The following is a 143,001-nucleotide window of genomic DNA, read 5'->3' on the forward strand; positions in this document are numbered from 1 at the left end:
GAACTGTAGCGTCCCTTTCCCACACTAAGGCACAGAGACCTAACCTATTTTAAGGTTCTTCATTTTGATTAGTGTTGGCTGTACAGCTTGCCCAACTACACATATCTCTCCAAACAGACAAAACGCTCCTCAACTTCAATTCCCTCGCTCCCGCACCAGCCTTCCCATTTCCCTTGTTTGGCCAATAGCTGAACCCCTCGCCTTTGGCTTGTTTCGTGCCCCCAGCCATCCCCCAGTTCCATCTGGATGAAGTCCAGCCGCACCATTTAAACATGTAGTTTTAGAGTTAGATAAGCCTATTCTTTTCTAACAGTTCTGGTACATCGCCGGTCCGTCTTGGGAGAGGATCCCTCCTTCATGTGGACATCCCTGAGGTTTCTTCTTTTTTTCCCACAGAACTGATTTTTTTAAGAGTTTTTTCCTTCCCAAGAAGGAGGGTCTAAGGGCAGGGATGGCCAGTTTAGTTTAGTCTGTTTAGTTTAGTTTATACGGAGCCCGTGACCTTACGTGGGTAAACTAATAAATATCTCGTTCCAACAAATTAATGTCTTGTTCCTACAAATTAATATTGCGTTCCCACAAATGAATATCTCGTTCCCACGCAATAATTAAGTTTCGCAAACAAAATATTATCTTTTTCCCACAAAATAATATTCCATTCCCATGCATTAATTAATTTGTGCGAACGAAATACTTATTCATGAACACGGATGTGAGCATTATTTGGATTTACAGCAGATACTTTCACATTTCTGTCTCTATGTGTCTCATTACATTGCATGGAAGACACGGAGGATGTTTAGAATTTGTTTATTTTAAAAAGCACAAAAGCATTGGTAATCAGGTCTCCATGTCTGGATTCATTCACATACGCACTCCATCATGCTGCAAAAGACGCTTTCTGCTGCTACCTCCGTGTCTCTGTGACCCAAATTCGTTCAAGAAGGGAAAAATAAAAACAAGAATGAACAATTTATTATTGTCTTGATGAAAATAAGAAAAATATCTAAAGATTTAGGATACCCAAGCTTGCTGCTTCGCCATACCAGATGTTGCTCTACCGGCCAGCCAGCTGATATTGTAGTTTAAGGTTGAATAGGACTAATAATATTCAGGACTTGTCTTTTAATTAACATACTCGTTAGCAGTCAATTTACATCCATGCATCACGACCAATTACCGTGTCCCTGTAACTGTGGTGCATTAAAATACAGCTATAGGCTACGTAGACGATGGCGCAGTGGTTAGCGCTCTTGCCTTATGGCAAAAGGTCCCAGCTCAAGTCCTGGTTGGGTGTGTGATTGTGGCCCTGCAACAGACTGGTGACCTGTCCAGGGTGTATACTGTCTTCGTCCACGAGGGGCCGGGTTGGGCTCCCAAAAGGGACAAAACAGGTTTAGAAAATGGATGGATACAGTGGTTGTTTTTGATACCATATTTTTATATGTGTTTTTCTTACTGTATTCTGATTCACAGTAACTGGGAAAGTACAGTAGTGACAAGGATAATTCCCACAATTAATCGCTTTTTAAACTAAATACCCACAATTCATTGGTGTTTATAGTAAAATACCCTAAAGCCTTTGTGCAATATTTTACTGCTGACATTGCAATAAAATACTGCCCAGTTTACAGAAATCTGCTACAGTGTACAGGAAACATTCCATGAAGGAGATTGATTGACAGCGTCGACAACCAATCAGGACGCAAAACAGAGCACTGTAAAAATGTTTTTTTGCATATGGGCATTTGTTCATTAGAAATTCATCTCTCCATTGGCATCAAAAAAAGCCTGCCCCACTCCCCATCCCCCCTTTATTTAGACACTCTCATGCTATCTTACAGCCCTTCACAACCTCATCCCAACATTATTGGTGCAACAAAAATGGTGAGCAATATTGGAGCGATCCATCCATACAGTTTTCAGCCACAAGATCAGCTCAAATGAGGAAAACAAAGACGTACATGGATCTAGTTGTCTACAAGTGGATGTATTAATGGATGCATCAGAATGGAGTGAGGAGCTTGTTGCTTGCCAATTGTAGTTTTTACGTAACAACTACAAGCTTCTTAAAAAAAAAACATTTTTTCATCTGCTCCTGATGCCCAATGATTTGAATGAAAAAATGTTAAAAAATTGCAATTTTAAGATGAATTTTCTTTATGTCCTCCAATATGAGAAAAATGCTACAAAAACATTAACAATAAAAACACTAAAGACATAATTTTCATCGCAATGGGTCTTTAAAAAAGCCTGATGTGTTCCTTTCATTGGAGAACTGTGAGGATTTTTGTTTTTCTGATTTTAGTTTTCTTGGTTTTAATCGTGTTTTATGTTGTCCTCAGTCACAGTCACACCACATTTGACAATCAGCCAAAGCTATTTTCTGTTGGCTGTCTAACCCCCAGCTTTGCTAAGAGTCTAGTTTTCAAGTTTCTCAGAGCCAGACGTCCATTTCAGAAACTGATGGATTATTGAAGGCTTTGGTCAGGGGGGCTGATGAGGAGGACAAGAGATGAAGACATTTACAGGCTGCCCAGCCCCCTCATCAGTCTCTGGGGAGGAAAAATTATGGAAATGTAGAAATGCAAAAGAGAGAAAGAGAGACTGACAGACAGAGAGGAGGAGAGAGGCGAGAGAAAGTAAGAGGGGAGGAGAGATGGAGCGTTGCTATTGGTTGAGCGTTAGAACATCAACCGTGACAGAAATATTTCTCTCCCAGAGTCTCAGAAATAGAGGAAGAGGCAGCCAGAGACAGCAGAGGCAGGAAACAGGCACAAAAATCTTTAAAAAGGACTAAAGGAAGTGAGGCGTAAGATAAAGAGATGGGAGGGGAAAAATGAGGGAGACCTGGAATCAATGACATGACTCTGGAGGGCTGTGGAGACTCCCTACCTCAAGACAGTAGTGTTTTCTAAATCAGCATAACTCCGAGTCAACATGTAGACGCTCTACGGGGCTCCAATTAAATCACCCCACTTTCTCTTTTCCCTCCCCACCAACAGAATTCCTTTTAGCCTGCATGTCTGAAGGGACAAATCTTGAATTTTTTTGAGAAATCTGGGATGCTTCTGAGACGTAGATGCAGAGCAGGCTGTTCTGTCATGGTGGCGACCCAAACTGACAGAACCGAGGACAGAGTGGACTGCTCAGAGGCGGACCCGTCTCCTGCCATGCACAGGAATTCTCTGCTCGATATTAAGGTCAGTTAAGATATCGACCCATTCTAATAAGAGCTGTTATCCAATCCTGCGATTGAGTTTCATCGTTTTGTGTGAGAGTAAAGCAATATCTTAAAGTTCAGTGATTTTTTTTTACTGCTTTCCGAGCTGACACTGTCAGCGATGAAAAGAAGTCACAGTGGTTAAGCCAACTGTGTTTGTTTACAAATGTGATGAACTTAGAAAGACTCAGCCATCGCGGTGTTTTTTGATTCAAAGCAACAGATGAACTGTAAGCCATAAAAACTACTGAACTCGCACACAAGCCATAACCATCACAGAATATTTATCTCTGCTGTCTCTACTGTGCTTCATATTGACAAGAATCCTGTGCTTAAGCGTCCGCGTGACCGTCAGACGCTTTAACCTAAGAAAAGAGGGTTTTGTGACAAGTGCTTCCTGAACCACAGCAAGAGAGCAGCCGTCCTGCTGTCAGCTTCACAAAAGCAGACAAACACCATGAGTGGAGGAAGCAGAGCCCCAGCCTGACCCGACCATCGATTGTTGCTAAAACCGAGTGCTTTACCTACCTGGACAGTATAGACTGTGGGTAAACACAGAATCACCCACTGAAGTGAAAAGACAGGAAAAGAGGAAGGGTAGCTCCTTCTCTCGTTCCACCCGCCCGATAGTCAGACTGGACGACTCAGCCATGGCGTTCACCTTTGCGGCCTTCTGCTACATGCTCACCTTGGTCCTGTGCGCTGCCCTCATCTTCTTCGTCATCTGGCAGGTGAGTAGCTCAGAGAAACACTGAAATGAGCACATGTTGACTCTGTGAACATCCACCATCCATCACACAGGCAGACAAACACAACCACCTACTCACTGTGCAACAACAGCAGTCACAACCCCTTTAAGGGAAGCGTAAGTCCAACTGAACTACTCAAACAAACTCTCAAATTCACTTCTTGATTGCCTGCTTTTATTCTTTGGGGTCTCTTTGCAGAGAAAATTGTGTTTTTGGTGTTTTTAACATGTTCTTGTGGAATTTTTCTCATGATGGGGGATATATATCGAGGAAAATTAAGCTTTAAAGTGCATTTTTTATTATTTCTTTATCTAGGAGCATATGATAGAATACCGTTGGAATCAGTAAGCTCCCTGCTCCGCTCCATTCTAATGTGTCCAGTTGTAGATAATTAGTTTTCCTCGTCTGAGCTGGCATCTGGCTCAAAACTGTACGGATGAGCAGCTCCAAAATTGCTCACCATTTTTGTTGTACCGGTAATGTCAGGTTGTGAGGGGCTGTAAGCTTGCAGGAGCGAGTTTAAAGAAAGGGATGATGGAAAAAGAGGGCAGGCTCAGTTTGTGGGAACAGTCTCGCAGCTCATATACAAATTTATTTTGAACTTGTGCCACTCTGCAGACACCATGTCCTAGAAAATGAAAAAGATTTTGTGATTTGGGCTAAAAACGGCATAATCATAATTAAAAGACCTCTGGGGAACGCTTTTAGATCAAAATATGTTAACGCCTCAAAAAGCAGGATTAATGTGTGTTTTGCATTTTTGCACACAGCAGCAAATTTGACAAAAATCCTCCGGCTGCAGCTGGCTCCAGCCCTCCATATCGGAATCAGTCAATAATCCCAGAGACCCCTGATAAACACTTTCACACATAAAGTGCTCAGGCTTGGCAATTTGTGTGTTATGAGCATGGGAGGCAAAACACAACAATCATAAATCTGGACGCCAAGCGCTTGTAAATACCCCCCCAAAAAGTGGAATTTGCACAGGCGTCGCTGGAGAGTCGCACACCGAGTCTGCTGCTTCCACCAGTCCAGACTCAACAAACAGCAGCACTCACCTTTTTATCATTCGCTTCACAGAAATGAGAATAATGTGAAATATGAAACGCATCATTATGGACATAAGACTTGAAATGACTAACGTACCAAGTGACTGAGTGGGTGAGACTACATATGAGTCACTCTGCGTGTCTGTGTACGAATGAGACGGCGAGAGGCCTGCGTCTGACTCCACTGTGCCACTGGAGAGCTCATCAAACCTAGAATTTGTTCTCCCCATCCCCCCTGCTGCTGAGGGTGCAGCACCCCAGCTATATATGCTTCCAACCATTCACAATGTTTTTTTCACTGCTGGAGTAACCATGGTGCTCGCTGAGGGACTCACCGCGTCACCATGGAAACTGCATCTGTTTACACAGGAGCATGTGTGAGAGATGATGAGGGGGTGCTGTAAAGGGAATCTACCAGGACTGCTTCTATTACACACACAAAACGGCTCTTTTTTTTGCCAATGAATCATTAAAGTTGATTCCTGTTAGTGTTTTTTATTGTCAGCCGTCAAAATTGCACTTCTCTGCTAAAAGGCTGACCACGTGTAGAGCAAGCGGCTTTTAGGATGAGAATCATGGATTTTATTGATCTTTTAGTCAAACCGCAATAAAAGAAAAGAACATTTACTAAATAATAATAAGTCAAAGGGTCTTTTTTTTCCTCCAGTTGTCTCCAGCACTTGGCTTATTGGACACACAAACACTAGAGCTTAACTTTAGACACAAATTTTAAATTAATTCAGACAGGAAATATGGTGAAAAAGACAGAAGGGCGACCTGTTTTTAGCAAAAAATTATAGTTACATAAAATAATTCAGATAATTTAGCTGCACTCCTACCAAATGCAGAATCAGCTGAAGCTGACGCAGATTCTAATACTACGTTGACACCTAGCATGTGACGTGCATTTACAGATGCTAGTTCCTGAACACACTTAGCGCATACTGTTCACACTGGACAAGCAGGGAGGGGCTTCTTCTTCCTTTCTTTATCTAATGTTTACTAGCTAATGTCCGCCACCTGCATTTGGAAGTGGCTTGTTGCGAAATGTCAAATCTGGTGAATCTTGCTCAACGGTTTTCTTTTAAAGCTCTATTCTGATATATGAAAAACTCTGTCATATAATTCCAGCCGGGAACAAACCACACTTACTAATTTGTTCTTTATAATCCATTTTCAAATGGTTGGCACTTTTATGAATTAAAGGGACGCCATCCATACCTCACTACCAAATCAGAGTCCCTGCTTGGTCAAAGTTTAACTGGTCTAACTTTCAATGTGCGTTAAATGGCCACACGTTTCGTACGTAGAGCCCAAAAACCATTGTAGAAACTTGCTTAGCTACACAAAGCAAGTGAGAGTTTTGAATGTGGAAGCCCGAAATGCCCATTAATGCACGTTTACATAGACTTTTCATCGAAAGTGGTTACTTGAACGCGCATTTCCGAGGGCAGTGTTAATGTAGTTTACTAGAAACTATTGTAATCAGTCAGAGCAGTTACTTTTTTTTTTCTTTTTCCAGAGCATTTCCACGTCAGGGTAGCTAAGAACTCTAGATCCATTTCGTAGCTTTCCCTTTTTACAGAATCTAATGTGAACGGGTAAAGTCGTAGATGTACTTGTTCTTTATCTGTCTGAGGAGGAAAAATAATGTACAAACTTGAAGCAATGTATAAAATCTAACAACCTGTTTAAAAAAGAATGCTTTGCAGAAAAAACATGCATGCAATAAGTGTCTAACCACCAAATATTTTGGACTGATGAAGTTTTGCCTGCTTGGGATGAACTCAGACCATAGAAGACTAAAGCCCAAAGCCTAGACACTGATGTTGGTTAGAGTTCAGACCATTCCGGAGCATCACTCCATGTGAAGGATGGGGTGGAGGAGGGCAGACGAACCATCTAGAATTTGATTTATTGATTTATTTCAAGCATTGCAGTCAAAGCAATAAAGAATTTACACATCTTTATCAAACTCATTACAGAATTGATGAAATGCATATATTAAGTAGAGCTTGTTTTATTGCTTGAAAAGGAGTGGGAAGAAGCGAACTTATATAATCCCACCCCTACTAGAATGCAGAGAGAGACAACTGTTCGTGAATTTTAACAACTTCATCAGTATGGCAGTATGGCATGAGTTTATGTACAATCATAACAAGACCTAGCAGAATCACTACTCAAAGTGCAACTCTTATTCATAACATATTTACAAATAACATAGAACCCACTCATATGAGTGGACTTATGATATGCGACAAAACTGATTATTTACCAGTTTTTGCACTATTTGACATCAATGTGAAGACAAAGAAAATAATAAAAGAACCAGTCTATAAAATCTTACGTAATGAAAAAATATTAATTAGGTTAATAATGACGTGTCCAGACAAAACTGGAAACTCTGTGTACAGAGATTTTTTAGAAATATTTAGCTCACTTTACAATAAGAACTGTCCAATTTATGACATAAAGAACCAATTTGCCAGATGCCCTTGGATAACTACAGGTCTACAAAATGCTAGAAAAATAACCTCTAAAAAAATTCTTAAGTCAAGAGAAACTTAACAAAGATATAAATTATTCAAGAATAAACTAACTGAAATAACATGCCACAGTAAAAAATATGTACCGGTCCTTCAATAATCTACTGAATAAAAACAAAAACAAGGTGAAGCGAGTTCGGGAGATAGTAAATATCATCATTAAAAAGGGTTTCAAAGTGAAGGGCTTCATGATAATGGTGTGTAGAATGTTGTAACAATCCAGAACACCTGTGAGTTAGATATATCTTTCTCATCAAAATTGTGCCAAAGCTTCCCAAACCCACAAAATGGTGGAATCATCCCATGTGTAAGCAAATAAATAAAACTACAACCAAAGTAGAAAGTTCACAGCCAGTGGGAAAGCTCTCCTAAAAGTGTGGAACAAGAAGAATACATGGCCAAGAACAGAGCCTTGTGAAACACCTGTGGAGATGCATTAACCCTTCAACACTGGAGCTTTAGTGCTTCTCTGTCTCTTCAGCGGGTGAAGCGGAGAAAAGCAGCTTTGCACCCTTAGGCAACACTTAACAGTAGTGAAGTATTACATATCGTGGACAAAGACGATATGAAAAGCTGCTTGTCTCCATGTCAGAATCAGCTGATTTTCGTTGATCGTGTGAAGTGTAGCAGTTTGTCTATTGTTTAAAGCTGTATTCTTCCTCCCGCCACACATTTTCAAAGTGTCATATTGCTATTTTAGAGGGAAATGAAATAATGCCTATAATTAAACTTGCAGTGTGGGTTCAATAATTCGTCATAATCAATATTACATTTAGTTTAATGATGTAGTCTGGAACCCTGACAAGTTTAATTATTTTCTAGATATGATCATATTCAAAGATTGGCTTTAGAGAAGTTCACTGAAGGAGCTAACGTTTACCACAAAGTGGACAAACTGACAAATGGGCCAAACGGCAACAACCCTGCCTGATACTACTGAAATTAGGTGCGTTCAATCAATCAGAGTGTACAATCAGCTCATCAGGAGCAAGCAGGGTGTTGGAAAGAAGCACCGCTTTACCCATAAAAATGCACACATGCACCACAGGTTACAGGAAATGCTCCAAGGCTCAGAAAAAAATCACACCTTTTGGTAATCTAGCAATGGAAACCCTGTCTCATAAAGACTGATGCAGCTGTCTGTGTGTGCCTCTTACCTAAGTGGAAACTAACATCATTTTTTTCCCCCACATGTGAACATTGTTTTGCAGATCATTGCCTTTGATGAGCTCCGCACAGACTTCAAAAACCCCATCGATCAGAGCAATCCCACCAGAGCGGTAAGAGCCCTGCTGCTTCTCCTCCTTCAACAACCATCAAGCTGTCATTTGCTTCAAAGAGGGATCCCGTTTTCGCGCTTTGTTTTTAATCTTAGTTCTCAGAGACTATGGTTGGGTAAAAAAACTCAAGATGAATAAGGCAAATCACCCCAGAAACAGCACAGTCATCATTTAGACTTTAGATGTTTGCTCTGATCATGAGACGTACATTCTCATGAGCAGAATAAAAGTTTAGAGCATGATCAGAACATTTAAAGACTCACTCTAAGAAAATTGTGTTTTGGTATTTTAAAGGGCTCATTACCATGCAAAATCACAAGTTTAAGTGTATAATAATGTTAATTCCTCAAAAGATACAACCCCGTAGTGGTATAGACCCCTTAACATGTTCTTTTCATGATGGAGGACATATATAAAGAAAATTGTGCTTAAAATGGTATTTCTGTGTATTACTTTATTCAAAATGTGGTGAATCAGAAGCAAATGAAAAGAAGGAAGTTGGAAAAAAGCCCATAGTGTGCCCACAAAATTGACAACTTTTACCATATCTTCTGTCAAAACTATTATGGTCTGAAATCCCACCTTAATCCATAACTACTAAAAATCTACGTAATGCAGACCTATTTACAGTAGTGCCCTGGATTTTAAAATTAATTTAGACTCAGGCAAATATGACGTCACCAAATTCACAAAGAGAAAATCTATTCGATATGAGTGTGTCTATGTCTGAATTCCTTCAGCACTCACCACTAAGTGCGTTTGCCATTTTGTAGTGCTGTCCAAAACTAGAAATTCAAGTATCGTGTCTCATTTGCTCTTAAAATCCAGTCCACTAGATAGTCCCGCACTATATAGATTTTTGATAGTTAGTGAAATAGGGTGGGAAATTGGACATAGCCTGTTTAAGTGGTCCTCAGTGTAGTTAAAGACAGTGAAGTATCTTTCAGAGGATGTTCGATTGGCTGTTCTTCTTGTCAATCAAGTGTTGTATTTCACGGGGAGGATGATAATTTGCTGATGGATTTATCTTAAATATATTTATCTTATATTTAGTTGTTTTTTGTTTATTAATCTTTGATGGTCTGTGATCTACCGCCACCGGTCAATCGCGATCGACTCAATGAGCACCCCTGACATGGGTGCTACAACCAGCAGGCCACTTGCTCTCTGCTCTGCTCCATTCTGATGCATCCACTGGCAGACGATTAGATCCATGTACGTCTTTGTTTTCCTCGTCTGAGCTGGAATTTGACTTAAAACTGTACGACTGGATAGCTCCATGACTGCTCGCCATTTTTGTTACACCGGTAAAGTTAGGTTGGGCTCATGAGGGGCTGTAAGCTAGCGTGAGAATGTCTAAACAAATTGACGATGGGAAAAGGGGGCTGGCTTAGTCCGTTCCAACAGTCCTGCCCACAACTCAGAGGGAAATTTCTAATGAACTACTGCCGCTCTGCAGAAACTATTTTGGCTAAAAACAGCATAATCATTATTAAAAGACCACTCTGAACACTATGAAAATAGATCAGAGTGGGTCTTTAATGAGACTTAAATTCTTTTTAGTTGACTTCTATAGCAAAGCCCACATAACATTTCTTGACAACTCATTTGTATGCAGATTAAAGCAATCATGGCTCTGCGAAAATGTTGGTGTAATCAGTGAAAGAGATCTGCTGAAATGGAGCTAATATTTGTACAGCGATGCCTGTTAAATCAAAAACCCGCTCAGGTGTTACACCAGGAAAGTAACCTCCATCGTACAGTAAAGCATTTGAGAGACTAATTGATCTTTTAATGCAGACCCTTTCCCCGTGGGTTTTGCTCTTCACAATGCAGCAGAAAAGAATGCTGTCTTCCTGTACCAAGTCAGTAGCAGCTGCGAATATCTTTTCACAAGAAAGCTAATGTTCTGGCAGTCATGGGAGTCTTCATCTGAGCTGAGAGAGTGACGAGGAGTGGGAGAGGAAACTGTTTGCAGCAGACTGTGGGAGTGTGGAGGTGTGCTAGCCGCAGGAAGTCGAAACAACAACTGCACCACCTGGAAAGCAGAACTCCATCTCTGTTAAAGGACAACGAGGATTTTTGCTTTGATTTTTGGCTGCAGATTTCCTGTTGAGACCATTTATCTCAAGGCACTGATGATAACCTCAACATTTGATGTCACTTGTGGACATGTATTGTTTGATCCAGTAGAATATAAAAGTCTACTTTTGGCCTTTTCTCCCTCTGCATCCCTAACTGAAAGCCTTGCTTACTGTTTCTTTATTAAAACAGTTTGTTACAAACCCGAACAAAGAGTCCATGGCTTTAGGCCATAAACTCTAAATTTACTGCTCCAATAACAAACCATGTTGTATATTAAATGGCGGTAACTTCACCTGATGTTTGCTTTCCTCAAGAAGTGCCTGAGAAAGTTGTCCAGATGAGACATCTGTCTTCTGAAAAAGATTAAGCAAACCAAATTAATGATCTGTCTCTTCGTTGCTGGATAATTGGTGCTTTTGTTTCCCGCTCTGGATGGAAACGGAGCAATCTAGGTGACGGAGCCAAACATCTCATTTGTCTTATCGAGTGATCAATAAACAAGCAAGTGAAACATCTCCCCGAGGACCACTCCTTTTCTGGTTTATTGATGCTGTGAAAGATGGATGTATTTCATTCCAAAGCTTTTAAGCAGTTTCTTCTTTGTGGCCCACAAGGGAGTCAGAGCTGCGAGCTTCACCACAAAGAATTAAGCATCAGAGTCGTTCAGATGTAAATGCAGATGCAGATGATCCTGCGTTGCTCAGTGCAGCCAATCCATGGGTGTGTGGGTAAAAAATAAGTGCACCATCCTTCAATTTTGTTATTGCAGGTGTCAAGACTTGGAAAAAACTATCCTTTTTTGTGTGTCAGTGTTTACTGGATCTTTCCAAGTGTCAGGGCTGAGGTTCCTTGAACAAAAGTTGATGACCAAAGAAGAAAAAAATGAAACCATCAGAAAACTTTTACGCTCTTTTCTAAGTCCTTATTTTATAGCACAGTTAAAATCTTTATTTTATTCAAAATTTTATTTTGAGTTTTTAAAGTAAAAATAGTATATTTTACCTAAATGGTGAACACAGGGAGACCACCTTCTGGGTTGTGACACGAACAAGTGGGTACACTGTAAAAAGTTTTAACTTTTGATCAGATTTTTTATTTTTTGAGTTTTGAGATTTGTCTTTTTTGGATCACAAATGTTTGTGTATATATTAAGGGTTTTATTTTCTTTTTTTTTTATTGTCAGGCATTTTGATGTTATTTAAGCTCAAATTTGAGTTGGGCATAGCAAACCTAACATACCTGTACGGCATGTTTTTGTTTTGAACATTATCTTGAATTTTAGGTTAAACTTTCTGGCATTTCACCTGGATGAGGATTCAAAATGTCTTTTTTTTTTATAAATAGTTGTTTAGCAATTGTCTGAAAATAGCCTATTGATGTTTTTTAGATTGACATGCAGCAAAAATGTTTTGATTAGTCTCTGCTAATGCTTTCCGCCTTGTTCTATGTGTGCTCATGCAGACATTTTACCTTTCTTTCTTATAAATTATGATTGTTTGCACTCCGCACCCATAAATCAAATATGAAAACTTTTTGTACAATGCATTAGCATTTTTTAACTTCCTGTTTGGTTATTCATATTTCCATTAAAATGTCCTGTACTTCCTTTTCAGACCTGCTAGAAAACATTTTGTCAAGATGCTGAATATTAAAACAGCATACTTAACATGTCAAAGAGACATTTTTTTGGTAAATTGACAGCATGCATAGTCTTTCCTCTAGCTATAAATATGCAGACTGTTGACCAGACTCTCTTTACATCTGATCCACAGAGAGAGAGGATCCTCAACATCGAAAGGATCTGCAACCTGCTCCGGAAAGTGAGTAATAGGTGTTTTTCCCGTCTGCTGTTTAGTGACTAAAGCAGAGGGGCTTCTGACAGCCATGACCGAGTCCCAGGATGCATTCTGATTCATATGTAGCCTGTCAGCACAACCTGCCATTACAGCTCTATAGGGATAGAAATGCAAGGAAGGCATTTCTATTTTCCTTTTTGTTTGCTTTTAGTAAATATAATTTAAAAAATATTCTTTCAGAAAGCGGACATTCGGAAAATTTTGTTAGAGACGTTAAATAGTCCAAGAAGCAGCAAATACGTGTGCTGCTTGAAGACGTACAGTTTGTTTTTTCTTTTTTTTATGTTTTTAAATGCACAATGTTATATTCATGTCAAGCTTTGTTGTTCAAACACAAATGGACCACATTCATAATATATAAGGAATAAATCACAAGCTTTTTTTAAATTTATCATTTTGTTGGACATAGTTATAAGAGTGCATTTGGCAATAAGTTAATTTTTTTCCTTTTACCTCATAATTTGTAGGTGGACCCCTTCATCTTCATTCCTGCAAACATAAAAACAGGGATTATCTGCACAAAAAACAATGCACCGCAAATACAGCCAACATCAATCCTAGATGATTTCATATTGAGTGTCGGTCAGATATTTTTACATTACCTCTAAATTTGAACTAAAAACACTACTAATCTGGTTTTGTGAATGTTAGGACTGAAACTTTCAACATCAATAAAAAAAATGCTGTTTTATTTTGCTGTATCCTTTCATTATGGATGGGTGTGCCAGTTTAGGTCAATTTTGTATGCACACCACACATTTTTTCTGTCCGACCTAACAGGTCAGGGCGAATATCATCGCAAACAAAGACCTGTAAAGCTATGTTCAAACCTCCCACAGCAACAAGTGGCCGTGTTCAATGAAAAGTCTATGTAAACACATGTTAGTGCGCGTTTCAGGCATCCTCGTTCAAAACCGTGCGAGGTTTTTGCATAACTGCTCATCATCACCCGCCAGCAGGGACACAAAAAAACATAGATAATAATAATTTGGGAGATACAGCTCTGGATGCAGACTTCTGGGGAAGTTATAAACTTATAAAATCCCTTTTTCGCAGCAGCTAGTCATGAGTAACGTTAAACACCTTCTGTGTGAGGGTGTTTGCCTCTCAGTGTGATTTCAGTTCTTAGACTGTGATTCTGTTACACCACGCAACCAAGCGTAAATAGTTTTTCGGTATCGTTGTGAAAATGCACAAAAATGCACAAAAATGCAGACACGTAACCGGGTCTCTGTGTCTGTTCCGCGTAGCTGGTGGTACCAGAGTACTCCATCCACGGGCTCTTCTGCATCATGTTCATGTGTGCCAGAGAGTGGGTCACACTTGGCCTAAATATCCCGCTGCTCTTCTACCATCTGTGGAGGTACAGTCCCACAACACATGTCCCAGTAGCTGCGTTTGAGCTTTCGGCTTCACCAAAGAAACCTCTCGACTTTTTTTAGGTTTTTCCACCGGCCTGCTGATGGTTCAGAGGTGATGTACGATCCTGTGAGCGTGATGAACGCTGACATTCTCAACTACTGCCAGAAGGAGTCCTGGTGTAAGCTGGGCTTTTATTTGATCTCTTTCTTCTATTATCTCTACAGGTGAGCTTGAATTATTTTGTCCAAATTTCATGGCTGAAGTTTCCAGAATTGTTTTTGATATTGTGTGAACTTACTTTCATGTTGTAGTATGGTCTACGCCTTGGTGAGCTTCTAACAAACACGTGTTCTGAGGATATGAAAGGAGAACAGGCATGAACTCTTCCTCTCTCCACTTGTATTGACTTTCACCTTTTTGTTTTCTTTTTCAATCTAATACTGGACAAAATAAGTGGAGCAATCTGAATGAATGTGCATCGATTTTACCATTTCACTACCCCATGCAGCTGCCGGACCGGCTGAAAGACGTTTGGAAGCTTTGTGAAGAAACAAAAAACGAGGACACTGACGCTTGCGATGCCTTTGACCCATCATACGGTTGAACATTTTTTCTGAAGGGCTGGATTTTACCACACGCTGCTCGCTCAACTCACTGTGAATTTCCAATTTAGGGGCTTGAATGGAAACAATTCATGTCTGTATTCAAAACGTATTAAGAGCAGGGTTTGGGTATGATCATGCACACATGAACCTCTTAGATCCGACCGAGTTAGAGGTGTTTCTCTGTAAGAAAACATTTAAATCCTGCAAATAAGTTAAAGTGTGGATGAATGAAAGTGAAGAACAGACGATGTTTATCAGCCTCTGCCAAATGCCAATGAAAGATGAGGGTGAAATGAACAGCCAGGGACCAATCCTTAGTTAGACTTTAATACTACGTTCACACCGGGCATGTGATGTGCAATCAAGAACATGCTCAATGGGGGTTCTCTAATGTGCTTTTAGGACATGGTGTTCACACTGGATTGTTGCTACCCAATACCAGCGCATGTACCTACAGTTTGAAGAAGCGTGGAGCGAAGCATCAAAGCGATGCAAATCCCGCAAATCTTGATCCAGGCTTTTTCTTTCACAGTTCTCATTCATCTTCTAAACCAGTTTTGTCCCTTATGGGGTCGCGAGGCTGCCGGAGCTTAACTCAGCCACTTGTGGGCGAAGGCAGGGGACATCCTGGACAGGTTGCCAGTTTGTTGCAGGTTCACAAGTTACACAACACTCACATTCACACCTACAGACAATTTAGAGTAACCATTTAACCTATGAAGCATGTATTTGGATGGTGTGAAGAAGCCAGAGTCCCCGGAGAAAACCCACGCATGCACGGGGAGAACATAAATATCTTTCACAGCTCTATTCCTATATATGAAAGACTTGATGTCCTAGAATTCTGGCTGGGCACAAACTGGAATTATTCATTTCTCCTCCGTGAGCAAAATTCAAACGGGTGGCACTTCCATGAATTCAATAGGACGCTACCCATTTGTCATCATCAAACAGAGTCCCTGATTGGTTGAAGTTCAACTGGTTTAACTCTCCATGTGTGTTCAATGGCTGTGCGTTTTATATGTAGAGACCGAAATAGACCTGCAAAAAAGGCACGCAAGAGTTTTGAATGCAGATGCATGAAATTTGCATAGACTTTTCATCATTAGAGGTCGCTCTGACGCACGTTTCCGAGGCCGGTGTGAACGCAGCACAAGGGTCATTGCCAGCTGGATATAAATGTGAAGACTAGTACAACACTTCATGCTGGCTTTTTCTGCTTTCCAAATGACCTTTGGGCTCAAAAAGCAGAAAAATAGACAGCTGATTGTGAGTAAAAAGTTATTTAGGACAAATGGGAAAAGAAAATAGTACAGAATATTTCAACATCTTGCCAAGGCACTCTGGGGCCTTGCACTTGATTTCACTCTCTGTCACACTTTCTGTTTTTTTGGCACAAAGGTGCTGTCAATAATTCATTTATTTCACTCTTTTAAAAAAGATAAATGAACTTTGTTGTATTTTGGGTGTGAAAGAAGCACCTTACTCATTGATCCAGTGAATTCCATTCGTCTGCATCTTTATTATACACTTTAGCAACGACGTTTTCTCTGATTCGATGTAGAGTAGTCGTCTCATGTACAAAAAGCAATCAACAAGTAACTTACAACAGCAAACTAGCAATGTGATAGGACTCATGACACATATCAGTGGCGTGTTATTCAGTGTCTATAATAGGTGAGACACAAGTTGAGACAGTTATGACTCCATGATAACATTGTTTGAAGTGTGAAGTCATAGTGGATTCATCCCAGTATTTCTGCAATTGTGTTGTTTCAGAGGAGACGTGTGAGATGATGATGCTGATGTGTGCTAATTAGCTTAATCCATTTTATAGGTAAGTGACGGTCTCGTTTGAGCAGTAACCCTGAGAGCAAACTGTGATCTTTGTCGAGCATCAGCTCCTCGTGGAGAAATGGATGTTGATGAGAAACAATGCTTTGATCACTGCAGCCTTTTCAAGAATCTTTTTTGTTTTTTTAAGTTTTGAAATGATTCTTTTGTCAAGGTTTTTCATCTACAGTTTTGGTAGAAATTTATCAGCGTCATTGATCGTTAGGGTCTGAGGATGGCAACCTTTTTGCAGAAAACAGTGTGTTGTCCATTTTTAAATCAGATACCACTTGTAAAACATTGTAAAAGGCCGTGTCACACAGCCACTACGCACATTATAAGCATATTGCACGGATGAAAGTGAGTCATTTTGTGTGAAATATTCAGATATGTATTACAGATGAACCACGTTAAAAACACGGCAGATGTACAAATAAACCAGACAAAAACCACGTAAATCAATGTAGAACATGAACCGTGTGTAATTATTGCGATGTTTATATGCAATTCATTAGAGATTTGTGCATCAATTATGTAATTTGAACGTTATATGTGCGCCGTATACGCAATATAAAAGTTTTACATCGGTGGAACATGTGTGAAAAGTCCGTTAGACACTAGTGGACGTACGTGGAATGGTCGAGAAAAGCCACAAATTCGCGTATGCATCTTGCAAAATCAATTGCATAAGATTTATGTAATAACCTGCGTAATTCTCAACCAACTAAAAACTGCTCAAAACTGAATTCTTGTTAAGAGCCGATGGCCGAAACCCTCAATGGAAAGAAACACTTGCATTTGCCATTTGTCGAATTTAAAAAACAGGAGGTGTTAGAGCTGAAATTGTAATTAGGCAAACTTTTTGTTATTATTTAACTTTGTTTTGTTTTTTATAATACTACAGTTTGGAAATTTCAAGTGAATTCTAACAGTGATGATTGGACTTCTCTCTTCTGTCAGAACTGGGTTACTTTGCTTACTCTTGTCACGCCATGCAAATGCAAACAGCATCCGAATGAAAACCCAAATTTTCTGGAAACTATCTTTGACATCTGTGTGATTCAAATTTAGAGAAATGCTTACAATGCTGTGCTTTGTATTTTTACCATCCTTATTTGGCCAAACTAAATGAAAATAAGTAAAATAAGGAAACAACTTGTGGGTGGAAACACATTATGAAACAACTTTAAATTTGATTCAAGTTCCAGCTGGACATGATGTTATTTTCCCTTTCTGGGAGATATTTTAAAAAGAATTTTTCCACAAATACAAACATTTTACCAATAAAAAAGAGCAAAACTTAATTTCTAGCCTTTAAAAAATGTGCTGGATTAAAAGTAAGATCCAGCACAGTCCATCTTCATAACTCCAATCCTATTTTTGAAATAAGTGTCGAAGTTCTCTTTCAGCAATTAGCATTCCGTTATTGTGCCTGGCAAACTTGAGTACCATTTTTTGTCCACTGCAAGGTAATTTTTCTGATTTTTATGTTCATGCAGTCTCAACCCATGGCATCTCTGCTTTGTGTCTTCACTGACCTATTTACTGTCAAATATTTGCAGGATTTTCTTCTTTCCTTTTGCTTTTTCATTCATTGCTGTAGTTGCAGATGCTGACTTCTGTGTTATCATTCATTTCCTCTGCCTTGTTGTGTTTACTTTTCCTGTTAAAGCTCTGATGTTTGTCTTGGTCTGCATGTGTCTCATCCACAGAATCTTCCATTCTTGTTAGCTTACTAATGCTTTTAAAAGATTTTTACAGTTTCAAGTGAACATTTATTAAGATTTTCAGGCATTTTCTTTAAGCTGCAGACTAATTTTGTGCAGTTTTTATTAAGGCTGTTGCTGTTTGTTTCAGGGATGCAAAAGGAGGGGATTTTATTGCAATTAAAAATTTCAGTATTTACAGCACAGAAACCAAACATGCAAAACTACTTTATTCCTAAATCTTACATCTTTTAACTGGAAAAATCTTGGAGCCACAAATCTGTTTGCAGCCGTTTATAATGTGCTTGACTTAATATATTAAATATATATATATTATAATATTACATTTGAAGCACACATTCCAACTTTTTAACTGCTATGTCCTATTTGATGTTTTTACAGTAAAATATAAATTGTAAAACATGCAATAAATACTTGTATAATCAAAGAAAATTCCTTAAATTGAATCTGACTGGTGATAGTTCACCGTTAAACCCAAACGTCTTTATTTATAACTATTTTTAATCTTCTTATTGGGCTTAAGTGATTTTACCACAGGCGAGTCAAAAAGCAGAAAATTGTACCTAATTCAAATTAGTATTACTTCAAAATTTCCTACTTTTACATAAAAAGATTAGAGGTTTGAAAAAAAAGATCTCAAGTGTTGAATTGAAAGATTTCTGACTTTAAGCTTAAAATTGATTTACAATATAAAAATGCATTTTTAGTTAAATAATATCCATAAATTATGTAAACTATGAACATTAAAAACAAAGTGTAATACAAAAACATCAAACCAGTAATTCTTAATGATGAAAACAATTACAACGAAGCTTATATGTGAATCATGTTGGTGCATAACCACAGCTCCTTCACTTTAACAGTTATACTTCTTTATTTTTGTTTATTTTATGCTTTTTAGGTCAACTTAACAAACAGGTTAAAGCTATTTTCTACGTGCAGTAAAATGACCCCAATGATAAAACTAGTGATAATATTCTTCAAACATTTAAAATCCAGATGTTATGAATAAATATTAATGCCAATAATAAAGAAAAGAAATATGAAATATTTAATAGTAAACATTTCTAATCAATTTTGGCAAAAATCTTTAAAGTGTTTGTCCATCAGTGGGTTTACTAATGTACTGTAGAGTTAGTTTCCTTTAAAACAAAATAAAAACATTATTTTAGGAGGCTCCTTGTCTTAAAAGAAACTATCCTCTAAAAGGTAAAATCTGAAACGCCAGCTGCACACAAACATGCACATTTCACTTTAATCCTATATCTTCCCAGGTTAAATTCCTAATTTGATGGAGTTGGATAAGAATGTTTAGCCCCAGAGCTTCTTGCACAGGCTGTCGGTGATCTGAAAGACATTGTGAAGCTTGCATGGGAGAATTCTTAGGACCTCAAAACTCCAACAGTGTGAGTGTGTGGAGTCTGGACAATCACTATCAAAGCACACGAGGAAACGAGGGGAACTGAACTTGAATGTCATTGTGTAGTTGCTTTATACAAAGCATTTTAGAAAAATCAATATCTGTTTATCTATTTGTAACTGTCTTTTATACATTTCACATCAGTGTATGCTACCTTCAATTTGGTGGTCTACTTTATATTTACCGATTTACTATGATGTGCAGCTATTCACATGCAGTATTCTAATAAAACCGTAACACTAGAATGTTTCTTTTGGTGCTGTTTTACGTCACGGTGAGAATCAAACCTTCACTCTTTGAAGGAGAAGTGTGCAGATGGAAACAGAAACAGTAGTGTGAGATGAGAACGTCACGGGGAGACCTGAGAATAACAAGACGAAGGACCAAGTGGCCAAGATAACAGCTGCCTTTGAAGCTCCTAAACATTCAAAAAAAATACCGAAACAACCATAAAACCAGATCCAGTCAACTAGCTGATTGGAAGAATTTCTGACCAATCAGCATCAACCTTCATGTTCACGTCCATGTAACATGGTGCAAATTTCTCTTGAGTAAAAATTTTTTTTATTCAATACTTTCAGTTACAAGAAACGAAAATAGTTTTGTTTGCACCTGTTCTTAAGTTTCAAGTGCATTTTTCTGTTTCAAGAGCAAAAGACATTTTTCGTTATTTCGCGCACAATCTTTTTAATGTTTTATGCACAAAACAGTGAGTGTTGTGCTTGGAATAATGGCACACAAATCATTCTATAACCCTTGTGCTATCCTAGGCACTATAACATTGGGTGTTGGGTCATCTAGACCCACTAGGCAGTGCGCTGAACCTTTTTTCTTCAATGATTTGTGATCTTCACTGGTGTCCATGGATTACATGAAATCTTTCCACCTTTATCCACCTTTGTCATAGTAGGGAGAACACGTCAATGTAAGGGTGGGGTCATCTAAGATAGCACAAGGGATAAAGGGGCTGCAAGCAATGTAGGCATTTTAACAACTGCTACCATGCAGGAAAAAAAATGTAAATACATTTTTTCCCAGATCTGTGCAGGAACAGTGACTATCAAAAGGTGAAATAAAAGGGACAAAGTAAAAAAAGAAAGACGGTTTGTTTCAATTCCTAAAACATAGACAGATAAAAACCCAGAGTGTGACTCTTACGAGAGCAGCATATGGACTCTTCTGAAGTGGCGTCCTCCAAACATCTGTGGAAAGAGCTGAAACATGCCGTCTGGTGATACCCATCAAACCGGTAATGTCTGGAGTGGACATGAGGGGGAACAAAAATAACTGCTGACAGCTGCAGAAACCACTCAATTTCAATTAATGAGCCAAAAAAGGCTGCAGAATTACCTACAACTGGCTCGGTGTAAAATGTTGAAGTGCTCCAGGCTGTTTCTTTCACAGCTCTATTCTGAAAGACATGAAGTCACATAAGTCCATCTGAGTTTAAACTCCATGATCAATTTTCTAACCGTTGGCATTTCCGTGCATTAAAAGGGACACCATCCATCCGTCACTAAAAAACCCAAGTTCCTGATTGGTAAAGTTCAACTGTTTTCACTCTCAGCGCCTGTTCAATGGCTGCCCATTTTGTATGTAGAGCGGTCGCACAAACTTCCACCTTATCGCGTTGAAATGAGAGTTTGGAATGCGGAAGCCCGAAACATTCATTTCTGTGCGTTTACGTAGACTTTTCGTTGAAAGTGGTCGCTTGTACGCGCGTTCCTGAGGCCGGTATGATTGTAGCATGAGTCTAATAACTATGCTGCTTCGTTCAATCAAACAAACAAACTGTGATGTCTAGAAATGTGACATTCAAACGACAAACCAGTAAACAAATTTAAATGATGAATACATAAATTCTGCATTACTGCAAAGACTGCTTAAAAAATGAAAGTAAAGAAATATTTTCAGTAGTGTCATTTAGTTTTAGGTTTGTTATTTACAAAAAAGATATGTTTTGTTTTGTGGATTTCTTGCAAATGCAGTTGTTTTGTCCACATGCTGGTTGTTTGTTACATATCCAATAAAGAAAGCCAAAGTTCCTCCCATATGAACATGAGATTTAGAAATATTTTTGGCATTTAGTCAACACTCAACGCTCTAGTTAGTGTTTTTTTTTTACAAAAGGATGGAAGAAAAAAAAAGGTCCAGATGTTGCGGGGGTGTTTTGGGCGACTCAAGGGCTCATTCCTGAGTCTGTAAGGTTTGTCGGGTTACCACTCGTCTCAATAATGATTCAGAGAGAGAACAGGGAAAGAACAAGCTGGCTCTGTCCTTCTCTTTCAAGAGAACATATCGCTCCCTGCTGTCTCCATGGAAACTACATTGTATTAGAAATTCCTGTTGACTCACTCTCACTCACCACAGAAAAATCCATGAGAAGTTGATGTGGCAGAACTGCATTCCCACACAGCGTTTTCACCAATTCATTTGAACCCCACCACATGGTGGCGGTTCAGTTGTGTTCAGCATTTGAACCCCGATGCACGAGGCCAGCACGCCCCAGGCTGCAGACGCGGCGAGCCCTCCGCCGTGATGGCCATCTCGGCTCTGCTCCCCCATCTCGCCTGCATCCCTGCTCTCACAGAGAGGTGTTACCATGGAAACTGGCCACAACTGATGGGCTTGAAACATCACAATTGGCATGCACAATTGGCCACATGCACAGAGTTGGGTGCGCACGCAGACACACTTTGTGCTCATTCATTATTATGTGAGACGCTCTGGGTTTCTGCATGTTTTTCTGGCAGTGCAGACGGATTCAATCTGTAACACCGGATGGACATCTGGCATGTTGGGGTTCTGGTGTGAAGTTTCTCTGGACCATAACAGGAAAATGAGCTCATGACTAAAAAATCATCAATGAGAAATCCTATTTCTTTCAAACATTCTATTCATTTTTGGTTTTTTGTGCGTGTATGTGGCTTCCTATATGGACTTATATTTGAACAGTTCCAGAACTGATTTACTTAGTTCAAATGGATTTTCTTTTGCTTTAATTGATTTTTGTTCAATTTGTTTTAATAGCTTGATGATCCTTTCAAGTATATTTAAGTGTTTCACAGTTTCTAAAGTTCCTCTGTAGAATTTTCTATGAGACTTGATCCCATTTTAGGATTTTCAGTCCTAAAACAAACACAAATATAACAATCTATATGCTGTTGCCTTTCCCATTTATGAAACATTATGTTTAGCTCATTTATGGATTGAGTGGTAAATACCTTGGACAAATAGAATAAGCAAAATATTTTGTGTCAAGAAGCAGTTTTACATCCCCATGTTATCTTTTATTTTGAAATCTGATGTTTACTTAATTTATTTTAAATTTAAGATGTTTTTTTCCATATTTATGCCCAAATATGTGTGTGTGTGTGTGTATATATACATGTATATATACATGTATGTATATATATATATATATATATATATATATATATATATAAATATATATATATATATATATATACATGTATGTATATATATATATATATATATATATATATATATATATATATATATATATACATACATGTATATATATATATATATATATTTATATATATATATACATACATGTATATATATATATATATATATATATATATATATATATATATATATATATATATATATATATATATATATATATATACATACACACACACATATATATATTATATATTATATTTAGCAGAGATCTTAACTTAATTAAATGTAATAATATTAAGCTCTTTTAAAAATTCTGAAAAAAAATGAATGGATGAATATATGTAGGTGATGAAGTCATTTGTGAGACCTTACACATTTTAAAACTGCAAAAAACAAAAATAACTGTGAATAATTATTTAAAAAATTACAGAAACTTAAAAACAATATTCATAAAGGCCAAAAAGACATATAGAGGAAAGTTACTGAACAATTTCTGAAGACAATTGCAGCAGAATCGTTCATTCCCATTTAGTAATTAGCACATTGCTGATGAAAAACAACAGAAAATAGCTCGTGTAGGCGAAGCCAGAGGACAACTGTGCAGCAAATGGGCTTAAGAGGTGAAAAAATGAAGGTGTGCTTCCGCCGTCTGCAGAAAGAACCACATGTGGGAGACGTATAATTTGTAGGGTAAATGCTAATGGAAAGGGGCAAATATTTTTAGACAAAGCCACATAAGCTCTTGTGAGAAAAGGTGTTGGGAGGAAAAAAACCCATTACAGTTGAACTCTTGCATACGACACATTGAAGTTATTTTTTGCAGAACATCTAAAAGGGTTTTAAACCTCAAATTCTTTGCTTTGTTGTATTGCTTTGTTCCGTCAAAGTAAAAGAAAGATAAAAGGCGGGCTAACACAAAGTCCTTTTTCCTTTAAATATGGTAAAAACATTTTATAGTCACTCCAATCATCTTGTAATGTATTCTTAAAGCGTCTTTTAATTATGTTGACGTTGTTTTAAGGCACACATACACCTTTGAGGTTTTCTAGGACATAAGTTTCTGCAGAGCGGCATGAGTTTATCAGAAACCGCCACTGGGTTGTGGGCATGGCCAACCCCGCCCCCTTACCCTTTGCTGAGAGCTCACAGCAAGAAGCTTGTGCCCCCCCTCAGCTTATTATCTATGACACAAATATATTCTTATATATATAAATATATACTTTCAAAGACCTAAGCTTTCTAGATGGTGATTGGCTAAATGACCTTTTAGACCGTAGTAAACCTGTGGCTACTTGACCTTCAGAGCCTTCAGGGCCAAACAGGAAGAACAGATTTATTTGTTTCTGTGATTAAAACCACAGTGGTTTGTACTTCTGAATAAGGTACCTTTTTGTGTTATTTTCCTGTTAATCATGAGAAACTGTTTTCAACTGAACCTCCTGGTAAAATATAGATTTAATAAAAATAAAATCCAGCCCACTTTGCAAAACGTTTGGACTGGTTTAGGTGCTTCAGGAAAACAGCTTTTGTGAGCAGACTCAATTTATCAACAGCAACTGAAGCGCGTCGACACACTCCACCAAGGACACAACGTACAAACACAAGGTCGTCTTTATTAACCAGCCTTCTCAGGCTGCTATCTTCACCAAGTTTTTGGGATAAAGACATGTGGTCCTGACCGCTTCGTCTCCAGCATTTGTTGGTTTCAAAGTCTGCATGTGAGGATTTGTTGATGCAGTTTGCATTCTGTGGTCCATCATTAAAAAAAACTGTCAATTAAGGACAAGAAGTGGTAATGTTTCAACTTTTTCAGTAGATGAAAGGAAAGATCCTATAGGGGACGCGACGGCAGTAGGCGTCCCACGCCAGTCCATATTTGGCTTTGCACTGCCTCTCATCGCGCGCCTCTCTGTGAACCAGCAGGACGGTGAAGTAGATGACGTAGAAATAAGGCAGGAGATGTGAAAACCCTGGAGAGAACAAACACAAAGATGCAAATTAAAGACATGACCACCAAAGCACAGTTTTAACCTCACACTTCGCGTTTCACAAATTAGGGCAAGAAACTGTCACCTTCTTTTAGGATCGACATATTTGATGCTAGCTACATCAGGAGAGCCGCATTTCAAGTGTGCAGCCTCCTCTGCACAACAGGTAACCTTTTCTTCTCAGATGCTCTTGCACAAAAGCACTTCAGTGAATGGCTGTTTGATTACACTCATGAAGTTCAGTGTTGATTCATCTCAGAGTTCATTTTTGAGACTGTAATTACAGCTTTTTGTCTGTCAGTCGTCGTTTCTTCAGTCTTTGTCTGCGCGGCTCTGGTTGGCGTGAAACACACTGTTATTATCTTTTATCTCTCTTTTTTCCTTTCTGACTTCCCCTTTATTCCCGTGCTTTCTCCGTTTGGGGCATTGATCATGGACACCCCCGGTGCTGAAGCAGGTACCGCTGAACAGAAGCTGTTACACAAATCGAGCTGTCAATGTTTGAAGAACTGCTCATGAAAAAACAGTAAGCTGGGTTTCCTGCAGCTGTAAAACAGATTTTCAATTTCTACACCAACAGTTCCGTACAAAAAAGGGTTAATAATTTAATTCACACAAGCTAGAACAACCATAACATATATTTTAACAGAAATTTGACAGTTTTTATCCACTAAATAAGCTCATTTTAATTTTGGAGTCTGTTACATGTCTAACTGTTGTTATAGGGGGAATAAAGAAGGGGGGCAGGGATGCCCAGTTTAGCTTTGTCTGTTAAGTTTAGCTATAACCTATTGAATTCTATGACTTCATGTTTTTTATGGTTTCATGTTTATTATACAATTATCGGTATGAAACACATTGAGACAACTATTGTAATATCGGGCTATGTAACTAAAATTGAATAGAATAAATACTTTAAAAAAATAATTAATGTTGAAAGATTCAGCTGAAAGAACATTTAGCTCAAGCTAAATCAATTCTTTTATTTCCATTAAAAAAAAAATAAGGATGGATTGAGTGAGGCAGAGGCTCTCAGAAGTAAAGGAAAGAGGCTCTCAACAGAAAATTGCAAAGACTTAAAGACCGACTCTGAAGCAAATTGTTTTTCTGGTGTTTTTAACATATTCTTGCAGCTTTTTCCTCATGATGGAGGATAATTATAAAAGAACTTGAGATTAAAATTGCATTTCTTTAATCGAATCATGATGCATAAGGAGCAGTTAAAAAACGGCCATTTGAAAAAGCTCTTTTGTGACGCGTCAACTGAAATGGGCGAGCCACCGTCTCCCTTCTGATTCATGCTCTTGAGCTGGAATCTGGATCAAAACGATAAAAACAATAAGCTCTGGCGAGGTGATAATGTGTGAGGGTCAACCATTTGGCCTGCATTCTTTGAACCTTTATAATAACAATGTAGAGAAACAAACTATTTAATACAGATCTATACACTTTTTAGTTTTTCATATAGAACAGAATTATATCTATATATGTTCTTACCAAAATTACTGTGACTTTTATATTATATATTGTAATATATATAGAACTTCCTGTCTAACTTTAATTTCAATATTTAGTCCAAAGTTAAAAACAGCATTTTCTTTTTTCTAAAGTGCTATTAATCCTAACTTTTCCTTTGCTTCATCTTTGTGTCCATATTCTGTATTTAAAGCTGTCGATTAACATTTATGTCATTTTCAGTCACAACTGTCGGTGTTGCTTTACCTTATCTTAAAAAAGCGGCAGAATTGTGAATACAATTTATTCATTAAAGTACGATTTGACAAAGATTTTGATGAGGGAAATTCATAAAGTTGAAAATAAATGGAATTTATTCATGTTTTTTGGAATACAAACAGAGAGTACTGTGAACTATAGTACTGGGTTTTCCATAGTATAAGTTGTGTGTTTTTTTTTGTTTTCTAACATAATTTAGCAAAGGGTGCAACTCCAGTGTGACCTATACCCTCGAAAATACGATACATATCAATTTTTGCTTTAACAAAACAAAAGTCTCACACAAAAATAATTTAAAAATGTTTAACCTTTTAAAACCTGGCGTCTACATGCGTGGACATCATATTTTGGGTTATGTTACCACGGTAGTTCATTCTGCTAAACTGGGGCCCTGTGACAACATGTGTAGAGCGTTAGCTAAGATATTAGTCTTAAGAGGTTAATTAACCCCTCTGAGCATAAAATTATCTAATTTAAATCTCCAACTTCCCTGCAAGAAAAATCATTTTTCTCTTTATGTGAATCTTTATGTCTCAAATAGTCTGAATGAAACAGCAGAATTATGAAAAATACCATCAATTACATTCTGGCCCACAGTCCAAAACAGGAAAAGGTCGACTCCGTGACTTGAGTAGTTATGATGGTGATCTTGATGTTAGATTTAGCTCAGAAATGACTCACAGCGCAGCCCGGACACCTTTCAACATGAAAACCACAAGACAAAGAGGACATCTCTCATCTGACTTAGTTCAAAGCCAGAAAAAATTGTTGATCCTGAAACTCAGCAGGAGCAAGCAGGATGCTTTTATGTTGAGCTGCACAGCCAGCTCAGGGGGAACGAGGCCAGCTGCTTTCTCAAACCAACTTTCTTCACCATCAAAAGAGATAAAAACAGGCGTAAACATGCAACGCTGGCCTTCTACAAGTACTGCAGTGACCTACATGAGAACACAGCACCGGGGGGGATTCTGAGAGCAGCCTTACGATCCACACTGACCCGTTTCATCCAAACCTCTCCTAGCTTCCATCAGCAGCCTTTCAAGAAGCTCTACATGAAAGATTCGATATGAGGAGCTCTGAATATCAGCCACCCGTGTCCTCATTGAGCAGCTCTAGTATTCTTCTGCTGACCCAGCATGTTGCCTCCTGCCTGTCCAAAGAAAGATAGAGAAGTGGTGGTGTTTCTGTTGAGATGGGATGGCGTTTCTTTTAACACCTGACTATTCATGTTTAGGACTTAAGCTACGAGCACAGGTGGTGTGAACGTAGCTTTACAGGGCTTTGTTTTAGTTGATAATACTCCAGAACGTTTAGGTCCAACAGGCCCGCTTATGTGCAGAAAAATGGCACATCCATCCACAACGAAAGCTTACAGTAAAATAAGAGTTTTCATTGGAAGAGTATGAACGGGCGTGCCCGAGAGTGGATTGAAAGTAGCTTATGTATATATGTATGCATAATTTTCTACAAGCATGCCGAGGGCCACAGGTCGTAGTGAACTCGTATACAACACGTAAGGGTAAATTAGGGGGACGTAGGTGAGATGTAGGCATGTCGTATGGATTTTTCATCCATTATGGCCGTTCAAAGGATAAGTGTGTGCTTTTTGCATGCAGCCTGTGTGGATGTCCTACATCACTCATGCACTCATGTATCACGTCCCACTCTGTCCGTGCAGCATTTCTACATGGTCAATCAGGAGCCAGTACATGCATCTCAGGGCACCGTAAAACTACACTACCCAAACAAAATACTTCACAATAAGCTTATTACACGCATAACAATGGTACGTTCCAGTTTCACAACGTTCCTTTAAGCAGCCGTACGAGCCTCAATGGAATTGCATTACACACCTCAATCCCGGTAAGATGCAGCCGCTCCTTTCTACGACCCTGCACGGGCCCGGACAACCCAAAAACCTGCAGCACCTTTTGGCTTTAGTGAACAGACAGATTTTCTTGAGCTGCATTCACTGATTGATGATTGAAAGCTGACCCTGACCTGAGCCCGTCCTACCATGAACACCACTGCTTCGGTTGGACTGGGCTGATCAGATAAATCCTATTCAACAACAGATGGAGCTGGGTTTTATCAAATATATATATTATCTACATCACTTTTGGGCACAAACAGCAGAGAGTTTCACCACTTTCTTACCACAGGGCAGGGACCAGGCCAGAGCCATGAGGAGGTCCCCCAAGTAGTTGGGATGACGTACGAAACCCCACCAGCCAGACACTAGCAGACGCTTCCCTGTTGCCGTGGCAATTGTTTCCAGACCTGAAAGGGACAGTTGCAGCTCATTCTTCAAAAAGGCTTGCTTTCCTAAATTAAAAGTCATGATAATAATAAAGAAAGATTGTTCCACCTAAAACTCAAATGAAATGAGATTAAGCTTGTTTGTAAAATTGTAAATTCATGTGAAATCTGGAAGTAACTGACCAGTAACACTTGGATGAGTCGGGTCTCGCCTGAACTGGTTCTTCTGCGAGTTGGATTTTCTGAAAATGTAATATCCCATACCTGAATGAAACCCAACACTTTGATCATCAACTGTTCACTTAGCAACACGACATTTTGCAACCAAACCAAAACCAGATTCACCGTTCAGCAAGAGTATAAATACAGCCTTGAGCCAGGTCAGGGTCTGTGGGTGCACAACCAGGAAGGCAGCCTGCAGGCCGTACGTGAACGGGACCCAGGCCAGGTCCCCGAAGACCAGCATGAACCCAAAACCGTCGTGCACGATGTCCATGGTCGTTAAGACTGCTTCCTGATGAAACATTTAAGGGAAATCTCCAAGCCTCTGCAGGAAGACGGGCAGAAATGTGCTTCTGGTGCTCCGCTCACCTCATTCCACAGAGCATCTGCCACATACAGCAGCTGGAAGCTGTTCACCAGGATCATGGCAAGGGAGGGGGACCCTCGGAGCTCCACCTCCTTCATCAGCATTCCAAAATTTATCACCACCTGATCCAAAAACAAACCTTTTCTAAAACCTGTCGGTGTTTCCCCTACAAGGTTCACCAAAAAACACAAAAGGCTGTCTGTGAGTGACCTCTTGTTTCTATCATGAACTAATCTGACAACTAATTTCCAGACTAATTTATTGATGGTTCAGTCCATGTAATGTGATCAGAGTGTAACACTATGGTTCAGCTCCCTGAAAGCCTTGCAGACATTCAAATGTCTCCGTGTTTTCAGTCTCAACCTCCCTCCTGCACAGATTTGCAACCTGTAAGCCTTTTTATATGTAAAAAAATTATTCATGAAAAACAGCCCATTCGTGTTTTTAACGTGATTGGTGTTTTCATTTTCTTCCCCCCTGCAGGCTTTAGTTTTTACATTTAAAGGTTTAATAGAAAATGTAAAATGCAGAATGTTTAATTAGCAGGAAGTGAAAATAATCCATGGACTGTCTGGCGCCAGATAGTGGTTCAACGTTTTCTCTGCTCGCCCACACACTGGAGGCACTGAAACACTCACATATGCAAATGTTTGACTGTCTACGCTGTAAAAAAAGAAAAAAAAAAGAGGGGAGGGCAAAACAGCATTTTCCAGCATAATTTGATTCTTTACAGTTTCTGTGTTGCTTTTCCTTTCTGACTAGAGAAACTCTTAATTGCATTTAATAGGTTTCTTGTTGGGATGTTTATATTATTGAATACATGTCATGTTCTCTGTGATAAGACTGATAAAGATGATGTTCTTCCTCAAACACTTGACAAAGCTTCAAAGTTCAGCTGTCAAACTGTGTAGAAAGCAATATTGCCACCTTTTGGTCATTTTGAGATCTGTCCCATGGTTTTGAATGAACGCAGCCATCCATTTCTCAAAGAGTTCATCAGTTATTCATCCAAATTGTTTTGTTTTGTAGTGGAATTCTCTTTCACCCTCACTATTTTACCAACACGGAACTGTTTGTAATTTAAACTTCGGCCTGTTTTGTGTTGAATAATTGACAGAAGCTAAAAGCAAATCAAAATATTGTCACCCTTAAGAAGGAACCCAACAGTGACTTAATGTGAATACCTCTGATGGGAAATTAGTCACTATGGGAGTCACGATCTACATATAAAGATGAATTGGAATAGTGGAGAATCTTAAGGTCACAACAAAAACTCGTTCAGAAAGTTGTAAAAGAAGCAAAACAACATGTAAAGAACTACACTCTTATATGACTGTAAAAATAAGAGCTCATGAATCAAGAACAAGCAAAAACATCCATTTATGATTATAAGTTATTACACGTTTAAAAAGACGGCGTCATCTTGTAACATCTTTAATTTTTTCTTTATTTTTTAATAAATGTATTACTTTATATCTAAAATGGGTTTGATGCATCAGTGTTTTGTAATTTTTGTTGCAGTATTCAAATCATTTTAATGCTTGACATAAACAATATTCCCAAAAGTATTGGCTCATCCATCCAAATGGTGAGAATCAGGTGTTTTAATCGCTTGGTCTGGCCACAGGTCTATTAAATCAAACACTCAGCCATGCAGACTGTTTTACAAACATGGGCTGCTATCAGGAGCTCAGTGAATTCCAGCGTGAAATCTGTCATAGAACGCCACCTGTGCAACAAATCCAGTGGTGAAATTTCTAAAATGTTCCACAGTCAACTGTCAGCTCTCATGACAAAATGGAAGAGTTTGGGATCAACAGCAACTCAGCCATGAAGTGGTAGACATCTTAAACTGATGGAAAGGTTTCAGCAGATGCTGAAGAGCACAGTGCAAAGAGGTCACCGACTGCACAGTCAATTGCTACAGAGCTCCAAACTTCATGTGACTTTCAGATTAGTACAAAACGCAGAGAGCTTCATGGAGTGGGTTTCTATGGACGAGGCGCTTCATCCATGCCACACATCACCAAGTGCAATGCAAAGCATCAGATGCAGTGGTGTAAAGCACATAGCCACTGGACTCTAGAGCAGTGGAGACGCCTTTTCTGGAGTGATGAATCACGCTTTTTCATGTGGCAATCTGATGGACGAGTCTGAGTTTGGAGGTTCTCAGGAGAACGGTACATTTCAGATCGCATTGTGCCGATTGTGAAATTTGGTGGAGGAGGAACTATGGTGTGGGCTTGTTTTTCAGGACTTGGACTTGGTCCCTTAATTCAAGTGAAAGGAACTCTAAATGTAGGATAAATGTAGGATCTAAATGTCTAAATGCAGGATACTAAAACCTTTTGGACAATTCCATGCTCCCAACCTTGTGGGAACAGTTTAGAGCGTCCCCTTCCTCTTCCAACATGACTGTGCACCAGAGCACAACGCAAAGTCCATGAAGACATGGATGACAGAGTCTGGTGTGGATTAACTTGACTGGCCTGCACAGATTCCTGACCTGAACCCGATAAAACAACTTTGGGATGAATTAGAGCGGAGACTGAGAGCCAGGCCTTATCCACCAACAGGGACAGCCTTCCCAGAAGAGTTGAGGCTGTAATAGCTGCAAATGGTGGACTTACATTTGATTGAACTATATAGGTTAGGAAAGGGACAGCACTTCAGTTTTGGTAATATATTGTAAATCAATAAAAAAAGACAAACAAATGAATCCATAGACATAATAAAATTCAAAAAGAAAGATTTTTCTTTCCAAAAAGAGCAAAAAGACTTTTTGGCAAAAATATCTAGACAATCACTCAAATGTCTTGACAATAACTGTGTTTAAATAATTTGACCAACATTTGGTATCTAGTCAGTTCTGAAACCAACACAAAAAGATCAATGTAGTAACAGTAGAGAATGGTGGTGGTAGCGTCATGATTTGTGCAGCTTCAGTACATCTGTGACTTGTCAAAAGCAATGAAACCATGGATTTTACTCTTCCAAGATCTACAAGGGAAATCCCCAGAAGGCTTGGGTTAGCTGGACCGTTTCTGCTGCTCAACTCACCCAGCCAATCAAACCTGGCCTGAGCTCACAGAAGTATTTCAGGTCGAAGTTTCCAATGCGGGGGTTCAGCTCCCGTCCAATAAAGAAGTCATACAGAGGATTTCCTTTGAAAAATAAAAACAATGATGCAAATGCATTTTTTCTTTCTATCCATGCATATATGACTTTAAAAGAGCAGACAGTAAATTAAAAAGTTGGTAACGAACCAGAAAACGGAACTTATGACACACTGAGTGAGACCAATAAACATTTGTAAATTATTTGTAGTTGAAAGCAGTTAATGTTCATTAAAATCCTTTCATTCATTTGTGGGGGCTTGCAGACATTTCACAGCAAACCTTTTCATGTCACACACAGAAAAATAGCTCTTTGTATAACAGCTGATGCCTGCAGTCCATTAAGATGGCCCAGCAAAAGAAGTGTACAAACACACATACACACACACACAGAAACCTGTTATTGGCAGTAATAGTTCTGCCTGTGCTTTTATGCGATGACATGTCCAACCGTGGGCTGATGTGAAAAAGGTTATATTGACCTGAAAAGTGCAGCGAGTGTTCCTTTATAGCCAAAAAAAAGCCCCCAACATTTTTCATTATCACCCAAAACGTATGAGTCTTAAGCTTATTCATTCTGCTTAATTTATACGTACACAATGGTTGTGTGACGGAAAGTGAACTGTTCTGACTGAGTTTTTACCAAATCTTTACATAGTCTGGACCTGGAAGGCTTTTGACGCATTTATTGTTGTTTTATCAGAACAAAACGAAAAAAAGGCACCAGCTGCTATAATTAGCATTTAATATGTTGTGTTAAATGAGTTGTGGCATGAAGGGATGTTTTGAGGAAAATATAACCAAAGAGAAAACTGCTCGTCTTCCAGACTGAAGCTTTAGTTAAGGTGAAAGATTCCCACGCAGGAAACCAGGGTTCGATTCCCGGAGGGAAATGAACAATGGTAATGGGGGCAATTACTATTTCAATGGCGAGCAACTACCATCACCCAGTGAGGGCCCTTGGACAAGGCCCTTAATGCTACTGCCACCCGAGCGCAGGTCGCCTGCAGCTCACCGCTCCCCCAGGCGATGGGTAAAATGCAGAGAAAAATTTCCCCATTGTGGGATAAATAAAGTAACAGTTATTATAATAATTATTATTATTTAAGTCAAAGTAACTGGAGATGATTGCATTTCATCAAGTAGCCACAAGGGGTCCACTGCAGATGACTATTCAAGTTAACGTCGGTTTAAATTTATCAACAAAAATACAATATTTCCTGTCTTTCTTTTCTTTTTCTAAATGTTGTGCATTTTGACGGGTGACCTTTAACTCATCAGCTCTCAAAGGGCCTCACTTTTTGAGCTCCAACCATTGACTGTATGTGTCAATGGTTGGTTCTTATGAGTGTGACCTCACCCATAGGAAATGGTTTACTCCTGGCTCCAACAAAAGGAAACCACTTCATTTGCTATCTTTTTGTGATATGGACGCTGCCATGTTTGAACCAGAAATTATCAGTAAGCAGCGATTGGTCTGAGTCATTATTTCCATGGCAATCACTCTCGCCAATCAGGAATGAGCTTGTTAAAAGGCCACACCCCTACTACTTAAAAGTTGGCTTGAGATAATCTGTCAATCAAACTTCCAGTTGTTTAATGTGAGACCACCTACTTTTATTGAGACACCTGATTGGTCATTTTATAACTTGAATAACTTACACTAAGGAAAACATTTAATGAAAAGTGTCAGAGCAAGAATGGTTATTTTGACTAATAAAATGAGTGGGTAATATCTGTTCATTTCTCTACAGAAGTCTATGGGATTTTCGTTTCTTTGCACCAGCAGGTACTTCCTGTTTGGAAAGCAAAGGGGGTGGGGTCAGATGGGTCAGATGATGATCTTGTCTTGTTTAGCCATGTTCTTACTTTCAGAAACCTTTGATTTTAGGGATGTCAGATTCAGCTAAGACTGCAAAATCAGACAATTTAAAACACAGTTTTAAAGTGACCCTCAGAAAATGAATGGGTCATGTGACCACACCTACTCTTCAACTTTTTGTAGTCATTTGTATTAGGAAACTACAGTGGGGCAAAAAAAGTATTTAGTCATCCATCAATTGTGCAAGTTCTCCCACCTAAATAATGACAGACGCCTGTAATTTTCCATCATAGAGAGACATGAGAGACCATGAGAGACAAAATGAGAAAAAAAAATCCAGAAAATCACATTGTCTGATTTTTAATGAATTTATTTGCAAATTATGGTGGAAAATAAGTATTTGGTCAATAACAAAGATTCAACTCAATACTTTGTTATAAACCCATTGTTGACAACGGCAACAGTCTTCACAAGATTTTCACAAACTGTTGCTGGTATTTTGGCCCATTCCTCCATGTAGATCTCCTCCAGAGCAGTGATGTTTTAGGGCTGCCACTGGGTAACAAAGACTTTCTTTTGGGTTGAGATCTGGAGACTGGCTTGAAATGCTTCTTATGAAGCCACGCCTTCGTTACCCGGGCAGTGTTTTTGGGATAGTCGTCATTCTGAAAGATCCAGCCACGTTTCACCTTCAATGTCCTTGCAGATGGGAGGAGGTTTTCACTCAGAATCTGATGACACATGGCCCCATTAATTCTTTCCTTAACACGGATCTGTCGTCCTGGTCCTTTTGCTGAAAAACAGCTCCATATCATGATGTTTCCACCCCCATGCTTTGGAGTAGGTATGGTGTTCTTTGGATGCAACTCAGCATTATTTCTCCTCCAAACACGAGGAGTAGAGTTCTTACCAAAAAATTCTGTTTTGGGTTCGTTATCATCCCAATCCTCTTCTGGATCATCCAAATACTCTCTAGCAAACTTTAGACGGGCCTGCACATGTACTGGCTTTAGCAGGGGGACACGTCTGGAAATGCAGGATTTGAGTCCCTTGTGGTGTAGTATGTTACTGATGGTAGCCTTTGTTACTTTGGTTCCAGCTCTTATTCAATAGGTTCCCCCGTGTAGTTTTGGGATTTCTGTTCACCGTTGTTGGTGAGCAAAAAAAATTTTTGACTCCACGGGGTGAGATCTTGCGGGGAGCCCCAGATGGAAGAAGATTATCAGTGGTTTTGTTTGTCTTACATTTCCTTATAATTGCTGATTTCTTCACACCAAGCTGCCTACCTATTGCAGATTCAGTCTTCCCAGCCTGGTGGAGGCCAACAATTTGGTTTCTGGTGTCCTTAGACAGCTCTTTGTTCTTGGCCATATTGGAGTTTGGAGTGTGACTGTTTGAGGTTGTGGACAGGTGTCTTTGATATACAGAACCAGTTCAAACAGGTAACATTAATACAGGTAACGAGTGAAGGACAGAGGATCATCTTACAGAAGAAGTTATGTCTGTGAGCCAGAAATCTAGCTTGTTTGTTATTGACCAAATACTAATTTTCATCCTAATTGACAAATAAATCCTGTAAAAGTCAGACAATGTGAATTTCTGGATTTTTTTCCTCATTTTGTCTCTCATAGTTGAGGTATACCTATGGTGTAAATTAAAGGTCTCTCTCATCTTTTTAAGTGGGAGAACTTGCACAAGTTGTGGCTAACTAAATACTTTTTTTGCCCCACTTCATACCCTTTTAAATAGCTTTAAACAGGAAATTTGAGAGGATCATGTGTAAAAAAGCTGCAACCATTCAGGATTAGTTTTGCTCCCTGTTTTTTGTCTTCTCTAACCAGAGTGAAAACATTATTAGTCTCAAAGTGTCTTTCCTTCTACAAACTGATGAAATTTCTCCTCTGAGACTATGACTCATACCGCTGGCTGGTTTCTGTCTTTGGATGCAGCAGAGCATACAGCAGCCGTACAAAGGTGTTTTTTAAAAAAACAAAAAAACAACACTCAGTCAATACTGGATGCCTGCAAGCTCCTGCAGAGCTTCACTGTTAGACGAGTACTCAACGGATTACCAAAATTCTTCCACCCTCACAACACAAACATGGGCTTACCAAGGCACGGTGCTGTTTAAGGTTGGCATTTCTTTTAATACTCAGCCTCTCACCTGTGTTTCCGCCCAAAGCCAGAGCATGGGAGGGAGCCCAAAATGAGCGGATGTAGAGGTAGATGGAGAGGAGGAAGGACACCGCTATGGCAGACGCTGCCAGAGGCAGGAGCAGCTCAAACAGATACCCGAGGGGAGCACCCAGCCACATTAACAAACTCAGGAGCGCGACGCTGACACAAAGGCCGTGGATACCTTGGGGAAGAAACAAATAACAACAAATGTGGCGACGCAGCAGGAAAAGTCTACACAGCTAATAGAGCAGAAAGGTTAAGACACAATTCTAAGCCAAACTGCTGTAAGCCACAGTTTCAAAAGACAACTTTCCCTCTAAACAAGATCAACTTCTGTAAATCATTGCTGGAAACTATCTGTTCATCGGTTTAATGAATATGAAATAAATGATGAAAATAAAAGAGCAAAAAGCCAAGAATACCATTAATGGGATACTTGAGTCGTGTTCCATCCCTGAGAACCAACCCTTCAGACACCTGCAAAGACGTGAAAGAATTTATTTATACTTTGGAAAAATAAGTCTGTCGATCTGTCTGGCGATCTCCCAGGTCTGGCTCTTATGTTTAGGTCGGGGGTGTCCTGTGGTAACGTATTCTGTGAACTACAGTGGGGGTAACTGATGTGGACATGTCCCCAAAATATCTTTTCCCCACTTCAGTACAAAGCCAGATTTCTACATTGCAGCATTTTTCTTACCAAGCTTTGTGTGTGTCTGTGTGTGTGTGTGTGTCTGTGTGTCTGTGTGTGCGTGTGTCTGAACACTGTATGAGTTTTAGACAAAATATTTGTTCAATGTCTTGTCTTTTTTTTTTCGTTTTACATTTTGATTGCTTTTATGTAAAGCACTTAAAGTAGCACGAGTTAGAAAGGTGCTATAGAAATAAAGTTTGATTGGATTTGAATAAAATACCTTTGGAGAAAAGTAAGTTGAGTGGTGGTGACGTCCAAATTTGAAAACCCTATTTTTCCATAACTCTCTGTTTGGAGGGCTAAATGCAGGGGAAGGGAGAAGCTGTAGGGGTAGGTGAGGAATTCAAGAGTTTGTTAGCTTAGCCACGTTAACCAGAAAACATCTGGTCTCAAAGGGGACTAGACATGAAAAAACAGCTTTAAAGATAAACTTTTTGGCTTATGTAAAGAAAATAACATTTAACATTTGATAGCCTTAAAACAGCATAAAAGGATCTCTTTAAGACTTCTGATTAATACACCAAAGACAAATGTACTAACTTGTCCATTTATACATCCATTTACTAAACCTGCTTAATCACTAGCGGGGTCATGGCTTTGTTAGATCCTATCCCAGCCACTGTTGGGCAAAGGCCGGAAAAACCCTGGACAGGTGGCTAATCCATCACAGGGTTGTACTGACATGCCGAATGATTAAATATGTGGATGGCGTATACTTATACAGCACTTTACCACCTTCTTAGAAGACCCATGCAAACTACAGGTTTGGCTCTGGCTCAAACCTGTAACCACCAGGAGCAATAATATGCTAGAGTTGTGCATCCTGCCCAGAGACAGTGATCCAGTCCCTTTTTATTTCACTAAAAAGAGGGGGGGGTCATCTTTTTTATTTATGTTTTTAAGATATTAAGGTCTTTCAGTGAAGATTTTGTTTTTTTTTACGTTTTTTGCTATAGAAGTTCAGCAATAGGGATGACTAAGCAGTGAAAGAAAAAATGAGTCTACAAGCAGACAGACACAACAGAAGGACACATTACAGACTGAAAGGCATAGAGAGTCCTTCAGAGCAGAACAGAGGGTTAAAATCTTCCTGGTGTTTATTGTAAACAAATTATGGGATTTGTGTATTTGTCTCTTTGTGTTGCTCAGATTGGATCGTGGATCTTTTTGTGTAATAATACGTGGATCTTTCTTATGTTTCTGGACTAGAGACTATAAATGTCACAACATCTAGGTTTACATAACAAAAACATTTGTATGAATATTGTCTATTTAGTACAAATGTGTCATCATCAATAATTGCTGGTCCAGATGTTGACAATAACAGAGATGTGCAGAAGTCTCTTCTTCTTCAGATGTGAAGAAGAAGAGACCTGAGACCTGCAAGTGTCTCTCAGCCTGTGTTGTAAAATGTTGGTACTCTAGGGCAGAATTCCCTACAGGGTTTTTATAAACAGAGACAGCCCAGAATATTATTAATAAGCCATGTACATTGGTATAGTGTTGTATAACAGGAGTCACTCAATGCAGTCAGAGCAGATGTAAAAATACAATCTACGTGGGTTGATGAAGCCAGAATAAAAGCTTTTCAATAAAGTCAGTCTGGTTGTTCTTCTACCTTCCTGAGTCTTTGTTGTGGCTATATATTCATATGTCATGAAACAGATTATAAAGGAAATTGTTGACTGTTTTTGACTTTTCTTTAATGTCAGTGGTTTTGATAAAAAGCCTTAAGCACATCTCTCATCTCTAAAACAAAGAATTTCTCATCCAATCACAATTATCATCAATGTCTACAGTGAGACCTGTTTAGCAAATGCTGCATGAATTTACTCCCAGTTAAAATCAGCAAAAGTGATGAACACTTGACCCAACATGCATTTCTGGATACCACAATATTTCTCACCTTCCCTAATGGGAGATGGTAGAGGAGGATGTGCAGAGCGATCCACCCCAGCAGAAGCACAGGAGCCAGAGGGTCCAACAGCTGATTGTAGGAGGGAAGGGAAGGAGGCCACTGGAGCACACTCGCTTCTGGACTTCGACTCAGGCCAATCAGGAATAGTACAGTCAGTGGTAGAAATATGGGAATGCACACGGCACCTGAAAAGGAAAATAAGTCAGACAGTTGATGGGATGGAGGCAGATTTTTTTTAAAGCTGTAAATTTCACTACATCAAATAATCTTGATGAACAAGAAATAAAATCAACAGAAATAAAACTAAATATTTTGGAATTACAATGTATTTTAAACCCTTTGATGAATTCCATAAAAGAAATTTTGCTATATTTTTTCTATTTCACATCATATACATTATGATGAGTTGGGAAATTTGGTAATGTTAGTTTTTTTTTCCATTCATTTTCCATACCGTTTTTCCCTTTCGGGGTCACGGGGCTGCCGGAGCCTATCCCGGCCACTTATGGGAGAAGGCAGGGGATGCCCTGGGCAGGTCGCCAGTCTGTCGCAGGGTAGAATATCCACAATCACACATCCATTCACTCTCACAGTCATACCTATGGTCAATTTAGAGTTGCCAATCAACCTATGAAGCATGTTTTTGGACGGTGGGAGGAAGCCGGAGATTCCGGAGAGAACCCACGCATGCACGGGGAGAACATGCAAACTCCACACAGGAAGGTCCCCCATTGATGTTGCTTTTCAGGTCCCCCAGCCCGGACTTGAACCAGGGGCCTTCTTGCTGTGAGGCAAGAGCGCCAACCACTGCACCACCGTGATGCCCCGTAATGTTGGTTTAAGATGAAAAAAATGTCGACGGCACTTTGTCAGCTGTATTATAAAGAATTCAATATCAACAGATTTTGCATTCTTTCAATACAGCAAGTAGTCATGTTTAATACATGAATGACGACAGATGGGTTATTCTCACCCTAATCTTTTGAAAATTAGCTACACTTTTCCCAACAAAAGTGGGTTTGAGATTTCATGGAAGCAGACATTTTGAAAATGAGCATGAAAAGCTCTTTTACTGCCCCTAGTGGACCGATGCTGAACTACAGGGCAGAAAACATGGACCAAGGTATGTATATAAATTTAAGGAAATTTGGGATCCTGTTAATGAGATAGGGGCAGCAGAAATACATATATTAAATTGGATATTAATGGTTGGGTCATTAAACTCCTTGATGGAGCAAAATAAAGTAGAAATAAAGGGATTTAAAAGGCGCCCATTAATTATTCTGAGGTGACTTCAAAAGAAATATGAGTTAAATCTCAAAAAAGGACACTATTAAGCGCCCTACTAAGATGTATGGATACCACAACTTATCCCATAAGAACCAATAGTGACTTCAGGGTAATAGGAAAACATCAGAAATGAGTAAAGTTAGTATATTCCACGTGATTTTATTTTTTAAATGAAATGGGTTTTTATGGAATATATATTTTAAGATTAAAGTCTTTTCTCCAAACTTCAAGCAATGGTTTTACATTTTTAAGCATTTAATGAAAAATGTTTAACTGACAAAAAAAATCTGATTTTAGATGCAAGAAATCTAAGCCGCAATTCCTAAATTAATCTCGTTTGCAAATGCAGCTCGGAACAGTGAAACGGTGAAGCTGAAGATTGAAAACTTTAACAACATTGATGAGATATAAACAACAAAAAAATGTGAAATGATGATTTCTTCTTTCCAGTATCAGAAACATGGCGTTGACTTACCTAGAGTTCCTCCAAACTCCTTCTGTGTGTCATGTCTTAATCTGTGATTTGGTGCTTTGCCATCTAATCCCATTTTTCTGCTCCTGTGTGCCAAAAACATGCAGTATGACAATTATTTGATTTCCACTTTTTTTTTTTTTAAATAAGATGTTCAACTTGATCCAGCTTTTTTTTTTTTCAACTTTTTCTCATATAAGATCTTTACCAGAGCTTCTGTCATTAATTCGGAATTACACAAACATTCAGTTGACAAACACATTTTACATTTAACATAATAACATAAAGGTGCAGATCTCTTCTTTCAGGTGTTTAATTCAGATGAGTCTGCAGGTGAGGATGTCCAACTCCAAAAAATGTTGCACCAAATTATGACTTTGGTTTAAAGTACATAATAATCAGAGTTAAAATGTCTTTATTTTGTGCAAAAATTGAGCTGAGTGGAGAGTGATTTATTGGTAAAAATCAGGAACACACTGACTGTGCTGAGCAAATAGTCCACGTATGTTGCTTCATAACAATACGACACCATTATTCCCAAACTTCCCAAAAAGTATCCAGAAGTCGTATATGATCTTTGTGAACATAAGAAACCACATGGAAAATAATCAGATCATCTGATAAAACAATTGCAAAATGCAGCAGAAAAGCATTGAGGCCTTTACGTGTCAACGGGAATAATGTTATTAACTGAGAAATAGTTTTAGTAACCATTCAATATGTTGATTATTTTTGTATTTGAGTTTTAAGTATTAAAAGTGATCAGTTTATTCGAGAAGTCTAAGTTCAAGTGTCAACGTCTCCTCCACGTGCACTTAAACTGTTCTATTTTAAACCATGAATCAATTGTCATTCAGCTCCTTAGATTTGTTGAGTTTGCATCATAATCGAAGCCAGGGCTTTCCAGAAAATTAAGACAGCAAAACTAAAGGTAAAGATGCTTACCGGTGCGGGGAACTTAGTTCAGAAAGTGGATACTCGTTATCGTCGCGTCCGTAGTCTGACAGTCCTTGAAGTAAACACCTCTGTTTCTCTCAGCCAATTACATCCGTCTTTTCCATCAGAAGAGGGCGGGGCAATTCTCTTCAGCCAATTAGACGTGTTTACCAAGTGGCGAGTGTTTTCCTGAGCAACACACCTAGCTTACGAAGCTCGCTCGGTATCCATAATACTTTGAGGCATAAAGAACGGTTAATCATGACTTCACATATTTAATAATCTACTTTTTGTTGAGGAAAACATTTAAATTCCATATTTTATTAAAGACCATATACTGACCACAATTAACTACAGTCAGGTTTTGCTCCATGTACGGGACAATGAATCAATTAACCGATTACAAATTGTACAGCTAAGTATTCCCCTAATTGCATATATTAGTATTATCACAGAACAATCTTATTCATTGATTTAAAATTCTTCAGTGACATTAAATTTAATAAGAAGCATCTGTAGGATTATAGTGTCAGTATATTGCATGAAATAAAAATGTAAATCCAAACTCAATAGTCTGCACTTCAAAGGTGGCATCCTAGAAATGAAGAGCCATTTACAATCAAGAGTGTTTACAATGCTTTAGCTGATTTCTCTCAAGTTGATGAGCACATGTGGCGAATATGTCTACAGTATCATTTCAATATATGACACACAAAAAAAAAAAAAACGCCAGGGTATGATTTCTAAACTCTCAGGCTAAACCTCAGCCTCTCTCACAGATGACTTCGATCACACTCTGCTCCATCGGAGAAGGGTCCAGACAGCGATGAGCACAACTTCCCACTATCTCATCCAGCAGGAAATGCACAAGGTTCTCGTCAGAAACAAAGCGCCACAGATACATCTGCAGATAGTGGCAGTCCACCTGGATCTGCTGCAGGCCGTAGCGGCCAAAGGTACGCAGGCGGACGCACTCCAGGAATGTCTTCAGACTTATTTTGATAATTCCTGTCATCACAGACACCTAAAAGAGGAGAAAGGTGCAAACAATGATAAATTTCATTAGTCTCACATGAAAAACGCAAATCAAGATTTTTTTTTTTTAAAAAGAGCAAAGAACTTATTTATTAAAAGATTTTCCTTTTGCAGCTGAAAAGCAATCATCCCCTCCTTATGCAGTCTGGGAAGGAGATTACTTCAAGCTGCAGACACATTTTTTTAAAGTTCGTAGGAGGTTCAAAGTTGGTGCCTTTCCCTACATTTACTAACATTTCTTTGCATCTTCTCTCTATAATCATTTAAAATACATGTATTCAAGTTAGTTCTATAAAAGCAAATACATATTTTGACTTGTAATAGGAAACAGAGGGTAAAAATAACTTTAAAAGGACTTTAAAAGTCTATTTGCAGGTGTGGCAATTAAAAAGATCCTCTTTACTGCACTTATGCCAAGAGCTTAATTTTGTGTTTCTGCATAAAGGCTGTTTTTTTCTGTGCAGAGAGCTTCCTCACCTTGTTGAACTCCACTGAGCTGAAGATGTCGATCCTCTCAGAAAACAGCTTGTGGATGTTACTGAGCAGATTTGTGTCCATTGGAGCACTACAGATGAAACAGAAAATCTAATTAAAAGCAGGTTGAACTGGGACAAAACTCTCCTTTTTAACTCTATGTACTCATGACGGGCATGTTTACCTTGGAGTGTAGCTAGCAGCGTAGCGGACTTGCTGTCTGGAGCTGCTGTACACAGAGAAGGTTCTTTTGCTGGAGTCACTGCTGTGGGCTTTCCTCACACCTTCTTCATACAAAAGACCCACCTAAAATCAAAAAGTGGCAATGCTTTTAATTAGGATTATGCCATTTTTACCTAACAAAAAAAAAAAAAAGGTGTAGTTTTCTATGACAGTTTCAGTACAGCAGCAGCATCATTAGAAAATTGCCTCCGAGTAGTGAGTCTGTTGGCACGGAGTAAGCCTTTTCCCCGCTTCCCATCATCCAGCTGTTTACACTGGTATCTTACAGCCCCTCACACCCTCAGTCAAACTAAAACGGCGAGCAATTTTTGAGCCATCCAGCGGTACAGTTTTGATCCAGAGGAAAACTGACGTTCGTGGATGTATCAGAATGGAGTGGAGCTGAGAAGCTTGTGGCCTGTCCAGCATGTTTTTTTACCTCACAAATAAAATCTTTTATAAACTGCATTTTTTTCTTCTGCCCCTGATTAACAACCATTTCAATAAAGAAATTGTCAGAAATGCAATTTTTGGCTTAATTTTTTTATATCCCTCCTCAGAAAAATGCCACAAGAAAATGTCAACAACACCATTTTTTTCGGACCTGGTCATTAAAGATTTACCTGAACATCGATGGAGGTCGCGTCCTCTACTACTCTCTTCATTACGGCACGAACATTTCGCGGCTCGATGGTGTTGACCCAGTCTCGTGTTTCCACACTCTTTCGTAACATTTGGGAGATGTTCAGACCCTGAACCTGCGCAAACAACAAGAAGAAATAAAATGGTTCTGTCGAGGCATTCGGTCGTCCTGTCCACTAAATGAAGACTGAGTTCTTGAGAACACAACCTTGACATAATGGTTTAGCAGTTTCTGCGCTGCCTCTCTGGCTTCTGTACACAAAATTGTGACAGGAGTTACAGGACTGTGGTGCTGAAAAAAAGGGAGACGAGAAAAAGAGATGAGTATTTTCCCTACACAAAACATCAACCATATTTTTTCCAGAGTATTTGCATCAAAGCAGTTTTAAAACCTGCACAAGGAACTGTTCGTCTGTAAGAGTCAGTATGTAGGAGATGGTAGAGGTTTCAAAATCCAAGCAGAGACGGGACAGAAGGAGGAGGAGCGCTGGGGGAGTGGAACCTCCTTTGTCACCTGCACTCTCACAAAACTGACGAGAGGACTGACACACAAACTTGATGAAGTTCACCACCAGACTCTCACGCACCCCCTGGCTGCAGAACTCCCCCTGGATGGAGGAACAGGAAATTACTGTTAATATATGAGAAAAGCGTAATGAAAAAACTTAAACTATACTTTATATTCCACTTTGAACATAAAATGATTACCTTGAAGTATGGTTTGTTTGAGAATGTGATGTCTTTAGCTGTGAATAGATGCACTGAAGCCAATACAGATTTAATCTGGTTGAGAATAGATGCCGACAGGATAGACAGCAGCTCCGGCAGACTGTTTGGAGCATCTCTGCTGGTGGCTCCTCCCCCTAGATGAGGCCCACCCCCTGACCCTGTCCCTCCGGCCACAGATAGGCGAGGCGCCGCCAGAGCCTGCCTCACATCCGTCAGACTGTCCATGTAGAAACTCTGCAGGGCAGCCAGGTACTGCTTCACCCGCTCCGTCGCTGCTCGGATCACGATTTCTGTGCCCTGGTTTGGGACGGTGGAGTTCGGCAGCAGTTTGGAAACAGCCTGGAGCCTGCGGTGGAAGCGGTCGAGTGCACGGACCAAGAGGGAGTTATCGCTGACTCCTTTCTCCTCTTGTATCCTCCTTTCCACCAGCGAGAAATACTGAGCAGCCAGATCGTCCACAAACACGTGCAGCTTCCGGTTTGCCATCTGAGGGATATTCTTGGATGCCAGTTCACCTGTCTGAGCGTGGTTGATGAACAATTCTTGATAGGAGGCAATAACTAAACACAAGCTGCTCACAAACTCATTGCAGCCTCGGTCTATAAACTCCAAGATGTCAGTGTTTGGAGTGGGAGAGGGAAGGGAGCTGGTTTTAGGGGAGGAGTCAGTCGGTGATCCTGCTGAAGACCTGCGTGCAGAAGCATCTTTCACAGCAGTGGGGTATGGTCGTATCTCCGCTTCCAGGCCCTGCAGGTCAGCCTCGAGTCGAGACCGAGCATGGCTCAGGAATTTGTCACAAAGTTCTTCTGCAGGCTCGTCCAATTGAAGGAGCAGCTCCACACACTCGGACAAATCCTTGGCACTCGTCCCTCCATCCCTGGAAAACAATCAAAAAACGAAGAAAATGCTGAAATGTTGGTGAAAAGGTTTTTTTTTTTTCATGTTTCTTAAAGATCAACTCTGATCATCTTTTTATCTATATTAAAAATGTTCTCAGGGTTTTTTAATTACGATTATAACGTTTTTAGCAGAAACTTTAAAAAACCTTTGTCGATTTCTAGGACATAGTTCCTGCAGAGCAGCAAATCTAGCCACAGGGGTTGCAAGCCAGTTGCCTCTGTGCCGGTCCCAAGCCCGGATAAATAGAGAGGGTTGCGTCAGGAAGGGCATCCGGCGTAAAAATTGCCAAAATAACCATGCGAATCATCCACAACACTTTAGACATACCGGATCGGTCGAGGCCCGGGTTAACAACGACCGCCACCGATGCTGTTAACCTACAGGGTGTCGGTGGAAATTTGACTACTGTTGGTCGAAGAAAGAGGGGAGGCAGAAGGGTCCGTGGCCAGAGAGAGAAGGGAAAAGGCAGGAACATAGGTTTGAGAATAGGGACTCTTAACGTTGGCACAATGACAGGGAAAGGCAGAGAGCTGGCAGACATGATGGAGAGAAGGAAGGTAGATGTACTGTGTGTGCAGGAGACAAGGTGGAAGGGCAGCAAGGCACGTAGTATTGGAGGAGGATACAAACTGTTCTATCATGGTGTTGATAGGAAGAGAAACGGGGTAGGAGTGATCCTGAAGGGGGAGTTTGTAAACAGTGTTCTAGAGGTGAAAAGAGTCTCAGACAGGATGATGAGCCTAAAGTTAGAAATTGAAGGGGTGATGGTGAATGTAGTAGTGGGTATGCGCCACAGGTTGGCTGTGAGTTAGAAGTGAAGGAGAGATTCTGGAGTGAGCTGGATGAGGTCATAGAAAGTTTCCCCAGAGGAGAGAGAGTTGTTATTGGAGCAGACTTTAATGGGCATGTTGGTGAGGGCAACAGAGGTGATGAGGAGGTGATGGGCAGGTTTGGTGTGAAGGAAAGGAATCTGGAGGGACAGATGGTGGTGGACTTTGCAAAGAGGATAGAAATGGCTATAGTCAACACTTACTTCCAGAAGAGAGAGGAACATAGAGTGACATACAGAAGTGGAGGTAGGAGTACCCAGGTGGACTACATCCTATGTAGACGAGGTCATTTGAGAGAGATTAATGACTGCAAAGTGGTGGTAGGAGAGAGTGTAGCCAGACAGCACCGCATGGTGGTGTGTAAGATGACTCTGGAGGTCAGGAAGAAAAAGAGAGGGAAAACAGAAAAGAAGACCAAGTGGTGGAAGCTACAGAATGAAGAAACTTGTGAGAAATTTAGGCAGAAGTTGAGGCAGGTCCTGGGTGGTCAGGATGAGCTTCCAGATGACTGGGAAACTACAGCAGAGATTATCAGGGAAACAGGTAGGAAGGTGCTAGGTGTGTCATCTGGAAAGAGGAAAGACGGTAAAGAGACTTGGTGGTGGAATGAGGAAGTACAGGAATGCGTCCAGAGGAAGAGGTTGGCTAAAAGGAAGTGGGATGTAGAAAGGACTGAGGAAGATAGACAGGAGTACAAGGAAGCGCAGCGTAGAGTGAAGAGAGAGGTGGCAAAGGCCAAACAGAAAGCTTACGATGAGCTATATGACAGGTTAGACACAAAGGAAGGAGAGAAGGACTTGTACAGGCTAGCCAGACAGAGAGACAGAGATGGGAAGGACGTGCAACAGATAAGGGTGATTAAGGACAGAGATGGAAAGGTGCTAACAACCCAGGAGAGTGTACAGAAAAGATGGAAGGAGTATTTTGAGGAGCTGATGAACGTGGAAAATGACAGGGAAAGAAGGGAGGAAGATGTGGTTGTTGTGGAGCAGGAAGTAGCAGAGATTGGAAAGGATGAGGTTAGGAAGGCTCTGAAAAGGATGAAGAGCGGAAAGGCCGTTGGTCCTGATGACCTACCTGTGGAGGTATGGAAGTGCTTAGGAGAGACAGCAGTGGAATTTCTAACGAGGTTGTTCAATAGGATTTTAAAGAGTGAGAAGATGCCTGAGGAATGGAGGAGAAGCGTTCTGGTTCCGATCTTTAAGAACAAGGGTGACACGCAGAACTGCAGCAACTATAGAGGAATAAAGTTGATGAGCCACACAATGAAGCTGTGGGAAAGAGTAGTGGAAGCCGGGCTTAGGAAGAAGGTGGAGATTTGTGAGCAGCAGTATGGTTTCATGCCCCGTAAGAGCACCACTGATGCCATTTTTGCTTTGAGAATGTTGATGGAAAAGTACAGAGAAGGTCAGAAGGAGCTGCATTGTGTGTTCGTAGATTTAGAGAAGGCGTATGACAGGGTGCCGAGGGAGGAGCTGTGGTACTGTATGAGGTCGTCTGGAGTGGCAGAGAAGTATGTCAGAGTAGTTCAGGACATGTATGAGAGTAGTATGACGGTGGTGAGATGTCCTGTAGGTCAGACAGAGGAGTTCAAGGTGGAGGTGGGACTACACCAAGGATCAGCTTTGAGTCCTTTTTTGTTTGCTATGCTGATGGACAGGCTGACAGACGAGGTAAGACAGGAATCTCCCTGGACAATGATGTTTGCGGATGACATTGTAATTTGCAGTGAGAGTAGAGAGCAGGTGGAGGAACAGCTAGAGAGGTGGAGGTTTGCTCTGGAAAGAAGAGGCATGAAGGTCAGTCGTAGTAAGACAGAATACATGTGTCTGAACGAGAGGGATCAAGGTAGAAGCGTTAGGTTACAGGGGGCTGAGGTGAAGAAGGTGCAGGAGTTTAAGTACTTGGGGTCAACAGTTCAGTGTGATGGGGAGTGTGGAAAAGAGGTGAAGAGGCGAGTGCAGGCAGGTTGGAGCGGGTGGAGGAAAGTGTCAGGAGTGTTGTGTGACAGAAGAGTGCCAGCAAGACTCAAAGGAAAGGTGTACAAGACAGTGGTGAGACCAGCTCTGCTCTATGGGTTAGAGACGGTAGCAGTGAGACAGAGACAAGAGGCTGAGATGGAGGTAGCGGAGATGAAGATGTTGAGGTTCTCCTTAGGAGTGACCAGGTTAGACAGGATAAGGAACGAGTACATCAGAGGGACGGCTCATGTTGCCTGTGTTAGCGACAAAGTCAGAGAAGCCAGACTGAGATGGTTTGGACATGTTCAGAGGAGGGATAGTGGATATATTGGTAGAAGGATGTTGGAGATGGAGCTGCCTGGCAGGAGGGCAAGAGGACGGCCAAAGAGGAGATACATGGATGTCTTAACAGAGGACATGAAGTTGGCTAATGTTAGGGTAGAAGATGTCCATGATAGAGTGAGGTGGAAAAGGATGATTCGCTGTGGCGACCCCTGATGGGAAAAGCCGAAAGAGAAAGAAGAGTTCCTGCAGAGCAGCAGGAGTTCATCAGCGAGGATCTGTCAATCTGTCAATCCTTTTTGTGTCCGTGCCGGTGGTGCCTAAAGACTTTTGGTTTCCCGGACGCTGCCCGGCGGGTCATGCGAATAACGGCGCCGGATCGCTGAGTCGTGGGCGGGACCGTTGCTCCCATTTCCCAACGTTTACACTCTCTCCTGTCGGCTTACAGTCCTCACCTAAACCTTTGTCGAAGCTCCTGAGCCAGCATGTCCATGATGGCGTGACAGTCGTCCTGGATGCCCTTGAAGGAGGGCAGGTGGCTGTACTGCTGGAGCACACAGCGGGCTCTGCGGTGAAAGCTCACTGCCTGAGCATAGGCTTTCAGCTCCAGACACTTGTTCAGTCTAGCAGGCAACTCGAAGAGAAACTGAAGCTTCCTCAACAGAGTGTGAACCGCTGTGAGAAGACACCAGAGGGACACAACCAGAATGAAGTCAGAAAGAAAGACATTTACAAAAACAATTCGAGATCAAATCTTACCTGAGAGTTTTGTAATCTGTGCATGCTGATCTTGAAGCGTGCCGCTGATATTAGCACTGAAGTCAGTGATCGCAGCCATGTTTGCAGACAAGCAGTCCATCTCATCCTCCATTTTTTTGAAGTCATTTTTCATCTTCCTTATTGTGTCTGTGGACAAAAAAAGATGGCTCATCTTCTCATGCTTGCGTAACTTACTGGCGTTTTCTTAAAGGTGGATTCTTCACCTGTGGCAGATATGAACTTGTTGTAGTTTTCATAGACCAGAGTCTGCATGTCACTGTCCAGAGATCGAATCTGCTTCACCATGCAGGTCTCCTGATCCATCAGCTCAGCCAGAGAGCACTCCCTCCTGAGCTGAAGAAACATCAAACTGACTGTCACCTAAATGTCACCTCAAAACGATCAGAATTACGAGCATTTTGATGTTTCTCTGCTATGTGCAAGAAGATTCGAGAAGGTTTATAAATCGAGTTTACAGGAAACTGGCAGACCTTGTTGAGGTAGAGCTCCGGGTCAAAATGTGGCCCGTTGATGTCGCAGGGATCCAGAGACTGCGACTTCTCGCTGATCTTTCCTTCTTCATCCAGCCCATAGTAAAGCTTCAGCATACCATGCACCTTTCGCCTCCTCCCAGACTCATCTGGCCCTCCAGAACCGTCTGTGTCTGCGTCCATCGCGAGCTCCGACCAGCTGTGAGACACAGACGGGTCAAATGAAAAGAAGGAGACGAAGCTGACTGGTTTTCAGCAAGATCTACAACTGTCAGTTCTCTCTCTAACGTGACGGATTTTCCTGTGTCTGAAGCATGTATGAGAACGAGATGATTCGTTCTAAATCAATGGGAATATATTTTCAGTATTTTTCCTGACACCCGAAGCAGCTAAATGGAAGAAGTCATTTCCGCGTTCGTAGCCAATCAAACGTTACGCTCTCTTTGAGGTTGCGCGGTGCAGACTTCCGGATGTTCCTCAGTGCGCATGTCAATGAAAAACAACATAAAGTTGAGCTTGTATTTGGGGATTTTAATTGTATTTCATTTAAAATATTCATTATACAGATCTGTTTTTTTCGATATGTATAAACATTGTCCTTCCAACCGCAAAAGAAAAACAGCGTTTTATTTCTAAACCGTCCACTTTGAACATTAAATAAAATGTTTTATTGTAAAAGAGACCTTGGACACAAAAAATAGATCATTAGAACTGAAAACGTGGCCTAAAGAGTGATGTACATTTTCTAAGTTTATGGAATTATATGCATAAGTGGTATTGTTTTTCCAGAAATAAATTTATATTGAAATTTTCAATTTATATAAAAAAAATAAAAGATTAAGAAAGAAAGAAAAGCAGTGACAGGACTATGTGACTAAAACTACCAACATCCCTTTTGGAAACATAAAATTAAAATGTTATACTGGATTCAAAATTCTCCTAAAATCGTTACTTCTGAAAGCAAGGAGTTGTTAAGAAATAAAATATGCATTTAAAACGAGAAATCGAAGATCGGGCAACTAAAACTAATTTGCAAGCCGAGATGTTCACAATTTTATCGTGCCATCTTTAAATAACATTAACTAGTCAACAGAATTCACTTTTTTGTTTAAATAAAAAATAAAGGAGCACTCTTTTTTTAATGAAAAAAAAGAATGCTGCTTTATTGACAATAATTTATAAGAAGAAAAAAAGTTTTTTGTTTGTTTTGACCCCCAATCGTGACTATTATAATATTTATTTCAACTACTTACTTTCTTATGTCAAAAACAAGACATAAGTACTTAGCAACTGAGTGTTATACATTACATCAACAAGACCTACACACATTTGACAAATAAAGTTTTTGCATAACTGTAAAACCAGAGTAGAAATCTGGTCTAAACTGAAAAAAATGGAAGAAAAAAAGGTTTGAGTTTAGAGTTTCACATCAAAAATCACATTCAAAACTATGTTGGGTAAAATAACCAACACATTCACATCACTTCAGGGGAAAAACACAAAACATGTTTTTAGAGATCCAAGACACTTTACAGATATTTATTTATTACACAAAAAAGGAAAGAAATAAAAAACACGGAGACCAAAACTGCATTACATACTTCAACATATTTCCTTGAAAATAATTACTTTTTCACAATAATATGGAGATAACAAAACAAGTGTTCTAACCCACAAAAACAAAACTGACAGTTTCTGATTTGCAAACATAAAACAATCATCCACGGAGCAGTTTGGTACAAAGAAAAAGGCACTTCAGCTTCTGCAAAGTGACAGATCGAATAGAGGACACCTAACCAGGATTAGCATTTCATTTTGTGTACAAATACAAATATATGAAGGAGAAAGTAATATTTGTTTTTCATAAAAGCGAATTCACATTACAAAACAGTCTGTTGATGGAAAAAGGTATATAAAGATATAAATATAGTAGTGCAACAACACATGATTTACTGTTGGAATGCCTGTTCAACAATGTGACACGCAGGTACAGACTGCAGCTGTGCCGCCTTTTAAAACTCAGGGAGGCATGAGATGTGTGTTGAGGAGGTAAAAAATACTGCTTTTAAATGAGGTTTAAGGGGAAAAAACAAAAAAACTAACATTTTTAAGCTTTTATCTAGTATAGTCAAGACAGATTGTGGCAAAGAAAAGCAACATAAATACTCAGATTATGAAAGTTTAAGGCATCAGTTGTCAGCTGGGAAAACGGACTTCAAATACATGTGGTGGAATTAAACTAAAAGTTGAACTGAACATGTTCTGCCATTCTGCAACTATTCACTAAGGTCTTAATTCGTTGTTTTTAACAGACTTAGCTAAATGTCTACACAGAGACTCAAAGGAATTTTTTTTAAATCCATCTTTGACCAATAACTGCTCTTTAATTTCTTAGTGTAATGAGTCCGTTTTACTTCTACATAGGTCTGCAAGAAAAAAAAGCAACATATCTGAATTAGTCAATCTGTGAATGAATGACAGGTTGACCAAAAAAGAAAAAAAAATGTAAGGAAAGATGGCAGGAGAGATTTCAGGGCTTAAAAGAACTTACATCACTACAAAGAAAAAGAAAAAAGGACTTCATCACCAAAGTTGGTAAATAAAACGTAATAAATAATTACAGAGTAAAGTTTTCAGAAACTGTTAATGCATGAATTTGTCACCAGGATGACTGGAAGGTTTGGGTCACCAGAAATAGAGGCTCTCCTTACTTTGATGGAAGGCAGTCCAGTGTTCTCTGTATTAAAGCAGACAGTGAAGGACGATCTAAAGCTTAATATAGCTGGATTCTTCTGGGTCATTTCACTTTGGAGCCTTCATAAGTGAAGTGAAAAAGACTGTCTGACCAGATCCCTGAGAACACTGCAGCGTGATCAAAAGTTGTTGCATTGCATGTCAAACGCACAGAAAAAGCATCTGCTTTCCAAAAAATCTGTACTTTTAAACTGAAAGGTCGCCTGTTGCTGCCAGCTCGATTTAGGATGAAATAAAACCTAAAAGGAAGCCTCTCAGAAATATGGAAATACATCGTTTTTATAGTTAAACATAAACATGGATTTCATACAAAGATAGTCTTTGTTTTTTGTTTCGAGTGCCCTCATTCAGTGTTTAGAAGATAAAAAAAAATGATTCTGAAGTTCCTCTCACTGGATGAGTTGCTAAATATTGCATCAGTTTCCATCTGCTTATCAGTTTCAGCATTTTAGTCACAAATATTAGTGTTTTATCAAAGGCTTTATGCAAAATTAAGATCAATCATGCTTTTCAAATAACGGCAAAGTAGTTTTATTGTCAAATTTTTATCAAAATAATCATAAATAACTTTTTTTGTGGACTTTTTAGAATTTCCTTACAAGTTAAGGAAAAGGCTTTTGCCATTTCTTCATCTAAATGCAGGAAAATGTCCTTTTTCTGTCAGTTTCAATGTCTTCAAGAATGCCGCTCAACTGCAGAACTATGAAAGAATCTACTTCCTTAACTGCTTCAAACTGGAATTAAATAAGTACTTACAAGAATCCTCCACAGCACAGCCAATGTGTCCCCATACCAGTGAACACCTACCACTGACATCAGCGTCGCCCCTTTGATTAAAGCAAGGCACTGGCAGTTTGAAAAAGCAGAATAGTGAACAGACAGCTGCAGATGAGCCCTAAAAGTCGTCGTCATGCTGACTGAGGAGGCTTCTGCAGGGTCAGAAGCCGCAAAAACAGCTTTGCAATACATGAAGCGGTTTTTGCAGTTATCCGAACAATCACCGGTTAAGTAGAAGGTTTGTTTTTGTTTTGTTTTTAATTCTTCAATGGAGTTGATTTCTTCAAAGATGCGAGACCATCTCTCATATGGCAGTCTCTACCTAAAACCCCTCCAGTTCAAGCTTTAATATTAAGTTTTTGATAACTCATTGTGTTCTGAACTCTTCTAGAATACACCACTTCAGAGGATAAATATATTCACACTTTGATAGCTCTGTCTTGGTCCTTCGCATGGTTTTTTCTCAGTTAGTCTTTGTTTCCTGTAGAATCTCAGTGTAAAAGGTTCAGAATTGGTGTTGTGGAGGAAGCAGATGTTAACCTTGCTCCAGGCTCTCAGCTCCTTGCACAGCGGAGTAGGTGGGGGCTCCCTGACGGGTGAAGAATGACGCGGCTCTTTTCGGCTTCAGCCGTTTAATTTCTTTTCCTGAATGACAAAAAGCCCGGAGGTTATTGGTTTCTGCTTGTAATTATGCACACAACAGACAGAGGAACAGACTCACCGTCGGCCACGTAGCTGATGGTGTTGAGCGCGCCGACCCGACTGCACACCACACTGGGTTGTCTCTGCAGCACCGCGCGGCGTCCTCCTCGCCCGTTCCTGCCGCTGCCTTCCGGCCCGCCGGGCTGCTTCGACTGAGACGGATTTTCCCCGCCGTCAGCCTCGGCCACAGCTCCAGTCTCAGAGGTAGACTTCAGCTCCACGCAGAACTCAATGAAGCCACTCATTAGCTCAGCCTGATTATTGAAAAACAATAGAAAACATGCATCAAGCTGCACTTCGTCTCAAGCTTCAGCTGCTCAGGTTTGTGCTTCAGGTGTGAGGTTCTGAAAGCTCATTTGACATAAAACTGAGTATTCAATAGTCCTGATACTCGCAAAATTATACAATGTTCTGTGCATTTTCTACCAAAATCATGACACATAATCAGATTGAAGGTTGCAGACCCCTGGCTAAAGTTTAAACATTGTCCTCATGAGAAAAGAGTAAACCAGTTTCAATTTGTTTGGGAAAAACAAAACTCCTTTCCATGGTCTCTAAGAAGGTAAATTCCAATCATCTTTTGATCTAATTTCATTCCCAGTGGTCTTTTAATTATGATTATGACGTTTTGAACCTAAAATCAAAAAATCTGTGTTGTTTTCTAGGACATAGTCTCTGCGTAGTGGCAGGATTGTTAGCGTGAAGCCACCTAGGACCGTCCCTGTCTCAGAGAGGAGCAGTGAGCTTGTGGCCTACCAAGAGTATTTTCTTACTCTTGCTCCCGATTCACAATCTGAGTAAAAACATACTCAGAAATGCAAGTTTAAGCTTGATTTTCCAGATACATGTCCTCCATCATCAGAAAAATGCCACAAGAACATGTTAAAAACACTAAAAACATTATTTTTCAGGGAGAGCTGGCGCACTTCACAATACAACCACTGGGTGGCATCCTACAAAATAAAGTCTGTTTAACTCACCATCAAATGAAATTATACTTAAAGACAGACTCCAATGAAAATTGTGATGGTTGAGGTTTTTAAAATGTTCTTGTAGCATTTTTTTCATGATGTATAAAGAAAATAAAGATTAAAACTGTATTTCTGAGTATTTCTTTCCAATTAGGCTCTTCAACCCCTGCAGTCAACGTGTTCTAAATAACAGATGTGTCTTTTAATGTCATATCCTCTAAAAGCTACTATAGAGATGATGAAGTGCCTTTAACTAGTTCCAAACACAACCTCTGTCCATGTTTTGTTCATAGAGTGTATGGGCTCCACTAAGAAATAAGAAGCGGGCAAATCCATGGTTGTCATGCAGTCTTTAGAGTAAAATCTGGTGAGATTATGGTTTACAGCTTTTATCATTATGCAATCCCTCTGCAGCATCTGCCTCCCAAACAAGCCTTGTCTAAAAATAGCCAATGATGTAAGAAGATTAGATCCATCTATCAGTAGAAGTCAAAAGTCGTCCGAACGCACTTGTTTAGAGTAGATCTTCAGCAGCTTGTTGACAGGAGTGCCATCTTCTTCTCCGTCAAACTCCAGCCACAGAATGTGTGAGTCTCCCTCCTCTTCGGGGTAGGTGTGGTCCCAGGAGAGCTCGCTGAAGCGCAGGCCGAGAAGCACATGCTGCAAGGGGAAATGTGACAACCACAGCTATTCATCCCATCAGTGCTCAGAAGATGGAAATCCTCCTTTGATCTGAAGCTCACCTTCTCCTTCATGTCAATCACATAAACTCCATCCAAGCAGATTCCAACGCTGACAGCTTTGCGTTTTCCGCGCTGGAGGATTCCCTGCGCCGGCTTGTCAATCTCCCCGAAGAAGAAGGCGCACCTTTATGACCACATGATGATATTTAAAGCAGCGTTGTTACCATCTTTAACCTCTACTGACACCTATTGTGCTTCTTAATGCAGCTCTCACCCGTAATAAGGCAGAGAGTGACACATGCTGAGGTACTGGTGAAGGAGGTGGGCGGGACCTGGAGAGCCCCCTACAGTTACGCAGATTTTCCTGTACTCTTCGGCGAGGTTGCCCTCTAGCTCGGCATGGCGGCGCGACTTCCCTCGCAGCGTGGAGAGCAGACCGCCGCTGCCTAACACAACATGCTCCGGCAGGAAGGAAGTCAGCTTCTTCTCCCTGATTATAAAAGAAATCCCAAAAGCAGAACATCAGCAAAACAACATTTTCTGAAGTGACTGTTGAGGCTATCTATTTCCTGTATAATTTGAATTGAGCCGCTGCATTCATGCAGCTTTATAAACAAAGTCATCTTCACAGAAATCCATGATCCAGCTTCAAAGCAAGACTCCTGAACTGACTCAACATCAGCTGAACCTCCACACAGAGCTGTAGCACAAAATAAAATGGATTTTCTTCTTTCGTCATAATGGTAAAAGCAGCTCCAAAATTGTCTCTTTCTTTCACGTGACCTAAACCAGTGGTCCCCAACCTCTGGACCGCGGGTCGGTACCGGCCCGTAGGCCACTTGGTACAGGGCCGCAGACAGAAAAGAAATGCACACACTAACTTCAATTCAGTTTCTTTTTTTCCTGACACTAAAGAAAGTTTTCTTTTGGATTGCCAACTTTGTGGCCCAAAGCCAAAAAGCTAATGAAAAAAAAAAGAAAAAAAAAACGTGTTTGGTAAGTTTCTTTGGTGAGGAAACTAAATAAGGTTCTTCGACTTCAAAACCAGGAGTCTTCCTCGACATCTGGATTTATTGAGACGTATCAGAAGCCTCTCATCTCTCAGATATTTCACACACGCAGATAATAAAGATGAAGACACGGTGGATTCATGTTTATCATCACATTTAGAAGATACCAGTTTTACAACGGTTGTGCTGTTTTATTTTGCTTCATCTATCCGTCACACCTTAAAAGTCGGTCACAACTAAAGTTAGAGTCCACTTTGACATCTTCATCTTCATCACAAAGTCTAAGTTTAATCCAGCCGCAAACATTTGACAGAGAATGAAGATTCAATGAAATAAAGTTGCCGACCTGCTGAAGAGGTTTCTGATCTGAGGAAACGTGTAAAAGGGAGATTAAGTGTGAAATAGGCAGACGGCTGGTGAGAAACATCTGCACAGATGTTCCTCTCTGTGTTAAAAAGAAATACAGAATAAATCAGGATTTGTGCCAAAACAAAAAATGAGAAATCTTTTTGCTCTGAGAGATGATGGGAGATCTCTTAATGTTACAATGTTAATGTCTCTTTTATTGAAATTATACAAATCAGAAACAACTTCTGCAAATCAACAAGTTTCCTTCATTTCATTCTTGTCATCCATAAAAAAAACCAAGAAAATAAAACAAACAAACCACAAATGTTTTCAGGTTTTTTTAACCTAAATTTCTTGTAGTATCATTTTAATGCGAATAATAGGTTTTTCAGAAACCAGAAGCTTAAAAATATTACACCCCAACATCGGACAGGTCTGTGAATATACTGTCTGACATTAAACCGGCCGGCGGCCTGAAAAAGGTTGGGGACCACTGGACTAAGCCATCGGCTTGCGTACCTCACGGTGGTGGTAAACTGATTGCTGTTGATGTTAAGGCCCTCCTCTTGAGCAAATGCCAAAGCTCCCAGACCCGTCCAGTGCTCGGGGTCACAGGGGTATCGTCCGGTGAGGATGTTATTCTTGGCCTCTTCGTACAGAAGTCTCAACACCCCCTCATCTTCAATCTACCAAGGAGTCAGACAACAGCGAAATATGTGACACACTAACCTGGATCAACCAGGAAATTATAGAAGGCACTAAAAATAAAAAAGATTTGAATGGGTAAAAGCAAAATTTGACTTATTTTTTTGTTCCTGCATTTTGAGACTCAAGTCAGAATTTTAAAGTCCCACTCCGATCATCTTTTGACCTTTTTTGAAAGCGTTCTCAGTGGTCTTTTAATTATGATTATGCCGTTTTTAGCCAAAGTGCAAAAACCTGTGTCTTTTCTTGGGACTTTGTTTCTGCAGAGTGGCAGTAGTTCTTTAGAAATTCACCTCTGAGTTGTAGGCAGAGTAAGCCTGCCCCCATTTCCCATCATCTCTGTGTTTACAGTTCTTCCCACTAGCTTACAGCCTCTCACAGCCCAAGCCTAACATTAACAGTACAACAAAAATGGTGAGCGTAGTTTTGAGCCAGAATCCAGTTCAGACGAGAAAAACAAAGACGTACATGGATCTATTGGTCTGCAAGTGGATGCATCAGAATGGAGTCAATTTGTGATTTCTACATCACAAATACGATCTTTTTCTAGTTACATTATTTTGTATGCTCCCGATTCACAAAAAAATTGAATAAAAATATACTCTGAAATGATATTTTAATCTGAATTTTCTTCATCTTAGTCCTCCATCGTGTGAAAAAATGCCACAATAACATTAAAACTACCAGTTTCATCAGAGAATAAAGTAAAGAAAATTAAGAAAAAATAAATAAAGAATAAAATAAAGAAAATAAAGGCATTAGGAAGTATGAATTCTCTCTTATCTCTGAGCTCTAAATGTAATTTTTACCAGCGAGATAACAATAAGACTTCTTTTCTAAGGGTAAAGTTGGGATTTAGAGGTAAAAACATTTGAAGCATGAAGCCAGAATTCCATGAAGTGATTATCTTTCAGGTTTTATCTGAGGTTTCTAGGGAAAAGGGGGGTTTGGGAGGAAGTACTGTGTTCCAATGTCAAGGGTTTCAAATTTGCTCTGATGTTGGACTTGTTTCTAAAAAAAAGTTTAAGCATAAAAGATGTAGAATTTTAAACTAATTAGATGTTTTGAAAATTAGAAATGACCAAACTTCCTCTTTTGGACCCCACCCCAGATCCCTTCAAAGGCTCCGATACTGATCTGAAGATAGAGGAAGTCTGGAACGGTCAACCAAAAGTTGTTTTTAAAAGCAAAACAATTTAGCACAATAGAAACCCAAAAAAAACATGCCGGAAAAAAATAAATAAATAAAAGAGCTGAACTGGCATAAATCGTTGTGCTTTACCTGCAGCTCTTTAGATTTGGGATAAAACACGTTCCGTCTGTACTGAAGATACGGTTCGTCTGAGGAAGAAGCAGGAGACAACAGTGCATCAGAGGTTTTTAGACACTTCAGCTGGATGAGAATCAGTGAGAAAACCCCCACCCCACCCCCCACTCGAGCCCACAGTCCAACATGGGGGTAGAAGTTCCTCCATAAAAAGAAACACAACGTTAAGGAAATATTTCCAGCTTTATAAGAAGGAAGTTGTCACAGAACATTTGACACATTCCCACTGACACTCCTGTCAAACTACCATGTGTGGGCTGTTCCCCTCCCCCCGATATAACCCTGATAAAACACAATAGCCCACTTTAAAGCCGGCGTTTTACTTAAATGTCCACTTATACAGAAAGGATCTTTTCATTGGGAGAGGATTCTGCTTTTTGCTATGATTTATTTGTGATTATTTCCTGGAAAAGCGACCTCCTGCTCATCAATTTGAAATAATTGTACCATCTAACTATTTAGAAGCGAGGAAAATCTAAAAACGCCATCAAGAGAAAAGCCCAAAAGACTGTTCGTGAATTTAAGCTGGAGCCATAATAACAGAAGATGTGATCCCTCATTTACATTTTTGTGGAAAAACTTTTAGATCACAGAACTTTAACATCTATATTCATAAAGTTCTCTGAAGATGAAGGGGTTTGTTCTTCATCACATCCTATTATTCAGAGGGACTGTACTTTATAAAAACCTTTTGAGGGTTGTTTCTTGTTTTATCTAAATTATAATATTATGCAACATTTAAGCTGTTTTCGTCATTACATCTAATAAATCTAAGAGCTTTTTTTATGAGAACATATAACCAAACTAAACTGACTTCATTAAAAAAAATGGACTTTAAAAAGACAAACAGTTGCATTGCTGGAGTCTGAAGACTGGACTGGATAGTCAGTGTCTCTGGGGAAGAGGTGACCTCCATCTCTGAGGGTCGTATGTTGGCACTGGGATGCTTACACATACCAGAATGCTTTGTGTGTCCATTTCCCTCACAAATCCTTTGCTCGACATGCTCATGTGTGCATGTCCTTCAGTTTGTTTGAGCAAAGATGACAACAGCAAAGGTTTACGACTCAGCAGAAAGTAAAAACAGTGTTTCTTTGTTATATCACGGTTTACCTTTTGTGATCTCGCTGTTTTTGAACATTATTTTCAGTTCATTTTTACATTTTTTTTTTAACACTGTCCTGATTGCCTGTTGACGTTGTCAATGTCCTCTATGCCGTGTCTCCTGTTCGGCAGATTCACATGAATCATTCCTCTTGAGCAGATCTTTGTTTTTAATTCTGTAAAAGTGGACTCATTTTTCTATGAAGGTTTGAACTTTAAAAGTTTAAACGAGAGAAAAGTGTGAAAATGTTCATGTCAGTCTGAGAAAAGTGCATGAAGTGAGTAGTTTTACAGCCTTTAAAGCATCTATAATCCTCCTTTGCAGATTTCACCTATGGCAGGTTATGTTTGGAACGTAACTTCCGTGATAAATGAGGGACCACTAAAACACATAAAACATCTGCAGCAGAAGAAACCAGCTTTGTTTGGCATGTACAGATGAGCAGACTGCGAAGCAAAAAACGTTGGAGTTTAATAAATAATGTCAAAATCTGTATAGAACTATTTATCTTTATAGAACATCACATCATAATGTTTACAGGCTTTGATGGTCCCGGTTTCATAAGAAAACATGGCAGTTTCTTTTTAGGAAAATAAACTGGACCACAGAGAAACATTAACAACGGAAACCTCTTTGGCTGGAGACAGAATCAAACTGTGTCCAGGTCCTACCTTGTGCAATGTCGTCCTCCGATGCCTCAGTGAAGCGATACAGCAAGTCCTGCCACTGCCGACACAGTTTATAAGGCTGATGCCTCGCTTTTAACTGCAGTTCTGAAGAAAGGTGAATGGTCTTCAATGAGCATTATTATTTTAAGTGTACATTAGGTTAAGAGCAAAAAAAAAACGTACCAAGCAATGGGGAGCAAAGCCAAAAGGCAAACGCATCATGTAAAGACTCAGGAATTTGGAGAGCCTCACGAACACTGCGGCCCAATTCCTGCACTGTCACACTGCTGAGAGACTCCAAAGACAAGTGCACTGCGTTGTCGCCACACAAGTACACAAGCAGTTCCTGAACTGGGGGGGGGGGGGATATTAGAAAAAGAGGCATTTTTACACAGAAACCGATTCAATTTGATTACTGCATCAAAATGTGTGGAGAAAGTAGTAAGAGTGTCCATGAGGAGTTTGTAGAACCGTACCACGGGAAAGAGTTGCAGAGGAAGCAACACTTCCTCTTTGTGAAAGATCCTCTGACAGATCTGGAAGAAAACTGCCACTATCTCCCTCCATGTCTTATCTGAAACCCAAAAAAACAAGCATACAAGTGAGTCCAGACGTGTGACATAAAGGAAAAACTGTGATTAAGGTCAACACAAAAAAACTTGACTCTCTGCACGTGCCCGTTTAAAGACCCACTCCAATGAAAAGTGTGTTTTCAGCGTTTTTATGATGGAGGACATATTAAGAAAATTAAGATTAAAAGTGAATTTCTGAGTATTTCTTCATTTAAATTGTTCTGAATTTGAGCAGATGAAAAATATGCAGTTTAAAGAAGACTGGATTTGTTATGTAGGTCCAACAGTTGGCAGGCCACAAGCTCCCGCTCAGCTCCATTCTGATACATCCATGTGTAGACGACGTACGACCTCACTTTCCTCGTCTGAGCTGACATTTGGCTCAGAACTGTATGGCTGGATAGTTCTAATATTGCTCCCCATTTTCATTGCTCGGTTGAGTTGGGGCTAGCAGAAGAGAGTGTAAACAAAGAGATGATGGGAAATGAGGAGTGGCTTACTCCGAGCCAACAGTCCCGCCCACAACTCAAAGGGAAATTTCTGATAAACTTCTGCCGCCCTGCAGAAACTGTCATAGAAAACGTAACAGCTTATAAACAGCATGATCATAATTAAAAGACCACTGGGAACTCTTTTAGAATAGATCAAGAGATGATCGGTGTGGGACTTACTGAGTTTAATTGTTGCAGGAATAAATCCTGAACTGTTCAACATAAGAAAATGACCAAATAATTAGTTTTTATCTTTGTTAAAATTTGACTTTTTGAATGTTATAGATAAGCTCTGCAAAGATTTGTGTAGGTCACAGCCTGCATTGCCTAAAAACGCGCGTGCTCAGAAACTAAAAGATCTTCACTTTCCTTTTGTTTTTTTTCCAGTCGTGTTTACAGAAAGGAGATTGTTGCCAATAGTCGATGAAGGTTAGCGCCACCGTGTGGTTTCCAACAGAGCAGACTCCTAAAGAATTTCAACACTTCTGGCGACTGTTGACCAATAGTCCCCAAAACCCAAACATCCGTCATTCAATCCGTATATAACATTGACATAATGAAACACAAACTGAAAACTGACACCGTCTACTAGTTTACCGACTTTATTAGGCTTGTGTTAAACTGCAGACACCGTGACCAAACAATGGTCGGTAAATAGGAGCGACCCGCCGTGACATTTTTTTTCTACTGTGTTGTGTGAGCAAACGATTTGCTTAAGAAAAACTCAACGAATATGACGAGAAACACGACGCTGATGTCTTCGACTGTTAAGCGGAACCTATAAGTCCATAATATTTTATAAAAGTCGTGTTAATTGAAGCCTCGCTCGTTTTAGAGACTGCTTAAATACAAATCTTAAGAAATTATACATGAAAGGGAAACAATGACCTACTTTTATTTCACTGTAGCTCGTCTTCCGCTCGTTGAATATGAAGCAAAAAGGTCTGGCTAACTTTGGAAAGACTGCTAAATTCATCGGTTCATCAGCAGTTCACTTCAATTCACCTGGCTAGACACCACTAGCTAACTTAACCTAGCTTTCCGGGTAACTGCCAGTGTCAAAACGCAACCGCAGATTGATTGGTTAGTTTTTTTTATATGTCCCGCCCCCAAAAGACCCAACAGCCAATAAAAAGAGGTTCTTCAACCAGTGACAAGGTTTCGACATGAGAACATGTTTCACAGCGACAGGGCGGGAAACTACACACATGAAATATGAAATATTACTGAGCATGCGTCCTCTGTTTGTCACGTGATCAAACCTGCTGCTCTCTGCCTATCATCTTAGAGATTAGGAAATATCAGGCTGTTTTCTTTCATAGATATGTAAATATTATATGGCTTAAATGTCATATACTTGTATAGCGCGTTTCTACCAATTTTTCCACATATAGTGTCAATAGTGTTAATAGCATATGTTCATTTGTATTGCTTTGTTTTTTTCTCTTACAGGATTGCAGAGTTGCGTCTAATTCCTTAAATAAATTACCGGTAATTCATTTTTCTTAAATCAGATGTGAAGTGATTTTTCGAACACAACCTCAGATTACTCTGCCAATGTTTTTTTTCCTTTCATATATGTCTATTCAAAATGAAAAGGCCAATGAATATTTTAAATAAAATATTTCATATTAACAGTACCACTTGTTACAGTTTTTCTCAGTCGCTTTAGTACAATTTTCAGATCATAAGGAAATTCCCAAAACTATTTGTCCAATCTTCACATCATGATGTCACTTGTGCACATCATATAAGCAGTTTCTCACTTCTTTGAATAAGTTGCAATTGCTTTGGTACATCCATGCAAATGATTATGTACAATCCTCTGCTCTTTGCTACATTATCAATTGTTTATGTCATGTTGATCAAAATGAATTATATAGTTCACTGTGCAATAGTCTTACTCCTCAAAACACCTAGTCATTAGTTCATCGTATAAGTCATTAACTGCAAAATGGTTGACCAAGTTGTCATAATGTGACAAACATATTTCGCTGCATTGCAAGAGGGGACATTCGCTGTGATGTGGATGAGAATTTGTGGCCTAACATACAGGAACGACAAGAGGTGTAGGAAGACCACACCAATTCCTACTGCACTGCCTGTACTGTTGGACAGAATATTGTCCTATCTTTTTTTTCCCTTTGTGTTACTGTTTGCAGTGGGTTATTTCTATGTTGGTATGACATGGTCTGTCAACAAATTACAATATGAATAAAAGTGTAAATCTTGTCCAGTCTCTTGCAATCAAACAAAAAAAGTGTAACTTCCATTTTACAATAAAGTTTTTCTCAGTCGCTTTACAGGTTTTCTCAGTCGCTTTAGTACAATTCTCAGATCAGAATGAAATTCCCAAAACTATTTGTTCAATCTTCACATCATGATGTCACTTGTGCACATCATATAAGCAGTTTCTCACTTCTTTGAACAAGTTGCAATTGCTTTGGTACATCCATGCAAATAATTATGTACAATTCTCTGCTCTTTGCTACATTATCAACTGTTTATGTCATGTTGATCAAAATGTATTATGTAGTTCACTGTGCAATAGTCTTACTCCTCAAAACATCTAGTCACTAGTTCATCGTATAAGTCATTAACTGTAGAATGGTTTACCAAGTTGTCATAATGTGACAAACATATTTCTATACATCTCCATTATATGTTTTTGTCTAAATCTGTCCTGAATTGGTAAATTGCTCTCAGGTGACTTGACTTCCTCTAACAAAGGTGCATCTCATTGACAGTGAATAGGCAAGTATATACTGTATATGGAAGAAGCACAACACAATGTTCTATGTCTGACAATGAAAGGACAAGGAATTGGGCGGGGTCAACAGCCAGAGAGAAAAAGAAGAGGAAGAGTAGTGAGGTTGCGTGGTGGAGGAGTTAGGGGGCAAAACCGAGGAAGAGGCCGAAGACATGTATGTGTTCCTGATGAGATGCGGATGGAGTTCATTTCACGCTACTCTCCTTTCCTTACTGTAACCCTATTGAAGAATTTTTCTCAGCATGGAAATGGAAAGTTTATGATCGCCAGCCACATACACAAATGACCCTCCTGGCTGCCATGGATGCAGCGTGTGATGACATCACGGCAGACGTCTGCAGAGGCTGGATAAGACACTCTAAAAGATTCTTTCCACGCTGCATTGCAAGAGAGGATATTCGCTGTAATGTGGATGAGAATGTGTGGCCTAACATACAGGAACGACAAGAGGTGTAGGAAGATCACAACAATTCCTACTGCACTGCCTGCACTGTTGTACAGAATATTGTCCTGTTTCCCTTTGTGTTACTGTTTGCAGTGGGTTTTTTCTATGTTGGTATGACATGGTCTGCCAACAAATTACAAAATGAACAGTAAAACTGTAAATGTGAATCTTGTCCAGTCTCTTGCAATCAAACAAAAAATGTGTAACTTACATTTTACAATAATTGTCATCAAAACTTTAGTCATAGTTTACATCAGAACTTCCCTCAAAAGCACATAGTTATATTAACAACATGACTAAGTAATTTGACTGTCTTGTTCGTAGACAATGACACAAGGACTTGACATTCTGATGGCACTGACATGTTCAATGACATAAAGACTTAGTTTTGAGAGATGAACTAAAGATTTTGAGCAAGTTACAGGCTTTTGCAAGAAATCCATAGTGTTTTGCTGTTTGTACAAATTGTTTGGAGAAATGCACACACGTATTTGCAAACTTCAATTCTGATCTGAGAATTGTACTAAAGCGACTGAGAAAAACTGTAAAGCGACTGAGAAAAAACTGTAAAATAGCAAATTATATCCCTAAAGTAATGAGCCACTTTTTAAATTATCTCCTTTTTTTTCCACCCTTAGACCTGCATCTTTGACCCCGAACTGGAATACAGCAGATTCAGAAGATAGATGGACTTTTTTACTGTAACCTTTTCCCCATAGATGGACTGTCTGCCTTTTCCACACTAGGGCGCCCTCTAGTGGTTTACAGCTGGTAAAAAGACTAGACCATTTCAGTGTGGCATAACGTACACAACTATAAGCTATTTATGTATATACTAGGGCTCTGCAATCTTACTGTAAACACTAACACTACTTACCGAGCCAAACTCAGCGAGAGACACAAAGTCCCACTTCACCATCTACAAAAAATGCTTTTGTGGCTATTGAGCCATTAATTTCTGAAAAATATAATTTACAAATATATTCAATAATTAAATTGTAACAGTGCTACATTTATATTATAATACTTTTGACATCAGCACATGTAGTTTAACATTTTGCCGCAAATCCTATTTTATACACCAATATCTGACTTTTGACATGTAATATATTCTAGACAGACAGACAGACAGATAGACAGATAGACAGATAGACAGATAGATAGATAGATAGATAGATAGATAGATAGATAGATAGATAGATAGATAGATAGATAGATAGATAGATAGATAGATAGATAGATAGATAGATAGATAGATAGATAGATAGATAGATAGATAGATAGATAGATAGATAGATAGATAGATGGATAGACGTCTTTGAGGAGTACACGGTTCACCTCACTGCAACCCGTTGAGGTGAGTAAAAAGCCAGGGCAGCAGTTTGGAGATTCCAGTAGGTAATGTGTTTATCAGCTTTACAAAGGTGGAAAACAGAGGACATACTTGACAGTCTTCATTGGATTACACTGATCATCCAATCTTCTTAGTCCAATTCCTTTCACTGATCCTGTGAAGTGAGAAGGGAAAGGGAGCCCTTTGAGGCACCTGCCAGACACTCAAAAAGACTCCACTTCACAAAACTTTTAGTAATTCCAAATTTTATTAAGTCATCTCTTCAGTTATGTCATAGTTCTGTTGCACATCAGAGCATTTTTGCCTCAATTCTCTCTACAGTCAGCTGTAAGTCTTTGTTCAAAATTTAAATAGCAATTTTTTAATGTTTTTTTTTCTTTACACAGGTTGTGAGAGTAAAATTAGCTGTGCGTGTCATTTTAAAAAGCAGTTATGTGTAGTTTTGTGGCTGTACAAATTCCAGTACAACAAAGAATGAAAATGCTCATGTACAGTAAACAAATGAAAAAGTAAAATAAAGATGGGGTTTGATAAAAATACTTGTTCAAGCATGTTCCGTCAAATGAGAAGATACAGTACCTGTCATAAATTTCAATGTAGAGAGAATTTATGTTACCACTTAATGGTTTTTTGACAATAAAAAACGTGATTTTATTTTTCTTTAAATCCATACAAATTGGTAATAATTGTTTTCTCTTCAAAATGAAGTTAATAATTAGTTGCCGTCTCTTTGTAAAAACTATTTACATGTTTGTACATATTGTGTGTTTCAGGGAACAGCTGGAGGTTTTTCTGCAGCATCGCCCTCTTCCACCTTTCCACCATTCTTAAGCAGGAAGAATTTTAGCACAGGGTCAAGGTACTCCATGATGGTGTCTTTCACCCCCTTCTCCAGCAAGTACCCCTCTGTCTCGATCTCTGTGTTTTCTTTTCCTGCCACTGCCTCCATGGCAGTTTGCAGGAAACGCAAGCTCACCAGCACTGAGCCCTGCAGAGGCATAAGGGAGACTTAGAACAGCTTCAACACCATTTAAGTACGACCTGAGATAAATTTCTGTTACACCACACTGTTGTTGGCACCATAAATAAATGACAAATGATCAAGGAAGAAGAACTCAGACTTTAAATTTAGATTTAAGCAATTTAAGTTTTAATCTACGTACACAACGGGCACGTGACGCGTTTACACATTTAGACCCATGGTATTCACACTGGACAAGCAGGGAGGGGCTTCTTTTTTTCCTTTTTCTACTGTTTACTAGCGCATGTCAGCATTCTACATTGGAAGAGGCTTGGTGTGAAAAGTCAAAGTGGTGTAAATCTCGCTCCAGGCTTTTTCTTCTTGTTGTCATAGAATTCTGGCCGGCCACAAACCACAATGATTAATTTTTCCTTTATGATCAATTTTAAAATGGTTGACATTCTTGTGAATTAGGATACGTCAAATCAAAGTCCTTGATTAGACAAAGTTTGACCAATGGCCATGCATTTTGTACATAGAGCCCAAAAACGGTCATAGAAACATGCGTAGCTAGGTATAAACGCAAGAGTTTTGAAAGCGGAAGCCCGAAACCTGCGTTTACATTTACATAAACTTTTTATTGGAGGTGGCCGCTTGAACGCGCGTTGCCGAGGGTGAAATTAACATAGTTTTAGAGACAAGGACTTTAAACCCAACCACAAAGAATTGAAACTTGACTTGAGATGTTTGCTTTAGGATAGTACTTTGAGTTTTTTTTTATTATTAGATTTTAAGACATCTGTTGGTTTTGACTAAGTTTATTCCCTATTGTCTTAGTATTCTGTTTATTTTGAAAAAGCACAGCGATAGTAACTGTTTAATGTTTTTTTTCCACTTGTCTTTGTAGATTCTCATTCTGCTTAGTAAATTCTATCAATGTTAATAATTAAAGAGATGAAATATTTTCTTTTATAAAAATAAACTACGTCCAGGTGACACATTTTTTACCAATTAAGTTGATCCCCCCCCCCCCCCCCCATAATTATTACTTTATATTTCCAAAGTGACAATTTGTCACAGCAGCTTGTTCTTTCTACCAAAGTGGTGACTTTGATTGATGAGCCAAGATTTCATACTTAACTTGAATCTATGACCTATACTTGAATTCCAATTGGCTAGATCTGAGACTTGATATGATCTTGTGAACATCACCTTAAGACTGGACTTGAAGCTGCTTCAAAAGACCTAAGACTTGACATGAACATGTGATCAAAGACATGACACTGGCCTTGGACTTAAAAAAGACAAGTGAGCATTTCTCCTTTCACGGGAATTTGTTTAGACAAAGTTGAGACTATGCCCCATTATAATCACATAGTTGCTTGTCAATCATAAGTTTCTGGGTTTAAAGTTACCCTAATGAAAAATCCTAACACTATGTTGACATTGCCTTCTGGAATGTGCATTCCACCAACCACTTCCAAAAAAAGTCTGTGTAAACGCGCATTTTGGGCTTCCAATCTGCCAACCATTTAAAAAATTGATAATGAAGGAGAAATTAATAATTGCAGTTTGTCGCCGGCCGGAAGAAGCCCCTCCCTCCTTGTCCAATGTGAAAACCATGGGCTAAACGCGCATTCTTGAATGCATGTCAAATGCCCGGTATCTTTTGTAAACTTGTTGTCTTCTGACGGTTGCGGATGGAAATCCTTATGAAAACAAATGTCAGTGTTGTAGAGTGTACCTGCAAGATAAAGATCGACAAAACTCCGGCCCCAATGGTGTTCATAAGGCCCATGTAGTAATGGACCAGGGCCTCTCTGCAGCCTCGAAGGTAGATGTTGAGCTCCTCGGTTAGGTAGTCATAGTTGTAGTGAGCAGAGTTGTTGGTGAGTTGATACTGGATGCATGGCCGTGGAGATCTGGGGTTACAGCAGCTGAATGGAACTCCATCCACCAGGTAACGGCCATCCACATTGCTCTTGACACGGCTGAAGTAACAAGGTAGAGATTGATTTGATTTTTAATTTCACTCTATTTTGGCGTTTGCTGTTACTTACTCTTTTACTTCCTTGGAGCTGAAATCAAGGTAGCGGTTGCTGATCCACTGAACCTCAAACCAGTCCCTGAAGTCGTTGTTTCCACAGCACTCGAATTCCATCTGCAGACGATCGATGTTCTGCTTCTGGAAGCAGCGGCCTGGGGTGTCTGTGTCTTTGTAGAAGCGAATGCCGTTTCTGAGGCCGGCCTTGAGAGAAGATTCCAGACTGCCTTTCATTGCGTAGCTCATGATGACAGAGAGCAGCATGAGAACGGTGAAGAAGCATGAAACCGCAAAGTAAGGCTTCAAGAAATTTTTCCAGCGAGGAAAGCGCCCGGCATCCAGGGCATCCTGACAGATCTTTGACGCAAAGTAGTTTATGCCCAAGGAAGCCAGCCCAACAATCATCAGGGTATTGGGAACAATGTGAATATCTGCGTTATCCATTACCTGTAAGTGAATCACAAAGAGGAGGATTTACTGACGGAATTTATTCAATGAAGATTGTTTTAGAGATTTCTTTTGAGGATGACCTTGCAGCTGCCATTGACCCCCAGAAAACCTTGTTCCAATTTTGCAGGATTCTTAATGGGGAAACTCTCTGTCCCTGATCTCATGAAATTTCAATTTTGATAAGCTAAGCAAGTCAAAAGAATGTTACAGACTGTTACAGACTAATTTAAAAGAAAAGAAAAACAAATCCTCAGACATGTAGAAGGTATTTAAAGAGCCTATGCCATGCTTTTCTTAACCCTTGTGCTATCTTAGATGACCCCACCCTTGCATTGACGTGTTCTCCCTACCATGACAAAGGTGGATAAAGGTGGAAAGATTTCTTGTAATCCATGGACACCAGTGAGGTTCACAAATCATTGAAGAAAAAAGGTTCAGCGCACTGTCTAGTGGGGTCTAGATGACCCAACTCCCAATGTTAACGTGCCTGGGATAGCACAAGGGTTGCATTGCAACAATTTTCAGGTTGTTTTTTTTTAAAGTTTGTGCACAAAGTAACACTAAATCATTTTAAAAAAGGTTAGTGTATTCATAAAAAAAAATCCTTTCAAACATTTGTCATTGAATGTTATTTTCCACTATCCTCAATTAAAAGTCCTAAAAAAATATAAACTTTGATATTTTTGCTAAAAAATGTATACAAAATCAACATTTGTTTAAGTATTCTTTAACCTTAAGCTTGTAGTGGAAAATCTTCTGTTTTTTAACTGTAAAAAACAAATAGTGCAGAATTATGGTGACATACTTCATATGCAGAACGTGTTCAAATACACAGAAGAAGAAAAAAACTGTCCAGTCCAAATAAATGAATGAAGAAAAGAAAGTTTTGTAAGGTAATAATCTTCGCACTTCTAATACCTGAAACCTGATATCTATCCATTAACATTGGGGATTCCTGAAAATATTTCCTTTTTTTTTCTTTTTTTTAAAGCTTGTGAAGTAACAAATGTACAGTAAGATATAAAATACGATCAAATCAAAAAAATTTTTTTTTAACTTGATTCAAGTTCTAATTTGATGGTAATAACAAACAGAAAAAAATACTATTCCAGCTGGTTTTATGAATGCTTTAGTCATGGTTAATTTTTTAACTTCTGGAATCTCCACACAAAATTGGAAACATTTATCAGAATCCAGAGGATAATTGCTATCACCAGAGTAATGAGTCATCTTCTTGGTACAGATTTAAGAGCTGAATCTGTAACACAGACTGCTAATTACTGGGATCCAGTGCTTCCTATCTCCACGATGGTGCATCTTTTTTCTTCTCTCTTTTATGTGGGAACAACATTTTTTTTCATGTAATATAAAATTACAGCTGCTTAAGTCTGTTGTTTGGACAAAGATGACAGCTTTAAGTGATGGGGATTAGTTTGATTAAGGCTGACAGAGACTTTATGAAGTGATTAGTGAGAATCCAAAGTGGGTCACAGGTTTATCAATGTTCTCTCTGGTCAGTGAAACATATTTTTGTTGATCACATTTATCAACAACAACCAAACTGTTTTTCTCAGTACTTGAAATTTAAGACACAATTGACAAAATAGAACAGTTAATATATGATTTTGTGTCTTGACAGTACCAAGAGGGACTGGATTTAGAATGCATTTTGTCTGCAACATTGAAAATGGCTTTGATCAATGTTTCCTCTGCAGACTAACTGAAATTGTTTTAACACATTTTTTTCAGCCCACTCACTTTTTCACCTCAGCATGATTACCTTTCAAAACAATATTTTCACAGAGTTTACAGCTGTCAAAGGATAAAAAAGCAATTTCAGAAAGACTTCAAAGAAAATAATATGTATATCTTCCAGTACCTCTGCCCTCCTGAGGAGTTCTGTCTTGAGGAGGCACCCCAGGGTGAAGGTTGTGGCCCCGGCAACTGTGGCACACCAGGAGAGGAGCCACAGTCCCTGGGCCAGCTTCACCCTTTTTTGAAAGGGGAACTTCATCTTCATCACGACCATGATTGCAGTGAGGGAGTCCGAACCTTACCAGGGGAATAGGGGAAGGAGAGCGACGAGGTGACAAGGGACGATGCTGTTCTCTGTCTGCAGGAGAGGAAGAGAGGTGAGAGGCAGGGCTCCAAAGGCTTAGAGATGACGATGAAGGAAGTGAAACACAACAACTTTGAAAATTGAACCAGCTATGTCAGAAAAGTGCACAAATAAAAAAAGCAAAATAATACAAAATTATAACTAAAACAAAATTTCCTTTAAAAGGTTTTCAGAAAATCTTTGGACATTAAAGTTTTCCAGGTTTACTGTAAATTCGTGTGCCCCCCTCATGAAAACAGAAGCAGGTAATGCAAAGTTCACCTGAATTTTCTCCACAAAAAATCCTAAAAAAAGTGCAGTTGTCCCCACAGACCACTGTGCACCTTCCAGTGTGCCACTCAGTGGATTTGGCACACTGGATTTGGCCAACCTGGATGCTGGGAGCGACTTACTGCTAATGCCTACCTATCCTATTAAACTAGCCTGAAGATCCAGGCCACTGTCTGCTCAGCACCCAATACTCATTCAGACATTTGTGAAAGACAAACCCAATTAAACCTGACAGACAGATATGGATATTATTAACATAGATCATTTCTCCATTTCTGGGCCTCCTCTGCTGTGACATTTGACCCAAAGTCTGCTTGTTTCTGTTTGGTCTTCTTTTAGTTTGGTTCGATTTGTATTTCTGCTCCATTTTAGATCTTTTTTGATCTTCAGGATACAGATGATGATGTTCTTTAGATGTATTTCTGTGCAGAGGTCAGTGTCACTCAAAACCCCAGACTTTGCATATTTGCAGCAAAGCTGCAAAAATGTTAAAGCATTTTCTCAAAACTGACATACCTCAGTTTCATGGAAAAGTTTGGGGCAAATCTAATGGCTGATTTGCAAAGAAGTTTTTTGAAAGTGGTTCAAAGGAAGTCCTCTTTTGTCTGAAATGACATCCATCAGGTTGCAATCTTTTTAACGTTTAGCCTCTTAAGACTCAAGCTAATATTTGAGCTAACCCTCTACACACAGTCACAGAGCCCAAGTCCAGCAGAACAAACTATTGTAATATAATAAAACCCAACATAACCCAAAATGTGATGTCCACACATGTAGACACCTTATCTTAAGACGTTTAGAATCGTTGTGCAGACAGAAGACGAGAAAGGGAATTGTCTGGCCTACAGATGCAGCACAACAGCTGTCAACCATGGTGGGAGAGGAATCATAATTTGGATTTACATTAAATGCATCAAAAGAATCAGGGAAGCTTCCAGTCAAAGCATATTTGACCCAAAGACTCCACAGATAAATATGTGGCAACGCATTTGACAGTAAAGTGTGGTTAAAATGGGAGTAGCCACTTTTATGACATTTTAACACGTCAACTCAATTATAGTCCATAGTGACAACTATTGTTTTTATTGCATGTTTGTTATGCATTAAAATCAACTGCAGGAGAGCTTAGTAAAAAAAACAAGACAGTTAGATCATCAGAAATGTTTTATTCAGCATTTATATTGTTTTTTTTTAATAAACAAGATTTATAAACACCATCATCAAATACATATTTTTAACACAAAACAATGTAGTCAATCTGTTTGTGCATCTGTGCTCATTCATCACATGGGCAAAAAAAAAAAAATTAATTCCTAACCTAGTTCTCTATTATTTAGGTTTTCTGCCTCTGGCATCAAAGTACCCAATGAGTTATATCACTATAGGAGACACGCCCGCTTGGGAAGCCTGGCCGACGGTGGCGGAGCGCGACGCCATCTTGGTGAGGTCGACGACGCCCACATGACAATGATTTCTATTGCTTTTAGTGGTGTCTAGGTAGCTTTTATATACTATATATATTTTTACATTTATATGTATTTATACATATATGTAAATATATTATATTTATATATATAATATATATATAGATACATCATTTGTTGTTGTTAAAGAAGAGAAACAGGCAGCCTTAAAAGCTCAAACTTTAATGAAAATGCATTGTTGCAGGACTTCTTACGAAGAAAAAAATAATTTCAAAGAGTTTTTAAAAATAATTTCTAAACATTTAGAAGTTTTAGACCTCTTTGACATGTAATTTAAATTATTTAGAAAAACCCAACAATGAGTCAATAATAATAATAATAATAATAATAATAATAATAACAAATCAATAGTAAGTCAATACAAACAATAAATAAATAATAAGTCAATAATAATAATAATAATAAGTCTATTAATAATAATAATAATAATAATAAAATAAATATTCAAAAGAAGTCCAAAAGTGAACAATAGATTTACCCTAAAAAAGCAACAACTACAACAACAAAGAAAAACAATAGATTTATACTGATTCATGTGAGTGATCAATTTGGTATAACACAGATGGTATGGTGTCGGGTTTCAAGCAAACAGTCTGGCCTCTTATCAAAATGTGTTTCCACAAATGTTTGTAACATATCCAGACTGTATTGCTAGTTGGTACCACAGTTATCCATCTGGGTTAGATCTCTTTATTGCTAAGATCCACTTTTTCCTTAAGTCTGAATCCATTGGAAACCTGCAAGAAAAGTTCAATCACTGAGTCAGAAATGTATAAATCTATATTACTATAATAGCCTAGTATGCTGTATACAGGTTTAGCAAAATAAAATGTACATTTATGTCAAAAGCAAATTATACGAACATCATGCAGCATGTTGATAACAGCCCTGCAGCATCAAGCATGTCAACATGTGTATGATTAATGAAGCCCCTGCAGCTTTAAAAGAAAAAAATTAGTACTTACCTGTGAAATGATATACCTTCCTCCTTCATGGACTCAGTGCTCTGATTTTGGCAGTTGAAACCCGCAAAATTAACTGGTATTATGCAAAAAATGTGTTCACATGCATGCACTGCAGTAGTAACTTGACCTCACCAAGATGGCGGTGCTCTCCTCCCATGAGGAACCACAGGATGTCTCCTCTAGTTATATAACTCATTGAAAGTACCCCCAGGGTCCCCGTTGGGGGTAACTATGAACGCTTCAGAAACTGAGCAGAGGCCAAACTTGATTCCACCTTTATTACACAACAGTGTCATGATAGGGGCTGCTGGGTAACAGAGTCACTATTCCTTTCGTTTCATTTTTTTTAAGATAAAATTTGTGTTTTGTTAAAAATGTAAATTAAATACAGTTTTATAGACATTTTAACACTGAGGTAATTTAAGTTTAGTGAATGGATTGTAAAAGGCAAAAGTGCAGTTTAAGGGTCTGTTGTATTGAATATATCATGTGATGTGGTATTCCATTCATTAAAATCAAAGTTTTAATTTGTTTATTTGAGTATTTAAAAAAAAAATCAGAATAACTACATCTTGCTTTAAACCACCCTTTTCCACATATCCCTTTTGAAGATGACAAGAACAGACCAGGGAAATACTGTTTAATTCCTCTTTTATTATTTTTACCATCAGTATTTGTTCTAGTGTATGCAACGCAGACATAGTTACAAGGTTTTGCTCAATGAAGATTCTGAGCTTTTGATAAATCCTGCAAGAGGGAAAAGAAGACTGCATAACTTCAGCTGCTTTTTTGTTCTAACAAATACTTTGTTACATGGAACACATCTAAATAATAAATAATTAAAATAAGAATAGGCTAAAATATGCAATGGCTTCCTATACAGTTAGAGGACTTTATATGAATATACACAAATTATCTTTTACAGTACAGTAAACATCATGGCTACATTTTCCTAAAATCTAGAAAACTAACTATTTCTGCTTTTATATTTCTCTTTGTATTATTAAATGCACATATTACAACAAGCTGGTTGATTCAAAGCTACTGGGAGTGTTTACATTTACATATCTCACATTTCTGGTTTGAGATCCTGTAACACGGAGTCATGCTAAAAGAATTTACATTCTGTGATTGATCTAAGGGTTCACATATAAGGGAACTCTACTGCCTAATACAATAACAGCTGGCATGTTGCACAATTAATCTGAGGCATGGACCTCATGCTCACATCAGATTTACAGAACTACATAAACATCACAGGAAGTTCAGGAGCTACAATTCTTTAAACCCTAACATATCGTGAAGGTTTCTCTTAATTCTAGTAAATGTGTGTGAGTGCCTTTGAGTGCACATGTACAAAAAATTCCAATCTCTTTAAATGAAAATCCTGGTTTAAGTGTTGTTAACGTGTTCTTCCAGCATTTTTCTAATGATGCAGGACATGTATAACGAAAAGTAAGCTTAAAATAGCATTTCTGAGTATTTCTTTAATTCAATTATTTGTGTCAAGAGCAGACGACAAATTGATCCGTGTACGTCCTTGTTTTCCTCGTCCAAGTTGGCATCTGCATCTAAACTGTACGGATGGATTGCTCCAATATTGCTCACCATTTTTGTTGGACCAGTAATATTACTTTGGAGTTGTGAGGGGTGTAAGCTAGCCGAAAAGCGTGTAAATAAAAGGATGATGGGCTTACTCTGCGCCAACTCAGAGGCAAATTTGTAATGAACTACTGCCGCCCTGCAGAAACTATGTCCTAGAAAACAACACAGGTTTTTTGATTTTGTCTAAAAACGGCATAATTATATTTAAAAGACCACTGCGAATGCTTTTAGAATAGATCAAAATTTCATAGCATTGCAAGATTTGCGCCAGAATTCTTCCAGTCACAAATTCTTAAATAGAATTAAGAATTCTTGCACAAGACAACCCCATTACTTTAAGTAAGTTTGAAATGTATTTAATTAAAGAAAAGCAAATATATAGGGATATACTTGAATTTTTTTTAAAACAGTCAAAATTCTTAGAACAAAGTCCTTTTTTTGCATTCTTACTTTAAAAATGACAATGCTGAGACATTCCCTCTGACAAAATGCAATCATCAACTCAATAACCCACCTCAGTAGTTAAGCTCCGTACAACGTAAATAAAGTTTTGACCAGATAATATGCAGATAGCTACTCACTGCCACTCTTAATTTTTAAGATACAAATAGAGATTTCCATTTCCAAGAACTACAAAATAAAGTTACTATTGAAAACTGTTCTTGGTAGTAATTCATAACTGTGTTCGCTCCCCTTTCATCATTTCGTCAGGAATCCCTCCTGCCCACCCACGAACCTCAGCGCCACTTTGCTCTCTTTCCTCGCTGAAGGGGACGTTACAAATCAAGTGGTTGAGCATCCGTTCAGCTGACTGCAGACTAGCAAGGTTGGTTTCTGTTAGACTCGTCTCTGGTCCTCTGCTCTCTGTCCTCCTACTGACAACTGTGTCCTTGGCGCTGCTCATTCTCCAGTGATGAATGATCTCATTATCCATGTCTTCAACAGCTTCATCCTCTGAATGGTATATCATAGCCTGGGTGCCTCTGAGCTCTTTTTGCCTGTCATGGCGCGCTAAAGGGATTTCTTCCAGGCTTGCTGACCGGATCAATATGGCAGACTTGAGGCTTGGACTAGTGATCCTGTAACAATCCTCCTCTAGATTGCAGTTGGGGTGATTCTTAAAACCAGAAAGGCAGGGACTGGCGTGACATGGAGGCCAAAACTCGTTTTGGACCGTGAATTGAAGCTGAGGTATCTGTATCGGTCTCAGAGATGGACATCTGATGATATCCTCACCTCCCGATTCACTGTCTTTGTCCATGTCTACTTCGTGGTGTCTCCACGATTGGTCTCTGTTTGATCCTGTCAGTGTTATCCGTGGGGCGTCTTCTCCCATCTCCGACCAGTCAGATTCCTCCTCCTCCGGAACAGAGCCCAAAGCTTGCTCCTGCCCAGAAGCTTTGTCCCTTCCGAAGTTTTGGCAGTCCATGAACTGAGCAGGTGGAGGCGTGATAGAAGAAATTGTCTGACTGATGACATCACCTGGATGAGAACCAAAGTTGGTTTGGTCCAACCCGGATGTTACCTACAATATGGAGAGAGTGTGAAACATGTAAAGAAAGTCAAAGAACTTTGTACATATTTAAATAGTTCCTCCAAGGCTAACATGTCATTGGTATTCCTCAAGCTTTGTGTAGAACAGGAATCTGCAACTGTTAACTCTAAAACATCCATTTGGTTCAGTTTGTTACAAAACCAAGCAAGAACTGTAAAGTCTTACCTTATTGTTTAGAAAAATACACTTTACTTATGTTTTTGTGCCTATTCAGCCATTCATTTTAAGACTTTCAAGTATTTATGATCAGTTAATTATAACAGCGTTATGGTTTTTTATATATAACAATTTTAATTTATTTTACTTGTGACAACAGCAAATTAAAGTTCCTTTCAAAATAAAATTCGCCCAGTGTCAAAAAGGATCCTCCTGCTGATGCAGATTTACTTGGATTAAAAATGCAAGAAAGTCAAGTCCAACATTTTCTATCATAATTTTTGAGCATCTTCATCCTTTATCACCTTTTTACTACCTTTTACTTCTTACTTCTTTTAAGACAAACTTTGTCTCTGAACAGCAGCTAGACTCTGTTGTTCAGCAGCAAATAAAATTGTGAACTTTAAGTTTATTCTGATGATGTAAAATCTGACAGTATTTTAGACTTTTTGCCATAGTTTTCTCAGTTTATCAGTTATCTAAAATATATTAAAAATCTAAACAAAAATGACAAAACTTTATTACCAAAAACAAATTAACTAAAAATACAAACCCATTATTTTTTCAAATTGTCAGCATTTTTCTTCAAAGCTAAAGAGCCACAATGGAGAGATAAAGGATCTCCAGAGCCTCAGGCTGCAGACCTCTGGCGTAGAAGAAAATCAAAACCTCACGTTTAAAGTTTCCATGTTGTTGGCCAGTTTTGCATCTGTAAGCTGTTGGGTCAGTTCGGAAATACGCAGGTTCAGCCTCTCGCGTTCGTTTTCCATGTTAAGAGCCTAATAGGGACAGACAAGAAGTACAGTCATTCTCACAGACTTTCATTAAATGGAGAAATTTAACACAATCCTTTAAATATCAAAATAAATCTAAAACACATTTATTTTTAAAAGACATGAAAGTAGCTGCAATCTCACCACTGAGTGAAGCTTTTGCTCGAGAAGGGTATTACTCTGTTGCGTGGAGGAGCAGGTGTCATGAAGTCTTAGATGAGACAGAGATAATGTTAGTTACTTGTCTACTGGATCATCTTCTGTGAGTTACATCTGCACATTAAAACGTTTCACCTTTTAAATCTATCCATGAGCAGATTGAGCTCCACGCGAGTCCTCTGAAGTTCAGTTTCTAACAGCTTTTGACCACTGAAGAATTCTTCTCCCAAACACTCCATCCTCACCGCCGTCTTCATCAAACTTTGGTGCAGGCCTTCATTTTGATCATGCAGAATCCTGTCAGGACGTTTACATGACAGACAATGGCCTTCAGGTTTTTTTTATTAAGGCCTCGTCACACTGCCACTGTGTCCAATTTTCGCGTTGTCCATGGATAAAATTTTGGTCTTTTGTGATACATGCTTGATATAAGTAATTCAAAAGCATTTCTTGCATTCATCATTTGTCGATACCCACAGATGTCCGCAGAGGGTTTCAGCTGACAGGTCTTTACTTGAATTTGGTTTTGAGCTGTTTACATATTTTTGATCGGTTGAATTACGCAGTTCATGCGTAGTTTATACACAATTGTTACATAAATCTTACCCAACAGTGCGGAGATGCATAATTTTTTTTTTTTGCCATTCTGTGACCGTCGAAATATGTATAATGGACTTTTCACGTACCACTGATGTATAACTTTAGCGTTTTTGGCGCATTTAGCACATAAAAATTATGTAAGTGACGCATGAATCCCTAATGAATTGCATGTACACAGCACAATAATCATGCAGGAGGGGTGCATTTTGTGACTGGTATCTAACTTGGCCGATCTTTCACCCTTCCTACAACCCTGTCAAGTTTCTCCCAGGGCGGTGTTGGGCGCCACCCAAAAGGGGGCCATGTACGGCGGTCGCAGATGCGATTCTGGACGTGCGCTGGGTCCTTCTTACGGATCTCCCTGGCTGCGGCGGGCTGCCTTGGCTGGCGCCTATAGCAACCGACAGAAATGGTGCTGATTTGGGGAATCCTATTGTTTGAGTAAAACAAAGCATCGCGAGGACCCAGCGGCAAGTGCTGACCATGGTGCTGACGAGATGGAATTTCTGCTCAGAGCTCTGAATGTCAAAGTGAAGAAATTCAGTGAAGCGCAGGTTCACATGTTCTTTGCGTGGTATATTAATAATTTTTCTATGGTTTTATTGTGCTTTATTTGTGAAACATCTGTTAAAATGTCCCGTAAAGACCAGAACTTTTCTTACATTTTCTACATATATTCATGTGTAACCAGTTGTCATTAATGCAATATGTGCAAAATGTACATAGCGGCTGCGTGACACAGCCTTTTATACTGTTGCTGCTACTGGACACCTTTTTAGTCGTAAGTACCAGTTGTTTTTATGCCTTTTGCTAAACAAGTTGTAAAAAAAACACCATCACACTTACATGATTCTTTCCAGGCCATGCTTTTTTTCCTGTATGGAAAAAAAGATTGAGTTATGAATATTTTAAAAGGTTAATGATGCCCACAGGGGTAAAAACTATGGGGGTTGACACAAAACATCAAGCTGGATTGATTACCAATGGTTTGTGCATGACAACTAATCTATTACTCTGTAATAAGCAGTCTGATGTCAACCATGGTGTCCATTTGGCAGCCAAATCAATGAGAAAACATCTAAGCAGAATATCATTACGTAATATGCCAGTGATGCATATGAGATAAAAACTCTGGTTCTGATAGCTGTTTTAAATGTGATTTCCAATTTTATGTAAACAAAGGAAGAAAGAAAATCAGCATGTCCTACTTTGAGCATTGATGGGCCAGCAAAGCTTGTTTGTTCCTCCTCCTGACTGGATGGGCTGTTTGCTGTCTCATGGGAAAGATGTTTGCTTATATTAGCCTGTGGGTTTTCTTGTGATGAGAAAGTTGAATGCTCCTTTGGAGCTGTATTATGGTCATCAAGAACTTCATGGTTAAGATCGCTGTTTTTGACGTGGTCACACTGGGTCTGAGGCTCATGGTGACCTCCAAGGTGCTGCTGGTTGCTGGATTTGTGGTAATCTTCAGGATAATACTGATCAGCTTTGCTGTGGTGATCTCCCTGGTCACGCTGGTGGCTTTTGTTAAGGTGGTCTTCTTGGTCATGATGGCATGTATTGTGGTCCTCAAAGGAGTGTCTGCCAGGTTCCTTCTTGTGGTCACCATGACGATGAGGATGGTTATGGTTTTCTCTGTGATGATGATGATGATGGTGATGATGGTGATGATGGCCAGGATCATGGTAGTCTTCGTGGGGGTTTCCTCGAGTTTCATTTTTGTAGTTTCTGTGATGATGAGAATGAGAAAGCCCGTAATGGTCTCCGTGGTGATGGTGATGAGGATGAGGATGTTGACCCGGGACATGGTGGTCTTCATGTTGATGATGATGGCCTAGGCTAAGGAGGTCTTCATGGGGATAATCACAAGGCTCATTCTTGTGATCTTTGTGGTGATGGGGATGGTCTCCATGCTGGGGCTGAGAGTCATTGTAATGGTAGTTTGTTGGATGTTCACAACTGTGACTCCTGTAATGCAGATGAGGATCAGAGCAGCAATCACCTTGGGACTGGTAATGATCTTGACCATAACGGTCTCCATGAGCAGGATTAGGTCTACTTGAGTGATCTCCATCGTGATGTTGAGTAACTCTCTTGTGGTGGTTCCCATGGTGATTTGAAGGGTTTTGGCAGTGGTGTTCCTTAGGATGTTCCTGGGGATGTTGTTGAGAAGGATGCGAGTTTGGATGGTTGCTGTGGTGATGACTTTGGGTGTGATGGTCCTCGTGGTTATGTACTCTGGTGCGTTGACCTTTATGCTGATGTACTTTATCTTGACCATGAACATGATAGACTTCTTGATGGTCATGATCATGACAGTGATGGTCAGTTTTCCTATGTTGCTCACCATGAGGAGGAGTTGAATTGTAGTAGTCCAAATGTTGACTCACTTCAGAGTGCTGGTTCTGGTAATCTTGGTGTTTATTGTCAGGACTGCGGTGGTGTCGGCGATGATGCTGATGACCTGTGGTATGGTGATCTCTATGGCAATGCAGATGGTCTGGTTTTTCACAACCTTTATGGTGAGAGTGATGATGCGAGTGGCTACTGTGTGGATGGTGTCTACAAGGAAAATGAAAGTGATGCTCAGAAGTTGGAGACCTTGAGTGTGACCTCCTGTGCCTAAGACTTGTGTTAGATGGTTGGCTAGCAGAATCATGGCCATAATCTGGAAAAGACTTAGATTGAGAAATCGGAGAATGGGAATGTTTGCTTGATTGGGATTGCTTACTTGAGCTAACTGATTCAGCACTAGCAGGTCGACTTCTCTGCTCTCTGAGTTTGTCAGAACTGATTTCTGCCTCCCTGGATCTATTTGAAATCTGTCCAGGACTGCAAGGTCTCTGAGCATCTGTAACTCCAAGAGTAGTGAGTCTCATTGGACTGAGTACTTGCCGTGTGATCTCGTTCAGGAAGGCAGAAAACTTCATTTTTTCTTTCATCACATTCTTCCTTACTTCACACATGTTCATCTCCTGCTTGTTTTCATTTTTACTTTCATTCTCTTCATTGTTTCGGGGTGTTGTGAGATTGTCCATTGATTTGGTTTTACGGACACTTCCATCTCTTCCCAAGCTCTGCCTTCTTGCTCTTCTATTCTTTGAGGATCCCTTGCTGAGACCACTTTGAGAGGACTTGCTTTTTCGTCTCTGCTTGGCAGAACTCCTACTTTGATGGCCTTTTATTAAAGGGACCATGTCATCTCCTTCTTCTAACAATTTTTGTTTCCTTGAAATGTCTGTACAAGACTGAGAAAGCTGAGTCGTTCTGACAGCACGTCTGCCTGAAAACTCACTCCCGTTTTCGGAGGAGACCACAGAGGATGAGGAGGATGCTGTAGAAGAAGAAAATGAAGAAGAAGAAGAAGAAGAGGAAGAAGAAGAGGAAGAGGAAAGGGATGTTGAAGAAGAAGAGAGAGAGGTGGATGTAGAAGATGAAGATGATAAAGTGGAGAAAGAAGACATTTCTGAAAGAGAAACATGTCGATTCTTTTGCTTGTGCTGATGCAAATGGGAGGTCTTTGTATTGTCAGACAGATGGCGATGTTTCTGGTGATGATCGCTGCCAATGTTCTCCTCTGCAGAATGTAAACTATTACAAACAGAAAACATTCACGTTCATTTCGCATCGTGATTAAAACTGATTCTTTCATTTTGAAACTGAAGTGACACTCACTCCTGACTGAGGCTTTCGTCTGACTGATGGTGGCGGCGGTGATGGCTTTGACTTTGGTGATGCTGCCTCACTTGTTGGGATCTCCAGTTGGAGGTCTTCCCCTGCTTGTGTTTTTTGTCTGGATTATCACACATGTCAGATTTGGTGCCTCTGCCCCCTCGACTGTCCTGTCGTGGGTGAATGCCCGCAGCATACTTCTCCATCAGACAACGTCACGGCTGATTCTACAGCTGCAGCCAAAAGATCATTTCCTGGAAAAGCAGCTGCAAAAACGTGGTTCAAATGCAAAGTTTGAATAAAAATGGCACTAAAACCCATTCATTTTTGAACGTAATGGAGAATTATCAACGTAATGGAGAATTATGATAGAGGCAACAATTTAATTGAAAACATTTTGGAAACAAAATTAGAAGAAAAAAAAAGCAAGACAAATATACGTTAAAAAAAAAGTAATAATATGTAAACAAATGATAATTTCAGCCTGTTTATCATGCAATCAGGATACGTACTCACAATCTTTAAAGGGGTCTATTCAAATATTTGGATTCTCCTCTTGTGGCGTTCATTCAGATCCCACTAATGTGAAAAAAGAAGGGTGCCATATCAATATATACTTCTGTGCCATCCAATGACAGAGCGGATGCTTGTTGCAGCCGACTTTGCTGAACTGTTCTGAACCCTGCCCAGGATACCAGCTTATGTAAACCTTTGAAATGTATTTACGTGACTTTGATTATGATGTATAATCTGCATTGATGTGGATACAATTTACATTAACATTGATTTGAACTTACATCCCTGGACATTAATCTATTTATGTTCCAAGTAAAATACCATCTTAATGGGTCTGAATCTAAGTCTAAATCCTATGAAACAAAAAGCACACTTTCCAGATCCTGGAGTTCCTGAAGCACCAGCTTTGCCACCTTCATCACTTTTCTCAGTTTAGGCCATGTTAGGAGTTGTAGCCGTACCTTTTCATCTTGTTTAAATCTAAAATAAACTGTTTTTTTTTTAAGTTATTACTGTTCATGTTATTGCTAGTACTAATGTGGCGTTAATAAGTAATGTCAAATGTTTCTAACAGCAATTAAAGCATAACAATAAAAATAAGAATTTATCTGTATTCTCATTTATCTGTTATTTAACCATCTGTCTGATTTTTTTAGTTGAATGGACGCATTTTTTTACTCGGGACGCCAAATTTAAAGGGGAAAATCTGACCCCTGGGTGTTATTACTGAGTTATTTTTTCAGGAACAACTGACTTGCACTGCCATGTTCCTTTTTACAGGAGAAGAGATCTCCTTGAAAACAGCAATATCTGAATCAAATTAAAAAAATGTTTATTAATCCCTAAGAGGCAATTACATTTTTGCAGAAATCTGTAAAGGGTAATTACTTTACACCATCATAGTAGTGTCAACCTTTGTTGGAAAAGATGCTGAAAATTTTTTATACCGATGTTGTTTCACAGTTTGCAGAGCATTTAGGTTGTTTGTGGGTTTTCTATTATTTTCCGTTATGCAACACTTACATTTGCAAAATCCCTTCAGAATCATTAGTTCCTGAATTAATTAAACCTGAAGAGAAACAGAAAATCTGGTGAACCCTAACAGATTATGACCTGAACATGACGCACAACTTCATCTGATCAAACCAACACAAGGCACTAATTCTCACAGAATCTAGCTATTTTTTATCAACTTGTTTGGTGACAAATTTTAACTTTAAGATTTAAAACCGAACATAAGGTCTGAAGACTTTTCCAAACTAAATAAATAAATAAAAAGGCTATTATTTTGAATTTTTTTGAACTTGAATCTCATGACCCTTCCAGCATTGATGGGGAGTTCTTGCTCTACACATTCTAGACTGGGAAACCACAAAAATAGATCCCTCCAGAGGATCACTTCATTAAAAAGTGAATTTGCTGCAACAAATAATATGAGGTTAAAAATCTTTTTATGCCCAAAAAACTGTGCTGTCAGATTAAAATCAATTTCCTGTCAAGTTTTCTGATTTTTCAGAGCTTTTTGGTAAACACTTGTAACACACTCCAATGCATCACGCATCTGCCCTGTGGATATTTATTTATATTCCTTAAGATTCCCTGAACCCACATTGATCCATGGATGTTTTAAAGCCTCAGATTTGGACTGTTGTCAGCCAGAAAACTGTGTCTTCCAGCATTAGTTTCTTCTTTTGCACAAGAGTCAGTGAGGCTCCTCAGCAGCAGGAAAGTCAAAAACATGTCAGAGGTGAACTCTGCTGTAGCGATGAACCTGCATGACTGGAGGGATTAGTTGGAGGCGGATGTCAGATGCGCTCCACTCTATTTTTTTAACTTATTTTTATGAATTCATGAAAAATGTTTTCTTGCTTGTGTGACTGCATCAGGAGATCAAAGTTCTAATCACTGCAAACAGCTGAAGTTTTAATGCATCTCTGTGAACAAGGCTGCAAATAACTGCACAGTATGTTAGCAACAAAGTCACATTATTGATAAGGACGCCCCTATTATGTCAGTCCAATGAGCAAACTCATAACTCAGAGCTACAGGGACAGAGATACATTGAACTCCAATGGAGAGAAAAAAGCAATCACACATCAGATCAGGCCGTTTCAATGACTGTCTTTTATCCACTAATGTCTCAGATGACATAAAACGGAGGTTTGTACACGTCAGATCTGAAACTTTCAGTCACGATTCTGCAACATGACTCCCATCAATAGCAGGCAGATGTTTCCATGCATCAGAGTGGCCACGCTCAGACGAACTTCCAATCAATGAGTGCTGTTGTGAGATCCACAATGGAAAGTTTGGGGTCAGGGAACGCATGGCGTGCAAATACTGGTGGATTTATGATGTCAACGGTTACCGATTCAACTTTAGTTACGACCAGTAAAGTTACTACAGTTGGAATCCAAAAATATGCATAAAAACAGAAACATTTTGAATGATTTCATAGAAGAGCTACTGAGTAGACAGTGTTTCCACGTACAAATGAAAACATGGAAACCAGACATCTGTGATGTCACACAGCAGGAGGGGATTCGAAGACATGACCTTCCTCGTGATCTCTGACCTCACAGCACAGTATATATATAATATAATATAATATAATATAAAATATAATATAATGTAAAATTATACGGTAAGAATGAAGGCTACAATTTAGAGGTTAAAGTCACTATTGTGAGATTTAATGGAAGATTTTGAGATTAACTGTCAAAATTCATATCAATCTATGGTAGAGTAAAACATTGGTGAACTGATTAAACTTAAAATATGTATAAGTCATAAAAACATTTTAATGTAAATGCAGTTGTTGAGATTATTGCCCAAAAGTTTAGTCTTTACTTTTGCTATCAAAATAACAGGATTAGTCTTATAATTGTATATTAAAAAAAAGGATTTCAGTGTCGTCAATGCTTTTTTTGGTCCCAATTCTTTTCTTCACATCATAACCTTGTGAGGTATTAGATCTTAAACCTTTGAAATAAGAGAAAAGCCCCACTTTAATCACGTTTTGAACTATTTTGAAAGTGTTCCCAGTGGTCTTTTCATTATGATTATGCTGTTTTTAGCCAAAATCTAAAAACTTGTGTTGTTTTCTAGGACGTAGTTTCTGCAGTCGCAGGACTTCATTAGATGTTTGCCAGAGTTGTAGATGGATTATTGGCGGTGAGCAACCCAGACCCCCTTTCTGTCACCCATAACTAAGAGTGCTGTGTTTAAGCAGAGCAGGGACCTTGTGCCCTTCCCAAAATCACAAATAAGATCTCTTTCAAACAACCTATTCATCTGTGCCTGATTCACAACATTTTGAATAAAAAATTCTAAGAAACACAATTTTAAGCTTAATTTTCTTTATACAAGTTCTCCATCACTAGTAAAATGCATCAAAAATGTGTTTAAAACATCAAAAAAACAATTTTTAATTGGAGTGGATCTTTGAAAGAAGGAATACTCAAGGAAAGACTGGGACAACATTTATTGTGCAGAATCATATTTCCTTTTGCAGCTTTCAGGCAGAGTACAACGTACCAGCATGAATGTGCACCCTAAGACCATCGGCTGCCTGATGCTAACAAATAAGAACATTTGACTGCAAATATTCAATGAAATGAAGAAAACAGACGCAATGAGAAGAGGAATAAGTCATTTCTGTAATATTCCCATTTAATGGAGTCCAAAACAGCAGAAAAACATGGATACAGTATGTATGTCAAGTCTAAAAGCAGAGCATTTAGTTTTCAGGACTCATGCCAACACTCAGTGGTGGAGTACGTGGGCGTATTGGTGTGTTTGAGGCACACCCCCAAAAACATTAATGGTATATTCCTGTTTTAGGATCACACTGAAACTTAGAATAATCTATGACAAGTTATCAAATCTTCTTTCAACAATAAAAAAAGAAGATTACTTTAAAAGATCATGAAAACCGTTATACTGCCCCCCAAAACAAAGCAATAAGAACATGAAAAGTGGTCTTTCTGCACTTGGTCGCCATCAGAGTTTATTTTTGCTTTGTTTGGACCTCAAACTTCTGCAAAAAAATCGATTTTTTTCCATCTGGTGAAACCTCTGACACTCCAACCGCCTGATGAGAAAATAAGAGCCACCCTTTGAAAGTTGGGTGAAGAGCTCCCTCTTTTGGGCTGACGTTGTACTGCAGGGCCTTTTCCACTCGCTGCACGTAGGCGCATGTAGTGTAACACACACAAAAAAAAAGACCAGATCGCCACCTGTCATCAGTTCTTCCCCACACGGATGTTGGGGTTAAGGAGGGGGTCCAGGTTTGGGTCCGAGCTGGCCGAGGCACGTCCAAGTTTAGCCATGATTATTATCAAAGTAAAGAATCCCAAAACGCCGACCAGCAGGAGCATGAAGACCCGCTGCTTCCAGGTCAGGGATGTCCTCTTTGCACCAGAGCGGTTCCTGAAACAAGCATAAAAGAATTTAGCATCAAAGCAACGACTACAGCTAATTTAACGGCGGAGTTTCAGGATGCTGACTTCAAAATGCGTGCGAACCAGCTCAGCGCCGGTCGCCTCCTGTACTTGTCATCATCGAAGTCGATCTGTGTGACGGAGCTGTGAGCTACGTCCCGCGTGTCGTAGATTTTTCTTGGTGAAGACGCTGATTAAAAAAAAAAAAAAAGGTTGTGGACATGAATAGAAAAGTAGCTGTGGTCCTTGAAAGCAGAAGCATGAGGTGTTGATGAGCACCTGTGTGGATTGTAGCAGTGTCGCACGTGTTGGCAGTAGAAAAGGTGACCACGGCGTGTCCCTGCGCGTTCGGATCTCCATTCTTCTGCGGACCTGCCAGGTTTTCCTGCGGTGCAGCAGCGGCGGGTGGAGGAATGAGAGGGGTGCTGTAGGATGAGCTGGCGTAGGCGTTACTCTGCTCTTGAGCTGCGGAAACAAAGAAATCTAGGTTTCACCAACAATCCGCCGAATGTGAAGTCGCAGAAATTCAAAGATCCTTGATCACCATCAAATGTGGACCAGTCTCTGTAATCCGTGACATCGTGAGAATCCTCTTCAGTGTTTCCGATGGGGTCTTCGATCTGAAAAACATTAATAAAAAAAGTTGACACTCTGCAAAAGGGGCTGTTCTATGAATCAGTCAAGATGGATTTTAAATGTGTCTTTTTCTTGTAACGGTGCCATAAAAAGGGGCTTCAGACAGCTTTATTATACACCAGGCATCTTCTCTCACCTTTGTCCTGTGATGAATGAATGTACAGCGTTCCCTCGCTATGTTTGACTCCACCTTTGGGGGTTTTGCTGATTTTTTTCTGTGCAGTTTTGCCTACTTTTTGTGGTGTGAGGATGAAATGCTGCACAAATACAAGCAACTTCTCTAAACGTTGCTGCTTTTCATTTCAAAGTGTTATGAACAACCCATTGAGCAGTTTTTTTTCTGTATACAGTCAGTGTTTATAATATTCAAAAGAAAGGCCAGAGCAAGTCAGTTTGTGAGCTGTTTTCGTGTAAACAGGTCTTACCAGTGGCAGCCCTAAACCAGCGCGAGCCCAGTTGACGGATGAAAGCCTGTCTTTCAGCACATCAGCAATTGGGCTGGCCATGTTGGTGGGGGGGAACACTGGACCCTGACAGGTGGGGCACTGGTATCCCGCTGGAGCTGTGTGGAGGGGCAACCGCGACGCCAAACTGTTAAAACACGCCCAGTGAAAGACATCTATGGATGGAAGAAAAAGAAAAGATGTCATTTTTTCCTTTTGCTGAACACATTTATCTCCTTCCTTATGGCTTAAAATACAGTAACATTTCATGTACAACCAACACATTGAAAGATTCTTACCATAACACACCAGTCTGACAGTCTCTTGTTCAGCTAAGGGAATATTGCACAGAGCACAGTTGGGGTTGTAGTCGCTGTCCTGCAGCCACTGCAGGTAGGACTGCACGATGCACTGAGGGGGTTCAAACACACACGGTTCATGTGATGCAACATGTTTCACTCAAACACGCGTCACGTGACCTGCCTGACACCCGCTCACCTTGTTGTGGTTAGAAACAAGACAATGTTCGCACACGTTCACACGATGTTCGAAGCAGAAGAGATTGGTCACCTTCCTCTTTGGACACTTGCACAGACCCATAGTCACGTGTGCTGAGCAGAAAACAAACAAACAAACAAGCGTCAGCCTTTAATGAATTTGTGCAACAACACATGTTTACAATGAGATTCTTATTAAAGACCCACTCCAATGAAAATGTTGTTTTTAACATTTCGTTGTAGCATTTTACTCATGGTGGAGGACATCTATGAAGAAAATTAAGCTTAAAATGGCATTCCTGAGTATTTCTTTATTGAAATTGTTGTGTGTGTTAACTTGGGGGTGATGGGGGCTATAAGCTAGCGGGAGAGCGAGTAAACAGTGAAACAGTGAGCTCTTAGGTATGGGTGGCGGAAAGGGGAAGGGGGGCCTCCACCCACAATTTAGAGAGAAAATATGTTCTAAAAACTATGTTAAAAAAACACATTGTATTTTTTATATATATTTATATTGGTAAAAACAATATAATCTTAATTAAAAGATCACTGGGAACAATTTGAAACTAGATCAAAAGATGATCAGAGTGGGACTTCAAAATGAACATAAACCTTTTCCATACTATTTAATCAGGAAAACATCTGAAACCAACAATAATCTGATCTTTTTTCTTTTTAAATAAAGAAGAAAAAAGGTGTTGAAGTTATTAACTGTCCTCTAAACAGCCAAAAAGAAAATCGGGATTAATAATAAATTGTTAGGACAACTTCATAAATATATTTGTAATTAAAGAAAGAATATGCTTCCAAGTTCACTTTACATTCTGATTTAAAAAAAAAACCATCATCTGGATAAAAAAATTAGAGCAAATAAAGCCGAACTTGGCATAACAGCATAACGTCACTTTTACAGGTAAAACAAGCGAAGGCACCAAGTGTAAGGTTCTTTGCTGATTTATTTAGAACTGTTGAACTTGATGACTGCATTACCTCAAAGTTTAAAGTAATTCTAAAGGAAAAAAGAACTGAAACTGAAGTGGAATCTCTGCAAAAACCAGATAGACTGAAGTGAGCAGAGGACTGCAGTGATCTCTGGTTATCTTAAAGCAACAGAACATTCCTGTGTTTGGATCAATGAGCAGATGAGGGTCTGGGCTACCCTCAAAACTCTCTGATGTTTTGTTTTTTCTGTCTGTCAGTTTGCCATCAGACCAGCTGAAGCAGAAGATCCCCCTTAGAGTCTGGTTCTTAAGTGATTTTTGGTTTTGTATTTCACAAGGACTGCTCCTCTCCATAATAGTACAATTTAATTAAAGCCCGAAATGTTTGCTTGAACTATATGAAGTGCTACCATGTGTGTGTGAAAGCAGATAAAACCTTTATTCTTGGAAAGTACAACGCAAACGTTCCTGACATTCACAAACAAAAGGCGTATTTCATATACAACTTCACACCATTTGACTGACTGTTGACGCAATCTCAACCCTTTACCTGTGTCATCCCCATTTATTTGCTCAAATGTTAGAAATTGTAACAACGTTTAATGTCTCCTTAATTTGTTCCACATCTCATACATTCTTCTATTAGCATAACAAGTCTTCTGTAGTGAAGCTAATCTGTCAAACTCAATTATTGATCAGGAGTTAGCCGTTAGCTTAGCTTGAAGTTGTCATAACGTTGGCGAGCTAATCTAGCTAGCAGGTGGACTTTCAAAGCAATATACAAACAACATTTACCTGACTTGTCACACAGACATTAACCGAGTTCCTTCCGTTCGTTTTATGTAATGTTGCGAGATTTCATTGAAGCTGTCTTGACGGTTTACAGGTGAAGCTGTTCCAGGGACTGACTCCTTCCTCTATGTGTTTATGTGCCGTGTTTATGTGCCACGTCTCTTCCGCTTCCACGTCTTCTTCTCCGTGGGTCTGTCGTCACAGCACAAAGGTAGACTGCCACCTTGTGGCTTGGAAGGCGAACATCATCAGCTTTATGTGAAGAAGAAAAAAAACAACAATGAACTTCCTTGGGCGTCAAATGACCTTAATGGCCTCGTGGTAGAGTGGTAACCATTAGACTAGAAGGTCGTGAGTTCTAATCCCTGGTCAAGTCATTCCAAAGATTCTAAAAGGATTATGGGATCAGAAGTTAAACCACCAAATTTTCATCAGTCTGTTTTGACATTTTACATACAGTATAAATAGTTTGTGTTTAAACCATGTTTTAATCAATGATAAATTAAGAAAAAAAAAAAAAAACAACAACTTTTATTGCTAACTCTAAAGATAAAAAAGTCATTTTAGACTAGTACCAGACTATTTTATAATTGCTAACGCATGTGTTCAAGTCTGACTGGTAATAATGCAGTTTGCTCCTTTTTCTGATAAAATGAATAAAAAAAGACTTGACCAGATGCACTTAGAAAGCACACACAAAATAATTTCTCTAATAGTGCAAACAGCTGAAATAAAACAATGTAACTACGAGTCCAAAGACACATGAACACGCTCAAAATAAGACATGTAAGGGCCATTTTTTTCACTGGAATGAAAGAAAAGTAAATAGAGTTATAATATCAAATCAAATGTTTGTACTTATTGTATCCTTTCATTAATTTATGGCAGTATAGCTTCATCTAAACAGTAATTAACCTTTGTTAACCTTAAATAATTAACCTTAAATACATTTTAAAACATTTATATTTTGTGTTCATAGCATTAGCTAAAATTTAGTTTTATTATCATAGTAACTTTTTTTTATTTATCTTTTTTAATCCACTCAAATGTAATGTTTCTGGCATTATTCATGCATCAGACCCAGAATTTGTTTAAATTTTATTGCAAATCTTACCACTAATTGACTTCCTTCAGTCATAATACACTATAAATGTACAAATTGTTTACAATTTACAATTGAAGTTTCAATGCACAATAAACTGCACAATAAACTTGCTTGAAGTTGGAAAGCTTTAGCTGTGACGCCAAGAAGTTCTTTGATTGTGGAGTTTTTGTCATTCTTTCTTCTACTGAGAATTTTAAAAGCTGAGTCAATAACAAATCAGTCCTGCAGATAAAGACGTTAACCTTCTATCTGAAGACCCCAAGTTGTGGCATTGATTCTTGAAATGGGTGATCAGAGGGAGTCTGGGATGAGTTTGTGATCCCAGGACTTCAAATTCCAGTAAAAACTTTTCACAGATCCTCTATCAGTAGTTATCTCTTTTATGGCACATGCAATGAAATTGTATCAGAATATTCTGTTTGCACTTAATAAAAACATCTACGGTTTTAATCCAAGTCAAAAGTAAATGGAAGAACTGAAACAAAGCATGAAGAACAGAAACAGGAAAGCATATAAATCTTCTGCATTCCTGTCAGACTCCAGTAGAGTTAAAATAATTCAAAGGCTGTTGCTTTAAAACACAGTGCCTTCACATCTCACAAATTGGCAGCCATGACAGGCTTCAATCCTGACGAGCAGTTTTTAAATTGCACGCTAATGGCATTGAGGCGGGGGCTTGGCGGCCTGCGCATGCATATTAATGACTTTTTGTCTTGGGGGTACGCATGCACGTGTGTAAAACGGGCCCAGCATGTATATGAGCTTAAAGGTACAAATTGTTTCTCTTCCAGCTGAGTGCACACGTGAATTGCCTGTAGGGGGAAGCGTTGAGAGCAAAATGAGAAAATGAAGCTACAAACTAAGAAATGCAAAGAGGGAGAGTAAAATATGTGCATCCATTATGCATGACATAAAACTCTGCTTAATGCATGTCAGAGAACTCTTTCTTATTTACAACTTATCCATCAGTTTAAAATATACTCAATCAGCCTAGTTTAATGCATCAACACATTTGATAGCTTTAGTTTAGGAAGTAAAAATGTAAAACTATGCAATTCTATTTTTACTCTTGTAAAAATATATCACACTTCTAAGTTTTGCATCTGCAAACAAGCCAATTCTGCATCAGGGAAAACAAAATTCTGTGCAGAATCATTTTTTTCTTGCAATAATGGTTTATACTAGTGTATAAAAATTGAGGTGATAAAAATATTTTAGTATGCAGCAAAAATATGTATACACCTGTAAGTTTTTTGAATACTCAAAAACTGCTTTCTACAAAGCCCCGGACATGATATTGAAAAACAAAAAAGAAAAAAAAATTTTTCCTTCAAATTAATTATGTGTGGACACGATTTAGTACCTTGTGCATCTAAATTAGCATTTCTGGGTAGAAATTAGTGCAATATGCACCCACATTTAGCCTTTTGTGCCAACAAATAGTCATTTTGTGGGAACAAATTATTGTTTTGTGTGCACAAAATGGCATTTTGTTGGCAAAAACTAAGGTTTTTTTTTTTTTTTTAAATCAGCACTTTGTTGGACAGGACATTAAAAACCAAAAAAGGAAAAAAAAAATCCTTCAAATTATTAATTTGTGGACACGAATTAGTACTTAGTGCATCTAAAATAGCATTTCTGTCAAATTAGTGTTTTATGCACTATAATTACCAATATGTGGGCACAAATTAGCCTTCTGTGGGTACAATTTAACCTTTTGTGTGCATCAGTTTGTATTTAGTGGGCACCAATTATTATTTTTGTGTGAACAAATTAGAAATTTGTTGGCGCAAACTAGCATTTTGTTGGCACAAATGAACATTTTTACAATATCAGCATTTTGTTGGCGCAATCTAGCATTTTGTGGGTATAAATTAGTTTTACGTTGGCACAATTTAGTCTTTTGTGCCCAAAAATTAGTATTTTTGAGGACAGCGATCAGCATTTTGTGGCCACAGCTGTAAAAAGCAGTCCATTAAGCCAGATGATCTTAGGTTTTACTTAGTTTTTCTAGCCACGTTTTATAAAAATGTGCAGAAAAACATTTTGTTTTAACACACATAGCCTCCTTGTTGTGTAGTTATGATTCATTACCAAACATAATAATGTAACATAAAAAATTCTACTTGGAGAAAATCTATTCATAATTTAAAATTTGATCTAATGCAAAACAGCTGATTCTGGACATAAATTCCTCCAGAACTGTACATTTTGTTGTTTCTCTGCATTTGCAGGTGGGAAGAAAAATAATATAAATAAACAAAAACTTTCACTTTTTGCTTATTTGGAATCATTTAAATTAACATGATAAAGTTTGATAATTTTAGAATTCATAACTGATGTCAACAGAAACAGAATGGCAGCTCTATGAGGCTTATTTATTCTGACATTACTGTAATTTTTTTTTTAACTTGTCCTGTCCATCAGCTGGGCAAATAGATGAGAGCAGAAGGCCTCTTGTGTTGGACATCCTTTACTTTAAAAACGGGGGTTATAAATCTTCTGACAAACCAGATGTATGTCTGAATAAACCCCTCTTGTAATCATATTTGAAAATCTTTTATGTTGGACGGACGGAGGGAAGAAGAGAGAGGGATGTTACCCGGCCAACGGTTGGTTCAGGAAGGAGCAAGACAGGGCCCAGTCGTCCCCGCCCAGTAGGAGGACAACCAGGGGAAGAGGGAGTCCAAAGGAAGTGTTGTAAATATGGACATTACTGTAATGTTCACTGCTTCACCACCACCAGACATATAATGTTGAAGGGCGTCTGCCGTGACGGACCCCTTTTTGTGGTTCAGTTAGCTCCAGTCCTGATAAGATGTTTCTCATGATGATATGTTGTGACAACCTATATATCATTTCAGAAGACAGAAAATGTTTTTTAAAATTGTGGAAAATAATGTTTGCAGCCAGAAATGGTCATTTTCTAAATAAAAGCATTATGGTATTGCAAAAACTTAAAACTTTTCTGCACTTGATAGGATTATTTTAAAGAGGCAGAAATCTTGCAGAACTCCAACATGTGTTGACATAATTCACAACAGGTAATGACTTATAAAAACTCCACATAAGACATGATATCATTTTAGGATTCTCTGAACTACCTTTTTCAATCTTGATGACAATAAATAAATAAAAACAACAACTGACTTTGTTCTGGTGTCCTCATGCAGTGACAAGTAGGGACAAGCATAAATCACTGAGAGAGGCTAAGGTAGGGTGAGGTGTGGGGGGGGGGGGGGGGGGGGGCATATGGATAGACTGGAGCTATTACACAGAAAGGAAATCTAAAGACAAATGACAGAGGACACATCAACCCCCAAGCTGCTGCAGCTGGCCCTAAAACAGAGACTGAGAGGCGAGCTGGGTTAGGCCCGCGGACCTTACTGACTGATTCACTCTGGCACATATTGATCTGCTATCAGCTTCATCTGTGAGAGAGGAGCATTAAGATTCAAGCACGGCTTGCCTAATTAATCTGTTCCCTGATGCTCCTGAGAAGGCACTGACAGTATATACTGTACAAACACAGGATGGGATGTTTCAGATGAGAGGCTCTGGCTGGGGCTCCATGTTTATCTCACAGGAATAAAATCTGAGAACAGTAGAAGTTTAAGAATTTTATTTCAAACTAACTTTGCAGTACTTTTTATAATTTGATGTGAAATAAAATGTATGTTTTTTTAACTTCCTAATCAAATCTTGTTTGAAAATCAAAGTAAAAATTACAATTTAACGAAGAACAGAACAGCTAATAATTTCCTTTAAACAACAGCTGATAAACAACAAATGATAATGAGCCCACTCTGATCATCTTTTGATCTGTTGTAAAGTGTTCCCAGTTTCCTTTGATCATGCTGTTTTAGTCAAACCTGTGTCGTTTTCTAGGACATGGTTTCAGCAGAGCGGCTGGAGTTCCTTAGAAATCCCCTTTCAGGAAAGGCTTTCCCACTCTCCCACTAGCTTACAGTCCCTCACAACCTCAACCTAACATTAAAGTTAAATTTCCATTAGCTGTCACACACCTAGGTGAGTGAAATCTGTTCTCCACATTTGACCCATCCCCTTGGGGGAGGCCGGCTGCAGACACAGCCGCGCTCTGGAACGATTTAGTGGTTTAACGCCCCAATCGATGTCAAGCAGGGAGGAATTTAGTACCATTTTTAGAGTCTTTAGTATGACTCTGTCTGGATTTGAACTCAGGACCTTCCAGTCACAGGGTGGATACTCCTCCACATGGCCACCTAGCCAGTTAGTTGCATTACTAGTGCAACTAAAATGGTGAGCAATATTGGAGCTGTACAGTTTTGATCCAGATTCCAGCTCGGACGAGGAAAACAAAGACAGACACAGATCTATTTATCTGAAATTGGATGCATCAGAATCGAGCAGAGCAGGGGCTTGTGGTCTGCCTAGCATATTTTCTAAATCACAAATAAGCTGTTTTTTTATGACGTTTTTTTCCTCTGCTGCTAAATAACGAAATTTTGAGAAATGCAATCTTTAAGCTTAATTTCCCTAAAATGTGTCCTCCATCCTCAAAAAAACCTTGTCATTTTATTGCATATTTGTCCATGAGGCTCAAAAGTCATTGCTGTTTGGTTGCTGGAGGGACATGTGATTAGTAAATATACTACTGTCCTACCGAGTTTTCAAAAAACTATCAGTCGTCTGGATTTTTTTTTTCAAATTTTGGATTGTGCTTATTATCCATTTTTTTCTCCATCTAAACCCATTTTGTCCCTTTCGGAGTGACAGGGCTGCTGGAGCCTATACTGGCCACTTTTGGGCAAAGGCAGGGAACATCCTGGACAATTCGCCAGTCTGTCGCACACAAATCCCTCACCCATGCACACACACGTTCACACCAAGGGACAAATCAGAGTGACCAATTAACCTATGAAGCATTTGTTTGGACGGTGGGAGGAAACCAGAGAGAACCCACGCATGCAAGGGGAGAACATGCAAACTCCACATAGAAAGGTCCCCCATTGCTGTTCTGTTTCAGGTCCCCCAGCTGGGACTTGAACCAGGGGCCTTCTTGCTGTGAGGCAAGAGCGCTGCAACACCGTTCAGCCAATTGTGCTTGTTTTCTGTCCTTTTTTAATTTTTTATTGTGCTTATTAAACTTGGATTATTTTGTTTCAATTTTTGTTTTATTCTAAGTGAATGCACATCCAAACCATAGCATGAAAGTTTAAACGCAGAATGATGAGACAAACAAATAATTCCAGACATTTCACTCTTAAATCCATCTCATCAGTCAATTCTTTTTTAGGAATGAGCTTTGATTTACAGTTTTGAGGATTATTTTTTTCTGTTTCTCACTGTGTGTCTACTTCCAGTAGCTTTCTCTTTTTATGTACCCCTCTGGTTTTCTGCCTTTTTTTAGGTTTGCTGACATCAAAATCAATATGAGAAAATATAAAACAGGAAATGGTAAAACAATTTTCAAACATGGTGGTGGTAAACTGAGACCACATATCTTTTTTTCAGGGGTTTAGATTTGGAAGTAACTGCGTGAGACGAAGGAAAACTGTGGCGTGACGCGGTTTTCAGGCCACCATCTTTGATTCCATTTGTCTACGGTAAAAACACATGTGTGAGCTCTGAAAATGAAGACAAATCCAATCCTCAGTCACATAACCACATCATTTACTTGAGAGGGTAATTACACTCTGGATAGTAACTTTGTCAGGACTGTGGCTCAGAAGTCCATCAGGCTTTGTTCTGGATGAAATTGGACTGATTGATTTATGTATGTCAAGTGAAGGGCAAAGCCACGGACACAAAGAAGCAGCGGAGAGCGGGAGCAGGTCAGGGTATGGGGGGGTGGTGGAGGTGTAGGTGGATGCATGGACCCCTGATGGGGGAGGGCGAGTATTGAATCCGACAGAGACAAATGGGGTGTGAGAGACAGAGGGAAAGAAATTTAGACATATGCCTGCTGACCTCAACGTTTTTTCTCCCGGCAAATCAATACAGGGAAACAGACATGTCTGTATATGTGTGTGGATTAAAGTGGGCGCACCGCAGTGACATTACCTCAGTCATGTCTGGCTCCTCCACAGCCCCTCGGACCTCTGCTCACGCCGCGATTTAATTTTGGAACCTGTAATCTGATCAGAGACTGAGAGGTCTGGAACACTTAGATTGTCGCTAGGGTCGGCGAGGAAAGTGAGGTTCATGACAAAAAAAAAAAACATCTTGGCCGCACGAATGACAGCACCTCAAACATTCACAGGCCACTTTGTCAGGAACCCCTTGCTTGCACTGGGTCAGACCCTCTGTCAGGGATGTCTTTACTATTTAAGTCACAAATGACAACCTTACAGCTATGAATTAGGGAGGAGTTCACAGACGTGTACACGCTTGACCATTGATCTGTTGACAAGTGAAGCCTTACAGACCAGTTCCAATGAAAATGGTGTTTCTAACATGTTCTTGTGGCATTTTTCTGTTGATGGAGGACATTTATAAAGAAGATTAGGATTAAAATTTTGTTTCTGAGTATTTTGGTTTTTCACATTGTTGCAAATCAGGAACAGACACAAATATTCAGTTGGAAAAAGCTTGTATTTCAGAGATTTCAGGCTGTAAAATAAACCACAAAAAAATCAGAAGCACTGATGATGTCAGGAGTGCGTGCAAATACTTAATGAAACTGTATCATTATTGTTTGCCATATTTGTGGCCCCCCTTAATGTTAGGTTGGGGGTAAGCGTGTATACAGAGAGCTCTTGAGGGGAAGGGGGGCTGGGATTGCTCTGTGTGTCAACAGTCCCGTCAACTCAGAGGTGAATTTCTATTGAACTACTGCCACTCTGCAGAAACTATTCTTAAGAAAACGACGTTTCTTTAATTTTAGCTAAAAACGGCACAGTCATAGCTAAAAGTCCAATGGAATACTTTAAAAATAGATCAAAAGATGATCAGAATGGGTCTTTACGTGGGGCGAGCACAGTGATTGGACTGTGCCCCGCCTTACCCCTCAACATGGTGAAAATGAAGTAATGAGAAAGACACAGTAAGGGTGTTTTGTTTAGTTCTGGCTAGATCAACCAACCTGCCAATCAAAATCCCACTGTGGTAATTATTTTTAAATTTCGCACCCCAAAACTTATAACTTAAAAAATTAGAAATAAAAATGCAAAAAGTTGACACCAAGCTGTACAAATGTTTGTTTTTTTTGGTTTAAAACTTGACTCTTCAACATTGGAGTTAATGAAAAATTGCTTCTTATTGACAACAGCCCTCAGTGGTCATGTGAGGATTTGTAACATTCAGTACTTTCTAGTTTGGAACTGGACGAAGAGGTTTTTAGATGTGGTATAGAACAAATATTCAAATATGAAAAAGTAGGTATTTTTGTCCACACACCTTCTGCTCACCTGATATATTTTCATTTTGAGGCCATATTCTCCGTAAATTCTGCACATTTCTGTGCAGGAAAATCTCAGCCAAATCAATGGTTTCTACATTACTCAGATCAGTACGTCTGACACCAAAAAACATGTCATCTCTGATCCTCTGTTTCAGCTTCAGGAAGTCATGCCCGAATGGATGTAGGTTTGTAGTTGGTTGATTGTGTGCAACAAACACTTTTACATGCTAAATAAAGAAGAAAGATGCGTGTCATGTGATTGTGCGAATTCCTTCTCCTGACCCCCTGAGACCCTGCGTGCTCATATGGGGAAATGACATTGTTGCTACCAACTGAACTAAAGCCTGGGTCTCATGAGGTCAAATTCCCTTTTTGTAACCATTAGACAAACCTGCACCATAAAGCAAATATTTCACACACAAAAAAACACAAAAGCAAACTGCTTTTTGGTGCTTTTTGTCTGATTTTCATTACTCTGCTCATTTATCAACAATAAAGACTTAGCATTCCATAAGATGTAAGATGTCTTACAGACGCGACTACAACACGTTCATTTTGTCCATCTACTCTAAAAACAAGAGTTCTTCCTTTTCTTTGGGACAAATTCGCCTTACTTAATTTTGTGACTTGTCAAATGTACACCGTTGTTTAGGTTATTGTTTTAGAAATGAATAAAGCATATTTTTAATGAATAATTGGGAAAAGCTGGATGTAACAACTGATCTTAATGTTAAAGTTTGGTTTCTGCTTTCCCGTAATTCAACTTCCTGTCTTATTTTGAAGGTTCTCTCTGCCTGTATTAGTTTGAGTTTGCCTTCCCTTGTCCCATTCTGCCCTGACCATTTGCACCGGTGTCTGGTCAGTCTTGTGAGTATATACCGGATGTCTTGTCACTACCTTCCTGTTTTGCTGGTCCATACTGTCTGCTTTTCTATCCTGTCAGTTGGTTCTTTTTCAGGTTTCCCTGCTTGGCAGCGTCTTTTGTTTATCTAATAAACTCCTTGCCCTTAGAACGGCCTGGCCTGCCTTCCGTCTCTGCATTTTGGGTCCTTCATCAACCCCCGTACCTAACACTTTTATTAAATATTCAATAATTACTTGCTACAAAACTTCCACTGTGCTCTTGCTAAAGACTCATTCTGATCATGTTTTGATACTTCTAACTATAATTATGCTGTTTTTAGAGGTTTACAATCTGTTTACACTTTCTCCCACTGGCTTACAGCCCTTCACACCCCCAACCTAAAGTTTTTGGTGCAACAAAAAGGCAATATTGGAGCTATCCAGCTGTAGGTCAGAGCTCAGCTCAGACGAGGAGCTGGGAGACTGTGCTCCGTCCAGCGGACTTCCAACAAAACATATACAGTCTTTTTTTTAAACGACATGTTTCTGTCTGCTCCTGATTCATAATGATTTCAATGAGGAAATACTCAGAAATACAATTTGAATCTTAATTATCTAAATGTATCCCCTTCATCATTAGAAAGATTGCACAAAAACATGTTAAAAACATCAAAAACACAATTTTCATCATAGTGGGCCTTTAATTGAAGTTTCTGCTGTTATGTTTGTGTTTTTATTTTTGTTTCCTGTCAAATTTTAGTGCCTTTATTGTTGAAGTTGTTTAAGACTCCCTCCAAAAAAACAACAACAAACAAGCAATTTACAAAATGTTCTTATTCAGCATATAAAAATCTCATTTACCTGCCAAATATTAAGAAAACAGATGATTTTATCGACAGTAAATACTTTTCTCAAACATACACCCCCCTTCCCTCCCTTTTTAAATTATTGGATTTGGGTCAGCTATTTTTCTTCAACAACAATAATTCAGCCAGTCTTTGCCAATGATGGAAGAGTATAAAACAAAGTGCTGAGCAATGGGAATAATAGAGCTGTAAGCATTTTCAGTTTAAAAGCTCTGGGTGGGAACCCAAAATAGGGAATGTTCGACAGACGCAGGACACGGATCGTAAATGGACAACGGCCCAATAACAGGTTAAGAAAATACAGATGTGACCATAAAAAAAGTGCAGATTCCAGGCAGATTTTTAGGTAGAAAGTGCTGCATGATAATCCTACAAATAAAAGTTCTGTCATTAAGCAAAAAATAACATTTTTTACCCTTTGTGTGAGTGGGAGGGAGCATTATTTTCTACTTTTACAGAAACAGCAGAGCATAATGATATGCACATTTTTATTGGAGCTTCTCCTTTCTACAATTGTACAGTATGTGAACTGTATCACAATAATAGAAATATCTTCAAAAGATATACAGTATATGCCAAGAGTGTGCAAAGCAATAATCAAAGCAGAAGGTGGCTACTATGAAGAACCTACAATATGACATATTTTCACACTTTTTTGTTATGTATATAATTCCACATGTGTTAATTCACAGTTTTGATGCCTTCAGTGTGAATCTACAATTTTCATTGTCATGAAAATAAAGACAACTCTTTAAATAAGAAGGTGTGTCAAAACTTTTTGTCTGTACTGTATGTATAATTATTGTATAATTAGAAGTCTTCAGCTTGTTCAGAATTCAGCAGCTAGATTGTTAGCAGGAACAAGCAGAAGAAAACACATCATTCCTGTGTTAGATTCACTTCACTGGCTCCTTGATGAATCTAGAATTAAAGTCAAAATCATCCTGCTAACCTTTAAGACCTGATTCTTTTAGGCCAATTCTATATTAAAGATCTCAGAGTCCCTTACAACCCAAACAGAACACTTCGCTCCCAAAATGCAGTACTGCTTGTGGTTCCCAGAGTTTGTAAAAGTACAGTTGGAGGCAGAGCCTTTAGCCACCAAACCCCTGTTTTATGGAACAATCTTTCTGTCCATGTCAGAGAGGCCGACACAGTTTTTCTACATTCAGTGTTAGGCTTAAAACATTCCTATTTGGACAGGCTTATTCTATATGTCTAAATGTGTAAACTGTGAATCCAATCAAATAGATTCTGGAAATTATTGGTGATACCCAGCCCTACGTGGAGCTCTAGGTTCGGATAGTTTTTGTTTCTGTGGGAGAAACGTAGACACACTGTCGAGGTCGGCTCTGAGATGACGTCATGAAACGGGCGGAGTGAAAGCCGGTGCCTCAGAGATCGAGTCGTCTTACTTCCGGGTTGGAAAAGAGCTCAGGAAAATAACTCCTTTTGATTAAAAAAAATAATCTTTAGTGTGCCAAAGGTGATAAATTATCATATATATGGATATAATTTACTCTGAAAGGCTTAAGAAAACCATGATATGGGTCCTTTAAGAGGTATTCTGCTATCTTAAAGTCCTGTACCACAAAAGAAAACACCAACGTAAAGACCAGAGCAAGTTCCAGTTTAAATATTCTAATTTAGCAAATAACTTTGTGGTGTTTTGTATCCCACAATCACTAACAAGCTTAGCGACGTCCCCTCAGGACAGAGATTAAGTCGACATTACAACCTGCTATGGACTCTATAGACGCAAAGGCTGCTGATGTGAAATCCACACTGACATGTCTGTTCACCCTCCAAAGCATTTCACTTCTCTTTACTATGTACATCTCTGAAGAATAATGTCCCACTTTTAATTACATTGTCAGGTTTTGATGGCACTTCTACCTCCTTAGTGGCTGCTTCAAGTGGAGTTTAAACTTTGTAGAATGCACGTAAACTATAGAATTTTAGTAATGTGGACAAATAGGATTTTCACATTAGCTACAGTGAGATCTAGAAAGGTTTCCACCACTGTAAGAATAGAAAGATGGAGACAGAAAACACCTCACAGCACTCTGTGCAGATAATGCATATACTTTTTCTGGCTATATAGTACATTTTACCTTTTAAATTTTTCAAGAGGTGAGACATTAAATTAGTGACCCACCTTCAGATCAGGAGATTTTTCTGCTGTGATCCCGCTGAGCTTGTCAATGGGACTTTCTTTCATGTCTGCGAGAACAAAGGGACCAACACAAATCTCACTTTTGCTGCAAAATCTTTGATATGATGCATGAAACAGACAAATCAACAACTGGCAAAAGAGTTTGATTACCGTCAGTCTCAGTACAACATAAAATTACACACCTCGTCTTTGAAATCGGAGACGTTTTCATCTCCAGAGCAAAAGAGCTAAAATTTTCATCTGATCCAGTTTTTGATAACTTTTTTTTTTAAAGGTTGTGTTCACATCTGCCTCCACCAGAACTAGTTTTAGGCCATTTATTTACAAAAAAAAGAGAAAAAAAGGAAAAAGGAAATTAGATTTTACTGATGCTCTTTCCAACTGCAAGTTACTTTGATGACACACCTCACTTCATCAATCTCTTTAAACTGTAAGGTTGATTATAAAGTCTGACACAAATGCTTTTCGCATTTTTGTGTCGAGATATTGTGGAGATAACTGATTAATTGTGTTGAAGAATAACATGAACATTATAGATCTATACGTAGTTCAATTAGCAATAAAGATCCACCCCGATTAAAATGGTGTTTTTAACATGTTCTTGTGCCAAATATAGCTCAAAATTGCATTTCTGAGTATTTATTTATTCAAATCATTGTTAATCAGGAGCAAACAAAAAATGCCATTTGACAAAGCTTGTGGATGTGACGTAGAAGCTACAATAGGTGGGCCGCAGACGCCATGCTTTGCTCAATTCTGATCCATGTAAGTTTTGTTTTTCTTATCTAAGCTCTAAATTTTAGGACTGGTTAGCTCTGATATTGCTCGCCTTTTTTGTTGTACTGGTAAAGTAAGATTTATCTTGTGAGGGGCAATGGCGAGCAGGAGATTGTGCAAACAAAGGGATGATGGGAAGTGAGGACAGGCTTACACCACACCGACGGTCCCAGCCGCAACTCAGGTGAATTTCTAATGAACTACTGCCGCTCTGTAGACATTATGTCATAGAAAACGACAGAGGTTTTTAAAAAGAAATTTTAGCTACAAATGTCATAATAATGATTAAGAGAACACTGAGTTTGTAGAATAAATCAAAAGATGATCTGTGTGACTTTAAAGCATTTTTAACAGCTTTTTTGCAATGATCTTTTAAATCAAAGTCAATTTTCTGATTGATAGCTTTAAATTTGTTGAACTTTGAAACAGACTTAATGTTCTCCTTCTTTATTGAATATGAAACTCTGTGTCTAGACAGATCCTTGGATTCAGAAAAGTTTTAGTTCGTTTAGGAAAGATAAATTCACATTAACAGCACTTCACCCGAAATGCAAATGTCTCTCTCCTAATGCCTGAACTCAGCATACTTTCTGCATGATATGATTACAGGAGGGCAGCTTTTGCTAGAACACCTTACACACAAGTTCAAAAGGGCCTTCATATGATAATCCATAATTGGATTTCTCCCTTCTACATTCCATGCAAATAAACATACGCACTAACACCATTAACAAAGACCAGAAGCCGGGATCTGCAGCAGGTTCATTGCAGTGGTGCAGACTGTAAACCACAAAAACCTGCTTCTTTCTGAAAACCTCAGAGACTAAACTGAAATCTCTCACCTTTGAATTACAATGCCATGACCCAAACTGTGAGAGAACACACAGGGTCGCTCTTTTTATCATTAATTTGTTTTGTGCAATAATTGTTTGAAATGATGTGATTATACTTTTGTAAAGCATACGTAGTTAGACATGTTTTCTGCAGAACCAGACAGGCCCCTGTGCTTTCCTAACAAGATTCTTTAGGAATGTTTTTTTTTCAGGGTCAGGTGTGCTGTGGGAAATTATTCAATTTCACCAAAACGGTCTGGAAAACATTTACTATTTGCCAGGATATCAGTGCTGTTTTCATTTAAATGGCCAAAAGATTTGTTCTTTGTATTTATTTGATTTATATTCACCTTTATAAGAATGACTGTATACAGACTACAGAGTAAACGTTTCTGTGTATTGTGATTTTTTTTAATCAAAGAAAAAGTGTTCCTGTTGAAAAGAACTGCTTCACCAACCAAATGTCACTGTTTTTTAGGGTTGAACTGACACTCCAAAAGGTTAATGAAGTTTAGTGATTCACATCAGAAACCTTCTGTGTTGAATTGCTTTCAGCAGGCCACAATGCAATATGATTTACCCCGCTAGGACTAGAAACAGAGCATTTGCACAAGTTAGGCAAACCAGACTTTTTTTTTGTGTAGCACTGGTTTCTGTAGACAAGAAATTGACATAAAAAATATGTGCCAAGTGTGCCAAGTGTCGCACCAAGTGTTATTTTTTAATTATGATTTTGGCCAAAATAAAAAAATCTGTTGTTTTCTAGGATATCGTTTCTGCAGAGCAGCAGAAGTTTGAAAGTTAGGAATTAGAAATTCACCTATAACTTTTGGGCGGGACTGTTAGTGTGGAGTAAGCCCGCATCTGCTTCCTGTCACCCATCTGTTTACACTCTCTCCCACTAGCTTACAGGCCTTTACAACACCAACCTAACATTATAGGTGCAACAAAAAAGGGTGAACAATATTGGAGCTATCCAGCTGTAAGGTTTTGAGCCAGATGCCAGAAGAGGTACATGGATCTAGTTGTCTACAAGAGGATACATCAGAATGTAGCGGATCAGGAAGCTTGTGGCCTGTCGATTGTACAAGCTTTTTCAAATAGCAATTTTTTTGGTCTGCTCTTGATTCACATCGATTTGAATGAAGAAATAATCACCTATTCTAACAATGGAAGGCAGCTTCACAGAAAGAAGAATCCTTAACAATACCAAGTGCAAAGCTCTGGAAGCAGTTTTGCTAGCATGCAGGTGCTTACATGGAGGTTGCATTTGGATGCAGAGATCTTGTTTTTTTATTAGTTTGTGATTTGGTGGTAAATGTGAATAGAGGCTAACAGGGTAGTTAGTTGAGATGATCGATTGGGCTCTGCTGCGATTTAAGGCCACCATATCTAGTGTAAATGTGCCCCTAGAGTAAACTCACAATTCTACAGCTTATCTGTGTACATGCCTTTGTATGGTCCAGTCAAAGCCATAAACCATCATGGACAGCACCCTATTAAGTCCAGCTTTGTCTCATATTTTGAGCCGGTCCCCAGCATCAGGCTTCAGGCTTTGTTTTACTGCGCCATGCTTCCTGTGCTGATCACAAAAATAACAGCATGTAGCTTCAGCCGCTGTCTCAAAAACAAACTATTAAAGCAGGAAACCAGGTCCGACCATTGGTTATATGGAGCTGTAAAAAGAAAAACTCCATGGCAGTTTGCAGGAATAACAAGATTATAAAATTTTTATTGATTCCCTCTAAAGACAAACTGAAAAAAGCAAAATTCCAGACACATCTCAGGTTCACAGATTTTTTTTAAAACACAAAAGTTATGACACCTTCAAAGATTTCACTAGAAAAAAAAAAATCATGTGGCTGTGGCCATGGTTTTATTTATACAAATAAAGAGAAAGTACACATCTTTAATAGACCCACTATAAAATAACAATTACAATACATCAACATTCCCCACAACAGAATTAGCGAGGCTGGTAAGATTTGCTTAAGCCAGTTAATTTGGGTGCAAGTTCAAATATACATTCCACTGACGTATTGTCTGACACCAGTGTAAACCTCTGCCGGACAGAACAGTCAAGGAAGCACAGTTGGTTTCCCCTTTGGAAGCAACACAGTGGTAAACGACTGATGGACAATATTAAACCTAAGGGTAGGAGCCAGGTATGACAAGGAGATTTATGTGTGTTTAAACCCAACAGCATCAAAGCCATCAATTCTGCATCGTTATCGGTGCACTGCAATGTTTCTTCACCCTCCATCTCTGCATATCTGTCACTACATTTCTCCCTCTCCCTTGCTAAGTGCTAACACATTTACATTTTTAGTGCTGCTTGGTCATAAAAATGTGGAATGAGTAGAGGCCTTTTCCTCCGCTAAGACAAACATCATTGAACTCCAATCACGGATGAGTCACCCTGTCTCCCAGCTCTTCTCCCCCAGCTTTCCATACACACACCCACCCAACCCCACAGCTTGGCCGTCGCCCCACAGTGTAGGTCAACAGTGTTGCGGTTTGAGTCTTCTCAGTTGCGCTCACAGTTCTTGGCCTCACCTTGAGGTCCACTCACATGAGTTCGCCTCCAGTAGGAGGCTCCAACTTTGTCCAGTCTGTCAGAACACAGGGGAAAGTTTTTCACAACCAAATGTCAGCTAACTGAAGTCACAGGTGAAGCACAAAGACAACATTGAAAAGAGCAATTGAGGTTGGTCTCTAATGTCTGAGTCGGCAAACATGCTAGTCTTTGGGCGGAATCTAATTTTAAAATTACATAACAATACAGTCGGTCTCAACCAAGAACAACCTTTTATATTTTTAAGAAAATACAAACCTGTAGACGTCCATTTAAATGTTGTTTTCCTCACTTTTAGTTTAGATGAAACAAAGCCACTTTTGTCTTTAGTTGCTGAGTTTCTTCAATAGTAACACAAAATGGATAAAAATATATAAAAAGCTGTTTTAGCAGATAAAATAAACTAATAAGGAGTGCTTTGCAGAAATGTATTAACAAATTACTCATAAAAACAGCAGATCATCTTCCTGACACAGCCCAGTCAGCATGAAAGGAAAGTAAGGACATGCTTGTGCTGCATTTCTTGTTGCAACACTACAATACTGATCTCAGGAAGTATAACAAAAAGTCTGTAATCTACTCCCAAAGGTAATACCAAACCTATTTTAAGACAAGCGGTTACTGGGTTGTTTGAAACAAAACAATTCACAGCTTTACACAGCCCTTTCCTTGGGTATGGTAGGGCACATCGATATTAATTGAGGCATTCGGGACCAGGAGTTAATAGGACTACATAAGTGTGTGTGTGCAACTGGTGAGCAAGAAATTAATACCCAAAATGTCCGTTTCTCTACTCAATAAATTTTGAATTAGCTGCTGTGGCTTCTGTGCTGAAAAAAAAAACTTTACCTGTGCCCACGCTAATTTCGACCCACCCACTGAGGATACATTCTTTGCCAACATGTCACAGAGAAAGAGCAAAAAAAGGATTCATACACAGACCATTACTAAGATGGTGAAAAAAACACACTCAGCTGTGCGTCGACACCTGTGGCACTGGCTGCTGCCTCCTGCTGTGTGAGCTGTTCCCACATAGTCTCAGTTTTAGTGAATCACTTGCAGTACTTTCAGTGTGGTGAACAGCAGGTCTTTTTGGAATGGGAGACCAGAGGAAGAAGGCACAGAGGGGTGCTTCAGAAGTGTCCATGCCAAGGGAAATTGTGCATTTATACAGTTTTACCATTAATACTTATGAACAGCATCTCCTGCACTACATCATGTGTAACAATAGTCTATATCTGGGATTTCCCCTTCTCTATAGCCACGGTTGGTGCCATGCCCTGTGTTGGTAACATGGTTGGAACCTTTGTATAAGCCAGTGCCATTGGAGGGGAAGATGGTATGAATGATGTAATCCTCTCTTAAGAGTTTTGGCTGCATTGGTTGACAAGCTGCCATAGGTGTCATCTGGAAACCGGGGCCACGAATCTCCAAGATGGTATTGTCTTTCTTGGTGCCAGATTCAATATAGTCATCATAGTTTTTGCTTTTTCTCGAACTGTTGCGAGCGTAGGTTTCACGGGAACACAAATGACCAGTCCTGTGTCCATACCAACAAAATATACCAAAAATCAGAGCCAGGGATACAGTAGCAGTTGCTCCACCAATAATCCCTGCAAGTGGAAGCGCTGTAATCTGTTGTGAGTTGTCATTTTCCCCCTCTTCTAATGGGCTGAGGTCTGAAGTTTCTGCTTTTGCGCAAACTAAAGCTTCATCAGAGTCAACATCTCCAGAAATTAAACCTTTGCTCTCTGAACTGCCAGGCAGTGGCACCATGCAGATGATGTAGCTGGACCGAGGTTGAAGGGAGGTTAGCAGATACTCTCGACGATCACCCCGGACAAGTGTCTCTGTGATCGATCCCATGGCATTCCCAGTACCAAGTCGGAGCCAGCTCAGTCTAAAAGAGGAGCTTGGCTGAGCCACACTCCAGGTAACACGAATACTATTGTGAGAAAGAGGTTTCACATTTAGGGCCAAACTCTTCCCCACACCACTGCTGCTAAGTGTGTAATCTAAACCAGAGTCGGGGATCCCCAAGCCAGGTCGTTTTGAGCGGAGGGTGAAGAGTGAACCCTGTGGAGGGGCATTTGTGGTTGAACTTTCTGCTCCGGTTCCACCCACTTTGTCCTTAGCCCCTGATATTCTTATTACCTCACATTCCTCCATCTCACTCACCAAATCAATCAAGGCCATGTCACGTACTCGTTCAGGCCCATGGCAGGTAAGACCTCTGACAGTGATGGAGTTTCCACGGGCTCGCAACCAGTCAAACAACCAACGTAGGTTGCAGCCACAGTGCCAGGGGTTTCCGCGCACCAGCAGTTGACCAAGATTGTCAAGGTCTTTGAACAGTCCTCTTGGAAGAGTAGTCAGGTTGTTTCCTGACAAATCCAGCCTCTGAAGCTTGTGCATGCTATCCAAGGAACCTCGAGGCATATGAGTCAGAGCATTGTCCTGTAGAGACAGTCTTTGTAGATGGTTTGTGGGCAGGTTAGCAGGAGGTGTCTGCAGGGAGTTTCGTACTAAGGACAACTCGGTCAAGTTTGAAAGGCGGGAGAATGTGTCGTCGGCAATCCTCTGGTTTGCTAGAAGGTTCCCATCCAGCACGAGACATCTGAGTGAGGTGAGACCTCGGAAGGCATGAGTCGGGATGGTGGAAATGCGGTTATCATCTAGACGAAGTTCCTCCAAAGAAGCTGGCAGTCCTGAGGGGATACTAGACAAATGATTCCGGGAAAGGAAAAGAAGGCGCAATCGTGGGTTGTCAGCAAAGGCCTGATCTTCAATGGACACAGTGGAAATAGAGTTATCATCTAGGTGCAGCTTCTCCAACAAGGGCATTCGAGCCAAAGCATTGCGAGGAATGACGCGGATGTTGTTGTCCTGCAAGTGCAGTTCACGAACAGACGGTGGGAGCTGCATGGGAAATTCATCCAGCTCATTATCATAAAGGTAGACAACACGGACAGAAAGCTGGCGCACCAGGGAGGAGGGAAGCCCTGGGTTGTTTATGTGATTGTTCTGGAGGTACAGGACAGATGCAGAGGGAGGCAGTGATGGGATGGAGCTCAGCCCACGATCATTACAATAGATAAAGTCCTCGTCGCACCTGCATACATTAGGACATGTCATGTCCATGTCTCTAATGTACCCCTGTAGTGTGGAAGAAACAAACTGATCTACACCAGCATGTAATCCCAAGAAAAGAAAAAGCATGAAAATCCAGGTTTGTAGTCTGGCATTGTATCCAGGATCCATTATGGTGACCATAAGGAGTACCCCTTTGTTTCAAAGTTGTGTTAATCCTCAAAGTGCTCCACCAAGCAGGAATCCTGTGACCTCCACCCTGGGGGAGAAAGAGAAAAAAACAATTAACTTTGATGTACAGATGTATATTGTTGTTGGTGATGGCTAATGTGAAATATATTAAGGTTAATGAGGTCAGATGCGTGTTGCTGATGCATTGGTGCATGCTTCTGTCAAAAAAAGCCTCTGCACTGCAGACAATATTTGAGTTTAACTATTAAGACAGTTCAAAAGTTACAAAATGGGAAACTTTGCTTTGTGCCGTTCTACTATGTACCATCAAAGTGGATACTTTAGATGAATCCACTCACACTTACAATTAGGCCCTCAGAGTAAATATAAATTCCCAACAATACATTTCATGTTTAAATTATGTAGTGCATCTTGCAAAGCTTCACATCTACAGTACATTAGGAGTTGCAGATGGCTGTGTTAGCAAGACAGCACGGAGAATATTCATTATCGGGTAAGAAGAACATGTTTTAGTGCAGAGTGGGGGTCATGAGGCATTCAGAATGGCACATAAGTGCAATAAAATAATAATGCAGAGATCATCTGCAGCTGAATGAATGTTATGTAACATCCAATTAACTGGCTGCCGTCATTTTAATTATGCAAACCTCAGACGTTGATTGGCATCTTGTTTGTCGTTGTTACTCATGAAGATTATCCCGAAACACTTAATTGACTACAGGTATTTGGAAACAGGTAAATTGCAACGCTGTCAGTGACAACTTGAGCCCATCACTGTCTTCAATAGGCTGAAATGTTGGGCAAACTCTTTAGACCCACACAGCTGCAAACACAATCAGGCTGCAGTATTGATTTCCTCGCAAATGCGAACTGGTCTGCCAGAGTCCATCGCTTTCATGGAGATTACAGGGTTTTTAAAAGTCGAAGCCAAACATGTCCATAAATAAGCAGATGCACTACCAGCATTGTTGGCTAAGAAACAGATTTGAATACTGTGTTTTCCGCACAACAAGATGTACTTAAAAGCCGTATTTTTTTTTCAAAAGGTGACACTGCATCTTATAATCCGGAGCCCCGTATATATGGATTCATTCTGGTTGTGTTTACTGATATTGAAGTGAACACAGGGCTCTGTCAAACTTTCAGTTAGCTTTTTTTCTGCATTTGCAACTCCTATAAGATTGGGAGTTATTATAAATATCCTAACGTGTATTTAGCCATCCCTGCTATGAGGTGCAGGTAGAATATCCCAGAGAGGGGGGCAAGTCTGGGTGTGCTAAATGTTTGGGGTGTCATATCCCTCCGAGCTCCTAAAATGCATAGAAAACCATGCTATAATCATCAGTTCATCTATCCATACATCCATATCTATAAAGTTTTATGTTGAATGCTCTTCCTGACTCTAGCTTCTTTTAGTCATTTTTCTTTCTTTCAAAAATTGTGGATTTTTGCGGGCCATCACATTTTGGGGGGCAGTCATGACATTTAAGGCCCCCCCTAGCGCTAGCTTGTCACTAACAAATTGTAGAGTTACTGTGAACGCAATTAATAAAATGTCTGAGAGACTGACAAACTTTATCTCTGATCCTTTTTTCTCAACTCACACTATATATGACATAGTTTCAAAAATAGACCTTTTATAATTCAGTTTGTCCTATAGTGCGGAAAACACAGTCATCAAAATAAAAATTTTACTAAGTTGTTTTTGCTAAAAAGTAAAATGTGAAAACTAGTTCAACTCTAGAGTACGTTTGTCCCAGGAGAGGAGGACTGCATTTGATCTTCCCTAATGGTCCTGGTTGTCATGAAAAACAGTGGATTAAATTGCTTTTTTGTTTGCAAAAATGTAAGCATAAGTACAATTTTAACTCGACTTGTTCCTGCTAAATGCAGTAAATAAAAAACTAAATTGTTAAAGCTTTTCATGAAACATTTGTTCACTTGTTCCAGTTTGACGCAGTTGGGCACTCAGGGCTTATAAAACCGGGGCTATCCTGAAATGCTCGAAAAATATGCACTATTTATTTACTCACTCCCCACTAATCCTATTTTTTGTCTTTTTCCACGTCAGTCTTCATGGCACAGCAACTAAAGCCAATTAACTTTAAGTGGTACCTAAAAAGTAAAATAATAAATTTTTTAAAGCTGATATTGCAACTTTAGTGAGTTTGATATTGATTAATTTTACAAGTAGGAAGGCGTTTATTTGCTGTGTCCTGCTGCTTAAATGGCTTCAGAGTGTGCAGGTTTGTGTCTGACAGAGAGAAGCAGTGATGTGCTAAAGAATGGATGACTTTTGAATCCCATGAGCTTCAGCAGTGAGTCTCTTAAAGACTGGAGTATTTGGGTCAGCCTTTAAAAAAACAAGATAGATGTGGTGTGATACTGAAGTGGTGCAAAGAGCCAGAGGGATTAATAGAGCCTATTGAGCTGTGATTCTCTGGATTAAGCAGTTGCAGTAAAAAAAAAAAAAACAGAATAAAAAATTGCAGATGCTCTTTTTTTTTAGGTTGTTTTCTTTTCTTTTCAGGGAAAACATAAAAGGGTAAAGGCCATTTTGTGTTTGTGAACGTGCTAGACCCACTCGTTGTTGCTCAATGAAACTGAAAGCATTAACCCACATGTGGACAATTTATGGTTCTACTACCCAGTTGCCTAAGGTGGGGGTTAAAGCAGAGATGTGGGACAATGTGTGAGACAGACAGACAGCCGCCTGAGGCAGTGTACAGTACACACAACAACCCCCAATCTAATACTGGGGGTCTAATACATAAAAACAGACACACAAAAGGGGGGGGGGGGGGGTGACAGCACCTTTTAGCAAGACCTCTGAATCTCATCTCTCCCCTAAGACCCCCTCAGAGGGTTGGGGCTGAGAAATCTGGAAAACTGGATTTGAAACGGCCGAAGGGCCCACTGATGTATCAGGAAATCCACTTTACTGATGGCATAGAAAAGATAATTGTGGGCCGCAGCTTATCTCACACGACATGTTCATGGATCACAGACTGGATTTGTGGACAGGACATGCGGAAAAGATGATGCAAAACATGATGGTTGCAGTGATGACAGATACTAATCAAGAGATTGCAGATATAAAAAAAAACCTGCAGACAGAAAATGACAGTCTAGTCATTTGCCGTGATCATGGGAGGCATGGGGATTTATTTGTGTCTGCATAAAAAGGCACATTGCATCTTTGGAAAATTGCACTATAATCTCATAATGAAAAAAAAAGTCCAGTCTTTTAGGCAAAAGGGAAAATTGCTTTTTTGTATCACATAGTTTCAAATTCTATTAAATGCACGTGAATGGACCTCAGATTTTTGTGACTGTTTGCATTCAGTGCCCAACATCTTTTCAGCAGGAATGAGTTGCTGTGAATCTGCTTTTTAAGGCAAATCCATCATGAATTATGTAACGTAGCAATGCATTACACTGTTATCAAATTCAAACAATCTTTTTTCTCAGAAAACTCACTTTCATTATGTAGCCTATGTGTCAGTTTCAGAGAATGCAGTGGGATTTGCATTTTTCTTTTATCTTTGCTTCTTACTGGAACATTAGAGCTGAAAAACATTTTTTGATGTGTGACCACAGTTCTATTTATTTAAGTAATTTTTTTTTTTTTGGTCTTGTTTTTTTCTAACTTATCCGTCTTTGGTTTAAGTGAAAAAAATCTTGATCATTCATGAATTTAAATTGTAGCTAAAATGAAGGAAAATATTAGGTTTTGACATATGTTTAACCTCTGCTATCTTTGTTAATTCAAAAGCACATAGCTGCAGAATTTAAATCCGAAGTAGATTACCTCTTACAGTTTACAAAAGTTGCAGTTTCAGTTGATTGTATTAAAGCCACCAGTCTAAAAATGCAATTTAACTCAAACCAAGGTGTGTTATGGCGTCTAGTGATGGGTAAAGTGATATTTTATGATGGAAAAGTGACAAATTGTTTCAAACAAGTATTAAAAACTGCTAATATCTAAGCAGTTTAAAAAAAAAGGTCTTTTAAAAGAGTTAAACCAAGATGAAACCCTTTACATTTTGACCAATAATTCTAATCAGATTACATCAAAGTTTATCAAATCAAAACATGTAAACAATGAGAAAAATTCTGTTTACAAGCATTCTGATTACATTTAAATGTCTGATGTGTTCTGTTTAATATCTTTAAATAATTTTTTATTGTTTTATTTGCTTCTTTGTAATGTGTTCTTAAGTGTTGAGAAACACCTAGAGATAAAATGTCATTATAATGTTATAATTACCACAGAATAAAATACAAAGAATGTGAAAATTCTTTCAAAATAAAAAATAAAAAATAAAAATAAAAAACAACAAAATTATTTTGGTGAAGTCTTTATAGCAACAATGAGGATATTTCTTATGCATAAAACTGACGTTAAAAACGAAAAAATCATAGGTTTAAAGAATACATCTGCATCACTGTCATGGCTTGTGTCTTAAATGTTGGATTTTGATACAAAATGGAATAAATTCTGCTTCGATCAATAGACTTTAAAGTACAAATCTGTGATTACAGTAAAACTGTTTTACTGTTAACAGTTGAGTGGGTTTTTTAAAAGTTACTTTTTACTCTTACTTAAGTTGGATCACTACTTTTGCCTTTTAGTTGAAGTTACCCCACTGTAAAGTAATTTTTCTTCTAACTAAGTGCATGTTTTGGATACTTTTCTCATCTCAGCTTTTTATGAAATCCTAACAGAAGAAAAACATGAAGAAAAAGTAAGTTTTGTCCTAAACAGTAAGACATAGAATCTCTCTTCCTTTTTATGTGAAATCAATATTTTACTGGACGAAGCCAAAAAGAGGCTGCAAAGTTGTTTAACATACCCTGCAGGTTTATATTTAATGGCCATGTGATGTAAGTATGGAGGATATAAATAAATATTTCATTCACAAATCTCGATGACAAAGACAACAGGAAGAGTTGGTTTGATCTGCAGCTTCACTTTAATGTTGAAGTTTTTGCTTTAGAATTGAGTGTTTGTTGGTGGCTGTGCAGCTTACAGGACCCTGAAGTAAATGGATATATAGCTTCACGGCACCATAATGCATTTGATCCCTACAGCACCGTAACGCGTTCTGTCATGCCACAAGTCTAATCCCCCGGCCTCCTTGATGCAGCTGCTGCTGCCCCTGAATTCCTTCTGCTCGGTGTTCAGGACAACCACACTGCAGGTAAATCCGTCAACAAAAGCGCGCTGCAGCTCTTTGCAGCAGTGCGCTCATGTGTTGTGTGCAAAGTCGGGGCTAAATCTTACATGGGGTGACAGGGTTTTTGCAAGGGTTTTATTTGAGATGGCATGCATGCTATCATTGATCAGTGCTGTAATCCGGCAGACTTCTAACGGTAATAAAAAAAGAAGCAGTGGAACAAATTAAAGGCTCATCAGTAAATGTTCTACTGTGTTTCTATTATAAAGTGAAATATGTTATGCGTTACGTACAAATGTGAATAAAAACACTTTATGCTTTTAAATGTCTAATTATATTATTAATAAAAGTATTGAAAGATAAGTAGCAGTAATGTTAAGGGTTTGGGACCAGCAAGAACTACATCCTGGCCGACTGTCAAACCTCAAATTAGCTTCATATTCTGATTTAGTGTTTTAATTAAAAGTGTAGAACATAGCAAATGCTATAGTATATATACAAATTGCCTTTTTTTCTCTATAGTTTGGCCAGGGTTGCAACATAGGCTACGTTCACACTGCAGGCTGAAACGACCCAATTCCGATTATTCTGCCCCTATGCGACCTGTATCTGATCTTTTCATGCCAGTCTGAACGAAACAGATCCGATCTTCTCAAATGCGACCCAGGTCACCTGGGTAAGTGGTCCTGAATCCGATACGTATCCAATCTTTTCAAATGCGACCGCCGTCTGACCGGCCAGGTCACATGAATCCGACCCGTAGGTCATCGATACGCTACAAAAGTCATAATTCTGAAGTAGGCGGGAACTAGAACATAAACAACACCCATGGTGGACGATGCTGCTGAGACCAGTCAGTGGAAGGGAAGCGAGGTCACCGATTTGATTAATATTTGGGGTGAAAGCTCTATTCAGGCCAAACTTGAGGGCTCTTATTGCAACCAGGCGGTTTTGGAAAAAGATTCCAGCGAAATGGCAGAGTGTGGTGTTGAACCTTTCCCGCGATGACTTTTTTGTCCCTTTCCGACCGTGGTCAGAAGCGCGGGGGACCGAAGGCGGATCCTCTTTCAGGGTTCACTTCCCCGTTCTGACCCTCAGATATACTCAGACATGACTTGTATGTGTCATTTATTTGTCATTTTCTCACTATCCACCGCTAGAGGCCGCTGTAGGTGTATGTCTGTCAGTATTTGCTACTGACAGCAATGTGGAAGAAGAAGCGCCGCTCAGTCTGACCAGCAGGTGGAGTCCAAAACCAACATGGAGGAGAATCTGATCGTTCTCCTGAACTTTGAATATTTGCGTTATTTTGCATTGAGACATTAATCTTGTTTTTTGTTTTCCCTCCTTGAATGAACCCCTGAACCAAGACATGGAGACATGTTTACCAGTGCTTTAGTAGAGCTCTATAGAAAGAATCCGTGTCTTTCATGCATTGTGATTGAGACATACAGTCAATGCTTCCATGTAGCGACGACGCTAAAAACATTTGACAGTAGCTCCTCCCACACGTGGCGGGAGCATCAAGTTTATGAACATGTTTTTGGACAAGCATCGAGCCTTTAATTTGACACACATCAAAACTGAGGTGGCAGATGCAAATTTGACGTGTGAATTGCGTTTGGTGTGAACGTAATTCACAGCTAATTTGAGTTGTAGGTTAGGTTATTATGAGGACATGTGAACGTTTTTTGCATTATAATTGTTCTGATTCTGGCGTTTTATTTCAATGCTGGATTTTCCCGACATGTTCACTTTTTGGAATCAGCTGTGCCTTAGCTGTTGAATACCCTTCCTGACACAGCATTGCATTTTTATCTGGGCTGGGGACCGGCACAGGGGGAACCAGACACTGGATAAAGCTCATTTTGCACCCTGGGACTTGAACCCTGCCATGTGCCAGCCCTGCACTTCACCAACTAAACCATCCAGCTGGATTTTCCTGACATCATTTTGAAAACGTAGAGCTGCTAGTATTTTTATTACTTTTCTGATTCGACTGAGCTAAACGACATTACCTTACTTTGTTCAGTTACTGTTTGAAAAATTGAATCCTATTATTTGATTTCTTGGTTATAGTTTGGTGTTGTCACAACTACTCTTGTTTTTTTCTTTCCTTTCTGTGCACTTAAGTTCATGTTTTCATTGTTGGATCCTCAGTATGACATAATTTCCTTTTTTCTTTCTGTCCCGTTAGTCCAATTCTTTCAGTTTATTCCCTCTATTCTTCTGCATGTGTTCAAAAATATACTCATCCAAACCTTCTCAGATTTAGAGGGAGCTCTATGTCCTGCACTGGAGCTTAGCTGAACACTGAGATGCTGAACACAGGAACAGAAATAGTGTGAAATTCAATCCAAGACATCTAAAAAAAACTTCCCACTACTACTGCAAGATTCAACGATCTAGTTATTTGATAAACAACCAACAAGAAAATTGGGATTTGGGCTCATAAGTAGCTTAAGTTGTGCCAAACTGTCTTTTGTGATACTGTGGACTTCAATCACGGCCACCTGGTTTGAACATTAATTGGTTTTACCTTTAGGGCTTTTGTTACACAAAATAGAGGAAACTGTGTAATTTCAAGATTTATTTATTTTTTTTAACTTGTCCTGTCCAACAGCTGGGCAGGCAGATGAGAGCTGACGGCCTCTTGTGTTGGACATATTTTACTTTAGCAAGAGGGGTTATTAATCTTCAGACAAACCAAAGGTCTGTCTGAATAAACCCCTTTTGTAATTGAGGCAAAACTTTATTAATTTCAACCATGTTTGAAAATCTTTGGTGTTGGACCGGACGGAAAAGGAAAGAAGGGAAGAAGAGAGAGAGGGATGTTAGAGAGGGGGGGGGGGGGGGTTAGGAGGGTGATAATAGGAGGGGAGGGGGATAAGACAATGAAGCAGCATAAAGCAACAAGTTCACTGGTTGTTTATCATTACGGTAAGGTTCAAATGTAGTACAAAAAGGGCGGGGCCTGCCACACACACTCAAATGTTATCAACACACATGTCAACATGCACACAAAACAGATAGTGTTCACACACGCATACGGATGCCTTAAAAGCATTCATTCATTCATCTTCTTGACCGTTTTTCCCTTTCGGGGTCACGGGGGTTGCCGGAGCCTATCCCGGCCACTTGGGCGTAGGCAAGGGATGCCCTGGACTGACTGCACACTCACATTCTCACTTGGGACAATTTAGAGTAACCAATTAACCTATGAAGCCTGTTTTTGGACAGTGGGAGAAAACCCACGGATGCACATGGAGAACATACAAACTCCACACAGAAAGGTCCCCCATTGGTGTTCTGTTCCAGGTCCCCCAGCCGGGACTTGAACCAGAAGCCTTCTTGCTGTGAGGCAAGAGCGCTAACCCCTGCACCTTCTTCAGTTTGAGAAAATACACTTGATCATTTCAAATTAGACTTAAAAAAGGCAGATTTATCTGCTTCCTCCAAGTCAAGGAGTCAGCCTGTGGTTGTCACGGTTCAGCAACAACTCTGATTGGATTTTTTTTTAGAGGCAGGCAGAGGGAGGTTGGTTAACTTAATTGGTTAAATTTGGATTCAACCCTGACAAGATAGAAACACAGCTGTGGGGGAGGCAGACTCTAAACAAAGCTGCTGCTTTGGGCTACAAAATTAAAATCAGAAATCTCAGAGGAGCCAGAAAAAGATAACAATGGTGGAAAACCTTTCCATGATACAGCCAGGTTATGCCCTGCAGCCGCACAGGAGGTGCAAAATGAATGAAGAAAATTAAAAAGTAGCAGCTAGTAGCACAGAATACATGTTACACAGTAACAACCTGGAAATAAAAGAATTACATTTAAAAAAAATAATATAAAACCACAAAGTTACAACCATTGCTTTGTCATTTTCTAATGACTTGTTTTCTACACCATAATTTCCACACTTTAAAGTGCACCTAAAATCCTTTTTTTTTTTAAATAAACAACAACAGTGTGTCTTGTACTCTGGAGGGCCTTCTGTATGGATAAATTCTGCTGTAAACAAGGTAGGGAGTAATTGTGAATACAGTGTGTGAACGCAGATAACTTGTAGAGGTGTTGGACTGTCTTTTTATGTTACTAGCAAAGTTGGTGAGAATTACCAGACCAAGATGCCAGTCGATCACTCATGTTAACTTTAAGCCAATTAAAAGGCAGCAATTATATGATGCCCTAAGAAAGTAACCAATCAGAGGAAAGCGAGGAAGGACATCAGCTGAAAAAGTGGAATGCAGATGAAAGAGAGACTTTGACTCTCTTGAATGATTGCAATATTTAATCCTTGGGCACGGAAGTTTAGCAAATAGCACTGCTGCCTCACAGTAGGGATAGGCTCCAGCAACCCTGTGACCACAAAGGGGTTAAGCGGGGTTGGACAATAGATGGATGGATTTAATTTTGGTTTAAAGATATGAGAGAGTAAGATTAGAAAATAGCATGACATGATTACTTTTGTTGACTCTGATTAATTTCGAAATAGTTCCAAAACCGAAAAAGTTTAGGTTACGATCTTGATATATAAAAAAGTATTTCTTCAAGAACAAGTTGCAGACTCAACATGAACATAATTCAGACATCATGTTGTTTGGAGTTCTTTGACTTATAAATTAAATAGAGATCAAGCTCGATCAAAGCTTCTCATACTGTAAAAGCTTGTATTCAGCATACCCACCACTAAAATAAAGCCTGCATCCACCTACATCACAGCTGCAAAAATACCAAGAATGACTCATAAAATCAGATATAAAACATGACGCTTTCACTGCCTACTAGAACATAAATCAGCCTCCATGACATTCTGGTGATCTTTTTATCGGATCCTTAAATTTTCCTCATAGAGATTTGGACAACTGTGTTCTGACTGATCATTTCACCAGTCAGCTGTCAGTGCAGCACAAATTGCTCTGAATTGTTTTACGACTCTACTGTGTTTCTTTCTCCAACACGTCTGCTTGTAAATACTTTTTGTTTGTGCAGATTTTTTGTATAATGAGAAAAAGTTGATTACATTGATTTTTGCAAAATTTGGGACACAAAAGCAGCTTGAACATCCAGAACGTGAACTGATCTCTGGTTGTGTTTAAAGACACTGTAAATAAATTTTCTTTTTTTCACTTGAAACTGTAAGAATCTCTCTGTATGAGAAAACCACTGGAGAAACACACACAAACCACCCGCCCGCCTGCTCAGGGCTCAAAAATGATCTTATGTTGGGTACATATTGACTATGACTCCTAAGGATGTGTGGGTTCCCATAGTAGGAAATAACACATGTGGGAGTTTTCTGGGCTGAAGAAAGTTTCTTTGATTTTTGAGTTGCTTCGCTCTGATTTTCAGAATACATCTTGAGTTTCTTATGACCATGCCCCCCTCCATGATTTCTGGTCAGAATATTGTTTTAAGCACAGAAAATCCATTTTTTTCTGATTTGAAGATGCATGTATCAGAGATTTTAGAATATTGCTTAAGAAAAAAAAAAATTAAAAGCAAATTTGAAATGGATTTCTTGGAAATAAAAGAACTAATCTGGAACATTTGCTTTGTTTTTTAATGCTCCTGCATGTTTATTTATTAGTTTTGAGCTGTGCAACATTTTTTTATTTTTGCGCCTTGAAGAGTTTATAAAGCTTTTTCTTCCAAAAAACAAACCACACCAAATCAGGAAAGCAACATTCCAGGAGGAACTTTTTTACCATTTGTTCTTAAGAGAACAAAACTGTTTGTTTTCTTTTTAGAAATTCAAATTCAGTACAAAAGAGTACCAATGAAGATTTCCACATTCCTTAATATGAGCAGTGGTTTGTGTTTCCCCAGCTGCATTTGCCGGCCCCTTTATTAGGTCCATCTTGCTAGTACCGGGTTGGAACCCCTTTTACCTTCAGAACTGCCTTAATCTTTGGTGACCTAGATTCAACAAAGTACTGGAAACATTCATCAGAGTTTTGTCCATATTGAAATGACAGCATCATATACTGTAGTTGCTGCAGTTTTGTCGGTGCCTTATCCTTCTGGACGTACTCATCAGAAGATGGTACACTGTGGTCATAAAGGGATGCACATGGTCAGAAACAATACTCAGGTAGGCTGTGGTGTTGGAACAATGTTCAGTGGGTACTAAGGGGCCCAAAATGTGCCAAGAAAATATCCTCCACACCATTATACCACCAACAGCAGGAGCCTGAACCGTTGATTCAAGGCAGGATGGATCCATGCTTTACATGTTGTTTCATGTCCAAATTCTGACCCTACCATCTGAATGTTACAGTAGAAATGGAGACTCATCAGACCAGGCAACGTTTTTCCAATCATCTATTGTCCAAATTTGGTGAGTCTGTGTGAATTGCAGCCTTAGTTTCCTGTTCTTAGGTGACAGGCGTGGCACCTGGTGTGGTTTTCTGCTGCTGTAGCCCATCTGCCTCAAGGTTGGACGTGTTGTGTTCAGAGATGTTCTTCTGCAGACCTCGGTTGTAACCAGTGGTCATATGAGATACTGTTGCCTTTCTATCAGCTGGAACCAGTCTGGCCATTCTCCTCTGACCTCTGGTATCAACAAGGCATTTCCGCCCACAGAACTGCTGCTCACTGGATATTTTCTCTTTTTCAGACCATTCTCTGTAAACCCAAGAGATGGTTGTGGGTGAAAATCCCAGTAGATTAGCAGTTTCTAAAAAATCCTCATACCAGCCTGTCTGCAGCAGATCATCTTGACCAAGTCTAAATGCCTAAATGCATTAAGTTGCTGCCATGTTATTGGCTGATTAGAAATGTGTGTTAAAGAGCAGTTGGATAGGTGTGCCTAACACAGCAGAAGGTGAGCGTATGTTGTGTCAATGTTTCCTCTTTTGCTCCAAATATGAATAATTTAGATCTTTTACATTTATGCTCCTACAGTATATAATAGATGGACACATACTTCAGTACTTTTCTTTACCCTGACTTTGTTGAATCTGAGTTCTGTAGAATCACCCAGCATTAAGTTGGACAGAAATGTGTTCATATAGCTTAACTATACAACAGGAATAAAATGAAACTTTATGGTTTCTCAGGGAGTCTTTGATCCAATAATGGTTTGCTGATGTTGCACATTTAAACCAAAAATCAAAGCTACATAAAACACAATACAATCTTTATCCTAACCTCACCTTTTGAAGTGGGGCTGCCAGGAAACGAGGTTCTGGCAAACCATCTGAACCTCTCAATCCAACACGGTGTCTTGAGAGAGCGGTATCTTCTCAGACACTCATCAGTGTGGGACTTCGTGAACTCTGGGAAAGTTGGAGAGTGTTTTTACAGCTTTAGAGGACTGCTTCTTTCCTCTGAACTCCCAGCTTTGATGTAGACAGGTTGTCACGTCTGACTCCAGATATTTTCTCTGTGGAGGAAAAAGTGACAGGAAACTTAGAGGGGATCACATGTGACCATCAGTGTCAATCAAGTGTCAGAACTTTGATGAAACTGGAGTGGAATTACTCCTGCATCCTGTTACTATGTGCCATGTGCCACTAAAACTACAGGTGAACGTTAGTTTTACTCTAATAAAACTGTCTCAAAGCATTTATGGGTATTCTGAGTGTCCTAATGTTAGTCACAGAGCCTAACGGTCCAGATCAAATGTGTTTTTAATACATAACTATTGACCCTTTCATGCCTGACTTTATTTCCAATTATGTAAAAAAATATTTTTCAGTGTTGTTCTCATTCAAGTTGATGCCAAAGGGAAGTGGAGCCCTGGATTACATGGTAGATTACTGACACATAGCATGAAAGGATTTAAAACCTAACACAAGATAATAATCTTAGATTTTTATTTGGACCTTAAAAAAGTAAAAATGTACAACCATTTATAACAACTTGAATATATATTTTTGTATGATTGATATTTGAAAAATCTGGCATTGCACCCAATTTTGACAAAAATTCAGTATATTTTGTCAAGGCTACATGATGAAAGAGGATCTGCTGGCCCAAATCCAAGACTTGACTGATTTACTTAATAATCCAATAATAATCCATCCATTCATCCATCCATGGATGGGAATCTAATTTGATTGACTGATCATTTTTATTTGTTTTGTCCTGGAACTGCACCTTTTGAAAGTCATGTTAATTAGGTTTTAGAGTCTCCCGGTCCAGTCCATGAGTAGTTGCCACTTGTGTGGTTTCCCACTGGCTATGTACACATCTCTTAGATATCTGAATCGTGGCTATTTTAACCTTTACAGCTATAGATGTGCTTTATGCGTCTGATAGACCAGGGTGGGCAAACTACAGCACTGGGACACATGAGGCCTTGTAAACTATTTAGTCTGGCCTGCCAAACTGAAAAAAAATTATATTGATAATCCTTATTAAGGGTGTATTCAGACTGGGAAAACTGTTTGGTCCAGACCTAGTCCACTTCATTTGGTCCGGATCGAGTTCTGAACCTCGTGTTTGGTCTGTCTTCAGATTACCGTCAAGGGGACTTTACTGTTCTGGACTGAAGCATGTAAACAAAACCATGTGACTAAATATCTATTGATCATTGGTCAGGTATAATGAGGGTGGGGCAAAGCAACTAGAAGCAGAAATTACGGAAGTCCTGCGCTTGTGGTTCAATCAAACTTTGTATTTCACTCACATGTTTTGAATGTCTGTATTAGCATCAGGCTCAACACTTTTTACTCGCTTTTTTGGTCCGGTGGAGGCATGTTGCAGGGCGGGTACTCGCAAGAAGACAGCTAAAAAGCTACGCTGATAAGTGTTTATGACATAAATTGCAATGTGTCTCGTTAAAAGTTGTTTTGATGAGTGTGAATTCATCCGACCACATTTCAGTGAGTTGCTGTGTCTCATTGTTGTGGTGTAATGGCATCTTTTAAAGAAAATTCTGTTGACGAACAACAAGGTGGCTTTAAGGATGATGTCACAGTAGTGCCTGCAGGTGCATGCCACGTAACGAGACACAGAAGAGCTTGTTAGAAGTGTTTTTTTTTATTGTGTTAAAATAAATGTCCCAACAAGTAAACAGTTGGACCATTTTTTCAGTTTGATGACACGACAATAATTGCTTTATATTTTTTGCAGCTCATCTGTTGCTACTCTGAGATGAAGATCTTTGCAAACACTACAAAAATCTGCCAAAAATCTGCCAAAGAAGCCTTATGATTCCCCCCGCGAAGGGGGGTCTAAGGGCAGGGATGCCAGTATAGCTTAGTCAGTTTGTTAGTTCATTTTAGTATTTTACTATTGAACTCTTTGTATTCGTGATCCTTTTGAGTTCATGTTTCACTTCGAAGCCCATCGAGACGACTGTTGTTGTGATTTTGGGCTATACAAATAAAATTGAATTGAATTGAATTGAATTGAATTGAATTGAAGTTATGCTTCCAGAAACAATTTTTCTGTTTTGTTACGGTGGCCGTTTTGGTTCAGTTGTTCTGCTCCGGGAACAGGTTGTTTTCACACTGAGGAATCTTAGAGCAAACAGAAGCTCAGTCCAATTGGAAACGAACCGAGACCACCACCAAAGATGGGTCGGAGTGCGGTTTCTGGTCCCAGACCAGGGTCCACTGGGGTGTATTCAGACTGAAAATGTTTTCTGGATTATCAGGGGAAACGAACTCTGGTTCACTTTTAGTAAACCTAATGTGTCCAGTCTGAATACACCCTAATATTTTATTTGCCTGTAATTTTTGTGTTATCCCCAAACACTGACATTTGTCTAAGTGAAGAAAGTTTTTCTGCACTCGTGGTCCTGGAAGATTTGTTGTTTTTCTAACGTTCATGTGTGTTTTTCGCGTCTGATAGTCATTTTTCTGATTATTCCAACCCAATACAAGCGCAGCATTTTTCTAAGTATGGGTTTGCCTGGGGGACATTAACCCATTAGTGCAATTGACACTAAAATGAGAATAAAAGCTCATAAATGTTATGTTTAGAAATTTAAATATATATTTCTATAGATTTAAAAATCACAATTAAAACATGCTTTTTGTTCAGATTTCATGTTATTTCTTTCTCCTATAAGGTGGATTACCAAAACACCAAATGGGTTAGGGCTCTATTGGCATTTAGATGTCTAGCAGACAACTTTCTTACATCTACATCTAATTGCAACACAGCCCATCATGCTTTGTGCGTTGTAAACAAGGTTAGAGTTAAAAAAAATCTGTAATTTAATAACTTAAGGAATCATTTTGAAGGTGCCTTAAGGATAGTTTTGTGTGCTTTAGAGGCCATCTGTTAAATGTTTGAAAATTCTACTGTCAGGTATTGAATTAGCTGAATCCAAAAGCAGGCAGGGACTTGGTTTGAAGTTATGCAGTTTATTAAACATAGAAATGAAGGACTGGCTGGCAATGTTCTTGGATTGAAGATCAAGTGGAGCAGTGAACAGGCAGGAGAGCAGTTAGTTCAGAGAGTATTTCCTGGGGAGGATGATGGCAAGAAGGAGATGAATCCAGAAGGTCTTGACGCGGCTAGGTTTGGTTTGGTTTGAAGAGAGTCAAGCAGACTTGACTTGGCTTGAAGTGGCTTGACTTGGCTTTATGAGGCTTGGCTTGGCTTGGCTTTAAATGGTTTGCTCTAAGTGGCTTGGCTTGGCTTAATTTAGTTTAGTATTGCTTGGCTTCAGAAAGGCTTCAGCAGCGATCGGTGAATTCTTCCATTGAGAAAAAGACGAACAGACAATGGCTGTAAGGGCTTGATGGACTAATAAAGGTTGTCTTACTGGATGCAGAACAGGTACAAGGGACCCGATTCTCAAGCAGGTGTTCAAGGGCGATTCCGACAACTGACAGCTACAGAGGAAAGTTATTGTAAAGACGCGTACTGCAAGACCTGCAATGCTAAAGGATGATCTGATCTGATTGTGTCTAAAAATGGGGTCGCTTTGGTTAAAGTGATCCTGTTAAAGTATAAATACTATTTAGCACAGGTAACTTCACCCTGTTTCTGATACACATCATTAGTTTAGGGGATTTTTGTGTGTTTAAAATGTCCCAAATTGGATTTTAATCTGTAAGATTGTTGAAAAATTAAGAGGTTGGTGTTGTAATTCTTCTGAATGGATATGGATATGCTTGAAGTTGCCATTCAAAGTTGGACCATCACAACATGTGGGGTGAAGCTAACAACAACAACTAAAGTCATCCAGCAGTTCATTTTTTTCTGCTTGATTTTGCATAAGCAAGTCATTTAATGAGTTTTGACAGAAGATTGTGGGTGACAAAGAGGAATCAGACACTTTCTTGGTGCCTTCTTTTGTCGTGATGACCTTCAGCCAATCAACAAGTTTCAACAGTAGCTCCACCCTAACCGGTCTGTTCCATAATTTCAATAGGCCTACAACCAGTGGGGGCCCAAAAATGTTATGATTCGGTCCGGATTAATAGGTCCGTTTTGGACCGGACTGGACCGTACCGGACCATACCGCTCAGTGGAAACAAGGCATAATATACATTTAAAATTTTCCCAAGGTTAGATTGATACAGGTAGATGTATAACAGAGCACTATTGGTAGACCTCTAATAGAGAAAGAAAATAGAGTTGTCCAGTAGACATCTACAATAGATGTGCAGTACATTACTTATCTAATAGACACCTTGTGCCCGGTGGATTAAAACAGATCTAACTCCTCGGTTGTTGGCTCAGAACATGTCACCTTCTTCCTCCTTTAACCTTGTTTTGGCTTTACTCTCTTTTTGAATTTTCTGCTTCCTTTTCATCATTCCATCATGACTGCTGTAGAGTTGTTCGGCAAATAAATTTTGAGGCAAATGAATTGGTGCATATTAAAAAACTTGCATTGAAAGAAAGTAATCTTGTCACTAAACTGGAACAAATGCAGTCTTTGCCAGCTATCTGCATGCTAGGCAAACAGTGTGACTCAACTATGACTTAATTCAGCAAAGCTCTTAGTTATACGGATGTGTTTTGATTAAACTATCTTTAGTGCCAACTGGCAGAGCAGCACACTGATTCAAGTCAAGCTGACACACAGAAGGAAATAGAACTGCTGAGCTATTGAGGCATTTATTTTCAATTTAGCAAAGAAAACAACAGCATCAAAGACTTATGAGGGAAACAACAGCTTAATTATCCTAACAACCAGAAAGACTGACAAAAACGGCAGCCAGAGCAGAAATTGTGCAGAACACCGCATAAGGCAGTTGGATATTTTCTAATTGATTTTTTGCGAATTGTTTTAAGGAAATTCTGGTCTTTTTGTACATTTTTCAATGTAAAAACATTTTTGGGGGGGATTAGAAGCAGCCAGCTCATCCATCACAGCACCACACAGAGACAAGTGAGAGTAACATGTTTGCACCTCGACCTCACTACTGCCACCTAATAAGAACCATTTATCATCACAGCATGTTGTTGTTGTTGTTGTTGTTTTGGAAGAACCCAGAACTCTAAGGTCAACAAAGTACTTGTTGAGAACACTTGGTTGAACTAGAAGACCTACCTTCAAATCTGTTCTTTAAGAAAACAATGTAAGAGATCCAAAACACTTTTTTGTCTTTAAGGTCCAAGTTAGCCTTGTGGCCACATCCCATAATTCCTCCTGATCTTGCAACAAAACCCGAACGACCTTCTCATTCCAGTGTCCCACACACAGGTTTAGATGCTAAAATCTCCCATTGGATTCTGGCCAGACACCTTTTAACTGACCTTGACAACATGGAGCCGCTGTTCTCCCCAGAAATCCTGCCCTTTAACAAGAGCCGTCAATCACAGTGACACTCGGGCTGTTACTCCTTCCCAGAGCCACATTTGGTTTGATCCAGCTGCTTCAGCTGCAGATCTGCTGGGAGTAAAATCTGCTGACACCGGCTCAAAACGACTCCCTGTCGTCCATCTGGACTGCTGCAGCCAGAATCTGGCAGAGCAAACCGAAATTACTAAAACACTTTAACAAGTTTGAAATGTAAACTGACCTACTGCCGGCTATATGTGAACCTAGCTCCTGCTCCGGTCTATCAGAGACCGGACAGCCCTCGGTAAGGCCTCCACAGGACACCAAGGGTGTCAAAAATCAAGTGTCTTGGAAATTTCCCAGATGTCTCAAATAGTGTGCATATAGTGTCAATTGGCTATTATAGACCACAATGCATTGCATTTAAACAATATGTCATTTGAAAATCCAAGTTGTCAGTATCAGAACACAGTGGATTCATATATTGTCTTTGTATAATGTTTATATTTATAAGGTTTTTACTTCGGCTAATGGGTGATGTCACATTTGGCATTTCAATTTTCTTTATTTGTTCCTGGTTTTGTCTTATTTCAGTTAATTTATTTTATGTTCAGGTTTCTGCATATTAACTTCATTTTATTTTATTTTTAAATTGTATTATTGATCACCAACAATTGTTTAAAAAAAAAAGTCTATTTTAAAAAATAATCTACAAAAAAAAACTCTAAAAGTAAAAACAATTTAAAAAAAAGGCATTTTTTAAATACCCATTGCATTTACTGATCATGACTGATCTGTAATTCCTATAACAAATCCACTTTAACCTTTGACCTCTAATTTTGTTGTAGGTCTTCAACAGAGCCTAACTGTAAAAACTAAATAAAGTATACATGGAAATAATAAATTCTGTCAATATTAACAGAGAGAAAAAAAACCCACATTTATGTTGTTACTTGGAAACCTGAGAGAAACTGGTCAAATTGGTAATGACGTTAACGATCGGGCTTTTATTCCTGTTGCTATGGCGAATCCTAAAGTTGCTGTCTCCGTACGGAGACAACTGAAGACTTAAATGAGCAAGTTTGTATATTTTAAACGGCTTCTACTTCACATGGGTTCATTAGTGAAATAGTAGGGAGGTGGGAAGCTGAAGGGATTCCACACACACACCTACACACACACACATACACAGCTCTCTCGCATACAGATCCTCTGCGATGTGATTGGACTTTCAATGCCGCCACACATGTATTCACTGACGGAAGGTGTGGAGAGCAGTATTGACCAGGAAGACAAAGATGACAGAAAACACACAGAGAGAACGATAACTTTTCTTCTGAGGACCATCTCAATGACGACTGGAAGAGCATTCTCTCGTAGCTCGTTAACCGAAGAGTGCATCAGTCCTAATAATAAAGCTTTTACACGGTTAATTAAGAGATACTGTAATGCAGTATGTAATGCTCAATTTACCCAATATCATTTTCCCTCTCATCCTTTTTAATTTCATTTAAAATCAATCCATCAGAACCCCCACCGTATTAATGTCCAATTTGCGGGAGTCTACTCCATTTTGGGCCTTTTGAACGTTTCCCTCTTCCTTAGTTCCCCCCTGACCCGTCATTTCTACTAATTCAAGGGCCAGTTCAAAACAGAAAAACGGGGGGAAAAGAAAGAATAAAAATAAGATGAAAAGAAATTCAGCGGGTTTGGATGTTAAACTAAAAAAACTAAACAAAAAAAACGAAATATTTGAAATAGTGGAAATAGAGGGCAGCATTCATCAAAACACAAGGCAGGCACTGATCCACGAGGACCTGCCACTGAAACGAATGTAAACATGGTGGGAATATAGAGTGGAGAGGAAAAGGGAAGCTGCAAAAATAGAGTCAGGCAGTGTCGGAGCGAAAGTGGATGAGTAAATAGACCAATCCCACTTTAAGAGCAAAGAGGAAACAGAAAGAAAAGCAGATGATGAGAAGCAAAACAGACAGCAGACACTCAGGAGAGGTTAGTGAGCGGAGGCTGGAGCCTTCCAGGTCTGCAAGTTCAACCATTAATTAAACATTACTCGCTGGTGAATTGTGCTGTAATGAATTGGTTCTCTTACTATAAAACCTGTGTATATACATCCCACAGGTACAAAGTTCGGCCACTAAATCTCCCAATCATGTTTTTCCTATTCTATGCGCTTGACACTAATGAGCTGGGCCAACATGATTGGCTGCTCAGGAGCAGTTTCCTTTGATACATACATTTACTTAAAGCTAAGGTTTAAAAAGGGTTGGAAAAAAAATGTAAATCCAAGCATTTCATTTTATATTGTATAAATTGGGGATAAACTCGATATAAAAAATGCTTATGTTGTTATGACTGTGCATAGAACTAAGTTAAATTAAAGACCCACTCCTATCAAAATTGTGTTTTAAAAATTTTTTTTTTTGGCATTTTTCCGATGATGGAGGACACATTTAAAGAAACTTAAGATTAAAACTGCGTTTCTAATTATTTTCTTTATTTAAATCATAAATCAAGGGGGCAGACATACGACGGAGTATTAGGGCCACCAAAAAAAAAAAAATTAGAGCCACCAAAAAAAAAAAAAGTAAAATTACGAGATTTTATCTCGTAAATTTAGGAGATAAAAACTCGTAAATTTACGACTTTTTATCTCATAAATTTACGACTTAAAATCTCATAAATTTACGAGAAAAAAGTCGTAGATTAAGGAAAAAACACCGAAGTTGTCCGTTTATCGGAACCTAGCTTGAAGATGAAGTATGTGGAGCCTTTTGTGAAGCTTAATTTCCGGATTATTATAGGTGTAAAACAAAGAGATTCTGAACCTTTTGGCGACTCAAAATCAGATTAGTTTCCGTGTAGCAGTCTTTCCGGGGTTCAGCGTCAGTAAAGCGGAGTTTAATATGTAAAATAAGGAGCTCAGAGACACGTTTGGGTGTAGACAATCGCTGCAGCCTTTATTCTCCTTTTCATTCACATATCCTGAAGTTCATTTGTCTCATTACGTCATGAACCTGTCATCCCAACACCAATGCGGAAGTAAACAGTCTTACAAACGCCCCCTCCTGCAGATGAAATGTCCCGTTTCAGCATAAAACAATAAAGAGGAATGAAAATAGTGTTTTATATTGGCTTTGGAACGTTGAAAATGCCCAAAAAGTGCTCCTCCTTTTGTGTGACGGAAGCGTCACACAAACGTAGAGTCTTGTCTTTGGTGGAGGAAGAAAGAATTCAAGCGAACAGCTGCAGGGACACCGACGACGGATTCATCGGGCTGCAGAGATCCTGCAAACCAACCATCAATAAATAAAACTTTAATGAATCGGAAATCAAACAAATGACCTTCCAGACATTTGGAACGTTATCAATAAACATTCAGCTCACCTGTTCAACAAAGTTTAGTCGGTCTTCTCTGCGGCTGCACGGCGTTCACCTGCTGCTCTGCATGCTCACTTCCACTGTAATCTCCTAAAATTACGAGTTTTTTTCTCCTAAATTTACGAGTTTTTATCTCCTAAATTTACGAGTTTTTATCTCCTAAATTTACGAGATAAAATCTCGTAATTTTACTTTTTTTTTTTTTTTTGGTGGCTATAATTTTTTTTTTTTTTGTGGCCCTAATACTCCGTCGTACAGACAACGTAAAAAAGTGTTAAAAAAAATTTGACGTAGAAAATACATTGGGCGGGCCACGAGCCCCCTGCTATGAGCTCTTAGCAATGCAAAGGGAAAGGGGGCGGGGTTTATCCGTGCCAAACGACTCAGAGGTGAATTTCTAATGAATTCTTTCTGCTCTACAAAATCAATTTTTTTTTTTTTCTAAAAACAACTTAATCCTAATTTAAAGACCATTGGGAACACTTTTCCAATAGATCAAAAGATGATCAGAATTGGTCCTTAACCAAAGATAACAGTTTTTTTCCTTCTTTGCCACAGTAAATCCTTCTCCTTCATTTAACTTTCTCCTCTGCATCCTCCTCACTCACACCAACCACCCTCATGTCCTCCTTCACTACATCCATGAACCTCCTCTCTTGATCTTTCTCTAGGCCTCTTTTATGGTAGCTTTAACCTCAAAGTCTAATTACCGTTGCTTCTCTCACCATGTCAGAATCATCTCAGTCTGCTTCCCTGCATTTATCTCCAAAACATGTTCACTTCTGACCTCAGTCCAATTTCCTCTACTTGTTCCATAAATTCATTGTTTGACCCATCATCTCTGTTTTTTTAACAGATCTGGACATTTCCTTTTGTCTTAAAGATAAACATCAGAACACTTCTCCCTTCCTCAGGCATCCCGCAGAGGTGACCAACCCTGCCGCCCTGTTTTCCTGCTTCAGTATTGCTGATTTGCTGGATTGAGGGAGCCCAGTTTTATGATTAACTGAACAAAGTGCTACGAACATGCTAAGTCTTTGAGGAGAAATGTTTTCCAATAGCGTTAAGTAGGAAAAATTAACATTTTCATATCTCCAGATTTAAAATGAATCAAAAAGTTACATATAAGTTTTTTCTCATGGAAATGGCAGATTGCTTGAACATCACAAATACATTACTTTTGCCTACTCAAATTTTTATGTATTTATTTAAATTAAAATTCTGACTGAATGTTTGATGAGTTTAAGTGGCCATTTTTCTGGTTAGGAAGAAATACTAATGTACATTGGAAAAATAAAATGTGGCATTTTTACCTTCAATTACAAAAAAGTTAAACATTTCTAGACAAGTTTTTGTCTGTATTGACATTTGTTTGGGGGCTGAAATAAAAATGTACTTACTGCTGGCCAATAAAGGTTCGCATATTACAAAGCATAAAAGGGCAGAAAAAACAGCAAATCTAATCAGGGCACTTCACCTGAGGAGCTGCCTCTCAAATTGAGAGAAATCGTGCCTCTTCAACCTCTCTGGATTAAGCTCAGGATAATCACAGTAGGAATAAAAGCCAAGGCACTGATGAACAACACATCACAATATCAGAGCAATGAAGGAGAATAAAGAAAGCTCGTAATGTGGGGTCCAGCTGTGGTCCATCACTGATGAGCCCTCTCATCCCTGCTGATGTAACTACCGGCTCAGAACAGAATACTAAATAAAGGGTTTGTTTTTTTCAAAAGAACTCAAATATTCTACTAAGAATGTAAAGAAAATAAATCTAAAACTACATTTGGATTTACTTTCCTGCAGACAACATGGATCAATAAGAATGGACCAATAAGTGAGGGATAAACATCATGACTGTCTTATTATTAGTAAATGTAAACAGTCTTTGTATTATTCTTTGAGTGCACTCAGAAGGTTTGTTCAATTTCTTACAAAAAAAAAAGAAAACGGTGAGACAAAAACAAACTTGATATTTTTTCAGCAGATTCCTGGCCGGTTAAAACATGTCCTGATTTAAGGAGCAATTTTGTGGCAAATCTCCAGTTTTGTTTTCAAGACATGTTTGTACAAATGTTAATAGAAAGTAAACTATATCAACTTCTACATGCTATTAAGATTATTTGGAAGAAAAACAGATGACACTCCATAGCCAAAAACATCACTTCATAAGCTTAAGATTGAGGCAGTAGCGATATAAAACCCCCAACAAACTCATGCTATAGTCACAAATGTCTTACGTGTGGATACGGGCTGAGAAGTCTGTGTGATTTTTTATATTGATTTGGTTTTGAAACAAACCAAATCAATACGTATATACCGTGTACATATATATATATATATATATATATATATATATATATATATATATATATATATATATATATATATATATATATATATATATATATATAGTTGTTTGTGTGGGTTAGTGTGACTAATGCTTTAAAGACCCACTCCAATGAAAACTGTGTTTTTAAGATGTTCTTGAAGCATTTTTCTCATGATGGAGGACACATATATAAATAAAAGAATTTAAGATTAAAACTGCATTTCTGAGTATTTCTCCATTCAAATTGCGATGATAAGCAGCAAAAAAGGCCCAGTTTGAAAAAACTCTATTGACGTATAGCAGCTGCAATGGGCAGGCTCCACTCCATTCTGATGCATCCACTTGAAGACAAAGAGATTCATGAAGGTCTTTGTTTTCCTTGTCTGAGGTGGCATCTGGATCAAAACTGTATGGCTGGATAGCTCCAATATTGCTCACCATTGCTGTTTCACCGACAATGTTAGGTTGGGGTTGTGAAGGGCTTTAAGCGAGCTGGAGAGAGTGTAAAAAAAGGGATCAGCGGAGGGGGACTTCCCCCACCAACAGTCTCGCCCACACCTCAGAAGCAAATTTCTGATGAGCTCTTGCTGCTCTGCAGAAACGTTTAAAATTTGGCTTAAAACCTCATCATCATAGATAAAAGACCACTGGGACCGCTATTACAAAAGAAAAGATACAGTTGGAGTGGGACTTAACAACAACAAAAACTTGCTAATCTAGCAGGCCCAATACAGAAAAAAACAAAGAAAATCTGTCAGCATGACTGTTGAATATCCCAAACATTGTTTTCCATGCTGCCTGGGTTAGATTTCTTGGATGGTTCACTTTGTTTGGCAAGTGTGAACATTCATCCAAACACTGGCGAGGATCAAAAAGGTGAACCCTGAATTTCGTCAGACGTTGGGTTTTGTTTGACACTCAAATGAACCCGGTGCAGTTCACTTCCGTGTGAATCCTCTATCCAGAGGAAAAAAACTGTGAAGCAAAGGTAATGATAAATGATAGTGCAGTGTATTTCCCAAAGTGCATCGGTGAAAACAACAGGCCACCACGGAATTTCAGGAAAAAAAAGTAAATCTCTTAAAAGTTGAACCTAGTGTGGTGAGGGAGTGCAAGATCCCAATAATGTATGAGGACTGGAGGGACCAGCTTCTCTTTCTTGTCCTAGTTAAGAGTTTTTAGGGCAATACTTCCCCCAAATGGGCAGCTGTAGGAACCATGTAATTTTTCCAGGCAGTTTGGTCTTTGATTTCCTCTAGAAAGTACTGTGTTTGACAGAGAACTAAACCAAATAAAGGGGGAAAATGTAAACCTGCTCATTTAAACCTACCGTAGTCCACAGGACAATACCATTGTGGGAGCAGTTTTTGTTAAACCTCTTTTATTTTGCTTGAATTAGTCAGAACTACTATCAGGAACCATGTTCTGACATAAGGATTTGGAAAATCTTGTTTAAGTATCAACATTTGTCATGCATTTCCACATTTCTACTGCAAAGAGCATATTCTTTTTTTTTCCATTCGGCAAACAGGATAATAGATCATACCATAAAAAAGAAACACTTTAACCCTTCTGATATCTTACATGACCCCACCCTTACATTGACGTGTTCTCCCTACCATGACAAAGGTGGATAAAGGTGGAAAGATTTCATGTAATCCATGAACACCAGTGAAGATCACAAATCATTGAAGAAAAAAGGTTCAGCGCACTGTCTAGTGGGTCTAGATGACCCAACTACCAATGTTAAAGTGCCTAGCACAAGGGTTACCTAAAATATTGAGGTGTGAAAACAAACACGTCCAATACTTGATTATTTTTTTATAAGAGACTAAATGTGGACCAAAAAAAAGGAAAGGAGATAAAATATGAGTAAGCAGGGAAAAATATAATAATAAATCTAATAGGTGCTGCAGATGTCATTTGTAAAACCCAGACATGAAAAAAACAAGCACCATGCCTAAAAAGTCCTTCTTTTCAACACTCTAGCCCCTAATGATTATTCATTACTGTGCTTTTGCTGCAGGAAATGGATTTCCTGAGAAGTCTTTTTTTCCAATACCAAGCTTTCAACATACATTTGAGCTCAGTATAATTAAAGTAAGCTGTAATCGTGTTCTACAAACAACATTACACATCTTTTCCATGAGATAAATACACGCAGAGAGCTTTTGTATTTACCATGCACCTTTACGTAGGAGTCTGGCTAAGAAATGCAAACGGGAGGACAATTGTGTGTGCCGCAATCTTGCACACGCCAGTCACATTTAGGCTGTTATATGACTCGAAGTGGGAGACAAATTGCAGAGTTGCAGGCTGAAATGGTTCACGGCCTTGGCTGAGTCTAATATTCTGCCTGCTGCGCTCCACTAATCATTGCAGCCTGTCACAGACACACCCCTCTTCCCCGGAGAGAGGAAGATGACGCTCCTGATCTCAGGGCAGCCAATCCCACACAACATGCACTTAAAGGGACACTACTTTCCCTTTTTTTCCCCTTTTCTGTCTCCTCCCTGCGTGTGAAGTACTTATGAGGAGACAGTATCTCACCTGCTTTTAGCAGCATGCAGCTCACTTGAATCAGGGACCATTTCTGATGGGAGAGCTAAACTAACAGCTCTTCACAACAGGAGACAAACAGAGGAGCCATTCTTTTACAGTCTGAACCAACTCAAAGCTGAAAACCTTTATGCATGTCAGTTTTGTTCCACACAGCTTTTAAAAAAATTCTATTGAGTTGCAACAAAATGTGCATTTTCTTGCACAAGGTGAAGCCAAAAAATGGGGATTTATTTCACCCATTTCATCCAGTTCTGAACTTATTTTCCATAAAAAAAGTTAAAAAAAACGGTAACATGCTGGAGTTGAGGGTTTCCTGTCCAATCTATTTTGCCTTTGCTATAATTATAAACCCCATATTATAACTCCTACATGATCATTCAAGCTGACTGCTTCTTGCATGTATTTAACCCAAACCACCACAGATCCCAGCATGGAAGCAGGTTGGGTTTGGTCACCCGTCACACAAAGATCAGGCAAACGGCTACAGTTAGGGAACAACACAAGAAAGCAAATTTAAAAAAAAGAAACTGATTGCCTTTTTCTCCCTCATTGTTTGTCAGTGTTCCATTTTACTTACGTTTCTTGGGATTTGTGTTGTAGTTCTGGATAGAAAATCACAGAGCTAAAAGACCCACAAAACCAGGTTTTGGGTGTTTTTAACATGTCCTTATAGGATTTTTCTCATAATGTGGGACACGTATAAAAAATGTAAGATTAAAAATGTGTTTCAGAGTATTTCTTTATTCAAATCGTGTTGGATCAGGAGCAGACAAAAAACCGCTGTTTGAAAAAGATTGGGTTTGTGATGTTGACCTGCCATGGGAGGGCCAAAGTTTCCCCTTCCCTGCTCCAAATCTGATGCATCCACAAATAGATTCATGAATCTCTTCATTTTCTTCATCTGAGCTGCCATCTGGCTCTAAAAGGTACAGCTGGACAGCTCCAATATTGGTTGCAGCTTTTTTTTTGCTACCTTAATGTTAGCTTGCACGACAGAGTTTTAGGGCCACGAAAAATAATAAAATTACAAGATTTTAAGTTTAAATTTACGAGATTTATGATTTAAGAGAAAAAAACTCCTAAATTTAAAAGATTTAAGTCAAAGTGAGCATACAGAGCAGCAGGTGAACGCCCCGCAGCAGCAGAGCAGACCGACTAAACTCAATTGAACAGGTGAGCTGAATGTTTATTGAAAACGTTCCAAATGTTTGGAAGCTCATTCGTTTGATTTACGATTTATTAATGTTTTATTTATTAATGGGTGGTTTGCAGGATCTCTGCAGCCCCTTGATAAAGCCGTCAGTATCCCTGCAGCTGTCCACTTTAATCCGTTCTTCCTCCACCAAAGACAAGATCTCTAAGTCTGTGGGATGCTTCCGTCTGAGGAGGCGCACTTTTGGGCATTTTCATCATTCTAATGCTAATATAACAGAGTATTTTCATTCCTCTTTCTTGTTTTATGTTGAAACGGGACGTTTCATCTGGAGGAGGGGGCATGTGTAACACTGTTTACTTCCGCATTGGTGTTCGGATGACTGGTTCATGACGTAAGGTGACAGATGAACTTCAGGTTATGTGAATGAAAAGGAAAATAAAGGCTGCAGCGGTCCTCTACACCCAAACGTGTCTCTGAGCTCCTTCTTTTACATGTGAAACTCCGCTTTACTGACACCAAACCCCGGAAAGCCGGCTCCACTGAAAATAATCTGATTTTGAGTCGCCAAAAGGTTCTGAATCTCTTTGTTTTTTAAACCTATCCGGAAACAAAGCTTCACAAAAGGTTCCACATATTTCATCTTCAAGCTAGGCTCCGATAAACGGAAAACTTTGGTGTTTTTTCCTCGTTAATCTATGACTTTTTTCTCGTAAATTTACAAGATTTTAAGTCATAAATTTACGAGAAAAAATCTCGTACATTTACAAAGTTTTATCGCGTGAATTTACGAGAGAAAACTTATAAATGTATGAGTTTTTTCTCGTATATTTTATGACTTAAAATCTCGTAATTTAACAGTTATGACTTTCTTTCTCGTAAATGTATGACTTAAAAGTCGTAATTCAAAAAAAAATTGCAAACTGGCCCTAAAACTTGGGCTTGGGAGGTGCTATAAACTAACGGGAGAGAGTGTAGACAAAGGGTTGATAGGAAATTAGCCTAGGCTCACCAACAATCCCGCCCACAACTCAGAGGCGGATTTCTATTGAACTTCTGCTGCTCTGCCTAAAATATGTTATAGAAAAGACGCAGGGTTTTTGATTTTGGCTAAAAACATCACAATCCTACTTAAAAGGCCACCTTTAAATGGATCAAAAGATGATTAGATTGGAACTTTAATGCTATTCTTAAGCCTTTCAAGTAAACACTATCCATGCATATTATAATATAGTAACTTTGGCAAACAAAAGAAGAATTTTTTATTGAATATTAGTTATTTTCCTGAGCATTTTTCCTTTTTTTTTTTTTTTTTTTTTTCCTGAGCATTTTTCCAACCCGACTCGATCTCTGAGGCTCCGCCTTTCTCTCCTTGTGGGTGCTGCCCATTTCAAGATGTCAACCTAGAGTCGGCCTCGAGAGCATGTCTGTGTTTCTCCCACGAAAACGGCAGTAAAACCTTTGCAAAGATGGATGTGCATATTTTGCACGTAGCACAAAAGCGTTTTCTCGATCACCGTCAGCCCCGCCGAGAAAGTGGGTGTGTGTTAGCCTGGAGGCAGTGCTGGCAGCACAGATTCTTCCTGGAAGGGGCTGTTCTCACTGGTCTACGTCAGCCCGGGAGAATCCGCTTGTTTTCATGGATTGGCAGGGGCTGGTGCTCAGAGTGCAGGTTTTTAGAGAAATACTCAGAAATGCATGAATGGATCACGATATTGCTTTGGGGTTGTTTTTGTGAGGAATGAACATTATAATAGACTTAAAAGCTCAAACTTTTGATTTTGCATGATGTAAGCTCTTTAAAAGAGCTTCATGTGACCTACACAAATATTTACAGTTTGTCATAAAGGTGGCAATTTAGCCCAAATACATGTACATTTTATTTTGACTAATTAGTATTTTCAGACTTGGATGCGTTATTCTGCTCTGCACAGGCTTTTATGCTGCATCCGCTGAAGGCCACATGAGTTTCACCCACCGTCGTCCCATTTTCTTTTGTTCTATTTCTTTTATAACTTAAAAACCATTTATTTGTATATTAAATATAATTAGAAGCTGGCATTTACAACCTCAAGCAAAGAGGAAAGAACAAAATAATATATCCTTTAACTCCAAAATGTATTGTCTGTCATGCTTAATTGATTTCCATCCCTCCACCCTACATAAACACAAACACAAACTGCACAATCGTTTGTTAGCCATTCAGTGTAATTGATGCAATGACTGGAAATAAACAGGCAATTTAAGTGCTGGACACCTCAGTGATCCCCCCCCCCCCATCCCTTCCACTGCTCCTTCTCCCACCACTATGTTTCCCATTTGTCCTTTTCACACACAACCTCACACACACGCACAGTCCTGCATACATCGTCTCACAAGCAGAGGTGTACTGAGGGACAAGGTCAACATGCTTGGGGGGCAAAACACGGGAGATGTGAAGGAAATTAGGCAGGATAAGAATAGCGAGGGACAGAGGGCTCTCAGAAAACAAAGACTAATCTCTCAGATGACCCGCGTCTGGGTGGCCTCTTTTATGATAAATTAACAGCTGAGCCAGAAAGAAAGTCAGCATATAATCACCATTTAAATCCAGTTTTAGCAGGAGACCTGTTTGGGAAGAAGGCAAAGTTTACAGGCGCCTTCACCTTCCATACGCCCGGCTGAAAGAGTCTTCCTAGTTTCAGTGATGGATTATCCTCACTCCAACGTTTGTTCTTCCAACGTCTTCCGCCTGCAGCAGCTTTGGACCAAAGCGGACAGAAATAGCCTGAGCTGATCTATCTGGTCGTGACAATCTGACCGGCCGGCAGAGTGGATCAGCAGACATTTGATCATGGAAAAGGAGCTTTGAGATGAGAAAAGCTTTTTGATCTCATGCAGGATGGGAAAAAAAGGGTTGTTGAGGATACAGAAGCAAAATGTTGTAGAATGAGACTGACGTGGGATTTTTCAGCAGGACTGGTGCAGTTGGGACATCTCCATTCAAGGCTTTGGTGCCGTCAGCAGACAGCCAGCTGATTCCATTTGACACAAACCATAAAAATCATTGCAAATTTTCCTTAAGTCCTTTTCTTCAAAAGCCTGAAGCGCATTAGAAGACTGTTTTTTACTGTAATAGATTTTCTGGGGCTTAAGGATCCCACATTCATGGATAAAAACAATAATCCAACCTAAATGCCTCAATTCAAAGTGTGTGGGTTACTGGGTGGGCTCTGGGTGAACGAGCAGGAAATGCTGACAAATTTGACACATTTATTTGATTTTGTTATTTTTCACACAGACAGGAATCGACCAAACTGTCTGTAAAATATCTTGCTGTAACAATAGCTCCACATTTGGTGGTGATATGACAAGAAGTGCGCTATGAGAAGAAGGAAAGGCAGCAAGAAGGAATCAAACTCCTGGTCAGCTGACTGTCATAAATGCATACATATCTTCTGACCAACATTGACAAAAAAAACTGTTTTCCACCATTGTTTTTTTTTCAGTTAAGAGGCTTGATGCCTTTTCCGTGGTTCTTTTGAGGTTAGGTACATTTTCTGCATTTAGACTACAGCTAATCCGCTCCAGAGTTCACAGAATTTCTTCAGTTTTGTT

The 143,001-nt window shown here is 39.2% G+C and overlaps 8 protein-coding genes across 12 annotated transcripts in view; 1 reads left to right on the forward strand and 7 right to left on the reverse strand.

Moving 5' to 3' along the window:
* Nucleotides 1-2,444: 2,444 nt before the first annotated feature.
* cnih2 (cornichon family AMPA receptor auxiliary protein 2) lies at nt 2,445-19,980 on the forward strand. Its single transcript, XM_004076587.4, has 6 exons — nt 2,445-3,954; nt 8,779-8,847; nt 12,705-12,752; nt 14,039-14,151; nt 14,231-14,374; nt 14,462-19,980. Exons 1-6 carry the CDS (start codon nt 3,874-3,876, stop codon nt 14,487-14,489), a joined length of 483 nt encoding a protein of 160 aa, XP_004076635.1. The 5' UTR covers nt 2,445-3,873; the 3' UTR covers nt 14,490-19,980.
* Nucleotides 19,981-24,760: 4,780 nt separating this feature from the next.
* tm7sf2 (transmembrane 7 superfamily member 2) lies at nt 24,761-42,294 on the reverse strand. Its single transcript, XM_004076588.5, has 11 exons — nt 42,170-42,294; nt 41,228-41,310; nt 39,451-39,647; nt 37,276-37,330; nt 36,840-37,034; nt 32,798-32,901; nt 29,740-29,859; nt 29,494-29,662; nt 29,332-29,412; nt 29,047-29,169; nt 24,761-25,137 (listed from the first exon to the last, which is right to left on the reverse strand). Exons 2-11 carry the CDS (start codon nt 41,298-41,300, stop codon nt 24,977-24,979), a joined length of 1,278 nt encoding a protein of 425 aa, XP_004076636.1. The 5' UTR covers nt 41,301-41,310; nt 42,170-42,294; the 3' UTR covers nt 24,761-24,976.
* Nucleotides 42,295-42,447: 153 nt separating this feature from the next.
* On the reverse strand, nt 42,448-50,919 carry vps51 (VPS51 subunit of GARP complex). The gene is made up of 11 exons (XM_004076589.5): nt 50,486-50,919; nt 50,219-50,348; nt 49,995-50,141; nt 49,691-49,910; nt 45,242-46,139; nt 44,926-45,141; nt 44,742-44,825; nt 44,515-44,649; nt 43,854-43,975; nt 43,673-43,760; nt 42,448-43,184 (listed from the first exon to the last, which is right to left on the reverse strand). Exons 1-11 carry the CDS (start codon nt 50,666-50,668, stop codon nt 42,924-42,926), a joined length of 2,484 nt encoding a protein of 827 aa, XP_004076637.1. The 5' UTR covers nt 50,669-50,919; the 3' UTR covers nt 42,448-42,923.
* A 1,074-nt stretch (nt 50,920-51,993) lies between these two features.
* frmd8 (FERM domain containing 8) lies at nt 51,994-63,665 on the reverse strand. Its single transcript, XM_023962922.2, has 11 exons — nt 63,491-63,665; nt 62,012-62,109; nt 61,719-61,886; nt 61,539-61,640; nt 59,718-59,776; nt 58,250-58,416; nt 56,647-56,862; nt 56,433-56,556; nt 56,200-56,349; nt 54,738-54,972; nt 51,994-54,661 (listed from the first exon to the last, which is right to left on the reverse strand). The coding sequence occupies exons 2-11, from the start codon at nt 62,100-62,102 to the stop codon at nt 54,552-54,554; spliced, it is 1,422 nt and encodes a 473-aa protein (XP_023818690.1). The 5' UTR covers nt 62,103-62,109; nt 63,491-63,665; the 3' UTR covers nt 51,994-54,551.
* A 3,730-nt stretch (nt 63,666-67,395) lies between these two features.
* rom1a (retinal outer segment membrane protein 1a) lies at nt 67,396-73,143 on the reverse strand. Its single transcript, XM_004076590.4, has 5 exons — nt 73,003-73,143; nt 72,502-72,735; nt 70,189-70,619; nt 69,873-70,119; nt 67,396-68,155 (listed from the first exon to the last, which is right to left on the reverse strand). The coding sequence occupies exons 2-5, from the start codon at nt 72,649-72,651 to the stop codon at nt 67,937-67,939; spliced, it is 1,047 nt and encodes a 348-aa protein (XP_004076638.1). The 5' UTR covers nt 72,652-72,735; nt 73,003-73,143; the 3' UTR covers nt 67,396-67,936.
* A 2,954-nt stretch (nt 73,144-76,097) lies between these two features.
* LOC144983592 (uncharacterized) lies at nt 76,098-84,567 on the reverse strand. Of its 4 annotated transcripts, XM_078930384.1 has the most exons (8): nt 84,493-84,567; nt 83,984-84,246; nt 81,517-83,899; nt 81,155-81,183; nt 79,844-80,005; nt 79,694-79,760; nt 79,451-79,555; nt 76,098-78,590 (listed from the first exon to the last, which is right to left on the reverse strand). In XM_078930384.1, exons 2-8 carry the CDS (start codon nt 84,184-84,186, stop codon nt 77,739-77,741), a joined length of 3,801 nt encoding a protein of 1,266 aa, XP_078786510.1. In that variant the 5' UTR covers nt 84,187-84,246; nt 84,493-84,567; the 3' UTR covers nt 76,098-77,738. The 4 variants fall into 4 exon arrangements, with proteins under 4 accessions (XP_078786510.1, XP_078786511.1, XP_078786512.1 ...); XM_078930385.1 differs by lacking the exon at nt 84,493-84,567 and having other exon boundaries at nt 83,984-84,292; XM_078930386.1 differs by lacking the exons at nt 81,155-81,183; nt 81,517-83,899; nt 83,984-84,246; nt 84,493-84,567 and having other exon boundaries at nt 79,844-80,060.
* A 3,583-nt stretch (nt 84,568-88,150) lies between these two features.
* Nucleotides 88,151-92,444, reverse strand: zfpl1 (zinc finger protein-like 1). Its single transcript, XM_023962687.2, has 8 exons — nt 92,248-92,444; nt 90,516-90,628; nt 90,317-90,428; nt 90,000-90,193; nt 89,483-89,558; nt 89,218-89,403; nt 89,005-89,128; nt 88,151-88,927 (listed from the first exon to the last, which is right to left on the reverse strand). The coding sequence occupies exons 2-8, from the start codon at nt 90,615-90,617 to the stop codon at nt 88,741-88,743; spliced, it is 981 nt and encodes a 326-aa protein (XP_023818455.1). The 5' UTR covers nt 90,618-90,628; nt 92,248-92,444; the 3' UTR covers nt 88,151-88,740.
* A 15,486-nt stretch (nt 92,445-107,930) lies between these two features.
* flrt1a (fibronectin leucine rich transmembrane protein 1a) overlaps nt 107,931-143,001 on the reverse strand; it is a 69,993-nt gene continuing 34,922 nt past the window's right edge. For both annotated transcript variants that reach the window (XM_011483713.4, XM_078931314.1), the window contains exons 2-3: nt 124,419-124,648; nt 107,931-112,152 (exon numbers count right to left, since the gene is read on the reverse strand). In XM_011483713.4, coding sequence (XP_011482015.1) covers nt 110,019-112,076 — 2,058 coding nt within the window. In that variant the 5' untranslated portion in view covers nt 112,077-112,152; nt 124,419-124,648 and the 3' untranslated portion in view covers nt 107,931-110,018. The remainder of the gene's footprint in view (nt 112,153-124,418; nt 124,649-143,001) is intronic.

The sequence above is a fragment of the Oryzias latipes genome, chromosome 14, assembly GCF_053564925.1.
Source record: "Oryzias latipes strain Hd-rR chromosome 14, Olatipes_Hd-rR_3.1".
In the NCBI taxonomy this organism is placed as follows: Eukaryota; Metazoa; Chordata; class Actinopteri; order Beloniformes; family Adrianichthyidae; genus Oryzias; species Oryzias latipes.

Excerpts from the sequence above, each read along its gene's own strand:
- LOC144983592 (XM_078930384.1), bottom strand. The coding sequence starts at position 84,186 with ATGGAGAAGTATGCTGCGGGCATTCACCCACGACAGGACAGTCGAGGG. Across the intron at positions 83,900-83,983 it reads GACGAAAGCCTCAGTCAGGA|TTTACATTCTGCAGAGGAGA; the intron begins GTGAGTGTCACT and ends TGTTTGTAATAG. Across the intron at positions 78,591-79,450 it reads ACAACATGGAAACTTTAAAC|GTAACATCCGGGTTGGACCA; the intron begins GTGAGGTTTTGA and ends TCCATATTGTAG.
- frmd8 (XM_023962922.2), bottom strand. The coding sequence starts at position 62,102 with ATGGAGGGAGATAGTGGCAGTTTTCTTCCAGATCTGTCAGAGGATCTT. Across the intron at positions 61,641-61,718 it reads GCTTTGCTCCCCATTGCTTG|AACTGCAGTTAAAAGCGAGG; the intron begins GTACGTTTTTTT and ends ACCTTTCTTCAG. Across the intron at positions 59,777-61,538 it reads GGAGGACGACATTGCACAAG|ACGAACCGTATCTTCAGTAC; the intron begins GTAGGACCTGGA and ends CTTCTTCCTCAG.
- tm7sf2 (XM_004076588.5), bottom strand. The coding sequence starts at position 41,300 with ATGGGATTAGATGGCAAAGCACCAAATCACAGATTAAGACATGACACA. Across the intron at positions 37,035-37,275 it reads ACTCAAGTATCCCATTAATG|GTATCCACGGCCTTTGTGTC; the intron begins GTATTCTTGGCT and ends TTCTTCCCCAAG. Across the intron at positions 29,413-29,493 it reads ATTTATACTCTTGCTGAACG|GTATGGGATATTACATTTTC; the intron begins GTGAATCTGGTT and ends GGTTTCATTCAG.
- rom1a (XM_004076590.4), bottom strand. The coding sequence starts at position 72,651 with ATGGTCGTGATGAAGATGAAGTTCCCCTTTCAAAAAAGGGTGAAGCTG. Across the intron at positions 70,620-72,501 it reads AACTCCTCAGGAGGGCAGAG|GTAATGGATAACGCAGATAT; the intron begins GTACTGGAAGAT and ends ATTCACTTACAG. Across the intron at positions 70,120-70,188 it reads AGCTCCAAGGAAGTAAAAGA|CCGTGTCAAGAGCAATGTGG; the intron begins GTAAGTAACAGC and ends TTGTTACTTCAG.
- zfpl1 (XM_023962687.2), bottom strand. The coding sequence starts at position 90,617 with ATGGGTCTGTGCAAGTGTCCAAAGAGGAAGGTGACCAATCTCTTCTGC. Across the intron at positions 90,429-90,515 it reads TTGTTTCTAACCACAACAAG|TGCATCGTGCAGTCCTACCT; the intron begins GTGAGCGGGTGT and ends GAACCCCCTCAG. Across the intron at positions 89,404-89,482 it reads AGACTGGTCCACATTTGATG|CTCAAGAGCAGAGTAACGCC; the intron begins GTGATCAAGGAT and ends TTGTTTCCGCAG.
- cnih2 (XM_004076587.4), top strand. The coding sequence starts at position 3,874 with ATGGCGTTCACCTTTGCGGCCTTCTGCTACATGCTCACCTTGGTCCTG. Across the intron at positions 8,848-12,704 it reads AGAGCAATCCCACCAGAGCG|AGAGAGAGGATCCTCAACAT; the intron begins GTAAGAGCCCTG and ends TCTGATCCACAG. Across the intron at positions 12,753-14,038 it reads TCTGCAACCTGCTCCGGAAA|CTGGTGGTACCAGAGTACTC; the intron begins GTGAGTAATAGG and ends TGTTCCGCGTAG.
- vps51 (XM_004076589.5), bottom strand. The coding sequence starts at position 50,668 with ATGGACGCAGACACAGACGGTTCTGGAGGGCCAGATGAGTCTGGGAGG. Across the intron at positions 50,349-50,485 it reads CGGAGCTCTACCTCAACAAG|CTCAGGAGGGAGTGCTCTCT; the intron begins GTCTGCCAGTTT and ends ATGTTTCTTCAG. Across the intron at positions 43,185-43,672 it reads GCTCAGTGGAGTTCAACAAG|GTGTCTGTGATGACAGGAAT; the intron begins GTGAGGAAGCTC and ends CTCCTCTTTTAG.